Source organism: Eschrichtius robustus, chromosome 13 (assembly GCF_028021215.1).
Source record: "Eschrichtius robustus isolate mEscRob2 chromosome 13, mEscRob2.pri, whole genome shotgun sequence".
In the NCBI taxonomy this organism is placed as follows: Eukaryota; Metazoa; Chordata; class Mammalia; order Artiodactyla; family Eschrichtiidae; genus Eschrichtius; species Eschrichtius robustus.
In genome coordinates this window covers 102,635,125-102,736,440 of record NC_090836.1, presented here as the reverse complement: position 1 = coordinate 102,736,440, position 101,316 = coordinate 102,635,125, and the positions used below count along the sequence as shown (strand labels likewise).

General features: G+C 52.2%; 1 protein-coding gene across 2 annotated transcripts; it reads right to left on the bottom strand.

The window, feature by feature from the left end:
• Positions 1–20,452: 20,452 nt before the first annotated feature.
• FBLN1 (fibulin 1) lies at positions 20,453–100,955 on the bottom strand. Of its 2 annotated transcripts, XM_068559863.1 has the most exons (17): positions 100,848–100,955; positions 86,002–86,104; positions 79,194–79,329; positions 76,917–77,088; positions 72,143–72,202; positions 70,454–70,555; positions 69,690–69,827; positions 68,432–68,569; positions 63,754–63,897; positions 62,778–62,906; positions 61,865–61,990; positions 59,280–59,399; positions 58,519–58,650; positions 56,611–56,734; positions 42,024–42,166; positions 39,853–39,984; positions 20,453–21,263 (listed from the first exon to the last, which is right to left on the bottom strand). In XM_068559863.1, the coding sequence occupies exons 1-17, from the start codon at positions 100,924–100,926 to the stop codon at positions 21,124–21,126; spliced, it is 2,118 nt and encodes a 705-aa protein (XP_068415964.1). In that variant the 5' UTR covers positions 100,927–100,955; the 3' UTR covers positions 20,453–21,123. The 2 variants fall into 2 exon arrangements, with proteins under 2 accessions (XP_068415964.1, XP_068415965.1); XM_068559864.1 differs by lacking the exons at positions 20,453–21,263; positions 39,853–39,984; positions 42,024–42,166 and adding an exon at positions 49,241–49,693.
• Between the last annotated feature and the right edge of the window lie 361 nt (positions 100,956–101,316).

Below are 101,316 nucleotides of genomic sequence, written 5' to 3'. Positions count from 1 at the left end.
GAAGCAGCTAAAGAAATACCCAAGTGGAAATTTTTAGTTTTAAATGCATCAATTAGAAAATAAGAAGGTTGAAAAAGAATGATCTAAGCTTCTGTCTCATGAAACTAGAAAAAAAATTAGTAAGTTAAATACAAGGAAAGTGGAAGGAAGACTGTAAACAAGATAAGAGTAGGAATCAATTAACTAGAGAACAAAAATGCAATAGAAAAAATTAACAAAGCCAAATTAGGTGTTTGGAAAGATGTATACAATTTGACAATTCCATCAAGACAGATCAAGGAAAAAATAGGAAAAGAATAACACCCCTTTTTTTTCATCCCAATAACAGAAATTAGAAGGGGCTATCACTGCAGATCCCAATGACATGTTAAATGTAATAACAAGATATTATGAACAACTTCATGCCAATAAAAGTGACAACATGGATGAAAAGGACACATTCTTTAAAAATCACAATTTAGCAAAACTAATACAAGAAAAAATAGAAAATCCAAAGAATCCTATACTGTTAAAAACAGTAAAGTCTATAATTTAAAACCTCTCACAAAGAAAACTTTAGACTCAGGTGGTTTCACTATTAATTTTCCAAACATTTAAGGAAGAAATAATACTAATCTTACACAAAATCTTATAGCGAACAGAAAAAGGGAACACTTCCCAACTCATTTTATGAGGCCAGCAAAACCCTGATATTAAAACTTGACAAGGATAGTACAATAAAAGAAATGTACAGGCTTATATCTCTCATGAACACAGATGAAAAATCCTAAACAAAACATTAGTAAATCAAATTCAGAGATCTATTAAAAAGTTAATACTTCATGACAAGTAGAGTTTATTCCAGAAATGTAAGGTTGGTTTAACATTTGAAAATCAATCAATGTCATTTGCCATAGTAACAGAATAAGGAGAGAAAACATACGATCATGCCCATTGATGCAGAAAAATATTTGATAAAATTCAACACTTATTCATGATAAAAACTGTCCATCAATTAAGAATTTTTTAAAGCTTTCTTAGCCTAATAAAGGCTGTATATTTAAGACCCTACTGTTAATGTAAATAAAACTATTAAGCACTTTCCTCTTGTCCACTATCACCACTTCTGTTGAGTATGATACTGGAAATCCAAGCCAGTGTAATAAAGCAAGAAAAAGGAATAAAGATTGGAAAGGACGAAAGTATAACTGTTTTTATTTTCAGATGACATAATTATGTACATAGAAAATCCAAAAGAATGTACAACTATTAGAATTAATAAATGAATTTAGCAAGATCACTGGATAAAGTGTCAGTATATGAAATTAAGTTTATTTCTATATACTAACAACAAACAACTAGAAAATGAAATTTAAAACAATTTATACTAGCATAAAAACTTAAAATAATTAGGAGTAAATCTTTTGAAAGATGTGTAAGACCTACACTGAAAACTATGGAACATTTTAAAGAGAGATTAAAGAAGATCTAAATAAATAGAGCAATATACCACGTTCATGAATTGGAAAGTTCAATACTGTTATACTGTCAAGTCTCCCAAATAGATTTGTAGATTCACTGTAACCTCAATCAAAATTCCAGAAGTGGTTTTGTAATGGATCATGACAATCTGATTGAAATGAAATTTCAAAGAACGTAGAAAGCCAGGAAAATTTTGAAGCGGAAAAACAAAGTTGGGAGACTCACTCTAGTAAATATTGAGACCCATTATAAAGCAAACATAATTAAGCAATAGCAATTAAACAGTGTGATATTGCTATTAGAATAGACATACCAATGGAGTAGAAAGAGACCCACACATATATGGCCACTTAATTTACAATAAAGCACTTAAGCAAGACAATAGAGGAAAAGATGCTGTCATCAATCAATGATGCTGAATTGGATATTTATTTGGAAAAAAGTGAATCTTGACCCCTACCACATAGCATGCACAAATATCAATTCAAGATGAACTATGTTCCTAATGAGAAAGGTAAAACAATAAAGCTTCCAGAAGAAATCAGAAGAATATCTTCACGATTTTCAGATAAGCAAAGATTTCTTAAAAAGGACATAAAAGCCATTAACTGTAAAAGAACAGGTTGAGAAATTGGACTTTACCAATACTAAGAACTTCTGTTTACCAAAAGAAACTAATAAGTGAGTAAAAATATAAGTTCCAGACTGGGAGAAGATGTTTACATTACCTATATCCAATAAAGGACTCATATCCATAATATATAAAGAAACGTTACAAATCAATAAAAAAGACAAGTAACTGCATTAAAAATGAACAAAAGACTTGAAGAGGCAGCTCACAAAAGAGAATATCCAAATTACCACAAAGTATAATAAAAGGAGCTCAGCACCATGAGACATCAAAAAAAAAAAATTCAAGTTAAAACCACAATGAGATCAGCTCATTGAAGTTAAGAAAGTACTCAAAATGATATAGCTAACTAGAATGACTAAAACAAAAATGACCACAATACCAGTGTTTGTAAGGATGTAGAATAAATGAACTCTTGTACAGAACTGAGAACTGGTACAACCATTTTGGCCCACACCGTGAACCAACAATCCCCCTCCTAAATTTATTCCCAACAGAAATGAATGCATGTGTCCACCCAAAGACATGGACAGGGAAGCACGTAGCTGTTAGATGATCAAGAAATTGTAGTTTATTCATACAATGGAACACTACACAGCGATAAAAAAGACGAACTCCTGATATACCGGTAATATGGATGAATCTCACAGAAATAATATTGAATAAAAGAAGCCAGATACAGGACAGGAATAAAAATGCAGATGCAGAGAATGGACTTGAGGACACGGGGAGGGGGAGGGTAAGCTGGGACAAAGCGAGAGAGTGACATGGACATATATACACTGCCAGATGTAAAATAGATAGCTGGTGGGAAGCAGCTGCATAGCACAGGGAGATCAGCTTGGTGCTTTGTGACCACCTAGAGGGGTGGGATGGGGAGGGTGGGAGGGAGACGCAAGAGGGAGGAGATATGGGAATGTATGTATATGTATAGCTGGTTCGCTTTGTGGTAAAGCAGAAACTAACACACCATTGTAAAGCAATTATACTCCAATAAAGATGTTAAAAAAATACTTTGTAATAACCTATATGGGAAATAGAATCTCCAAAAAGAATAGATATATGTGCATGTATAACTAAATCACTTAGCTGTACACCTGAAACTAACACAACATTGTGAATCAACTATACTCCAATATAAAATAAAATTTTTCTGAATTTTTTTATGGCAAAATAAAATAAAATAAATGTTATTCTATAGTAAAAAAGAGTACATGTCCTATATTCATTTTTTTAAGGTAAACAAAAACTTTTCTGCTTTCCATTTTTATAGTGCTAATTTTTTTTATTGTAGTGTGGTTGCTTTACAGTGTTGTGTTAGTTTCTGCTGTACGATGAAGTGGATAAGCTATATGTATACATATATCCTCTCCCTCTTGGACTTCCCTTCCCCGCATCCCACCCACCTAGGTCATCGCAGAGCGCTGAGCTGAGCTCCCTGTGCTATACAGCAGGTGCCCACTAGCTATCTATTTTGCACATGGTAGTGTATTTACGTCTAATTTTAAAATCCTTTGTCCTGCTTGACTCTCACCAATAAGATTCCAGAGCTTGGATTCCACAGTTCTATCCCCTCTATTACAACAGGTAGTAAAAATAAACCCAGAAGAATTAAAAAGTAGAAAGTGATCTGTATTATGCTACTGCTACTGTTGCAAAAAGGCAGGCGATGTTTATCATAATCATACTTATTCTGAGGAAATGGCAGATGGTGACTTTCATAAAAATATCAATCTTATTCTCCATTTTAATGTGAACATATATAATCTGCTGTTTTCTATTTTTTATAATTGTTGTTATATTGTTCTCCAGGACTTGGATTTTCATCTTATTAATGATCCCTTTCAATGACCTAAAGTCTAATGTGTTAATTATTTCTTTTCTATTGTTGTTCATATTTTTTGTATTCCATCAAAGGAACTTATGCCCACCCCAAGTTTACCAAGATTTTCTCCTAGGTATTTTAGAGTTTCAGCCATTACATGTAGATATTTTCTCAAGATTTAGTTAATTTCTGTGCATAGCCTCTGTTAAGGATCAAGGTATTTCTCTCTATTAAAAACTATAGCTGTTTCAGAGCCATTTGTTGAAAAGACTTTTATTCCTCACTGCATTACATCAGTACCTTTGTCAAAGTCAATCTATCATATATGCATGATTTGATTTTGAACTCTTATTATTTCATTGATTTTTGTATGTTCTTAAGGTAAGCCTTGAAGTCAGATAGTGAAATCTTACATCTTTTTCTTCTTTATCAATGTTGTTTCAACTATTATAGGTTACTTACATTTTCATAAATGTTTTTGAGTCAGTTATCTATTTCTACATGTCCCTCGTGGAATTTGATTGGGAATATGTTGAATCAACAAATCAAGTGTAAAAACTTGGTATCTTAGTCATATTGAGTTTTCTGTTCTTTGAAAATTACATATCTCTATTTATTTGGATCCTCTGTAATTTCAACCTGAATGTTGTAGTTTTAGTATTCAGCTCTTAAACATATTTTGTTCAATTTATCCTTAAATTTAAACATTATTATTTTTAGAACTTCATATTCCAAGCATCTATTGCTTATTTATAGATTTAATTAATTTTGGTAAATTGGCCTTGTATCCTGTGATGATGTTAATTTAAAATATTAGTTGATGGAGTTTTCTTGAAGTCTTTTTGGATTTTTCCTTTACCCATAATTATATGACCTGTGAATTAAAACATATTCTTCTTTCCAATCTATATACGCTTTATTTGTTGCTTTTGTCTTATTGCAATGGCAAAGAATTCCACAAAATGTTGAATAGAAGTGAAGAGAGTGGAAATGCATAGCTTAATCACTATCTTAGAGGGAACATCTAAGTAACTTTTTTAAGCATGATAGAAGGAATAGGCATATTCAATAATTTTATTTATTGGGATGAGGAAGATTTTTTTTCTAACTGTAATATGCTTTTGGCATCATATCTAAGAACTTTTTGCATAATTCAAGTTTAAGAAGATTTTCTTCTACGTTTTCTTCCAAAAGTTTCATAGTTACACCTTTTCCACTTAGGTCTATAATAAATCTTAAATGAATTTTTATGTATGTATGTTTTTGTATGTATGTATACAATCATTAAATGTATTTGTTTAAAATACTAAAAAAAAAAAAAAAAAAGCCAGACACAGAAGAGTACATAAAACATAATTCCATTTATATGAAGCTCAAGAGTAAGCAAAATTATGACAGGGGGTCAAGATAGTGGTTACCTCTGGTGGGCTGAGTGAGCACTGACAGGGAAGGGTCACGCGGGAGTTTTCTGGGTACTGGAAATATTCTATATCTGGGTGGTGATTACGTGGGTGTATACAAATATAAATGTTCTTTAAGCTGTAAACTTAAGATTTATGCACTTCATTGTATATATGTTAAACCTCACTTTAAAAAAAACAACAAACTGAGAGCCAACAAACTGTAGACCCATCTTTTTAAGAAATTATTGTGGTTGAAAAAAGGTCTTCTATGAGCCCAATCAAGTATTTTATTAGCAATATTGCTTATATTCTTGTAGGGAAACAGCTATGTTCTGGCCACTGCTTGTACCCAACAGAGGTCTCACGGGCAAGGTTTGAAACACAGCTGGTCTGAGTCTCAGTCTTGTGGTCCTCCTGGGCCATGGGATCGTGGTAGGCTTGTGAGGAGCTGCTACAAGACCATTTCTCATTCTCTTCCGTGACCGCCAAGGAGGCTGTCGTGAGACAGTTTGTGAAGCAATTGGATATTCAGTTTCCCACCACCTCCTGGGCTCTGACGAGCTCTGAGACTTTCTGTCTCTCCCCCTCAGGATATAGCTGCAAACTATCCAAGTTAAGCCCTTATAATGAGCCCTTCTGACTCTGCAGGACACCAGCCAGAGCAGTTCTGAGAAGGGGACCGTGATCACCATCCCTTAGAGGCTGTCCTCTCCACGAACGGAAGGAAGTGCGGGGACAGCCTGAGCACACAGGATGGGGGTGGTGTCTGGGGTCTTGTTACCAAAACCAACAGGACCGTATTTCTCACCGTGTGCTGATGGGGAGGAGGATGGGGGAAGGGGACCGGGTGTCAGGGACCGCACTAGGAGCTTTCACAAGTAGCATCATGGTCGGTCCCCATATCAGCCTCAGAGAGGTTTAGCAACTTGCCCACATCACACAGCTTGTCAGTGGCAGAGCCAGGACTCACAGCCAGGCCATCCAGCTCCACAGTCTGAGCTCTTCCCCACTGCAGTTTGGCTATTGTTAAGAGTCGGTTGCCAAGGAAACTGTGTCCCTGCCGTGCCTCCTCCTGGCCTAGGTCACCTTTGGCTCAGAAGGCAGCAAGACCTGGGACTTCCCTGGCCGTCCAGTGGTTAAGACTCTGAGCTCCCACTGCAGGGGTCGCAGGTTCGTTCCCTGGTCGGGGAACTAAGATCCCACATGCCACGCAGAGTGGCCAAAAATAAAAAATAAAATAAGTAAATAAAATGCAAAAAAAAAAAAAAAGACGGCAGCAAGACCCAAGTCAGGCACAAGCACCGCCAGGCCTCCAAGGGCACCAGCCAACAGGATGGCCTGGCCTCTGTCCACCTCTAGTAGAACTGGCCTCGAGGGCTCCCGAAGATGACAGCCTTTCCCTGGGCCCCCATCTGTCACCAGCCGCCGTTGAAGCACCAGGCATACGGTCACCCCCGCCTGGCTTCCTCTTTTCCCAGAGAGAGACAGCTTCTTTTTCTTTGCTCAGTGCTCCCGTGTTATAATGGTACCTCCCTCCCCCAACTGGTTGACAAGCAAAATTGTAGATGATGATATAATAGGACTAATAACCGGGAAGCAGTGTGAATCCCCGGAGGCCAGAGATAAAATAAAACGGTGATGACAGTCGCGGCTGCTGCTGAAAGGCCACATTTACCGTGTTCCTTCCTGACGAGGCCTGTGGGCTGACCGGCGGGGGATGGGGGTTGGGGGGAGGGGGAGGCAGCGTTGCTCTGCTGCTCTAGGCATGGCCTGTGTCCCGCTGCCTAACAGAACCCCACCTGCTCTGGGGACAGGGGGTTGCATCAAATTACAGCCGGACTGTATTAGCTGCGCTGGTGGCAAGTCAGCATTTGTACCACGGATGCCTCCTTGGAGAGGCCTAGAACAAATCAACTTTGGTAGGAGGATAGATACATCTATGTGGAAGCTACTGTATTATCCTTCTCCTAAGAAAAAACTAGCAGAAATTGGCCTAGGACATTTTCTATAGGACAAAATTTTATAGTGTTCATTTTCGGGTGATTTCTTATTTTTAAGCTGGTTTTTTTTTGTGTGTGTGGTAAAATACACATAATATAAAATTTACCATTTTAATCCTTTTTAAGTGTACCATTCAGTGGCATTAAGTACATTCACATTGTTGTACCACCTTCACCACTGTCCACCTCCAGAACTTGTTCATCTTGCGAAACTGAAACTCTGTCCCCATCAAACACCAACTCTGTATCTCCCCTCCCCCAGCCCCTGGCACCCACCATCCTACCTTCTGTCTCTATGAATTTGACTCCTTCACGTCCTTCAGAAAAGTGGAATCACACAGTATTTGTCTTTTTGTGACTGACTTATTTCACTCAACATGATGTCCTCAAGGTTCATTTGTGGAGTAGCACATGTCAGAATTTCCTTCCTTTTTTAAGGCTGAATAATATTCCATTGTACGCATAGACCACATTTTGTTTACCCATTTATCTACTGATGTACACTTGGGTTGCTTCCACATTTTGATAACTGTGTCAGGTGATTTCTGTTATAACACTCTCTTCATTTTTTATAAAATTATTTATAATTTATGCCTCATTAAAAAAAAAAGAATATGAGATGACTTCCTGTAAAAACCATGCTTTATCACAGAATAGAGGAAGAAAATGGAGATCAGAAACAAAGTGGAAGGTAAAGTTAAATTTTAAATGTCAGATAGGGTATTATTCAATTGGATATCACATTTAGATTTGAGCTTCCCAGTAGCCAAAGTAAAAAGGGATATGTTGGTTCTTAGGATTCTAAAAGCATATGGTACTTTTATTAGCAAAGTTAGTTAAGTTAAATTATGACTAATTCATTGCCTCTTTCTTTGAGACTTTATTTCTCTAAATATTTTTGAAAATGAAATGAGTTTGTCTTAAACATCTTGCTGCATAGAGAGAAAACTAATAAAATAAAAGTGCTGAGATATGGGGATATATGTATATGTATAGCTGATTCACCTTGTTATAAAGCAGAAACTAATACACCACTGTAAAGCAATTATACTCCAATAAAGATGTTAAAAAAAAAGTGCTGAAAACAAAACTTAGTCCAGCATGTTTGCAAGAGACAATTAAAGACACCGACTTCTTCCGGACCTAAAAGACCACCCCCCCCCCCCCCCCCGCCCACCATTCTCCACATTCTCCGCTGGCCACTGTGTCTTGTTCAGTATATCTCTGGGCCTTGCTTCATACCTGTGATACAGAAGATGTGCAGTAAAAATTTGCTTAAAAAAAAAAAAAAAAAAAGGCTGAAGAGTGAAGTGCTGTTTACCAAGAGCCCATGAAAGCAAGTCCCCAGGAACAGGTATTTTCTGAGCTTCTCCTCCAGGCCAGGCTCTGCACACTGTGTTTCACATCCACAGTCTTGCTTTCTTCTACCAAAAGCCCTGCCAGGTAGTAATTAGTAGGCCCATTTTTCAGATGAGAAAACCGATACAGTTGAAGAAAACCCTTAGAAGGATCTTGAAATGAGTTGGAGAAAAGCACTGGGCATTGTGTTTAGTCCTACAGGGAGAAGTGAGGGAAGGACTCCTTTTCCAGTGATTTAATGCCAGACCTGCCCCCTTTGGATTCCCTGGAGCAGCCTTAGCTGCTAAGCTGATTCAGGGCACATGTGCCACGGAGGAGCTTGTCCTGGACCCTGTGTCCATGCCTGCTGGCTTGGTTATGACTGTGCCGTTGTTTTAATTTCAGGCGTATTTGGACACAAGGATTTGCACATAATAAACAATCGATATTCATCAAATTGAAAGGAATGTTGTTTACAAGGAGGAAAGATTGGCTCCAAAGTTTATCAAGATGGAAGGTAGCCTCTCCTTTCTATGGGAAGAGCGTCGGAGGGCCCCAGCGGAGGAAGCAGCTTGATCGAGTGCTAGTCTGGGTGAGTCCCTCAATTTCTGAGGCTCAGGTTCGTCTTCCGCAAAATGGTAATCATGATAAAGACCTCCCGGTGTTGTCTGGAGGTGACATATGCCAAGCTAGTGATATTTCTCTAGAGGAAGTCATCCTGGTCCAGCTGGGGGTGTCTTTGACTTTTCTTTTCCAACCTCTATTAGAAACAGACTGAACACTAGATGGCTTCCATCTCTGAGCTCCGCCTGCCTGTCTCCCGTCACACCCAACCCGCCTCTCCCTAGACACTCTGGTAGCACTGAGGACCCAGGGTGCTCACCCACCAAGCCGGCCTTACCTCCAGCTGCATCCGTCTCCTGTCGTATAATAAACAGAAAGGTTGGCAGAAAAGCCACAGACCGACCAAATAAGCTTTCTCATGTTACCCTAGGTTAGTATGTTCTGCCAAATTTTTGTGGCACAGAAAGAAAAAAATATAGCCCTTTTTTCCCCCATGGAACCTAAGAAGTCTGGAATGTGGAAAATGCTCCTAAATCCCGATTGGATTAATTATGCTGGAATGGATTTCTTCTTGTTCACCAAAAACACGAATGTTATCAGCAGTAAGTCACCAGCAGCACAGGACAGAGGGGGTTCTCCTGTGACCTCAGTGCCACTAGCAGGCAGTCCAGGGATGCCAAAAGCTTTCTCTGTTGCGATTTGGGTTTGGGGGCAGATGTGCTCACGTTTCCAGGGCAACGCTGCTGGAAGGGTTCTGTTAGTTCCTAACAGTAAAGGCTCGGGAGAAGTGATTTTAACCAGGGAAATTTGCTAATCTAGGGAGACAATGTGGAAATAGCTCTTTTGTGCAAACCCACACTCTTCATGCTGGGGCAGGCAGGCTCTGCGGTCTAGAGCAAGAAGTAAGCGTCTGCTGTGTGCACAGCAGAATACTAGTCAGAGAGGAAAGGATGTCGGGGAGAGTGCTTTCTTGGCAATCTGAAGATGTTTCCTGGGATCTACCTGATTCTGACCACAAGAAATGCAGAATAGAAATCGATTCTGCTTTCTGTTTCTACGAATTTGCCTGTGCCAGGTATCTCATATGGAATCATACAGTATTTGGTCTTTTTTGTCTGCCTTATTTCACTTAGTCTAATGTTTAAGTTTCATCCATGTAGTAGCACGGATTAGCAGGATTAATGTTCCATTGTATGGATACACTGCATTTTGTTTGTCTATTCGTTCATCAATGGACATTTGGGTTGTTTCTACCTTTTGGCTATTGTGAACACTGCTATGAAGCTTTGGTGTACAAATATTGGAGTCTCTGCTTTTAACTTTTTCTGGCTGCATTTTGTTTTTATACTAGTGCTTAGCACAATGCTTAGTTCAATAATTACTAAATAAATGAAGGAATGATTTATTGAAAAAAAAAAAAAAGAAATGCAGAATAGGCTTTCGCCTCTTCGGAATGATCCCGTATCACTGGCCACTCCACAGACCAACTGGAATAATTTACCCTGAAATGTGCAGGAAGTAGGGCAAGGTGCTGCAGGTGAGGGTCTCATGCAGTAATACAATGTCAAGGTCAAAGCTGTTGCTTGATGTTGCCAAGCATGGCAACTGGTTGGCTCCAGTAACTACTTAGATTTTCCACTGAGGATGTTGGAACTTGGCCACATCCCCAAGATGTCTGCAAGCAGGGGTGTTAGATGGCCACCTCTGCTCTGTGACATTTCAATAGCTTTTGGGTCCTACCCTCCAGGTGACCCCCCCCCCCTTTCTCAGTTCTACAAGGGGCACCCACCTCTCTCCCTACCTTCCACCCCTGACTGGCCCTCTTCTTAATAGTCTTGCCCAAAGCTAGGGTTCCAGGTCCATGTAGGGGCCTGTGTGGAGGGAGAGGTGCTGGAAGGGGTCTTCAGGCTTCCCTACATCTTGGGCTTCTGCACTGCATGCTATGGTTATCTCAGGCTCATGGGCAAATGGTCACAAGCTGACCATATACAGAGACCATGTGCTTGGTCCCCAGATTTTCTGCAGAGGGAGAGAGAAAGTAAGAGGGAGGGAGAATGGAGGTCTGCAGGGAAATGACATGATGTAGTTATGCCACCGGCCCCTTGACAACAACTCCAGGCCGACCCCCTTTACCCCTGCACCACCCCTGCCCCTCCAGCACCGGCAGCTGTGTCTGCCCAGGCCATGGGACAGCACAGTGGGGAGAGGCTTTTGGAAATGTGTGACTGGCAGATGAGGCAGCAGAAGCCAAGAATGGGGGGGATGGGGGCTAATTTAAAGAATCGAGTCTGTCTGGGGACCATTTCCCTGACCCCAGCACCCAAAGCATTTGGTCCAGCGGGGCCAGGGCACACTTGCCAGGTGACAGCCCTCTGAGTGATGGTCAGGCTCCCCGAAGGCTGAGAGCCTGCAGGGTGGGGCTGCAGTGGTTCCCCAGCATCGTGACTTGGCTGGGACTCAGGGAGCCAGTCTGGGCGTGGAGGCACCAGAACCCTGGGTGAATGCATGGCTATGTGGATCATGGTGTGGGCGTGGTGTAGGGGGAAGAAAGTGGAGGTTGGCTTTCCACAGCCTCTCAGAAAACTCCAAGGGGCAATGGGCCAAACCCCCAGGGAAACCCCTGACTCTTTCCAGCCTCAAGGAGGGGAGACTGCTTCACCTCAACCATCCTGGCCGGGCCTCGGTTCCAGGAACTGCTTCTGACTTGACCCGACCGAGCCAACAGGCAGCGGCAGGGCTGCCGGGTTCTGGGGCCAAGCTGCTCCTTGGATCAGACGGAGCACAGCAGCCCCGTACACGGGCAGGCACTCCCCAACCCAGGACCTGGCGCGGAGGCGAGCCTGGCCACTTTCCATGGGAGTGGGCGTCGGGCTCCCCGCTCCTAATAACCACCTTCTTTGGGTGAGTTACCTGCCTGCAATTAATTATGCAATTATCTAGGCTGGGTTGAGAAGAGCAACCATCAAGTTGTCAAGCTAGGCCGTGGGGTAAGAGTGTTTCCCTCCGCAGAGCAGAAAACATTCCTTTCTGATTTCTGAGTCCCACAAGGCCAGCTGCACTTAAAGCAACACCCAGCACTTTGGGGTTAGCCCAGCTTACGCATGTATTTATCATTTTGAAAACCTAAACTGTAGCTACGGAGGTATCGGTTATGCAAGCACTGCTATGCTGCCCGCCCCCCCCAGAGTTGGCAGTATTAACACGATATGGCAGCGTGGAATTTGAAGGGGACGTGGTGGTCCTTGGGTCAGTTTGGAGTTCGGAGATCAGGAAGCGGGGCAGGTGGAGGAAGCTGAGATGGTTCCTGGTCTTTTCCAGCCCTGCCTGCTGAACAGACTTTACCTGGAGAGGACAACGGTTAAGGGCACAACGATCCTGGGGAGGGGACACCAGTGCTTCAGGCCTGGTTTGGGGCAGATTGGAGGTTGAGTCTTGGGCCTTTTCAATGGACTTTTTTCTGGAAAGGCTAAAGTTCTATTTCGGGAGAGAAGAGGAGGATGATGAGGGGTGGATTTAGATTAGATCTCAGAAAGAACTTCTCACGCCATGAGACCCTATTATGCCTGAATTCTGGAGAAATGGAGAAGCCCCCTAGAACCCTTTGCCCTTCTTCAGCTCCCTTCACTGCCACCTGCTCACACGGGCTCCACACTGATATTACCAGTCATCAAATGGCTTGATGGTCCTGTGTCAGTGAGCATTACGTCCATTCCTGTCTGTTTGCCACATTCGTCAGCTTGGGCCACCATCACAAAATACCAAAGACTTGGGGGCTTAAATAACAGACATCTATTTCTCACAGTTCTGGAGTCTGGGCAGTCCAAGATCAAGGTGCAGGAAAATTCAGGTCATGGGGAGGGCCCTCTTCCTGGCTTGTGAACAGCTACCTTCTCGCTGCGTCCTCACATGTTGGAGAGAGACAAAGCTCTGGGGTCTCTTCCTATTCCTGCAAGGACGCTGACCCTATTGGATCAGGGCCCCACCCTTATGACGTCCTTTAACCTTAATTACTTCCGTAAAGGACCCGTCTTCAAATACAGTCACATTGGAGGTTAAGGCTTCAACATATGAATCTGGGGGGAATACAATTCAGTCCAGAACACAGTGTTTTTATATTTTCCACCTAATAAACATTTCCTGAGGCCTATTCTGTGACCTGCCCTCCAGGTGCTCCACATCTGGCAGGGGACAGACACATAAATGGACACCCCTTCCCATTTAAAGTACAGTTCAGGGACTTCCCTGGAGGTGCAGTGGTTAGGACTCCACACTTCCACTGCAGGGGGGCACGAGTTCCATCCCTGGTCAGGGAACTAAGGTCCTGCAAGCTGCGTGGTGCAGCCAAAAAATTAAAAATAAAAAAATAAATAAAGTACAGTTCAGCAAGCAAGTACCACAGAAAGATTCTGAAAGTACAGCAAAGAAGGGAAGAACTGATCATAGCTGGGAAGTTAAAGGAGATGCCTCAGAGCACTTGGCTTTTCTTTTTTAGAGTTTAAAAAAAATTATGGTAAAATATTCACAGCATAATATTTATCATTTTAACCATTGGTAATTGTACAATTCAGTGACACTAAACACACTCACAGTGTGTTGTATCTATACTATCTTTACCCAAAATTTTTCATCCTTCCCAGCAAAAACCCTGTGCCCATTAAACACTGACTTGCCTCCCCCAGCCCCTGGAAACCTCTATTTTACTTTCTTTCTCTATGAATTTGCCTATTTTAGGTACTTGTTACAAGTAGAATCATATAATATTTGTCCCATGTCTGGCTTATTTCATTAAGCACACTGTTTATGAGGCCCATCCATGTTGTAGCATATATCAAAATTTCATTCTTTGTCATGGATAAATAATATTCCACTGTACGGATAGAACAAATTTTGTTTACCCATACAGCTGTTAATGGACACTTGGCTTGTTTCCACCTTTTGGCGACTATGAGAAATGCTGCTCTGAACACGTGTGTACAAGTATCTGTTTGTGTCCCTGCTTTTGATTCTTCTGGATACATACCTAGGGCAGCTGGCATCTTATGCTGGGTCGTGTAGGGTCAGGAGAAGTTCACCAGGCAGAGAAGGTGGAAGCGGTATCATTCCAGGTGGATGGATCCCTGTGTGCAAAGGCTCAGAGGCCTGCGTGTCCGAGGCTAATGAGTTCTGCGTGTCTGAATCCTGTGTAGAGTGGATGGTGGAAGTGTTGGGCAGTAAGGTTCTGGCCCAAACGTGGAGGGTCCTGTAGCCACACCATCAGGTTGGTGTGGAGGCCCTGAAGGATCTGAAACCAGGAGGAGCTCCATCCAATCTGGGTTTTGGAAAGATGACTTGGCAGCTGTGGGGAGGCTTGAATATAGAGGGGAGTAGACTCAGGTGAAATAATTCACCAGTGGGACGGGGTGAAAGGAGGTAATGGAATGAATGAATAAGTAAACTAAAGAGAGTAGATGCAAGGAATGGGACCAGATGATCCCGGGTCTTGCAAAGGAGGTGGAGGAGTTGGGGTCAAGTGTGTCTTATTCTAAAGGAGCAAATTACCAGGAAGAAGCAGGACCTGGAGGTCAGGGAAGTTGGAGTGAGAGCAGTTAGGATGGCCCGTCGACCAGCTCCAACTGGGAAGAGACCTGTGTTCATTTCATGTGGCACCAAATACACCACCCAGAAGGCAGCTCATAGAATCATAGCACTGGACTCCTGAGTGTCTGCAGAAAATCAACAGGGAACAAGCCAGAGTGATATTTATCTGCAGGGAGACCAAGTCCAGGAGGTTTTAAGGATTCAAAGTAATTACTCCAGTCTGACTTGTGCCGTTGACCGCTTCCCATGCATAATTTCACGCGTAACTATATAGTACCATTGCTTAGTTACATGACACTGATTCATGCAGGAGCTGCCACAAACATTAATAAACCAGCTGTGTTAAAGACGGATCACTCATCACCGTGTGCCAAAGCCTCTGAATGCCCCATAATGTTAGTAATTGAAAGGTGACACCTCGAACTTGCAGTGGACACAATTCACAGTGAATCACAGTTGAATTGTCCAAATGGAATGCAGCTGCACTTCAGTCTTCTGTGCCACTTGCTGTCTCTTAGGATGCTTGGTTTCACCGGACCAGTCGTGTCGAGGTGGGTGATTCCCTGTGCTCTGTGTCTCCCTCCTGGCAGCAGTTCCCAGGGAAGCAGGTGGCCTGGACGGAACCGCTCTGCTCAAGACTGAGACCAAGGGGACACCTAAGGCACACGCATCCACACTCAAGCGGGCCGTATGTTTGAAAGACTTGAGAAAAGCTGTACACCTGAAACTAATACAACATTGTAAATAAACTGTACTCCAATAAATTTTTTTTTAAGTGAGAAAATAACAGCATTCATTCACTATCTATGCTTTCCAAGAAATCGATAAACCAACAGATGTATTATTGAGCGGGAATTTAAAAAATATCTACATATACATATATGTATACACACACACACACACACACACACACACACACACACACACACACACACACGATATCAGTTTCCTAGGGCTGCTGTAACAAATTACCATAAACAGTGGCTAAAAACAGCAAATATCTATCGTCTCACAGCCTGGAGGCCAACAGTCAGAAATCAAGGTGTGGGCAGGGCTGGGTTCTTCTGGAGGTTCTGAGGGACACTTCTTCCCCGGCTTTGGTGGTCGTAGACAGTTTCTGGCCTGGGGACACCTCTCTCCAATCTCCGCCCCCATTTTCACATGGCCTTCCCCTGTGGGTCTCACTTTCCTTTCCTTATAACATCACCAGTTGTTGGATTTAAAGCCCGCCCCAAATCCAGGATGATCTTATCCCAAGAGCCTCAACTTGATCACACCTGCAAAGACTCTATTTCCAAATAAGTTCACATTCACAGGGACCTGGGGTTAGGACTTGGACATATCTTTGTGGGGGACACTATTCAATTGCCTACCCATAGATAAGTGGTACCTTCTAACTTTAAATTTCATTCACCAGAGTCAGGGTGGAGGTGGGGAGTTGTCCTTCCTGCCAGCTCGCCTTCGCTCAGCCCCCTCCCTGCCCTACTCCAACCAGCCTTGGGGCCGGTGCACAGGGGCTCTCGCTCATGCCATTCCCCTTCCCTCGTCCTGCCCGGCCTCTCACTCCCGGCTCTGACCACCTGGCCTAGGAGTGGCCCAGAGACCTGCCTGGAACCAGCTCACCACATCCGCAGCCCCAGGTCAGGCGGCCCTGGGATCATTTAGGGTGTGCGCTTGAAACACGTGTTGTAGGAGAGAGGTCTGCGCCCTGGGCGGTAGGAGTCCAGGAGAAGCCTCAACTCTGGGAGGCATGTTTGGGCTGAGACTTGAAGGATGAGGAGGGACAAGTCCATTCTGGATAAGCCATGAACACAAACTGGAGGCCGGTCTTGGAAAACAGTCCCAAGGTGAACCCTTTGGTAAGGAAAAGTTCCTTTTGCTAGGGAAATAACTGCCTTCTATTTTGCCCCCCATCCCAGGGAGCAGGGACTGCTTCTTCTTTATCTTTGTATCTCTCCTGGGGTCCTTATACCCATCTTACTAAATGCTTGTTGAGCTGGATTAGAAATGTAAGCCACTTATTAGAAAATATGAAGGAATCATTGTTAATATGGTTAGGTGTAACGGGTGTGGTGGTTGTGTTTTAAGACATCCTTATCATTAGAAATGTATATTTAAAAAGTATTTAAGGTTTTGAAATATGAAGTGACAAGATGTCTGGGATTTGCTTTACCATATTCCTGCACTCTGCCCTCAGGATGCTGGAGAGTAACTGCTTAAGGATGGGCTGGCACAGTGACTTCCTCCCAAAGAGTCCAGAATTGATGGGGTGAGGTGGTGGGGCGGGGAGAGTGACCTTACCGTGGGGAAGCGCGACAAACACAGGTCAGCCAGGTGACCAAGGTCAATATCACAGTGATCAGTCATGTTGACGGCACGTGCTCTGGTGTGATGGGATGAGGGCACTTCACCTCTGTGGTCTCCCTCCTCAAGCCCATAACCCCAGGCTAATCACGAGAAAAACATCATACAAAACCTAATGGAGGGCCATCCGACAAAACACCTTCCCACTCCCCCTCAAAACCGCCAAGGTCATCAGAAACAAGGAAAGTCAGAAACCATCACAGCCCAGAGGAGCTGGGATCCTGGGTGGGGTCCTGGGACAGCAAAAGGGTGTTAGGTACAAACTAAGGAAACCAGAATAACGTATGTATTTTAGTTAATAATAATGTATCAGTATGGGTTCATTAATTGCAACAAATGTACCATACTCATGTAAAATATTAAAATGGAGAAACTGGTGGCTGGGTATACAGTAACTCTGTACTATCTTCACAATGTTTCTGTCAATCTAAAACTGCTCTAAAAAATAAAGTTTATTTAAAAAAAATACTCCTGCAAAATAAAAGGAGTCGGCGGGGGGGTGGGGGCGGGCAGTGGAGATGAAAAAAGATGGGCAGAGAGTTGATAATTGTTGAGGCTGAGTAACGGGGATGAGAGGCTTTATATACTCTTTTCTATACTCTAATGCATTTTTAAAAATTATATAATGACAAGTTTTTTAAAAAGTGAAAGTCACAGATCTAGTATGTTGGGGGAAGAAAGCTTTTCATGCAGAGTTGTGGATACATGCTGTGGATACAGGAAAGAGCACAGGACAGGAGATCATACTGTAAGTTCTGCAGTGATGGGAGCAGAGGACCAGCCCAGTGGGTGAGACAGGCAGGAGGCCTCTTGGGAGAAGATGGCCCTGAGCTGGCCCAGCAGAGGGGCTGAGAGTGAAGTGTGTGTGTGTGTGTGTGTGTATTGGGGAACCATTACAGAGGTGTTCCTGGTCCATAATAGATCTTCAACAAAGTATAATGTGATTATTAGGAGTCACAATGACTGTCACCATACTTCCCTAGGCCATATTATAAAAGTTCTGCAATGGCTCTATTTCTCCCTGGAGACTTCAGAAGTCATCCAAGAGTCAGTTTCCATCTCATTCCACTTCCAGGATGAAGAGGATCAACCTTAACCCTGGTCACTCCAGGATGCCAGGTGACCCAGGCCCTCCCGCCACAATGCTACGGCGCTGCTCTGAACATTAGAGTGGGTTCCCTTCATTCAAAGCAGACATGGCTTTCTGGTAGAATATTACAGCACAAGACCTTCTGGAACCTAATGCAGCTGACACTGAGCTCTGACAGTAATTACTTTGCGAGAATAATGGGATATGTACTGTCCATCAGGTGCCCAACCCGGAGCGTGATGTGAAATATGAAAAATTAGGCTCGTGTGTAATATACACGACTGTCTGTCCCGAATCTCTCACAGATGATTAAGAAAAGGAAATGCAGAATTAAAAAGATGCCTGGCTTCCGGAGGACATTCGTGTGGCTTGACAGTGGCAACCGTTATCATCGTCACCATCGTTACCTTTAACAATGAACAATGATAAGATCTCACGCAAGTACGCAGCACTTTACAGTTGCAAAGCCCTTTTGCCCTCATCACCTCCAGTGCTGCTCACTGCCATCGGGAAGCAAGGCAGCTGAGCAGGGATTCCTGGCTCCATTTTGCAGATGTAGAAACTGAGGCTTGGCGGATGGCAGTGACTCACGTGGCTAGCTCCTGCCAAGGTGAGGTTTGGACCCGGCCCCTCTGGCTCTCTGAATCAGGCAGGAATAGGACTCCGTTCCCTTTTCCTCTCTGCTTTTCTACCCCGCAGCTCCCTGACCTCACCACCTCTCCTCTGCCCTCTCCCATGCCCGGCCGCCCTTCGTCAGGAAGGTCTGATTGGCCAGCTTGGGTCATGTGCTCATCTGTGAGCCAATCAATGGCGGGAGGCTTGGCCCTGTCCACCAATGGCACCTCTCACCTTAACTCTTGTTGAGAGTGTGGGAAACGCCCCTTCCCAGGAGGAGCCAGCGTCTCTGTCTTCCCACCCCACTCCACCCAGGCCTCAGGAAGGACGAGGCTCCCAGAAACCTTCCTCTCCAAGGGCCTGCGCTCAGAACTGCCTGGCTTCTGCAGACTTGCCCCACAGGCTGCAGGTGGAAAACCAGAACCCTATGTGGCCTCCGCACTTCCTGCCCCTATACTGAGGCTTCCATTCCGGTGATCAGACCCCAGGCACCCTCCCCTTCCCTGCCAAGACCCCAATTCACTGGCACTGAGAGCTGCTCAGATGTCCCCTGCACTCGCCTCATCACTGGACCTGACTCCCAGGACAGTCCAGCCCCACATTGACTCTTCCCCTCCCCATCAGCTCAAGATGTGACAGGCTGGCCCAGGTCTGGCTTTGATGGACAAGTGCCCCAAATGAGTGACCTCAGAAATGCTGGGAGTTCCCAAAGGTTCTACAGAGTTGGAGCAGGACAGGCTTGAATGACCAGACACCGCCAGGCTGAAATCCCACGCGGGGCTGAGAGCTCAGCTAGTGCCAGGGACCGGGCTGCTGAGATGAGCTGGGCACGAATGAGATGCCTAAAAAGATGGGATAAACCCAGGGCAGGATTCGGAGAACACACGTGTGTGGAAACGAAGGGCGTGGATGCTGAATTCCTGCGGGTCCCAGCGGGCCTCTGGGCGTAGGCTGCTCTTGGCTCCACCATCCATGCTGAAGGTGGTGTCAGGATACCCCATAAATCCAGTCTGTCCACGTCTCTTCTGACCCAGGGTTTTACAGAGGAATGGAGTTTGGAGTCTGATAGACTGAATTTGAATCCCTTCTTTGTCTCTAAAAAGTTGTGTGACTTTTGGCAGTTGAGTTCCTCTCTCTGAGCCCAGTTTGTGTGTCTCTAAATCAGGCAAGATCGCACCCCCTGGCTGGGTTCCCAGGAGGAATAAATGAAGCACCGGCTTCAGAATGCATGGGGCATCAGTGCACCTGGTGGTCTCTCCTTCCCACTGAAGAGAATCCTTATTTCTCCCCAGCAACTTCTAGAGGGGATCAGAATGCCCACGAGGGACACCATCAGCAGAGCTCCGGGACGTGCCCGCTGGGCTGAGCATGGGGCGTGGGTCGTCGGAGGTGCTTGAGCCCCGCTTCCTAGGGGGCGGGCAAGCTGTCAGAAATGATGTGAGTTGGAAGCTTTTCCAACACACGTGCTGGACCCCACCCCAGAACCTTGGGAGGCAGGAGGGTTTTGAGAAGGCCTTGGGGAATATTCGCAGGCTCTTTGCTAGTCGGGATCCCCCCTCTTGAAAGACTCCCCTGCACAGGCCATCAGGAGGATCACAAAGCCGTTTATTTTCCCACCTATGATGGATGCAGGGTGCAGAAAACCCAGAGATTCCTTTGGTGAACATACTGGAGCCACACACAAACCTAGCTGGCTCTGTCTTTACTGAGGGATTTTTCTGTTTCCACAGAACTGTAATTTACCTTAGAAGTGCTCCCCAAGGCATTGTGGCATGCTGCTTCTGGGCAGAATTGATCATACCTGCTATTCTTTGGCAGCTGCATCCTTAGAATTGGACATACAAAATCTGATTGGCAAAAAAAGTACCAAATGTCAAATTTCACAAAATCAGGGCAAGAACTGGTCTTCTCTTAGCATTTGAACTAGCTGCCCCCTGAAAAATGTCTTGTTTTCCCTTGGTCCTTAGCAATGCCCAGCCCAGAGGCAGAAAAAGGGAGCAAAATTTAACTTTCGCATTAAAAAATAAGCAAGGTTTTCAACCAAACAGTTAGGTAATTGGACTCATTATTTAAACACCAAAATACAACGGATGGACTTATTCATCTGGCCCAGCTTAATACATGTCGGCCTAACACTACAAACAAATACATAAAATCAAGATATGTCTGGGTGGTACAAACAGGGACGGGGCGTTGTCATCGTCAGCAATGACTTGGCCTGGAGGCACAGGCTTGGCTGCGCTGTGAGCCGGCCCTCAGAACCAGTACTCAGAGACGAAGATATGGACGTTGACGACATTTCGGTGGGACACCACGCCCCCGACCACGTAGTTCATCTCTAGCTTCAGGACAGCGTGAAATGGGCCCACAACAGGCCGCACCTGGCGCACAACACCTGGGGAGAGAGCAGAAGGTGTTCTGGGAGTTAGCAGGGACCGAAGCCACGCGGAGATCTGGGAAATGATTTCCCTCCAGGAATTTCACAGCTAGAGGAGGCCTTAGGCCTCATCAAGTCCCACCTGAACCAGATGCTTAGCATCTCCCTCCAGGTGGTCACTCCCGGGCTCTGCTGCCACCTCTAGGGACGAGTGACAGTGAGCTCGCTACAACCTTTCCATTGTGTGCGGCTCAGAGTGTGAGGGAACCTGTGCGTGTGGGCTTTGGAGTCAGATGCCTTAGGGTCAACACCAGCTCCTGTTCTCTCTGAGCCCAGGTTCCCTCCTCTACCACCATCTACGTGACCGAGGATTTAAGAGTCTAGATAAAGGGCCTGACGTGGAGTAGATGCCCAGTAGACACCTGTCCCACTCCCTTCTACCCACTGTGCCCAGTTGTGACCCTTGGGAAGAAACAAAGCAGGTATGATCCTCTTCCCTCAATCCCTCCCATTGAGGATTGCAGTGGGGTCCCAGAAACGCTTTATCTGAGCAGAGAAGTCCCGATTCCCCATGGGACATACTCCTGGATCCCTCGCTCTCCACACTTCTTTTTTGGAGGGTGACACCTAAGTTCATTATTCCGTGTTCATGGTAACAGGTAAGCAAGAGGTGGCCCAGGTCCAGCCCGAGCAGGGCAAGCAGAAATGGGACAGGTGGCAGAGTGGAGACAGGTGTCCGTTCTGGGGAAGCAGAAACCTGTGTGAAGCTGCTGGGGGTGGTGGGGAGTTGTGCCTGGACCAGATAGGGACCAGGCAAAGGTCATGATCCGAGGCCTCCCCTGCCGAGGCTCAGAGTACAGGGCAGACAAGCTCAGCTCAGTCACGGTGGAAGAAGGAACAACCGAAGGCGGTCTGCAGACTTGCAGGGGAGCGGGGTTGAGTGGTAAGAGTGGATTCCGTAACTCTCCCCAGACCTGTGCCTGGAAGCTCCACGTCTCCAGGCCAGAGCCTGCTGCCACTGCCTGGCCATGCAGGGCAACCCCAAGGCTTATGGAGAGAATGCTCCTGCGCTCTGGGACCAGACAGATGGGGCTAAGGTGAGTGTTATCCACCTGCATGGACTTGGAGAGACCACCGTTCTCTCTGGGCCTCAGATTCCTCAGCGAGCATATGATGCCACCTGACCCTGTGCTTCTGCACTGTGTGATCCAGACACCCCAGCACAGCGTCTGCCAAGGTGTGAGCTCCAGGTGTGCAGGGCTACCTCCCCGCCAGACCAGCGGGCTCAGTGCTTCATTTCCACTTGAGTTCATGCATTTCCTCAACTGGTACCAGACACTGTTCTCGGTGACACCGAGAAAATGAATAGAATCCTGGTTTCAAAGCTGGTGGCAGATCTAGATGAGTGCCGTGCTCTGAAAGAAGTCTGCACATTGTCCAGCAGGGGCAAGGATGGAGGTGAGGAAGGCTAGGGGATCAGGAAAGGCTTCCTGGAGGAGGTGGCCCTCCCTGCAGATCTCCAGTGCCTGGCACAGAGCAGGTGCCACCCATAGCTGTTGACATTTAGGAAAGGTCACTCCTCCATCATACCCGCTCTGATATTAGGACTTCCCCAGAGTCATGTGGTGCAGGGGTGTGCTAGAGTGGCCGGCTCTCTGCTTGTGCCACGTGACAATCTCCATGGCCGATCTCAAGCTACCGACATGACGTCACAGAAGGCAGGGTGGGAAAGAGCGCTCAGTGCCCGTACGCCACTGCAGGGATGCCCGCAAGGAACGCCCTGGAGCCTGCAGCTCCTCAACCACATGCTGAGAAACAGCCACTGATTGTTTGCTGCATCCAACCGCTGATTCCAAGCTGGTCTCTACAAACAGCCCTGCCACAGACTTGGGAAATGTGCACACGGGGCAGAGCAGTCAGGCCCCTGACACCCGTCCCGCGAGGAGCGAAGGCTCCAGGGAGACCGAAGGGTCCTGAAGGCCTTTTGCACCAGCGGTCAGTTCCCAGTCAGGACCACCAAGTTCATGCTCAGGAGGGGAGTTCGGGCACACCATCCCCCCTTTCACTCCCTGAGCTTGAGTTTCAAAAGTGAAATGCCCAGCAGCAGAGCGGAATTCCAGGCTATTCTAAGCAAACAAGGGCTTTAGCTCTGATGGAGAGATAAGCACAGGCTTCTGCGGGCTGTCAGCACCCTTTCTCTGCCCCTACTTGGCGATGACATGGCAGCTCTGTCCTGTTTGAACGCACATGAACATCTTCAGCTCCCGGCTAAAGATGCGGGCTTGTCACCACCCTCAGTATGACCGGGCCACTCCCGTTTGCCCCTCCCTGGGCCCTGTCTGGGCCAGGGTCAGCGTGGCCCCCGTGGGAGGCACGGCCCCAAGCTCTCCTGCCTCCTCAGTACCCCCATCAGCGTCACCCTCTCCTCTCCCCAGGCCTGAGACCACCACGGGCGCCCACCAGCCTCCGTGGCCTGGGTTACCTGCCGACGGCACCCATCCCAGGGGCGGTGCTCAGAGGGGCTCGGGGGGCTTGAAGGAGAGGGGTGAGAGGCTACGTGAGCCTGACAACTATTTTAGGACAGAGAGCAACGGAGGTGGAGGGAACGCTTCTGCAAGCTACGATCAGATACATATTTATTTCTATATATTATTATTATATTAAAGATCATATAATTAATATATGATATAGAAATATATAGTTTGATTATTATAAATACAAAATATATATTATAACCATACATAAAAAATATAAGTGAGCTTATTTAAAATAGATCAAAATCTAATTTATATATAAATACTATTACAATGTATAGTATTTATTTTATATTTATATAAACTTTTGCATATATCCATATATTTTATATAGATGTTTATATAATTTATATTACTATTATATAAAATACAATTTATATATTAGTATATAAATATGTATTATTATAAATGTATATATAAAATGTAAATATTACAAAATAATTATATCACACACATGCACATTTAAATAAAGATTCCTGGCTGCATGTGGGAGCTTTGGCAGCATCAACAGTTCAGACCCACAGAAGTTTCTGGGTCCACCTGTGTGTGCCGGGCACCAGGCTAAGGAACTAGTGTAGAGAAAATGAGGGGCTGTCCTTGGTGGGCTCAGCCTGGGGACAGAGAGGAAAGAGAAGGTGCTGATGCAGGGGGCTGGGCTCGAGGACAGGGTCATTCTAGCTGGACCAGGAGACTGCAGTTCTTCAGGACAAAGGGTTGGAGTCCAACCGACCTCGGTCAGTAGCATGACCCCAGGTTAGTTATCCAACCTTTCTGAGTCCTCATTTCCTCTCTTGTGAAACAAGGATTAAACACAGCAACCTTCAGGGACTTCCCCGGCAGTCCAGTGGTTAGGACTCCGCACTTCCACTGCAGGGGCCGCGGGTTCGATCCCTGCTTGGGGAACTAAGAAACCCCATGCTGGGTGGTACAGCCAAAAAAACAAAAAACAATAGCAAACTTCAGAATCAGAAACAAAACCATCCCAAGGCCATCCTGCTCCTTCTCCCTCAGAAGTGACTGCTGGATGTCACAAAGCTTCCCAACGTTCAAATGTGATCTGATTTTCAGTTAAAATAGAGCTGAATTCTTACATGATTGAACAATACAGCAAGAGTTGAATATTTTTATTGGATTGACTTAAAAATTTACGAGAAAGGAAAGCTCTGAATGTGTAGAGAATGTACCTAAATATGTCGTGTTAGGGCACTTCACGAGGTTTAGTTTCTACGATGGCCAAAGACCAGAACTGCATGCTGTTGGCTGATTGTTCCGACTGTAAACAGCTAAGAGACAACTGAAACACTGAAGGAAGCAAAGGGCTGTTTTAATGAAAAGGGTGTTGAGGAGGGGCTGAATTTCAGATACAGGTCACATTCCGGGCCTGGATTTTCTCAGGATCTTTGCATTTAACAAAAAAAATGATTAGGGTGGAAGAAATAGGTGTGCCGCAGGGGTTAAAGAAATCATCGTAGAAGTGTACACAGCAGGTGCTGAGGAATGTGCCTCCCTTCCCACCCCTCCAGAGTCAGCTTCTCTCTCCCTCTCCTCTGACCTGAGGTCCACATTGAATCTCCAACTCTATCTATAACACTAGTCAGCCCAGGGTTCCTTTCCCAGGCTACCCACGCCCACTCAGTAGACCTGACCACTTCTTCTTCAGCCTAGCCACACTTCCTGGGGGCTCTGATTTAGGTGAACATGATCCCTTCATTCCCAGGTTACTTCAAGCCTGAGTTTCACCTCCTTGTCCTCACCTCCATTGAACCTAGACTTTCTCCTGATATCACTTCTTCCTTCACAGCTTTCCTACCCATCCATCCATCCATCCATCCACCCATCCAATCATCCATCCATCCATCCATCCATCCATCCATCCATCCATCCACCCACCCATCCATCCATCCATCCATCCATGCATCCATTCAATAGAGGCCATTCTGCACAGGAGAGGTTTAAGGAAGATTCTACAGAGGAGCTGACTTCAAATCAGATTTTGAAGACTAAGTAGGAGCTAAGGAGGCAAGTATGACATGTGCAACGGCCAAAAGTATGAAGGTTCGGGTCAGTTCTGGGAACAGTGTTAATCTTGGGGAAGATAGATGGATGAGGCTGAGAAGGTGCTAAAGGGCTTCTCCAGGGACCTCACACCTCGTCAGGCTCACAGAACCCGGAACCCAGGTCAGCAGTTTCCTGGCTTCCTCCCCAACACCGATTCTAGACCAGTGTTCTTTCAGAACTACCAACAACATTCCCAGTGCAGGGAAACAAGAGAGGGAAGAAGAGAAACCCTTGCTGCCCATATGTGGCATCACAAACATTAGAAACTGGACCTCCACCAGGGTCCGATTCCATCATCCACGTGATCCTACAGAGGTATAGTTGGCATCTGCTATGTGCCAGGCACTGGGAACCAGCTAGACTGCCTATGTCCTCTTTCATGAAGCCTCCCCAGCCCCACTCTGTGTCTCCCTCGGCTGTACCACTGCATCTGCCCAGTGCAGGGAATATTCACAGTTGGCTCCCCCTTCACGGGCAGGGTCTGCCTCATGCTCATCTCTATCCCACTGTCCCCAGCCCAGGGCCTGGGGCAGGACACAGCAGGAGCACCATTAAGATTACTGAGTGAGATGAAGGCAGAGGAAGAAAGAAGGAGAGAGAAAAGAGAAGGAGAGAGGAAAGAAGGGACACCAGTCCTTGAGGGCCCCTCAAAACTTTGTCCTGAAGGAAAGGGGGCCACTGAAGGCTCCGAGTGAGAGCCGCTTTATGTGGAATGACCATTCCAGCAGCAAAATGCAGGACAAAGGGAGAGGTGCATTTCCATCATGCCTGCCTTGTCCATCTTACCTGCTGGAGTGTTTACCTCCCTACCTTTCAAGAGCCCCAGGAAAAAAAAAGGCCATGATGCTGAGTTCAACTGTGTTAATCTTCCAAATCCTCATCCTTGGCATTTCTGCTTCGGGTCTCAGACACTGCTGGTATTCCTCGGCGTGTCTGTGCCTCTTAAAGATATAATTAAGCCTTTTTTTCCCTTTGAAAAATGTAGGTCCCCTCAGGCACTTCATCTTCATGTCTCGTCTCTGCTTTGTAAATTGCAGCTGATGTGCCGGGGATGCAGGAGCCTGAACACGGAGCATGAGGGTCCAGTGGGAGACCTCCGTCACCTCTTGGGGACTGTGGTCTGGATTCCAGGCCCCTGAAGCCATCTCCAAGCTTCTGCTGCTGGACTGAGGTTGCAACTGATTGTCTCCCGGTTGTTTATAGGGAGGAAGACCAGCCACGGGGCCGACTGCATGAGACACTGATCTATAAAGAGACCTGGAGTCACAGCTTAGGTTCCTATGCTGGTCCCTTAGCGACCAGCCGTGTGACCTTGTACGAGTCACCGTCTTTCTGAAGTTCAGCCTCCAACTCACAAGTCCTGTGATTCCAACCGACCAAGTGACATGGCGGGAACAGTGCTGTCAAAGAGTATCTTAACAAAATAGATGATCAATCTAGAGATTGCATGATATCTCATGCCAGTGGAAATTGTGCTTTTCAAAAGACAGAGATTCAAGTTAGAAAAGGAAGAGGTAAGAAAGCCACATGTCGGGCCTTCCCTGGTGGTGCAGTGGTTAAGAATCCACCTGCCAAAGCAGGGGACACGGGTTCAAGCCCTGGTCCGGGAAGACCCCACATGCCACGGAGCAACTAAGCCCGTGAACCACAACTACTGAGCCTGCGCTCTAGAGCCCGTAAGCCACAACTACTGAAGCCCCCACGCCTAGAGCCCAGCTCCGCAACAAGAGAAGCCACCGCGATGAGAAGCCCATGCACCACCACGAAGAGTAGCCCCCGCTCGCCACAACTAGAGAAAGCCCGCGTGCAGCAACGAAGACCCAAAGCAGCCAATAAATAAATAAATTTATTAAAAAAAAAAAAGAAAGCCACATGTCCACATCATAAAAGAATAAGAAGTGATCACTACCTGAAATCAGGTTACAGAGTCATTTGTCTTCTTGATTATCACAGTCTCCCCACTGCAATGTGAGGCCAGAGGCCAATGGCACTGTCTTTCCTGGTCACTCTTGTATCTCTCGTTCTTGAACATAGTGGGTCCTTGGTCCTATTACGGACCGGACACACAGGAGGCACTGAGTACATGAATTGCTAAATGAATGAATGAACTAAAGATCAAAGTGCTAAGCACAGTTTATAAAGTTGAAAGTTACCACCCAGAAATGAAAGTGTCGGGAAGGAATGAACAATAGCCAGAAGTCACTGGCTTTTTAGGCGTTGACCGCATGGCAGGAGAAAGGCGACACATGAGAGCCAGGTCTCACTGTCTGGCCCTGGTGGCCACCACACAGAGCCACGAGCAGGGGGAAGGTGACGAGTGGGCCTGTGGACAAGGTGCTGGAACAGAGAACGCAGGAGCTCAGAGGAGGCCCACGTGGTCTCGCCAAACACTAACACGATGGGAGACTGGAAAGGAGCAAACCATCACCCAGATCTTGGGAAATGTGCCTTGATAGGAATAACAATCTCTGCAGGCTAGCATTAATAGCACAGACCAAAGGCAAAGAGGAAAAATCAGGAACACAAAGAAATGCGGTCCATACTTCTAAAGCAAACAATCTAGAGTACTGATGGGCTTGGAAAGAGGCCCACAGCAGGGGAGGGAAATAGAAACGGAGGGGCCCCACGTGTCCACAGCTCCATCTTGTTCTCCCCACACTGCTGGGGGGGAAGGATCATTGCCTTCCTTCCACTGGGGATGAGAATGAGGTTCTGGGGGCTGTATGTCCCAGATCACACAGCCCTCAGGGCACGGCGTCCCTCCAGCCAGGACTGACCCCGAGTCCAGCTCTCTCCACCCCACGGCATCTGCTCTCTCCTCACGGTGTGACGTGGTAGGGAAGAAACTTTACTGCCCTTGGCTGAGTCATCGCTATAGGGCAAAAATGGCAGAAAGGAACTAGAGGGTAATCACATCACTCACTGGCAGGGAAGGAATGGAGTTCCTCACACCCTGTCTTCTCTTCTTGCCCTGAAAAACGCCCAGGTAGGAGCTTAGAAGGAGGGGGACAGGTGTCTGGGCCACATATTCAAACACCAAATGGCACCCAACGTGCCTCAGCAGAACTTATCCTCCCGATTTCTTGATTATTACAAACGCGCTTTCTCCACGGGTCTCCTGTGAGCTAAACCGGACAGCGCAGACAGCTGCAAGGAGCTAAGAGTCAACCCCCAAGGTCCACCTTTCCCTCGGGCAGAAATACCAGAAGAAGTGTCAGCTCTGCACTAAGCTTTTCAGACTCCTTCCGGGACGGGACGCGGGTCCAAACGCTTCCAGGGCGCGTGGTCGCTATGGTCCCCACGCCCATCCACTATCTCCTCCCCCTCATCTCAGCCACACTCGCTGGGGCCTCGAGGTCCGAGGTTCCAGGGAAAGCAAAGGAGGTTCCGGTGGTGAAGTGAGTTCTGAACCTCAGGGTACCAGCAACAGCAAAGCGGATCCCGAACCCAGATCCCTGCCTGCTGCCCCTTTCCACCAAGCCACACGCCCTCCTCGCCAGAGGAAGAGAAGGCCTGGGCGGTTTTCCAGAAGGGATCTACCGTCTGATGCACCTGCTTTTACCAACTTGGCCAAAAATGTGACTGTGATGGAAGGATGAGAAATCCTTTCCTCTTCCTCTATGTGTCCTCCCGCCTGGACCAGCCCCTCTACCCACGTGCCCGCTGGGGTCCCTCCCTGGCCCAGACCCAAACTCATCAGCTCACTCACATCTCTCCAGATGCCCCCAGATGGGCAACTGGAACTCTCCCCCTTCCCCCAAACCCGATGCCCTTCTCCCAGGCCCCTGGGCCGGGTACTTGGAGTCCACAGGCCTCTTGCTCTGGCCCTCCCGCTCCAAGGCCAGAACTCTTCTCGACCTGCCGCCCAGCCCCCGGCCCACAGCAGGTGAGGCGCCCCTTGATTAGGCCCCGCCTCCCTGTCCAGCCTGATTTCTCAGCACTGGCCGTACTCCGGCCACGCCAGACCCCTCGCAGACCCCCAAGATGAGCAAAAGCCACAAGAGGGCAGGATGAGCAGGAGTCTGGCCAGCTCGGCCTGACTTAGACTCAAAGACGGGAAACTGCAGAGAGACGGGTCCTCCCTCTGCTTTGCAGGCATTGAGGCTGTGCTACCTCCTTCTCCAGAGGCGATTAGGCCCCGAGGGATTAAGAGGCCCGCCTGGCTGCTGAGTGCAGCCCGGGCGCCCCGAGCCCCCCACTGCTGCTGAGCTGCACAGGTGCTGGGGTGACAGACAGTGAGCAGCGCTGGTCTGCCTCCTCACAGAGCTCTGGGCCCCCGGGGAGGCAGACATAGATGATGGGGCGTAGAGGCTGGTAAAGGTCAGCAAAGGTGCTTTGGCAGCGCTAAAGGGAAGCACTCCGCCGGGACCCGGTACGGCGCCCACACGCGCATCACCAAGGACTTGACCTGGAGCTGGATTCTGAAGGACAGTGTGGCCTGGCCAGAAACAGGCCTCGGGGAGGGGCTCAGGTGGAGGATTTCTGCTCTCAGTTTCCCAAGTGGGTGAGAATTAGGGGGGAGGGGCGAGCAAGGAGGCCAGCAGGTGGGCAGCGGCTTGATGGCCCCGAGGAGCTGAGACCCTTTCCTGGAGTGATGGGGTCACTGCCAGATCTCAGAAGGAGGGGACATGCTGAGGTTTGGTGAGAACCATCACTTGTTCTCCTTTCCTTCCCAAGAGGCACTAAGAATGAGCCAATTCAGGACAGAGAGGGCTTCCTGCTGGCAGGGCGGCAGCCTGAAACCCCCAAGCCTTCAATTCCCTTTATCCCTGGCCAAGGCTCCACAGAGGCTCTTCCGGCACTGGATCCCCAGAAAGAGAATCATTTGACCAGCCAGTGACTGAACATTTGTTATGCACCGACCCTATGTACTGTGTTCACGGCTACCAGGGATGCAGAGAAATTTCAGGACTGGGGTAGACCTCAAAGAGGAGGACTCTGCCTGCTGGTTCAAGGTCACAGAGGATGGTCATGGCAGCAGGAACCCCACACCGAGTCCCAACACGCTGTGTGCATGCCTCAGTCACGCCCCCTGAGCCTGGAACTCCCTCCGTGCCTCAGTTTCCTCACCTGGAGAATGGGACCATCACCCACAGGCTTAAGTGACACAATACGTGTGTACAACATGCTGGAAGAGTGCCTGGCACACAGCAGGGGCCCACGAGGGCTTGCTGTTAAGACAAAACTGTGATAATCACGACCCAGTACTTGGGGTTCTCAAGCCGCAGGCACGGATTGGACGTTCCATCTGGAAACACCCAACTCCGAGGCCACAGGAAGCACTCTCCGTGACAGTGGTTGCCGGTGGGTGTCTGGGTCCTCTGTGTATATACAGTTGTCAGGTGAGGCCGTCGGAAGATTCATATCATCATCAGACTCTTTTTTTCTAATTTTGCACAACATGCCTCTACTGCTGTTTGGCTAAAAACACTTCATTTTCTTAAAAGAAAGAATAATTTATGAATGTGCCGGTGATATCAAAGGCTTTTCAAAAGGTGCATAACAGCAGCAGTAAGAGGGTCACAAATCATTCTGGATGCAGCCGATCCCCAGGAGAACCTCGGGAAATGCTAAGAGGTTGCTCTGGACTCACTTTAACCCCTTGGTTACTCTGGAAGAGAGCAGGCGAGTGTGATCCTGCAGCCTGCTGGGTGCCGGGCCCGGGTTACCTCCTAGTGGGTGTGGTGTGTGTGTGCATGTGTGCGTGTGCAAGAAAGAAAGACAAACAGGGTGACGGGGGCATGGCACAAATGATCCTCTCGTAGGCTCTTGCCTCTAGGAATTCACAATCGGTGGAAGAGAAGAGTCAAGCAGAAACTCACAATGTCATGCCCACCACACCCTTCCCGCTGGCAACAGCGTTTCTCTGCTCCCACGCACGGCAGATCTTCTAGAAGGAGTCCCCAGCACCACCTCCAGCACTCCCACTCCGGTGTGTCTCCCCTTGACCCCGCTGCACTGAGACAGCCTTGTCAAGGTCACCATCAGCTGGGGCGATACTGAATCCGATGGTGAATCCTTGGTCCTCCTCTGACCAGACTCACCATCGTTGACACAGCTCACTGCGCCTCCTCCTGGAAAGGCCTCCTCCTCCAGGCTGGCCTCCTCTCCTGATCTCCCCAGCCTCTGAGCACAGGAGGCCGCAGCGCCTGGTCTCTGGCCTCCTCTCTCCTCTGTCTACACTCAATTCCTTAGCAAGCTTGTCTGGCCTTGGGGTTCCAACTACCATCCACCTGCTAATGCCTCCCAGACTCACTTATTCTACCCCGCGTGGCCACGGGTGTCCAACAAGCCCCTCAATCTTAATGTCAAAGGGAACTTCCGACCTCCCCAAAGCTGCCATGTCACAGCTTCCCTGGCTCACCTGATGACAACCCTAGTCTCCTTGTTCTTTAGGTGAAATCCATGGAGTCATCCCTGCCTCTGCACCTAATCTGTCTGCAAAACCTGGCACCACCTCCCAACACATCTGGTATCTGTCTACTGTTCACCCCTCCTGCCGGGGCCACATGGTCAAAACTACCGTCATCTCCAGCCTGGATCACTGAGCTAGCTGCAGTGTCTTCCTGAGCCCAGCCTCACCCCGGAGCCCAGAGGGAGCCTTTATAATATTAGGTCATCTCCCTCCTCGTCCCGAAGCCCTCAGGTGGCTCCCACCTCGCTCAGCAGAAAAGCCAGAGCCATTACGACAGGCTCAAGACCATGCCTCTGCTCTAGCTGCAGCCTCCTTGCCGTGATTCAAACATGCCAGGTTCGCCTCTGCCTCAGGGACTTTGCATCTGCTGTTCCTGCTGCCTGGAGCTCTTCCTCCAGATCATTTCCTCAGCTCCTCGGGTCTTAGGCGAATGTCTCCACCACCAGATGTACAGTTGCTCCTCCCCACACCCTGCCCCCCTCCTCTCCTGCCCTCTGCATAACACTTGCCACCGCCTGACGGTGTGGATACTACACTTGTTTCTTGTCTGCTGCTACCCTCTGGAATAAAACATGTATGAGGTAAGGATTCATGTCTGTCTGTCTGTCTTGGTTGTTGCTACATCCCCTAGAGCAGGGTCCGTGCCCGTTGGACACACACGTTATTTGCTAGAAGAATGAGTATGACAGGAGCCCTATAAGAAGCTCATCCAGGGTGCCCTGGGAGCACAAAGGAAGGAGCTGCACACCCTGCCTGTGGGGGGCATGGAGGGCATGTGAGAGGAGGTGATGGCTGCCTTGGGCTTTGAGGGATGAATAGGAGCTTACCAAGAGGAGAAGCAGGTGAATGCTATGGCTAAAGTTCAGGAGGAGAGAGAGGCCATAAAATGTCTGGGGTCTGGGGCATGGGCTGGGGTGGCTGGAGCAGAGTGGAGGGGAGAGGAAGGGATGAGAGTGCTGGACACTGGGGAGGAGAAAAGCAGGCTGAGGCTGAGGACGTCTCTCCAGCCGGGCAGCAGGTTTGGACGTGAAAGGTGGGGTTTAAAACCTGACAGAACCAGCAGCTACTGGCTGTGGGGGTGGGAGGAGGGAAGCAGAGGGTCCCCGGCTTCCAGCTTCAGGAACTGAGTAGCTGGAGCACCTTTCACGGGACACGGAAGTGCACTGCTAAGAGAGCAGGATGCCCTGGCCAGGCTTGCGGGACCTCACAGCCAGGTGGAGACATCGGAGGCAGGTGTGAGAAGCAGCCCACGTGGCGCGTGGGTCCAGGGGCAGGAGCAGGGAGGTGTCCAGCGAGGATCCCTGTGGCCCCTGTGTGCCCCCCTCGGGGTGGGGGGCGCAAAAGCAGGGGCTGTGCCCCAGTGGACCCCTCTGAGCCCTGAGAGTCCTGCCCGAGCCAGGGGGCTGCCTGGGGGGTGGCCTCTGAGAGCTTCTGCACCTGTGAAACTGGGTGTCGGGAGCCCTCCTCACAGGGCCTTGCAGGGGGAATAGCTGCATTTCTACGAGTCAGGACGGCGCTGGGCCTGACGCCTATGAACCCATCTCTGCTCCACGGGGTCCCAGCGCAGGAAGCACAAAAAGTGTCAAAGTTTGTCCCCCTCTCGTGCCCCATCTCACCCCTCTTTGAGACCCCCGCCTGCCCTCCCCGCACGGCCAGCCTCCAGGTGAAGTCGGGCCGAGGCCCGTTCCTGCGCGTCACCCGGGAAACGACTTGGCTGTTGGCCAGGGTGTGGCCCCCGGTGACGGGGCTGTGCCTCCCGGAGAAGAGAAAGCGCCTAATCCCTGGGATTTGCCGTGAAAGCCGGGACAGGGCGAGTCACTCATCACTGGCAGGGATGGCTGCGCTGTTGTTTTTAGGTGGAATTTCTGAATCTCATTCGTAATGTGTACTGATCCCGGGCCAAGCTTTCCGAATCAGGCTGCCGGACGGGGTCAGCAGCGCATGTTTAACCCCTTAAGAGGTAATGATTTTGCAGAGGTGATCTGGGCCCTGGTAGCTGGGACCACTGAGGGTGACTTGAAGCCAGATGGCCGGGCAAGCAAGCTCTTTGCTTTGCATGAGGCCTCGCCTGGCCAGGGGCAGAGGCACAGCTAGGTTGGTATCTTCACTCACAAGCTCTTGCACCGGGGCTGCTGTGTACAGCTGACTAGGTTGTGCACTGCACATAGAAACAGCTGCGAATGGTGCCCCCTAGGGTTTTGCAGTGCACAACATATTCAACTGCACGTGGCAGCCCTGCCACACACCACTTGTCTCTCCCACTGACACATTAACAGGCACAGAGCCTACTGCTGAAAAACAAGCACTTTCCACTACAGGAATTCACATGGCAGGATGCTAGGGAAGCCAGGAGGCAGTTTCTTGAAAGCAGGACCTGTGGCTTGGGTGTAAATTTGTTCCTCAGCACCCAGCCCAGGGCTTGGCATGGAGTAGGAACTCAGGATGCTCTTGTTGAATGAGTGAGATAATTCAAGGATGACAGAACTTGGGAGGCACAGCCTCCACCATTCTGCTTCAGGGTGGGCCCGACTGGTGAGCCCAGGCCACGAGATGTGCCTATTACATAGCTCCCAGGTAGCTGGAGCCACTTTGGGGCGAACAGTCCTGGCACTGTCCCATGTGCCTCCCTCTGGCCTGCTGTCCTGTCCTCTCAGGGGGCTCCAAGCTCTCACCAGCTCTCCCGCTCCAAACGGCTACCTCACAGTGGCTCATTTATCACCCTAACAACCTACCCAGTTACGTTAAAATACACACAACTCCCTCCAGTCCTCGTAACCCAGCAAGGCAAGTATTATTATGGCAATCTTGCTGAGAAGAAAACTGAGGCTCAGAGAGGTTATGAGACCTGCCTGAGGTCACACAGCTAGAAACAGAGAATCAAGCAAGAATTATGCCCAGAACATCTGACCCCAAGTTCAGTGCTCCCTCTGTGGCAGCAGAGACTCCACTGTGTTTTGCCAGAAAAGGGCCACCCCAGCCACTGATATTTTCAAACTTAACTTGAAATAGGGTAATAACCCTTATATGCTCACAGATGAAACTTAGAATGCTGTTTCAAAATGTAAAAGTTTTTGGTTCCCTTTAGGAGGGGGAGTGAGGATATTGTTACGAGGGTGGTACATACCGGGCAAACTTAGAGGCCCCACATCTTGCTTCAGTACAGACAGCATCGGCATTGGGAAAAGGTTTGGGTTCCATTAATATTGATTTCCAGCACACCTATTGTGTGCCAGGTGCTGCTAGGGTGTGTCACGTAATCATTTCATCTAATGACAATAATGGTGTCTGTAATTAGGGAATATCACTCCTCAACCTAATACAGGTAAGCATCTCTAAGGTGAGCCAGCCGATCTCCATTCATTCAGACTTTACTGGGAGCAGGATTGGCTGCCATGGTGCCTCGCCAGGAGCTGAGGACAGGAGGGCTTCTGTTTCTCAGGGGACCCAGCGGAGGAAGAGGAGCTCAGGGAACAACCCAGTACAGACTCAACATGCAGCACACCTGCTTGTCAACTGCAGCCCGTGGGACCCCGGGCCGGCACTTCAGTTTTTTCTTATAGAAACAGTGATGCCAGCCAAGGATCAGGAGGGCTGTTCAGAAAATCAACCAGTGGGTCTAAAAAGCAGCTTCCGCTGAGCCCTGCCTAGTTCCTATTGGCTTTGGGGAGGTTTTAGCAGAAATTTTGGCCAAGCTGACCCTCAATATAGACGGACTTTTTCTTCCCCTCCTTAGAAAAACAGTTAAAAAGAAGTAGTGAGCAGGGAGGGGTTGGGGAAGGCTGAGGCTCAGACACCAGCTGCCACCCAGAGGCCTGGGGAGTCCAGGGGTGGCCCCCAGTTGCTGGCGGCTGATGCTACACTGCCCGCGCCCACCTCACCAGGGTCCCCCTGAGTCATCTCTCAGGAGCTATTACCTGAAAGACCCCCTCCGGAGCAGCCCCCGATTACAGCCGGTACTCTGCTGAGCGAAGAATGAAATCGGGGCTGGATAAGGAAGGCTTTGTAGTGGCCCGAGAATACCTCAGGCATTAATAGAGCATTTTCGCACAGGTCGAAAATGCATTCTTCATTTTTCATTGACAGTTGGTGAAAGAGGAATGCAATAGGGTGTCTGCAAGGGGCTTTACAGAGACAGCAGCTCAGCCCTGCTTCAGAGCCGCCTTTATCCCTGCGAAGAACTGGTTTTTAAAGGATACATTAGGGGAAAGTCTGGCCTTTTTCGGTTCTTAATCGACTTGGGGTACTTTCTTCTTCTTCTGTTATTTGGGGGAGGAATGAACTCAACGGCGGCTTGTACGCTGGGTAATTTTCTGGGAAACGAACCCTCGGTAACTTTGCCCAAGTCAACACCAGCCGTCCACAGGCTCCAACTCTGGGCGTCTGGGTCAGACTGGGCTCTGGGCCTGCTCTGCCCCCCAGTTCCAGGGGGCCTAGGACAAGCCTCCTGCCCTTTCTGGCCATCACTCCCTCATCCGTTAACAAGTCTGCAAACAACCCGGGCCCTGTGGTTTTTCCATTGCTCAGTTTCAGGCGGTCATTTACTCCGCTCCCTCCTTTGCCCAAGGGAGACGATCACATCCCCCGAGGCATCTGTAAGGACCGAGCAGGGATGCGGGGGTGAGCGTGCCCAGCGGTGGTTCCCAGGGCTGCTCAGACTGGTCTCAAGTCCATCGCAGGTGGACAGGCCTGTGTCCAGGGCCAGCATGTGCCAGGGTGGCTACCCCCAGAGCCCAGAAGCTCCTGGGGGGCACAGAAGCTATTTGGTGCATTAGAGGAGCAGGAGGGAGGTGGGGATAAGGAAGCCCAGGGAAGAGGCCCCAAGCAGAGAAACAAGGCAGCGACCGGCGGGTATAGAGACCAGAGCCCAACACAGCCGGGGTCCCACCTCAGCGAGACCCTGCCCCCTCTGGCCTTGGTCCTCCATCTGGGAGAGGGCATCGGTAAACTCTAGGGGCCCAACCGGACGGGACGTCCTGCAAATGTCCTGAGAAGTTGAAGAGGCCCGGCCTACCCAGGAAGCCGGACCATAGGAAGGATGAATTCCCAAGGGCCGGCCTGGGCCCTCGCCCAGCACCAGAATCCAAAGACCGGGGCCCATGTGACAAAGCACAGTGAGGAGAGGCTGCTCTGTTTCTGCGGCCTGGGCGTCGCCTCTCACACCAGGGGTCTGTCCTGTTCCCCACCCTACCCCGAGTCACCCTGAAAAGACCGGCCAGCCCCCTCGCTGCTCTGGTGTCCCCCTCTGCAAAAGAAGAAGTTGGAAGAGGTGGCCTCCAGGAGCCTCCAGGCTCTGAGATGCCAGGATTTTCTGCCCCAGCGGATGGGAAGCCAAGAAATCGAGACTCCCAGGTTGGTTCTGTTTGGAGTATAGATGCGGCTAGAAAAATGTGCTGCTGAGCACTGGCTCCGGGCCCGGCCGCTGCCCAGTCCCTGGCTTGGGTCACTGCAGGAAGGCTTTAGCTGGGAACTGAAGGCACAGACACACTGTACAGAGTCCGCCCCCAGAGAGGCCTCAGCTGGACAGGCTTGTCACCGTCTCTCCACCACCGCGTTTTGATGATCTGTTTATGCGCCGCACACCCCCTCCCACCCCGGTGGAATGCAAAGCCCTTAGGGGCAGGGGCTGCGTGGTATTGACCCATCTCTGTACCCACAAGGCCGGGCCCAGGGCCTGGTACAGGGCGGGCTTGGGAAGAATGCAGAAATGCAAAGAATGAATGAGTGCGTCGGAAGGTTCTGATTCCAACTCCTGTGGTTCCAAGAGCTGTGAACTACCCCGGGGTGGGCTGCGTTGAAGCCACACCTGCAGGCCCAGCGCCAAGCACAGGCCCAAGGTGGGCTTCTGTGGGCGAGTTCACCCTACTTCCTCCCGTCTGCCCTCATCCCCGGGCGCCCGAAGGTCCCTTAAGTGTCTCTTCACCTAACGATGGGGGAAACTGAGGCCCAGGGTGGGCAGTGACTCAAGCGCAAGCGGCAAGGTTTAAGCCTGCTGACAACCAAACTGCACGCCCTCCCCTCGGAATCCCAGTGAGAGCTAATGTACCATTAATTGTAATTAACTAATTATTCCTGCTGCCAACTAGCGGAGGAGGAGCCGGGGGTGGGGGCCCCCCAGATGACTCAGTCATGTTTATAACATGCAAACCCATTTAGGAGCTTGTAAAGTCGCTATAGATGGCTCTTTGGCAACAGGGGAATAACCATTCCCTGTCTTCAGCTCGACAACGGTCGGGGCTGGGGGCCTCGGGGACCGGGGTTCTGAGATCCAACAGCGCCACCTACAGACCATGTTCGAAAATGCTCGGCTCCGGGACCAGCCGAGTGGGCGCTCAAGACCTCACAAAATCCAGGGCCTAAGAGACCACGAGGCCCACTCCTGCCCACCCCCTTCACGACGAGGAAACGGAGGCCTAGGCAAGGACAGGCCTGGCCCTCAGTTGCTCAGCTGCTTTGAAAATGCGAGTCTAAATTTAAGTCCAAAGTGGCAGATGTGATGGTTTTCATTCTCCATGAATTTGAAGTCTCTAAAGCGGGACGGTTCAGGAGAGGCACCGTGAGCAGCTTCCCAGACGCACCCGCTTCTGCTTCTCCCCTTCCGGGCCTTGCTAGTGCCCATCCCCTCCCCCTTCTCCACGTCCTCCTCCACCCCAGCCCTCCTTCGGCGCTGAATCTCAGTGGGGGGGGCGGGGGGGGCTGTACGTGCGCCTTGATGCGACCTCGGCCCTCCTACCCAATGACACGTGGGAGGGGACAAGACTGGACACCCTACAAGGCGAGCCAGGCCCTGACGCCCGTTAGCTATTCCTCTGTTGCACCATAAGAATAAAGATCGTGGGGCTTCCCTGGTGGCGCAGTGGTTGAGAATCTGCCTGCCAATGCAGGGGACACGGGTTCGAGCCCTGGTCTGGGAAGATCCCACATGCCGCGGAGCAACTAGGCCCGTGAGCCACAACTACTGAGCCTGTGCGTCTGGAGCCTGTGCTCCGCAACAAGAGAGGCCGCGATAGTGAGAGGCCCGCGCACCGCGATGAAGAGTGGCCCCCGCTTGCCGCAACTAGAGGAAGTCCTCACACAGAAACGAAGACCCAACACAGCCATAAATAAATAAATAAATTAATTAATTAATTAATAAAATTAAACTTAAAAAAAAAAACAACAAACAACTCTCCTTCCTAGATCTTCTTACGGCAGTTTTAACCTCTTTGATCATTAAATATATATTATAAAAAAAAAAAAAAAGAATAAAGATCGTATCAGCTCCCACGATGGGGCAGCTGTGCTGAGCCCCCGGACCAGCGCTCTACCCGTGTGACCTTGTCTGAAATCCACGTTTGTGAGACGCAGAGACCTAGTTAATCCACCCTTTGTAGGTGGGGAGACTGAGCCCACAGGGGTCTCCCCAAGAGCTGGCGGCGCCACCACCCTGGATGCTCCTCACGCTGTGATTGGCTGGGGGTGGGTACGGGGGGGTTCCAGCTGGGCCCTAAAGGACCAGGGGACTCAGATGGGAGCCGGGCTGGTTCCCAACAGGCCTCGGCTAAGCCACTGGCTGGGAAGACGAGGGGGCGTCTAGGTGGACCTGCCGTCTCCGGCCACTCACCCACGGTCATGCCGTCCATGTAGCGCTTGATGATATCGAAGGAGTCGCGGAGGTTCCCGTCTGTTATGTCGAAGATGATGTCAGCGTGGTTGGCAGGATACGCGGGCGTGATGGCCCGGAGGAAGATGATCTCTGCAGAGAGAAGCACGGCGTGGGCCCCGTGACCCCGGAAATGCCCCCCCAGGCAATAAGGACCCAACACGAGGGACCCCGTGCATGGAGAAGGGGGAGGGCCCCCGAGGGGCCCTAGATCATAGCCTGTCCCCCCTTCTCATCAACGGGGAAGCCGAGGCCTGGAGACACTGCGAGTCTGCCCTGAAGTCATGGAGCTGATCGGCAGCAGGGCCGGTGCTAGGAAGTAACTGGTGATGATTCAGGAGTCTCCCTGAAGCTGGGAAGATGGGGAAGGGGGCTGGATGATGGGATATGGGCGAGAGATCAGAAAGGGCAAGGGGGCAGGCTGGTCCCCTGCCCCACAGTGATGTGGGTCAGAAGCCATTTCTCAGGCTGGGCCAGGCAGTTTGGTGGCTGTATCCGTCTCCCGGGCCACCTGACACGAAGCCGGCAGCCTGCCCTGGGTGGGGAGCGCGAGGCCCCGATTTACCCCCGCCCTGTGTTATCTTGGCGGGGGGAGGATGTCCTCTTTCTGGGCCTCAGTTTCCTCACCTGTAAAGTGAATGAGGCAGCCCGCCAGTGCCCATCAAGGGTCCTCTCAACGCTAATGGTCAAGGTCTGGACTGCCTGGGCCCAAGACGCTGACAGGTATCTCTAACCACACCCAGCTCCCGCTAGAACAAAATTATGGACCAGCACTGGCCAGGAGGCCACAAAACCGGCCATTAGGGATTTGGGAAGGATTTGCGGTTTGGTGGAACCCGTCATTCTGCACAAGGCAAACAGCAGTCAGTGATTTTCTCCGACCCAAGTCCTCACACCCTGCGAAGATTCTGTGCCTCCCTTTTTCTAGAGGAACGAGTGGGCAGGTGGGGCAAGGGCCACCGGCTCCCGCAGGCAAGCACATCCCTGGGGTGCCTCTGGTGCCCTCCCACCCCCACGGCCAGGCTCTACGTTCCGGCATGTGCACCTGCATTACCCCCCAGGACCCCGTTGCCGTGTGTAAACACAGGGCAAACTGTCCGTCTTCCCTGAGACGGTCAGAGGGCTCTTTCATCTCACTGTGTCCCAGAGCCTGGCCCGAGCCTGACACATCGGAGGCTCAGTCGATGTTTACTGAGTGAATCCTCATGGCGAGCTCCTCTGATGGCCTCCACAGAGGGAGGTGGTGTCTGGAGACCACACCAGCCCTGGCACGTGGGCTGCACACCCCGAAGCAAGCCATACGGAGCAGAACCCCGTCCACAGCCCTCTGCCGGGCGCTGGGAGCCCGCTGCCCTGGACCTACCCGTGTGCAAAGGGGGCTGTGATGGCAGGTCTACACTGCAGGCCAGGAGCTGCCTGGGGGCAGGGCACACTGACTGCTTTACTGCTGGGCTCCCTGGAGCTGGTCTGGCCGCACCAGCCCATCTGCCCCTCGGTCTCCGGGATGATGCTTCTGTACGCAAATAGCATCAGTCCCAACCCTCAACGGGCTCCCAAAGCCTAGGAGTTGAAGCCCCAACTCCAAGTGCAGGCTCCTGCTCCCACCCTTTCAGCCCCTCTCTTGCCAAGCCGTCCACCACTCCAGCCAGAAAAACTTGGCTTTGTTCCTCAAAGGTCTACACTCCCCACTCACCTCCAGACGTTTCCGGAGGTTCTGCTCTGCCCTCCTCTCTCCGTGCTCCCCACTTTCACTAAGTTGCCTCCTACTGACCCCTCAGGACCCAGAGTGGAGTCACTGCCTCCTGGAGGCCCCCATAGCCCCGCGCTTGGCACAGAATCAACACTTAATAGCTATTTGTTGAACAACTGTAACCCCTAAGAAGAGACCCCCGAACTGAGAGCTGGGAATGGGCTGGAACGGTACCGCCACGTAGTCTGGGGACACAGAGGAGATGCAGAGGCAGGGAGGGGTCTACATTCCAAACCCCAAACCCACATCCCACCAAGGAGTGGCTCCTGCAGGCCAAGCTCTCAACTCCAGCAAGGGGGCTGCCTGGCAAGGAAGCTCCTGCAGACGATGGCCGCCCCCGGGACCCCTACGCCGGTTCCAAGCCGTGGGAGCGGCCACTCACCTTCGGGGCGGGTGAACTCGCGGAAGGTGGGCAGCGACACGACAGTGTGGGAGATGGTGTGCACTGGGTCCAGCACGCAGGTGACGTCATTGGGGCGGCAGGACTTGATGCAGCGGACGGTGTCTGTCTTCTCTTGGCGGAGCCTGAGGGGAACCACAGCACAAGAAGCGATGGGAAAGGTGGAACCAGCACTCCCACAGAGACTGGGGTCCGGGGAGGAGAAGCAGGTGGCCGGGTGGGACCACCTGTCCCAGAGATGGCTCCGTCGGAGACCCGCACTGGCCTCTGCAGCCCGGCTGCTCCAAGGGGATGCTTCTCTGCCCTTGCTGCCAACTGGACCAGAACCCAAACCCCCGAGACACGCCCCGGTTTCCGTCTGTCCCAGCTGGGATAAGCAAAGCTTTGCTATTTGCCAACTATACGAACTGAGCTTCAGTTTCTACAACTGCAGATCACATTCATTCATTCACTTGTTCAACAAGCGTGTTTTGAGCATCTGCTGGATGTCAGGCACCAGGGACACCAAAGCAAACAAGGGAGACAGGGTCCAGCTCTCCTGGGGCCCCGGGTCGGGGGGTTGCAGGGGTAATAAATGAGGGAGTGTATGTAAAGCACCCAGCTTGGTGCCCAGCACAAAGCGGTCAAATCTCCAGTATCACACGATGGACGGGGAGGAAGGAAAAGGGGCCCAAGTTTGTTACAGGTCTGGCCATATTTTTAAAACCTCTTTATCATAAAATAAAACACAAATGCAAGAGCTACACAAAACAAAGGTACCGTTGAATGAGTATTATAAGGCAAACCACTTTATAATCAGCACCCAGGTCAAGAAAGAGAGCTTCACCTGCCACCTGAGGCCCCTTCGTGGGCCCCAGACCCGTCTCAACCCCCTCGTGCACCCCCAAAGTAACTCCTGTCCTGACTATCCTAGCAATCACCTACCTGGGTTCCTTTACATCTGTGTCACATAAGTGTCCATCTCGAGACACTATCATTTAAACTTGTCCATTAAAAATTTTTTGTTATATCTTTCTTTTTTTATTTATTTGGCTGCGCCGGGTCTTAGTTGCAGCACGTGGGATCTTTGCTGCGGCATGCGGGCTCTTAGCTACAGCTTGCGGGCCCTAGTTCCCTGACCAGGGATCGAACCCTGGTCCCCTGCATTGGGAGCGTGGAGCCTTACCCACTGGACCACCAAGGAAGTTCCTGTTATATCTTTCTAAAGTCCTTTTTAACCTACAGGTTTCCTCTCCATTCCTTCATTTTCCATACAGTTTACCTGTTAGGGAAGCAAAGCATCTGAGCTATGGGGCTTCCATAGCTTCTGGACTTGCTGACTGCATCCTCATGGCGCAGCCCAGCGTGTTCCCCTGACCTCTGCATTCCCTGCCCACTGGCAGCCGGATCCAGACGCCTGATCAGATGCAGACCCAGGCCCTTCAGCGAAATGACAGGTGGTGGTGTGTCTTCCATCGGAGGCACGTGGTGTCTGGTCATCTCCTTTCTGTGACGTCAGCAGCTGCCAATGCTCAGGGTCCAGATCCAGTGACTCATCGGGGATGGCACAATGCTGTGGTCCGAGTCTATAATTTCTTTTTCACTTGTTAGTTTGAATACTTCTGTAAAGAGATGCTTCCCCTCATACACTATCTGGTTACCAGGGGGTATAGTTCATAGAGGAAAAGCAACATTAAGGCTTGATTCTTTCTTTGTGTTGACCTGTTTTCAGGATCATGAACTAGCGATCAGCATCCAGAGGTTATCAGTTGATTTTTTAAAAATATCAGTATGAACTCATAGATTTAAACTATTTGATAGACTTCAACCCATTGCAATTATTATCCTTTACTGGAGCTCAAGTTTTCCCATCTTTGGCCAGAGGGTAAATCGGGTTGGCTCCCAAGTCCTTTTGACCTGGCCCCAGGAATCCCTGATGGTTCTCTTGCTGTCTGGCTTGACAAGGCGGTCCAGCCTCATCTTACACTTTTACTGCCCCAGCTATTTCTCCAGGAAGTGTTGGGTTTGTTTTTTGTTTTGTTTTGTTTTTTAGTAGAAAATGGTATTTCAAGATCACAATCTGGATACCAGGAATGCTCAGTCCTACTGAGTTGGTCATTGTTTCTAGGCTTCTTCAGTGGACATTTTTAAAGATAAACTACATCATGAGTTCATACTGATATTTACAATTCAAAACAAGAACCACATAGTTTTTTACTTAATCTCTTCTATATACCAAAGGAATCTCCTTTTTTCCATATCAAAATCCTCGTTCTTAAGAACACAGGAGATGACAGAATATTCCATACTTATTTATTTAGTATATTTCATATGTGACCCAGTAGTCTCAGAATAACAATACTAAAATTACTACCACTAACATAATTAATTAGAATAATGTTTTTGGATATGTTCTCCCTATTCTACCTACAATTTTTAAATAGCTGTGCTATTTCTACATTGTCTGAGCCATTTCTTTCGGGTTTTTTTTCTTTTTTGCCACACCGCGTGGCATGCAGGATCTTAGTTCCCTGACCAAGGATCGAACCCGTGCCCCCTGCGGTGGAAGCACAGAGTCTTAACTAGACCACCAGGGAAGTCCCCATACTTCCCTTTTTTCTTATTGCACTCATTTAGTTGTAGTTCTATGAGTAACTATGTTTAGTGCTTGCATGTTGACAATTTCGCATGTTGATAATAGTTGGTGCCCTTTGTACAGGAAAGTCTGTTTTGTTGGGTATAAAATCCTTGGCTTACATTTTCTTGAATATCCTAAGTATTCATTTCCTTCTGGCATAAGTGTTGCTGTGAAGAAGTCTGATGATAATATAATTTTTTCCCATATAAATCACTTGCCGTTTTTGCCCAAATGCACAGGGATTTTTTTGTTTTCTCTTTGTCTTGGTGCTGGTTGCTCTGAGTCAATATCTTCAGGTATGTTGGGTGTTCTTTCAATATGGAATTTCAAATCTTTTTCTTAAAATTTCTGTAAAGTTTCATGACTTATCATTTTTAGTATTTACTGTTCCCCTCCCTTGTTTTGGGTTAGTTCTTCAGGGATTTCTATTATCTGTATGTATGTTGGATCTTCTTTGCCTATCTTCAACATCTGTCACTTTCTCTTCAAGCCTTTTCATCTCTTTTGTTATTCATTTTTCAATTTATAAATTTTTTCTTTTCAACTTCTCCTTAAGTATTTATTTCTGAAATTGCTTTCCGCTTTAATTTTAAATTATTTCTTGAGTTCCATCACTTCATTTCTTGTTTTTTCCTAATTCTGGCTTACATTTTTCCTTCATTTTTGGTAATTTTCTCAATCCTTTTAGTTTGTTTTGATATAGACTACAGTTTTGATCTAGTCTGTGAGCATATCTTCCTGGTGTACTTTCATTACCCAGAAGGATATCACTCTGTTCTTTATTCTCTTTTTTCCTACAATATCTTTTATGAGATTTAACCTGGATACTTTTAAGTTGATCATTTTTATGTGAAATTAGTTTTCCTGAAATTTGAGAAAGAGGCGTGGTTCACAGTGGTTTTTCAGACCTCACTGATGTCTGTGCTGGACAGTTGCACACATCACTTCATTTAACCTTCACAGCTTTTTCCTCTACACCACACTGCCTCCTTCCTTAGCTAATAAAATGCTTTGTTTTTCACTTGGGAATTTTAGAATGGGGCTGGTATGCAGGGCTTTCTGAGGAGAGGCTAGAGTAGCAAGCTGAGGAGCACTGACTCATCCCGGTAGCCCTGTCCCCTTCACAGCATGGGGCTGCACTTCTGAGAGCAGACTCCAGAGCCAGGCTGCCTGGGTTTGAACCCCGGGCCCACCTTACATCAGCATTGGGACTTTGGGCAAGTTACTTAACCTCTCTCCCTGATGTCTTCATTGTGAAATGAGGATCATAACAGCACTTTCCTCACAAGGCTCCGTGAGGGTTAGTTAAGCGCTTGGCACAGTGTCTGGCTCACAGAAAGCAGTGTCTAGGTGTTAGCTGTCATAGTTGTTATTATTTTCATCAGCATAATAACGATAATCATAATTATTACCCTCCACCCTTGGGAGCTTGCTTTAGTACAGTGACAGTCAGAAGGGCACACACATGGGAATTCCCTGGCGGTCCAGTGGTTAGGACTCTGCACTTTCACTGCCAAGGGTGCAGGTCCAATCCCTGGTCGGGGAACTAAGATCCCACAAGCCGCAAAGCACACTGTGCTTTTTGGCACAGCCCTCCCCCCCCCAAAAAAAAGTGTACACTGAGGTCCAGGAGTCGGAAGTGATGGCAGCTCTACAAACCCTCTGAACTTTTATTCCCCATTTAAATCAAGATCCAAATGAACACTCAAGTACCTTCCAATGAGTGGAGAAACCAACACTTATTAACTGCCTACCACATGCCAGACGCTGCCTCGTGTGTAAGTAACTTCACGTAATGTTCAAAATCATCCAGGAAGTGGGCCTTGAAGCTCTGAAAGGCAAATGACTTATCCGAGGTCACAGAACTAGTAAATGGCAAGGAGGACGTTAAAACTCTTGTGTTTTTGCTTGTTTGGTTGGTTGGCTGGCTTGGTTTGTTTTGTCTGCACTGTGTGATCTCAGCAGGATGATCCAGGAATACTGCTAAGTAGCCTCAAGGAACTGCAGGGAGGTGAGCAGTCAGGTAATTCCGATATCATCCCCCACATGTGCACTCAGGTACACACGGAGAAACATCAGAGGTGTCCTAAAATGGAACAGGCCACCTTAAGAGGCAGGGAGTTCCACAAACAAGGGCAAGTGCAAACAAAGCTGGATTGTCAGTTGATGGGAATGTTGTAGAGGGGATTCTGGCTTCTAAAGCCCCCGAGAATTTTCCCCCCATCTTAACACTCCTATGGGAAAAGTGCTTCTCTGGCCTGAATAATCTGGACCGTGATAAAATAATAATTGAATACATGATGAATCCTTGCTGTGTCTTGCTGATTTCACAGAAGAGGTGATATTTGAACTAAGCCTTGAAAATACTATCCACCCATCCATCATCCATCCATCCATCCATCCATCCATCCATCCATCCATCCATCCATCCATCCATATGTTTATTCGGATGTTTACTGAGTTCCTTCCACAGGCCAGACATTCTGAAAGTGTAGAGAACACAGGTACAATCCCTGCCTTCAAAAAGGCCCAGAGAAGTGGGGACGATAAAAAGTAACGATAGGGTAACTGCTCTGACGGAGTACGGCCGGCGCTAGAAGATCTCAGATTCAGGAAAGGTTTCACTGAGGAGGTGACTTCAGGGAGGATGGCAGTTTGCAGGAGTATGGCATGGCACATGCTAAAGCCAAGAGAAAGTGCATGCAGAGAAGGACCAGAGCCCTGTGTGACTGGAACACAAGCAAGGGGGTGAGCTAGAGCGGGGAGCGGGAAGGAGATGTAGCTGAAAAGACGGGCAGAGGCTGCAGCAGGCAGGGCCTTGAATGTCATTCCAAGGGAGTTGGGCTTCATCTGCTAGTGAAAGAATCATAGAAGTTTCTAAAGAGGGGAGGGACATAACCAGACTGGTCCTTCAGAGAGGTCCTCTGGCTTCAGCTTGGAAGATAGGAGACTGGAAGCCAGTCCAGACCAGAGATGCTCAGAGAGGGGTCTGGGAGACAGTGGGGGCTTGGAGATGAATGGCTAGGAGCATGCGTGTGTTCCCATGGCGAGTTAACCGCTGCCTCTGTCATAGGGCACTGGGCATAGTGTTAACTGTAGACCCGTCCTCTCCACTAGACAGCAAGGTGGGCCCTTTCCCCACTTTCCTTCCATGTACTTGTAGGAAGGACCTTAGGATCCTCCAGTAACCTTTACTTGATTCCTCTTGACATTCTGCCTTCCCTTCACATTTCTGCTTGAAAACAGCGCCAGCAGCCACAGAAATGCTAGACATGTAAAGCAATGTTGGCAGGAAGTTATCCATTCCCTCAACAGACAGGGGTAGAGCACCTACTGTGTGCTAGGCCCTGCCAGGAGCTAGCGACACGGCACTGAATGAGACAGACTTGGTCCCTGCCTTCATGGAGCCTTCTGGATGGTGGGGAAGACAAAAGTAAAACAGATAAATAGGAACTGCAAACTGTGATGAACATCACAAAGGCAGTGTTATGAGAAAGACTGACAGAAGAATATAACCAAAGGATGTCGTCAAGGGAGGCCCAGCTGAGATAGGAACATATAGGCTGAGGTTTAACCAACATTCAGGCCAAGGGTGCAAATGCATGTGCAAAGGGCCTGAGGCAGCAAAGAGCTGGGCAGTGTGGCTCCAGGGAGGTGAGCGAGGGGAGAACAATTTGAGGTCAGGCTGGAGATGGACATTAGCACTAAATGATGCAGGGCCTTGAGAGGCACGTTGGGGACTTGGCTGGGATCATGGTGGAAGAGTCAAAGCTGTGTAGTCAGCAAACCGAGGTTCCAATACCCATGTGTGATCTTGGGCAAATCACTCGCCCCCTCTGAGTCTCTCTTGGGATGAAACACCTGCCCCACAGGATGGGAAGTAACGCATATGAAGGACCTGACGCTGCCTTAGGGGTTCCCACGAGCGGCACATTCATCGTGCTGTCCTTTGCCTCTTCCTGGTACGAAGCTGAGAACCTTAGTGGAGGGAACCGACCTCACTTAGGTAAGGGCTGCATCCAAGATGCTGCGATTGCATTCAGTGTTTTTCCACAAGTTCGGGTTTCCCATCAAGACAAACAGAAAGGGAGGTTTGAGTCTCATGATAGAGCTTTCTTGCTTCGGTTAAAGGCTCAGCTCCTGGTGACACAATGAGGAAACGAAGCTGGGGCCAGTAGACCTGGCTCCTAGGCCTGGCTCTACCACAAATGGCCCACGTCACCTCGGCCAAGCCCCTCCCCTTCTCTGGGCCTCAGTTTCCACATCTGTGAAGTGAGAGGGGACGGAGGTCAGTCATCCCTGGGGGCGTTCGTCACCTCGTCCTCTGGGCTAATAAACACAAGTGGAGGAGAGAGAATCATGTCAGATGAAACACCCGAGCCTCGTTCTCTCCGGGCCTGGGCTCCAGCGGTGTGGAATGTGACCCCCACCAACGGGGGCCCCTGGGCGCACACTCCTCACGGAAAACACTCCTTGGTCACCCTTGGGGGCGCCAGGCGGTGCTCGGCTCCCCCCTCCCCACCGGGGACAAGCAGCACAGAGACACCCGACCGCACCAAATAAAACCAAGGCACGCCAGCCATGCTGTGTGGGATCGCCCGCTGAACCTTTATTCGGATCCCGGAGGGGAGGGTGAGGAAAGCAACAAGAGGGGGCCCCCCCACGGCCCAAAGCGCGTGTTCAGAGCTCTGCGGACACAAAGATGTAAAGCTTGGCCACAAAGGAGCTGACGGTGCCGTGGCGCGAGAGGTCCATCCTGACGGTCAGGAGCAAGTCCCTGGGCTCGGGGACGGGCTTGGTGAGGGCCACCACCCCACTGTGGTGGCTCACCTTCTGGGTGGTGAAAAAGCCCTCCTCGTTGCCGCCGGTGATGGCCAGCTGCATGCTGTCCCCGGGGACGGCACTGGAGGGGCCCATGCGGAAAACCACGGCGGGCACTTGGATGTTGGTGGGGAAAGAGAGGTGGTAGTAGGTTATTCTCAGAGGCAGCTTGGGGCACTCCTGATTCTCATGGCAAGGCAAGCGCTCGCAGCGGCTGCAAGAAAAGTGGACAGAGAGAAAGAAGAGGGTTAGGGCCCATCCAGCAAGCGGAGAAACAACAGAGCATGGGGGCGGGGAAGCGGGGGCTCGCTGGGCGGGGCCTCCCGCCGCCCCTCTGGCCAATCAGCCAACGGGAAGAGCACCCCTCACTCACCTGTGGGAGGTGCCGGGGACCTCCGGGCTGCGGGCTCAGGCACTAGCCTCTTCCAACACCCTCAGGGGGCGCTGGGTGGCTGGGGTCAAGGGTTGTGCCTGGAGCGAGGTGTGTCCCCTTCTCACTGGCAGAGCCCCACCCCGGGCTGTCCTCACCAGGCACACCCTGCCCTCTGAGTGTCGTCCAGGCTCCTGGCTCCTCGCCCACACAGTGGTCAGGGCGACACAGGGCTCCTGAGTGGGTCTCGGAGACGACCCCCGAAGTGAGTGTCTGCACGCCGGCAAGCCCGGCTGCTGCCGTCTACGGAGTGCCCGGCTATTGGTCATCACGCCTTCGCTAATGCGATCACACCCGCATGTGGATGGGGGCTGAGGGCCATTTTTCAGATGGGGAAACTGAGGCTGAAAGAGTCAGTGGCCTTCCTGAGGTCACAGAGTGAGTGAGGAAGCTAGATTTGTGCTCAGGCAGTGAGGTCTGTTCCCCGTCTTCCCTCGTTAAGCCCTGTGCTCTAGGCCCAGTTCCCCGTCTGTGTCCGCAGGGCCAACCAGGGCTTGAGACGGAGATGGAGGGATGTTCTAACTTCCTGTGACAGGATGGGGACAGGATCTAACTTCCTGTACAAGGATGGGGACAGGTTCTAACCTACTGTCACAGGACGGGGACAGGTTCTAACGTCCTGTCACAGGATGCGGACAGGATCTAACTTCCTGTGACAGCATGGGGACAGGTTCTAACTTCCTGTACAAGGATGGGGACAGGTTCTAACCTACTGTCACAGGACGGGGACAGGTTCTAACTTCCTATGACAGGATTATCAGGATAGGTTTTAAATTCCTGTGATGGGATGGGGACAGGTTCTAACGTCCTGTGACAGGACGGGGACAGGTTCTAACGTCCTGTGACAGGACGGGGACAGGTTCTAACGTCCTGTGACAGGACGGGGACAGGTTCTAACGTCCTGTGACAGGACGGGGACAGGTTCTAACGTCCTGTGACAGGACGGGGACAGGTCCTAACGTCCTGTGACAGGATGGGGACAGGTTCTAACCTACTGTCACAGGACGGGGACAGGTTCTAACGTCCTGTGACAGGACGGGGGCAGGTTCTAACGTCCTGTGACAGGACGGGGACAGGTTCTAACTTCCTGTGACAGGATGGGGACAGGTTCTAACGTCCTCTGACAGGATGGGGACAGGTTCTAAAGCCCCGTGACAGGACAGGGACAGGTTCTAACGTCCTGTGACAGGACGGGGACAGGTTCTAACTTCCTGTGAGATGATAAGAACAGGGCCTATCTTCTGCCTCCTGAACTCCAGGCCCATCACACTCTGAAGGCAACTGCCTTAGAAGCAGAGCCAAGGTGCAGAGCCCTACGGGACCTGACAGAGCACATCCCAGGAAGTTCTGCCACCTTGACTGTGTTTGGATTCTCCAGCCACGAGCATCTACTGTCCTAGTCTTCTATCACGCCTCCATTTCAACTTTTTTAGTTTCCATGCCTCTTGTTAGGTGACTAGGACTTATTTACACTTGGCATTTATTGTGAGCGCTGTCTCTTTTTACATCCTATGTCCAGGATGTAAAATCCTTTCTTTCAGTTGGCCATTTACCACTCTGAGTTCTTAGAAAGGGCGGCCCTGGGAATGAGCTCCAGGCTAGTGAAGGTGTGTGAGGATCAGGAACACTGAAGAGGAGGGTCCTGCGTGGGAGGGGGCTCAGAGGCAGAGGGGAGAGGCAGGAAAGAAGGCAGGCATGCGTGCTGCTGAGGGGCAGTGCTCCCCCCCAAAGACACCCAGGTCCAGGCCAGATGGGAGTGCGCCAGGTGACTGTGGAGAAACCGAGGGACAGGGCCTGGCCTTGTGCTGGGTACACTGGGGCTTCTGCTTCCCCAAGCTCACCTCACTGTCCCACCCGGTTCTCCTTATTCTACTGACGAAGCTCAGTGAGGACATGTAATTTGTCCACGACTCCACGGTCTGTACTAAATGCCAGAAGCAAAGTGGGCCTGTCTCACTTCAAAGCCTGTGTGTACACGCACGCGCACACACACACACACACACACACACACACACACACACACACACGCCCCAGCTGCTTCAGGAAGGGCCTGGTGGATCTGGCCAGCAGGTGGCGCCAGCGTCTCCTTCATGTGCGTTAAGTTTTCCCACGTCTCCCATATCCAAGGCCAGGATTTTGATTCGCCAGAGGATTAAGCCGGCATGGGTGGAAGGCAGGGAACATGAGGTGTGCATGAAGTTCTGGCATCACACACCAGAGAGCTGGATACTCCTTCCTCCTCAGTGGTCCCCACCCACCCCCAACCCCACAGGGTCACCAAGCGGAGCCCCCAAGCCCTTCCTCACTCTGGGCCTTTCTGGGCCTGGCTCCTTTCAGACTGCTTGCTTCCCAAGGGTGGGGCTGTGGCTCTCTGGCTTCATCTCCAGTACCAGCTCGACACCTACATGCTTTCTACCTGCACACGAGTAAATACGGGCCTGATTTTCCTGGTCAGTTCCAACATCAATTATCCTATCCTGCTCTCCCCCATACTTGCCAAAACATCTCAGAAAGCATAACAACTGCCTCTGGCAAACTGCCTGTCAGCCTGGGGACGGCAGCAAAGTCTTTGTTAGCCAGTGTGTCTAGACAGAGGAGGGGCCGTCGCCACCGCATCTATTACGGAGCAGAGGAGGCCGGGACCCCCGGGACCACGCACCTTGGTTTCCATCTCGACCCGCGTGAGAGAACAATGTGCCCCGATTTTTCAGTTCAACGAATTTGATCAGGACACCCCAAGTTCCATGAAAATGCAATTACTGAGGGCCACCACACACCAGAGAAAAAAGGTCCTCAAGGCCAGTCCCTTCTCTCGGGAGGCACGGCCATTCTGGCCGCCCTCCAGGCTGTCTGATGCTCGCAGCCATCCCTGCTGGCACTTCCCTGACTTTCAGGCTCCTGTCATTCTGGACACAAGCCCCAGGAACCGGCCGGGGCAGGGCTCCACCCGCTCTGCCCACCCGCATTACCGCCTGGGGCCGAACAGCTGTGCCAACCAAGGCTGCCCAGCCTCGCTCTGGCTTCCGAGACCCCGGGTGTCAGGGGCCTGCCCCGCCGAGGGGGTAAAGAGGATGTTTTCGGCCCCACCCCAGGCTCTGGGACACTGAACGTTCCTCCCGTGGGGAGGAGGGAATTGTGTGCTCGGGATCTTAACAGCCCGGTCAGTCCGTGAGGCGCAGCCCTGCGGTTTGCGGCCCAGCCTGCTGGGTCATGTTCCAGTTACCACTGGCCAGAAGGAGGCTGTGTGGGAGAGGGAAGGCTGAGGCCCAGAGACAGAAAGACAAAGAGACACAGAGAGAGAGAGAGAGAGAGAGAGAGAGAGACTCAAATCTTGCCTGTAAAGGCTCTCTTAATGTTAACCACAGAAGTGCCAGTTACTGGGTCCTTCCTAATGCAGCTTTTTTGAATTTTACAAACTGATTTCTGAAGGTCAGATAGTAAATTCTTTAAGAGGATTTTTGTGGAGAAGGAAAAGGGCTGTAGAGTAGAAAACTCCAGCCTGAGGGGTCTGCAGTGCTGAGAGAGGGTCGGCCCCTCCTCACCTGGAGCTCCGGCCTGCGTCCTGCCCACGTCGGTCTACATGACGTGTCAGTGACCTGTCACCGTGCTCACCCTAAGCTAGCAGTGCTCCTGTGGTCCCAGAGGAACCCCCCCAACGGGGACGAGGCAACCAGGATGAGACCCCCTATGGCCCCTCAACCTGGGATTCCAGGCCCGGCCCTCACTTCCTGTGCCTGAAGCTGGGCTCCTGGCTGGTCCATGATTCCTCAGCAGGGTTAACAAAGGAGAAATTGTAACTAGACAGATTCCCATGTGCAGCAGGCACGGCCCCAGGACCACACAGCCCTTCAGGAGCCCATGTCTCGTCTTCCCATCTAAGGGCTGAGCGACCCTAGACCTGCCAGTCACACAGTCAGCCCACAGGCACACAGGCAGCAGCAGAGCAAGGGCTGCAGAGCTGCTCTGAGGAACCTCTGGATTCTGAGGACGGGACCAGGGGGGGCAGTTTTCATCCTCCTCACCACCACTGCTGTCTGGGCACCAATGCTGGCCGTGGGCTGGGCACGTGGAGCGTTACCGCCAATCCTCATTAATCCTCCAGGCACTGACAAGCAGGGATTGTCAACACTGTGTTACAGAGGCAAAAAGGGCCCTTGGGTGACCAAGACCCAAGGTCATGGCACCGAGGAACAGGAGAGCCAGGTCCGGAAGCCAGGATGGGACCCAGGCCTGGTTCCTCCCTCCTCCAGGCAGCCTCCCAGGCCATGCCCCAACCCAGACACCAGGGCCCACCTTCCCTCCATCCATAAATACTGGCAGTAAAACACGCCTTGGGGCGCCTATCCACACCCCCCAGGGCTGAACTCAGGGCAAGCGGTATGGAGGTGGCTCAGCCCCACAATCGCAGGTCACCCTACAGGAACCCAGGAGGGCGATATCACCGCCCCCTTTACAGCAAGAAGCTCACGGGACCTGGTCACGGTCAAGGTCAAGGGGCCTGGAACTGACTGAGCTTAGGAGGCAAACCTGAGTGAGCCGGACACCAAAGCCAGATCGTTCATCTCAATGCCAGACAGCATCTCCATGAGGCCCGAGAACAGCCACAGGGGCTCAGTCAGGACCCTCAGGGCGGGGACCACGCCTTTTCCCAGCTCCACTCGCCTCCCAGCCTCTGCTCCGGCCGCTGGGTGGCGCTGGTGAGCGGCATGCTGGTCAATGGGGCCACAGTCTCCCCTGGAGGGGCTGCCTGGAGTCTCATCCTCCCCCTCTCACCTTGACTGCGGGTAGGGGCTCACTTTCTGCCCTTTTAATACAGAGAATGACGGAGCCCCCTCTTTATCATCCTCTGGGGGGCAGGCTGAGGAACCCAGGGGTGGAGACAGACCAGGCCCTGGAGCACCAGTCCCTCGGTCAGCAGAATGTGGTTCCTCGCTGAATACCCCATATTCACGGCCAGGACTCCTCTGTTCCCCTTTAATGCAGGTCCACAGCCCCGCTCCAATCCCACCCCTCGCTCCCTCTCCCTCTGCCTAACTCAGCTCCTCCTTCCCCCTTCACTCAAGCATTGCCAACTCCAGGCCCCTCTGCCTACCGTGCTCCCCGCCAGAGCCGGGGGGGCCCTCCTTGGTCTCAGTACCCCTGCACTCTGCCCACTGCCGTTCTGCATGTGCTCCTCGGGGGCTCAGAGCAGGGGATGGGGGGCCTTTGCGGGCCCACTGTCTGCCCAGGTGCCTGCACAGGCTCACAGAGAACATTCCCCAAACAAGTAAATTACTTTCGCCGGCACTGCGGGGCGGCGAAGGATTCCACAACAAGCATCAACGCGGTGGGGGGCAGGGGGCAACTTCAGCCACAACCTCAGGACACGACGCTAGCCTGCCGGCCTGCCCACCCCCAGCTTAGGAGGCGTGAAGACCCTGCACAGGGCAGCCTCCGCCCCTTTTGCTTTCGTGATCGTGTGTGAGTTATACATGGAGAGCAATCAGCCAGTCTTCCAGAATCCTCAGACCCAGACACAGACAAGGGCCTGGAAGTGAGGGAATGCAGACACACAGCAGCGCAGCCTCAAATTAAGGATACGGATCTTTCTTCACGGCTCAGGGGAGCACCGACACTGCCCACTTAGCTGTTGCATAACCCACAGGCTCTTTGGAATGCTGGCAAACCCAGTTCTGGAGTGGCTTCTCCCTACCTGGCAAGCAGGCCCGCTGGGGAAACTGAGAGGACCTGCGGGGGGCAGGAGTGGCAAGGCCGGGGGATGAACACCCCCGACGCCGGGAAGAACACTGGAGCCGTCTGAGCGTCTCCTGCTCTGGCATTTGGCCAGCAGGAGGCGGGGCCAGAACAGCAAGTGGACGCTGGGGCCTGGGACCCCGCCCAAGATGGCACTGACCAGGGCCAAGGCCAAGAGGCCAAGTCTCCCAGGCAGCCTGGCTGTGTGCTGGCTTTGAGCACTTCCCGGGGCTGGAGGGAAGGGGTCATGCATCCACGCTCCTGAGATCGGCTCCCACTGTGGAGCTTTTCCTGAAACAACTGCCGGGGGCACGAAAGGAGACCCATCTGATAAAATAAGGGATGGGGTCGTGTGCGGCGAGACCAGAGGGTCCTCACTGCTCCCTGAGGAACAGGGCTCCTGGACACCCCAGCAGGATATATCCCGGTGGCCTGAGAGTGAGTGAGCGTACGGTGACATATGGACACACAGCTTCAAGCTGAGGACACAGAACCTTTCGTGCTGTTCCCACGCCGTCACTGGGCTGAAGAGAGTCTGGTTTTCAGGTGGGGTCATCTAACAATGACACCCCAACAAGTCACGTCGGCTCACCCAGAGTCATCGTTACCTTTATCTGAGTCAGAGCAGGTTCTGCTATCTGCATGTCACAGATGAGGAAACTGAGGCCCAGAGAGCTGTCCCTTGCCCAAGCCTTCACCCCAGGGAGCAAGAGGGTCGGGGTTTCTCCCTGGCTCCATGCACAGGCGAGTCTGGGAGCAGGCCTGCCAACCTTGAGCCCATATGAGGTCACTACCTTCACTTTCTGCAACCAGTCTCATTGGCATTTAGGCGCCTGAGAACCAGGGATCCTTGATTTTCCCAAGACCCACGTGGGAGGGCACGGCTCATTAACCACCCGCCCAGGCCGGGAGCCGGGCCCCCAGGAAGGCCAACACAGACAGACAATCGCGGGGACCGAGGGACTTACGTGTCTGCGGAGCGGCGGTAGTTCTCTGGACACTCAAAGGCCAGGCAGCGGAAGCCGCCCTGGATGTTGAAGCAGGTCTCGTTGATGGAGCAGTTGTGGATGCCGGTCACACACTCATCAATGTCTGCAGGAGATCCCAAGGCAGCACGGTGAAGGCCAAGGCCCCCCAGCCGCCCCCATCCACAGACAGGGGTGCCCAGGCCTCCCATCAACCAGGGTCGGGGGGACCAGGCCATCCTTGCCCTCCACTGGCTGCTCTCTGGAGCAGAGCCCTGTGCCAGCTTTTTTACTTATAGGAGATTATATTTAATATACCTATTATTCACAATCCCAGGAGTAAGCATAATAATGATAATGGCAAACACTATATGACAGCCCTTAAAGTGTTTTGCAGGAAACACCTGCTTCTCATTATAATTAAATGAGGCAAGTAGTGTTATTATCCTCATTTTAGGGAAGAGTCATAGGGGTTAAGTGACTGGCCTAAGGTCACATATTTGTAAGTGACGGAGTTGAGCTTTGAACCCAGGCAGCCAGTGCCTCTCTGAGGCTCCCGAGTTGTGTCAGCCTTACCTCACGTGCCACTAGTAACATCCTAGGAGGGAGTGAGCAGAAGCCACTAGCCCCATATTACAGATGAGGAAACTGAGGCTTAAAGGGATTCTATGTTGGGCCCAGTGTCCAAAGTCAGTGACTATCTGGGCTGGACCGGAACCCGGCCTGAGGCATGTCACGAGGTCACCCTGGACATGGGGAGCCGTCCCCTTCCCACAACTGACCGGAGCAGCCAAATGGTGGGCCCAGGGGATGTCACCGTGCCAGAGGCATCTGTTAAGAGATGCCAAATCCTGACCATTGGTGGCAAAAACAGCACTCCCCAATCTCAAAGGCTGAGGCTCAGGAATGTGTTTTCACTGTGTCTGGCAGGACCCCAGCCTGCGGTGAGGGCGCCTGGCCAGGTCATCTGCTTCGTCAGAAATGTGAAAACAGAGCAACTTCCATCCGGAGCTCTGGACGAGCTGAGCGGGTCCCTCCCAGGAAACGCCACAGCTCCTGCCCGCCTCTGACCAAAGTCTTCAAACCTTCTTCATGACCAGCAAGGACATCTGCAGGACCCGGGCCCTCCACAGCCTCTGGGCCACCAGCCCCATGTGGGGACTCATCAGGAGGGGCTGGACAGAGCCAACTTCTGACTCAGCTTCTGCGGCCATTCCCGGAGGTGAGGCCCACGCGCCCGTTCCAGGGTCGCTCCTTCACAAATATCTACTTAGCACCCCCCTCAGTAACCAAATGGACGGTTACAGGACGCTGATGACCCCTGGAGTGTTCTTAGAAATGGGAGCCTAGTACAACAGGATGGACGCCGCTCGCCCCTCGTTTAGCCGACCCCCGGGCCCCTGCGGCACCCTCCAGCCATAGTGTCCCTAAATACAGAGACCTCTGGGTTGTCACACACCCTGACCAGGCCCATCCCCTCGCCAAGTGGGGATCAGCACCCCGGGACAGAGGCCTGCGCTGTCTGCTCACTGCTTTGCCCTTAACACCCAGCAGGGCCTGGGTTTGTCGAGTGACTGAACGGAAGACTAAACGGCAGTGCTAGGCTATGGGGTCTTCCGGGCACTGACGTCCTGTGTCCTCCATGGTGGGCATCTTCCTAAAGGCTGTCAGCCCCACTTCGGGCCCTCTTGGGGCTGCCCAGGGCAGGGTGGGGGGCTCAGAACCCCCGGCGGACAAGTGTGCCCGGGGATGGGAGACCAGGGTGCCCGTGGAGCCCAGGACACACCCAGGATGCAGAGCTGTTCCCTCTCCGAACGCACCCCGTCTGTGGTGTGGCTGCCAGGCCTCAGCCCCCCAACATCGCAGAGTCCCGAGCCGGCCTGAGACACCCCGGAGTCCCACCCCGCTCACCTTGGCAGTTGCGGCCGTTGGGAGCCAGTCTGTATCCGGTCGAGGGGCAGCTGCACTGGAAGCTTCCAGGGGTGTTGAGGCAGCGGTAGGAGCAGATGTGGCCCCCGGTGGGCAGGGCGCACTCGTCGATGTCTGTGACGGCAAAGCCCACCCTCAGCGTCTGTGCGGACCCCGGCTGGGCTACAACCCCCCGTGGTGGGCTGAGCTGCGGCCTGGAGGGCAGCCGCACGGGACAAGCCGGACATGGCGCGGGGGGCCTCAAAGTGCTGCGGCTGGAGCGGCCTCAGAGACCATCACGCCAGAAGGGGAAACTGAAGCCCAGAGAGGGTAAGAGCCTAGCCTAGGGCCACACAGCAAGTTCATGGTGTGAAGTGTGCACGTGGAAGGGGAGGAGGGAGACTGGGGAACCGGTGGCGGGGGGCGGTGCCCAGGGCTTCAGAATGACACACGTAGAGGTGCCCTGGCTGGCTACGTCCTAATGCTGATTATTGCCCCCCTCACCCATTCCTCACCCACCACTGCCCTGCTTGAGTCCGGGCACACATGGCGATCCCCACTGTCATGTTTCATTTTACTAAAGAAAAATCTGTGAGTGGCTTTGCACCTTTACAAATTTCACGCTCAACGATGGGTAAAGTGCATCCAAATAAATCTCAGTTAGAGGGAAAAAAAAAAACAAACCACCCGGCAGCCAGAAGGAGATGGGGGATGGGGATCAGGGGAGGGGTGCTTTCGCCCTCAGCCGAGCGGGGAGCCCTCACCTTCGCAGGTGACCCCATCCACGTCACTGAGCTGGTAGCCTCGACGGCAGTAACACTGGTAGGAACCGTAGACGTTGGCACACTCCTGGCTGCAGGGGTTGCTGCTACACTCATTCACGTCTGAAAGAGAGGGTCCCGGGGTCGCCGCTCAGTGCTGGCGGGGCCATGACCTCCCTCAAGTTAACACACACACACAGAGGCAGAGGTTACCACGTGTAGGGCCAGGGACCTGCCTGGGGTTGCCCCAAGGGAGAGAGGCCCCACTCCAGCCCCTCACGGCTGGAGGATCTGGCATCTCCCCACACCCACTGCCTGCTTCAAGCCAGACTGACTCTGGGCTCTTGCTCCTCTGTTCCCTTTGCCTAGAGCAGAGATCAGTGAACTTCTGGCCCACCACTTGTGTTTGCAAATAAAGTTTTATTGGTACGTGGCCCCGCTTATTCATTTACTATGGTCCATGGCTGCTTGTGCGTTACAAGGGCAGAGTTGAATAGTCGCAAAAGAGATGTAGCTGGCAAAGCCTAAAATATTTACTATGTGGCTTTTAGAAAAAAAGTTTGCCAACCTCTGACCTAGAAGTCTCTCCTCATTTTTGTTTACTGCTAATTCTTAGCAGGGCAGGAGGGGTGAGCAGCCGAGAATATCCGTTAGCCTCTCACCCCGAGTCTCATCCCTGCAGCCCCCCACACGCCTGGCCTGGCTGCCACCTGTTCACTTGCTCACCTCTGCTCAGTGTGGTTTCTTACGTCCTAGAGACACTCCCTGAAGGCAGGAACCATGTTATTGCTACATACCTGGGGCGGCGGGTGCTTTATAAGTGCTTAGTGGAATAATACTGCAAGGCTGGCCAGGCCCTGGTTTTGTGTCCACAATACTGTCCACTAACATAGATATGAATACTTACTATTCAGCCGTTTAGGAGTGACCAGGGACAGCACTAGCCACGAATGATAATAACAATGATACAAGCAGTCTCCATATCACAAGTGTGTCATCACGCTGGGCACCATGACAAACCCTTGACAGGCTTCATCTTGATTCACCCTCACGACCCCCTACAAGGTGGGTCCTACTATCCCCCTTTTACAGATGAGGACACTGAGGCCCAGAAACGCTGAGTTACTCCTTCAAGGCCGTAAATGTGACAGAGCGGGGATGCGAACCCAGGCCCGAGGGACCACCATGCATGAATCTTGCCCCTTGCCATTACATGCGTGTGTTGGGTCTGGTTTTTGGGGACAAATCCCAGAATCTCAGGAGAAGCCTCGGACCCAGGAGTCCATCACACTGTCCATGCTCCAGGTTGCGAATTACACACTGGGGTGCATCCTGGCATATCTGACTTTTGTGATCATCCTTCTTAATCCAGAAGTTTAAGACCTGCCATGTCTTGAGTGTGGCTCTACAGGTTGTCCCTGGGCACTGCGCTGCAAAGAAGGGAGCTCGACGGGCAATGTGAGGGATTGCCGAGGGGGGTCAGAAGCTCTCAATTTCTGCTGACCTCATCACCTAATTCCCGTAGAAGATGTGACATCCACTGAGCACCTACTATGTGCCAGGCCTTCTCCTCATTTCAGTCCATCCCATCAGAGGGGGTCAGTGTTATCTGACAACCCCAAGACTCTTGACACTAATGACTTGGTCCAACCCGCCCCCCAACCCAGAGACCTGACCAAACTTTAGCGCAAGACCATGACCCTTGAAATGCCTGCCTGGGAAAGCTTGATGCTGCCAAAGAATTTCCTGTGTATTCCAGCCAACACCAGAATACAGGCCCTGACCTCCCTTTTTCTTAGAAGCATTTACTTTAGAAAACCTGCAGATGTAAATCCTTTCTGTCCCTTTGAGATGTATCTTCTGCAACCCAGGTCCTTTTAAGGTGGGAACCAGGCCTTTGAAATGCGGTCATCAAGGGGAGGCCCCACCCGCACCTTATCTCCCAGACTCTGCAGGAGGCTCAGAGCCAGTGAGAAGACACAGCTGGCCTAATCCCACTGACCAGCGCCCTTAACATCCTTCAGAACTATTCCTTAGCAGGCCCCAGCATTTAAAAAACCCACACTTTTTTTTTGGTGGAGTTGAGACCAATTTACGCTGAAGTCTCTCTCCCCTACTGCAGTAGTCTAGATAAAATCTGTCTTACCACTTTTAACAAGTGTCCAGCTTTTGTTTCTCTCTGGCATAAACAACCCCATTTCCCCTGTGAGGACAATGAGGCAGGTGAGGTCAGCCACTCCCCAGGGTCATGTGAGTAAGCAGTGGGTCAGACGCCCCCAAACCCCACACTCTCAGCCACCTCCCACACGGCTTCTGCAGCCAACTTGTCCATCCCCACATGTGCACAGGTGTTATCACCCCCTCCAGGGCCCAGGAGAAGCTGGGGAGGGCAGTCATCTCTAACAAGCAAGCTTTTAGAGGTCTTTCCCCTGCTAATACGTTGTTTGATATGCTCTAGGGCACAAATGTGAGTCGGTCCCATGCGGAGCTGCAGGGAGACTGGTGGTTTCCCCAGGAGGTGGGCAGCTTGGGGGAAGGGGCGTGGATGCAGTCACAGAGCTCCTGACCCTGCCCCGCCCTGCCCTCACCTTCACAGGACCGGCCATCAGAGGAGAGCCGGAAGCCCATGGTGCAGCTGCAGTAGTAGGAGCCAGGCGTGTTCTCGCACTTGTGGCCACACAGGCGCCCGGGGTAGCGCCGGCACTCGTTAATGTCTGAAACAGAGCAGGCGGTGGCTCAGGCAGCGTCCTCCCTGGGCAGTGCTGCCCGTGGTGGCAGCTCACGACCTTTGTCCCCCACTTCCCCTGGCCTCCTCTCCAAGAGAAAGAACAGTGACTTGTCCCAAACACACGGCAAGTCAGCGGGGGAGCTGGGACGGCCCCGGCCTGTCTGCCCTGTGCTCCTTCCATGACAGCACGCCTGGGCACGTTCCCACCCGCCAGTCCTCCACCCCAGAGCCCGAGAGAGTGCCCTCCAGGATCTGACAAAGGTGCTGTGGGGCTGGGCGGGGCAGGTGCCAGGCTCCCCTGAGCACCCTGGTTTGGGGATGGCTGGCATCCACCAGCAGGATCTGTCCTAGCCCCTGGTGTTCGGGCCACCATGCCGTCTTGGGTTCTCACTGCCCTGGGCGAGCACACAGCTCTGGGCCCTGCAGCCCTGCAGGTCAGCAGGAATCTCTGGGAAATCACTAAGACTTTGGGGCATTTGTAGAGCTGGCTGGAGCCTCATAAACACTCAGAGGTCCTAGGGCAAGCAGAGCACCTGTTCTACAGGTAAGGAACCTGGCTCACGCCCAGGAGGGCCTCCCCAGGAGCCACATGACTGGCAGCAGCAGAGCTGGAACTAGAACGGGGGGGTCTCCCGATCGGGGTCTCTTCTCTGGGACTGCCTGCACTTGGGATTTTCAGAGGTGAGGAGTAGAACACGGTCACTCCAGGGTGCCCCAGGCTGGGTTCTCCTTGATGTCATCTGGCCGGGCCCCCTGCAGGGACACCCACGTACCCATACACGTTCTGCTGATGCCGTCGAAGTAGTAGCCGGCCTTGCACTCACAGCGGAAACTTCCAGGGGAGTTCACACAGAGATGCCCCGGCCCACAGGGCTCAGAGGGAGGCGAGCACTCATCCACATCTTGCAAAAGAGAAAGACACGGTGAAAAACCTTTAGTGTGTCGGGGGTTTTTTTGCCCTAAGATGATCAGAAAGGAAGGCCAGGAAGGAGCCAACTAAAACATAATTGACAAAGCGGCATCGTTTAATTCTTAACCCGTTCTCATAGAGCACCTACTATGTGCCAACTCCATGCTGGCGAGATAGCTGACCCAGATGCAGCCTCTACCCTCGGGGGACTCCTGCTCCTGTGGGCCAGCAGTGACCCTGGTTAAGGCAGGAAGTGCCCAGTGACTGGGGAGGGGCTGAGGAAGTGCTCTGGGCGTTACAGGGAGGAGACTCCTCTGTGTGGCAGGGATCTGGGCAGGCTGGGCGCACAATGCCTTTGCCTGAATCCACAGGAATGTAGGTGAAGAGGGAAGCATGTAAGAGCAAAAACCACACAGAGAGGAAAGGGCAGGGCCTGTTGCGGGAGCAGCAAGACCTATTTCACCTGGATCATAAAGTTTGTGAGGTTGGGGCCAACTCAGGAGGACTGACTTGTAAGCATCTGTCCTCTGTCTGCCGCCAATAGGGAGCCATCACCGACGGGGGCTGTGAGCAGGGAGGCGCGAGAGAGCTTTCAGCTCAGGATGAACCGGACAGACTGAAGGGGCAAAGCTGGCGGCAGTGGGTGGGTTGGCATTCTACTGCAATGGTCCAGGCAATAGCCAGTAAAGACCTATGCTTGGAGATCAGCAATGGGATGGACGGACAGGTGCAAACAGCTTCCTTTGGGGATCTGCTCTCTCCGTCCAGGGAAGGGAGAGTTGTGCTGGGAGCAGACCAAAAGTCCATTTCAAATAGGTTTTCTTTTTTTTAATACCAACCAACACAGCGGGTCCCCTCCTCATTGAGATGATAGCCACGGCCACAGTTGGGCACGTTCTTCTGGCATGTGTAGGAGCCCTCCGTGTTGATGCATGTCTGCCCGACAGGGCATGGGGCACTGATACTCAAACACTCATTGATATCTACAGGGGGAAAGATGGAGACAACGGGGTTAAACCCGGAGGGCTTCCCAAAACCCAACCCCTGGATCTCCAGAGAAATCCCATTTCCCTCCTCTTTATAAAACCACAAATGCAGTCACGACGATGCCCTCGCCCTGGACCACACAGCAGCCTCTCAACTGGCTCCCAGGTTTCAGCAGCATACCACACCGTAACGACCCCTCCCCGGTCCATCTTCCTGCCCCTAAACCCCCAACACTTCCATCTTCCACCGCACCGAATCCGAAGCTGCCTGCCTGCGAGTCCCACACGGTGAACTTGGCAATTCAGGTGCCGTCCTGTGTCCACATACTCCACACGGTTAGTGAGCGTCTCCCCTGAGCTGAGGAGCGGCGGAGGGACACTGAGGTGGTCGCCCCCTCGGTGCCGGCACTCGTGCTCTGGGCTCCTCCAGTGACTGGCTGGCCCCCGTCCCCCCACTCCCCGGCCTCACTCGGGTCCGTCTCTCCTGCAGCCCAGGCTCCAGCCCTAGCCTCCAGTGGCCACTCATATCCCACCTCTTGTGCCACAGGGCACACAGTTCCTCCCTGGGAAGCCAGCGCCCCTGTCTGCCTGGTGAACACGCCTTTCGTACAGCTTGAGCACGACCTTCTCCCACATCCCCACCCCCATTCCGGGCTCCACCACAGGCCCCCGGGGAAGGGCTGCTCTAAGCTCTCCGCACAGTGGCTCCCTCCCCGACTGGACACGCCTCTGATGGGGGACCATGGGGCGTGCATTCCCCTTTGATGAACACACGCCCGGCGAGTGTGAACCAGTAAACCACGGAGAACTGGGTTACACATCCGTTCACTGCTCACACTCAGATTCAGTGCCAAACCGCACAGATTGAACCTCCTACCAGGAGTATTCTCCCGAAAGAACCTCAGGTTTCAAGAATCACTTATAAACATCTAGGGGGGCCAAGAGAAGGGGGTGATGGTAGAGGACCAGCTGTACTTCTCCCCTCGCAGCCAAGCCCCACCCTCCTCGGACAAATGGGCAGCCCGACTCCCTCCCCATCCTGGTGTCGGCCTTTGCCCTGCCGGTCTTGCAGTGCAGGACTTTACAGTTTACAAAAGCTTTCACCTCCAGTACTGCCCTGCAAGTTAGGCAGGACGGGGATTATTATCTGCATTTTATAAACAGGAAACTCCCCGAGCCCCAGGCTGGGACCCACTCAGGTCTAGAATCAGCGTCTCCCGCCTCCCGGCCAGGACGAGGGCCCCTAAATCTGGCGTGGGTGAACCACAACCCGCCGGCCAAATCCCACCCACTGCCTGTTTTTGTAAATTCAGTTCTACTGGAGCACAGCCAGGCCCATTCCTTTATGTATTGTCCACGGCTGCTTCCATGTGGCTGTGACAGAGACCCTACGGTCGACGAGGTTGATATTTACTCTCTAGCCCTTCTCAGAAAAAGCGTGGCCCTGTGTCAAGAATTAATTCAGTGTTTAGAACCTTTACCGCTGCCTTCCCCCAAGGCTCGTTCGCTACTATCGGATCCACAGTTCCCAAACCCTGTGCCGTGGAACACTGGTACCCCTTGAGATGTCACGTGCTCCACGGAGAGGGGAGCCCCCCAGCCTGTGAGCTCCACGCGGTAAGGAGCCGGTGATCAATGAGTAAATGAATGAATGGCAGAGTGAACAAACAGAACAAATAAATAGAAAAGGTCCAAGGAGTTTGGGAATGCATTGTACAATCTCTCCTCTTTGGGGCTCATATGGGAAAAGCCTGGGTGATCCCAGCTGTCAAGGGCCCCGCTCACTTGGTTTAACCCAATGACCACAGAACCCAGGACCCCCGAACATCCCGAGACCGGAGGGGATCAGTGTGTGGGAAGCCCTGTGCCAGCCTCTTCTCTCATCCTCACTAAAGCAGAAAGGAAGATGGGCCAGGGGAGGGAATTAGAAGAAGAAGTAGAAGAAGAAGAAAGAAAACCTAGAGAAGATATGATAGTCGCAAGGCCCTTGGTGACCAAACCTCAAGGTCCTAGAACATTCTATGTTTTGTAACAGGGAAAGAGGCTTCTACTTTGTAAGACCCTTTCCTGCCCTTTGCGCTCGTCCCCCGGGTAGAGCCCTGCAGCTACAGGGCCGCCTGCTGCGTGGCCGGAGGGGAAACAGACAGGCTCCCGGGGCCCCAGGGCTGGTTCCAGCAGCTCCACGAAGATGGTTCCGGCTACACACGAGGTCATCAGAGCTTCCCCCCAGAGACCACACTGTCCTGTGGGAGTGAGGGTGCCGTCCATGGAGCTATACAAGCAGAGGACCTAGGGCGCACACGGGGCGAGGATGGGGGCCACCGTCCTCACCCTGAAACTATCCTGACACTCTCCTTCTATTTTGACACACTTTCTCCTTGTGAAGATTTATTTTGGACGACGCAGTCATTTTTTTTAAAAGATGACATAAAGGTACTGACATGAAATGATGTCAAAATACATTAGTAAGTTAAAAAAAGCAAGTGGCAGAACGGTCTGGTCCCACTTTTAATCAAAAAAACAAAAAGTCTAGGGCACACAGACACTGCCAAGCAGGGTAGAAACTTTCCCTTTCTGCACTTGGTTTTTGCTTTCTTTTTTGCAAATAAAGATGGACATAACTTTTGAAATAAAAAAGATAATTTTTAAAAAGAAAGACTCCTGAACTTGGTTGTGGCACTTGATTGTGAACTAGGCTGTGAACTTGATTGTGGGCACACAAAAAGCAGGACTGCCCCACCCTCCCAGAGTGCTGAGACGAGGGGCGCCTCTAGGACCTCTGAAGACCCAAGTTCGGGCGTGGGTGCTGGGCTGCGGCCAGTCCTGGGCCCCCGGGCTCCTGCTCTGGAGCCTCTCCCTGTAGAACTGCACCCCTGCAATCGGGGGTGGGGGGTGGGTGGGAACCGAGGCTAAGTCGAGACTTGCAAAGGTTCCTTCTTTGCGGAAATCGGGCTGATTTTGCCATGAGTCAGGGTTTCCATCCCCAGCAGATGCCATCCTCCGCGGAGCCCCCTGCAAGCGTGCTGCAAGTCTAGGCAGGCCCCTCCTCCCTCCTGGCCCTGGGAGAGCTGTCAGCCTCCGGCTCACCGGCCTCCTTCTGGGAGCGAGCGAGGACAGCCCCCCTGCTGGCAGGAGGCTGGCAAGGGGCCAATGCAGCCAAGCTGAGGCCCCCCGCGGCTCAGATGCCTGCCTCCCCTTGAAAGGGGAGCTTTAGGAACAAAGACTGGGGTTGGCTTCAGACGAGGCCCCTGTCCTAAGGAGTTGATGTTCTATTTGTCTTTAGATATCCTGGGATGGTAATAAAAGCGGGAAGGACTTTCAGTCCAAACTGCCGTTTCAAATCAAAGATCAATACAGATTTATCTGCAAGAGGGTGAGGCAGAAGTAAGAAATTCTCGGCCCCTTGCTCGTGGCGGTACCAGCCTTTCCAGGGGGGTGACGGGGCAGCCCCAGGAAGAGTGGGTTCTGACTAGTGGCGCCTGCAGCGCAGAACAAGGGAGACGACTCTCTGACCTCAAAGGGAGGACCCAGAAGCTACTGCTGAGCAGAGGGCAAGGGCAGCCCGGCAGATCTGGACTCAAACGCCAACAGCCTACAGTGATCTGGCCAGATGGCTAGTCTTGGGCGACTGCAGGAGAAAGCAGGGGCCACCTCCTGTCTGCAGAACAGGTCACTCTGGCCACTACTCCCGCACTTGCCCCTGCCCCACGCTGCCTCTGCAACTTAAGCAGTCTCACCCAGACCTCCTCTTTTTACTAAATTCCATGGGATTTGCTTTCATTTCACATTGATCTTCCTCTGATATCAACACAGTATTTTGTCATTTTAACCATTTTTAAGTGTACAGGTGAGTGGCATCAAGCACATTCACAATGTTGTGCGACCATCAGCACTGTCCAGCCACAGACCCCTTTCATCATCCCAAGCAGAATTCCACCTGTTAAGCCATAACTCCCCACCCCTGTCTCCCAGCCCCTGGCAACCACCATTCTACTCTCTTGTCTCTATGAACTTGACTCCTAACACAGAGTTATCTTCTAAAACCATTTTTTAATACACAGGGCACTTCACAACCACCTTGTTTAATCCTTGCCTCAAGCCTACAAGCCAGATATGATGATTATTCCCATTTTATAGAGGAGGAAGTTGAGGCTCCGAGGAAGTAAATGACCTTAGGTCACTCAGTTCAACACCAGGTGTCTCTGACCTCAAAACACAAGCGCTTTCATCTAAACCAGAGATTGCTAAACTATAGCCCTGGGGCCAAACCCAGCTGCCGCCTGTGTTTGTAAATAAAGTTTTATTGGGACACAGACCCACCCACTTGTTCACACAGCCATGGCTACTTTCCAGCTCCAACCGCAGAGCTAAGTAGTTGCAGCGGAGACCACACAGCCCACAATGAATAACTTATTATCCAGTCCTTTATAGAAAAAGCTTGCTGACCTCCGTTCTATACACTATGCAGTGCCCCATCACTGGACGGTTCCCCCGCCTGGCGGACCCGTTAGCCCTGGCGGCAGCGTCTTACCAATACAGTTGCCTAGAGCATCTTGTATAAAGCCGCTCTTGCACTGTAGCTTGGGTCTGCAGCGGAAGGATCCCAGAGTATTCTGACAGATAAAATCGGGGAGGCAGTTATGAATACCACTCTCACACTCGTCAATATCTGGTACATCATAAAAAAAGGAAATTGTTAGCAAGAGTCCTGCCAGAAGCATCTTTCAACACTTTAAAATCACAAGAATTTTTTTTTTTTTTTAATGCTCATTACTCAGACTATAACCCAAAACATTCCAATAGAGAGGTCACATTCAAAAAGGGACTTAGCCAAACGGTGCTCGTGTTTCTAAAGATTCAAAACTCTGACTTTTTCCCCAAGGTTCTTATGATGCAAATTTTCTGTTATGTAATAAATAACCCAGGCATTTTCCTGGCAATATGTGGTTTGGTTTGGTTTGGTTTTCATTTCAGGCATGTTTAGTTTAGATTATAAAGCGATGATGATCTTAAGTGGCAGTAAACACTGTCCCTATAAACTTATTCACTCTGCAGTCCTCGCAATATTCCAAATATTAACAATGGTGATTGTCGTGACTGGATGTGTTGGCTGCCCTCCCCTTGAAGTTCATGGCGTCAAATGTTCAAAAGTGTATACTCAGCTGGCTGGGCCCCTGGGTTCTCGAGGTCCACACCGCCCAGGGAGTCTGCAGGGGTTGGGAGGACTGAGCTCATCCAAAGGCCCTCATAATTCAAACGACGTTTTTACACAAGTGGTCTTGTCGTTCTGAAGGGCTGGAAACCCTCAGCAGAAAACTATGTTCTAACAGATCCTCATCAAAGGCTTATCTGCCAAATAACATCTATGGTTTGGCGGGGGAAAGCCAGCAGCCAGAAATGTCATGTTTTTTTATGCAGCGGAAGGGAATATGCTTTGAACTTCAAGGAAGCCTGGAATCAGATGGAAGGCAGCTGTTGTGCAAAAAAACAGCTTGGGGGTGGGGGGGACTAGAGAGCACATGTGGGCACCTGAAATTCATCTCTGGTCTTGTTTTTAAATGAGCGTGTTCTAAGCCTTTTCAGAAATCCAAACTCTCCACTGTCATTAACTCAGCATTACGGTAAAGGAGGTAAATCTTCACTAATCACAGGGTTGGCCAGTGCCCCAGGCAGCCAAAGGGGGGACACAGCACCACGGAGCCCAGACCCCAGGGAGCCCAGTGCCACTTCCCCATCGCATCACATGTACTTCTGGGGCGTGAGGTTTTGAGACCCGGAGCTTATCCTACCTTTGCAATCATTGTCCTCTGTGAGCTCATAGCCAGTCCCACAGCTGCTGTCACGCTGGCAGCGGAAAGAGCCCACTGTATTGATGCAGGATTCTCCAAGCCGGCAGTTTTGGCCGCCCATGATACATTCATTGATATCTAGGAGAGACACAGGTGACGCAGGAGTAACCAGCAAGAACAACCGATCCGCACGCTCTATCAGAAGGAACGTACCAGAAGCCACGGTGGGATCGATTCCCCGCATCCACCAAGTTCCCCGGGCATGTGCGTATTCGGGCCGTGCACCGGAATTGAGCCCTGGGCACTCACCATCAGAGCAAAAGCAAAAGCAACGGGTTCTCTGCCCTGCTGATCTATTTCAGATCTACTGCTCTTTCTGAGCATCTGCTAAGCAAGCACCAGGCCCTGAACTGGAGTCATGTGAGCCTAGAGAACCCCCTATTTGGGGATATCACCTCCCTCCATCTCCCCCATCTCACAGATGAGAGGCCAAGAGAGGCTGAGGGACGTGCCCAGGGCCATTCAGCAGATCCTGGATTCAGAGCCCGGTCAGACCCCAAACCCCACCCCTTTTCACAGCACGATGTTTACATCCTCCTGGAGGACAGCCGTGGCTGGAAGCCAGGCGCTGCAAACTCCAGGAAATGCTGGAAAGCCGGTCCTGGACTGTTCTTCAACTATGAATGGGGCCCCAAGTTGTGCAAAGCGGGCCCTGCCTGGCTGTCAAGCAGAGGCAGAGGCTCCCAGGGCAGGACGACGTTTACCTTCACAGGAGACGCCATCAGGCAGCAGCTGGTAGCCCACAAAGCAGGAGCAGACGACCTCCTCCCCCGTGTCTCGGCACTGCTGTTTGCAGGGCCCGCCGCCTGGAGTCAGAGCAAACGTGAGTGGAGGCCACGTGCACCCCGGAGACCTCCTGGTTTTTTCCAGGTGTTTGGATGGGGTCAGAGAAAGCGCCCTCAGGGTAGGCTGACACAGAAGGGCAGGCTCCCCAGGCTGGAGCCCACTGCAGCCTTCACAGCGCCCTCCCTTCCCATGGGAGACCCCCCCAGGGACTGCGGCTTCAGGTCCCAGCCCTGATCTGACAGATCGGGGGGTGTGCGGGGCCCCGACACCCCATTTCCACCGCCACTGCCTCAGCTCCGGCCGCCCGCTCACCTGGCTCTCTGAGCATCCCTGGTACCACCCCTCCAACCATGCTTCCTGCAGGGCAGCCAGCGTGATGCTCAAAGAGCAAATCCCATGGGGACAAAACCTCTACCAGGCAAAGATTCCAGGAAATAGAATTCTGACTGCTGCCCAGGGCCTGCAGGGCCCTGCCCACTTCTGCAGCCTCTTCCTTTCTCCCTGCACCCCACCCCATGGCCCACCAGTGCCCAGCTGCTGCGGGTCTACAAGTCCCCGCTCCCACTGCCACAAACCCCCTGCCAATGTCATCTCCCTGGCTAACCCATCCTCACCCATTGCAAACCAGCTATCCCCTCCCCCAGGAAGACCCTCGCATGCCCCCCAGAGAGGATTACGAGTCTTTCTGGGGTTCTCTGCCCTCCCTTCCGCCTACCCCCAGCCCTCTGTGCCGAGTGTCACTGTGCACCCACCACATCATTTTGTGATTAAACTGGCTCCCTAATGAAAGCCCAACCACAAGGCAAGCCACTGAATGTACTCGGGGAGCAGACTTGCCAGTCCAGACATGCGGGAATGTTCCATAAAGAGAAATAAAGTCTTAGCATATGGAAAACAAAGGTGCAAGGCCCTAGTGACTTTTTTTTTTTTAAGATTTTTTTTTTTTGATGTGGACCATTTTTAAAGTTTAAAAAAAAAAAAAAAAAAATATATATATATATATATATATATATTTATTTATTTATTTGGTTGTGCCGGGTCTTACTTGTGGCAGGTGGGCTCCTTAGTTGCGGCATGAGAACTCTTAGTTGCGGCATGCATGTGGGATCTAGTTCCCTGACCAGGGATTGAACCCGGGCCCCCTGCCTCACTGGGAGCACGGAGTCTTAACCACTGCACCACCAGGGAAGTCCCAAGGCCCTACTGACTAAATTTGCAAACACCTCTCTTATGAGACAAATGACTATTACAGATGGTACAGCTGGAGCTCCAGCCACAAAATGAAGTATCACTCACCCCCGTCCCCTAAGGGGCTCCCAGCCTTGGGGGTCACCGTTCACAGAGTCTGTGGGCTGTGGTGGGAGAGCTTTGCCCACCAGCTCCTCAAGAGGCCCCTTCTCTACAAGCCCACCCTCTCCCTTGCTCGCCCATCAGACCCCAGCTAGGAGGAGAGGAAGGGAAGGAGCCCGGGAGTGTGGACAACAGGGACTTAGAGCTGACTCCCAGCCAAAGGGCTGCGGTCAAGCTCAAGCTCCCAGCGAGATTAGCACTGACTTTCCCTCGGGCTTCATTAACCACCAGCTAGCCCTGGGGAGGGCCAGTCTCACCTCGGCAGCGGTCATTCAGGTAGGGGTCCTCTTGTCCCTCCTCGATCTCAGAGACCTTAGCTGAGGGGGGAGAGGCAAACACAGGTTCGTCCACACGCAGTGCCCACGTTAACGCAGAGGCGACACAGAGCATCTTCTCTTCTTGTAAATATCAGGCAGTAATGCCTGTTGGTACATCTTATAAAAAGCTCGGTATTCATTTTATCCTTTTTAAAAACAGAGTCACACTTATAAATGTAGCTAAATCTCTAAATGATCTATTATAACAGAAACAGCACTGGCACAAGGGTCTGTCTGTAGTCATCAACTTAATGCTGAGTGTGGTTACATTGTCCACATTACTCAAATATTTTTGCAAATGCAGTCACGGCCCTACTATAAACTAAGTCGCATCTTCCAAACTGAAAGCAATGCACCTGGTAAAAGCTTATGGTTACAGGTTGAATTGTGTCCCCCCGCCGCCAAAACCCCAGAAGATGTTGCAGTCCTAACCCCCAGTACCTGGAAATGTGACCTTAGTTTGGAGAAGGGTCATTGCAGACAATCAAGTTAAGATGAGGTCATTAGCGTGGACCCTAATCCAATGATGAGTGTCCTTACAAAAAGGGGAAATTGGGACTCAGTGACAGATATGCAGAGGAAAAGCAGTGTGAAGAAACAGGGAGAAGACAGCCATCTACAAGCCAAGGCATACCTGATGCTCCCAGAAGCTGGGAAAGAAGCCTGGAGCAGATGCCCCCAGAGGCCTCAGAAGCAGCCGGCCCTGCCGACACCTTGGTCTCGGACTTCTGGCCTCCAGACTGTGAGACAACACATTTCTGTGGTTTAAGCTCCCCAGTCTGTGGGGCTTTATTACAGCAGCCCCAGGAAATGAATTCACTTATTTTATACACTTTGCCTGCAAAGTTCAATGTAGTGCCGGGCATCAACAGTCACTCACTCAATTCATTCAACAAAGGTATCTGAGTATCTGCTCTGAGGGTCAAGCACTCAGCACGGACAAGGCCCCTCCTCTCAATAATTAAGATTCAACAGGGCAATAGGGTAGAGAGGGACCCAGTGGGAGACCTGGGCCCTCATTTTAAAAGGTTGTATTCCATTGGCAATTCTGGCATAGAAGAAATGGATTAGTCCTTTTAACCTGGGTGGGTAGACCCAAGAATTCCTAGAATACTTGAAAAACCAAGTGCTCTGCTGATGAAGACCTTCTGCAAGATGGAATGACAATGATCACAATTCAATCACAATCCAACAGCCATTACATTACAACGCTGGGTGGGAAAGCATAAGTCAAAGGTATCCCCAGCACAGCCACACCTACACAAGAGAAGCCAAGACAGACAGAAAAAAGACTGGAAGGAAACGTGACCTAATGGAAACCACACTAATCTCCGTGTTGATTTCCTCTTCCTTCTACCTTCCCGTGTCTTCTAAAATGCCTACAGTGAGCGCATCATACACACACACTGGAAAAGCAGACATCAGTAGAAAGACACATATTAGTAATTCTGCTGTAAGTTTCAGCATAACATAATTTATAGACACTACCTATGCATAAGGCGTTATGTTTTAGGGGTTATTAAGATATGGTAAGGGTTCCTAAATAATTCAAAGAACTTTTCAGCTAGGGAGGAACTAAGTCAGAGACCCTTAGGGTGTGAGTCATCTCTAGGTTAGGAGGCTGGGAGCACCTTTGCTCAGAATGTTTAATGTGGGTGCAACTAGAGATGATCATACTAAGTGAAGTAAGTCAGAAAGAGAAAGACAAATACCACATGATATCACTTATATGTGAAATTTAAAATATGGCACAAATGAACCTATCTATGAAACAGACACAGACTCTCGGACATAGAGAACAGACTTGTGGTTGCCAAGGGGGAGGGGGGTGGGGGAGGGATGGAGTGGGAGTCTGGGGTTAGCAGATGTAAGCTATTATATAGAGAATGAATAAACAACAAGGTCCTACTGTAGAGCACAGGGAACTATATTCAATATCCTGGGATAAACCATAATGGAAAAGAATATGAAAAAGAATGTGTGTGTGTGTGTGTGTGTGTGTGTGTGTGTGTGTATATATATATATATGTATAACTGAATCACTTTTCTGTGCAGCAGAAATTAACACAACATTGTAAATCAACTATACTTCAATTTTTTAAAAAGAGAGAAAAAAAGAAAAAAAAAGAATGTTTAATTTGGGGACTCTTCATTCACTTGGTGCATTCCATCCCAGCAAAGCCCAAGTCCCTGCCATGTGCCAGGCACAGGCCAGGGTGTCCAGACCCCATCCTCCGAAGGACTCATGGTAACAAGGCCAGGAGGACTCATGAGAAACTATTTATCACTCAGGTGATGAGGTCATCAAGATTTCCACAGCATTTTTCAGGAGCCAGCAAGCCTGGCAAAGAATGCTAGAAAAGGAATCTTGAACCAAGCTTCCACAGCCTCAGTCTCCCAATCTGTAGAATGGACATAACCAAGATACGCCCTAGCACAGTTCGTCCCAAAGGAACAGGGTTCTTTCCCCCATCTTAGACCAATACTTTGATCATTTATAATACAGATTATTAGAAAAACTAAGATAAGAAAACAGACATGTAAGTCCCAATTTTATATTTAAACAGACATGTTACTCTATCAAATGCTTATAGAAGTTTCTAAAAGCTTACTCCCAATTTCTGTACTTATTTTGTTGCAGGCCAGCACTGGTCTGTGGGCCCCCTAAGGTAGCACACAGTAGGCCCACAATAAATGTCAGTGGAAGAGAGGAAGGCAGGTCTGTGTCTGGGTGAGGAGGAAACACAGGGAAGTCCTCATAGAGACATTGAGGAAAGTCTGAGGCAAGAAACGAAGCAGATAAAAGACAAGGGAGAAATAAGACATCTGGAGCAACAGAAAAGCTCAGAGATCATTAATGAAACAAGACATAAATCAACAAAAGTCCTCCCTGGAGACACAGGAGAAATTCTCCACCAGTATGAAGAATTTGAGTTTGTTTAAAGTCAAAATGTCATCCATGATTTCAAAAGTCAAGGAAGGAGCCAGAACGTGGTTCCAATCCCCCTTTATGACTAAAATATCTGAAATCAGCCCCATGGCGGCCATGGGGCCCTGGACTTGAGAAATCAAAACAAAGAATGAAAGACTGGTCGTTTGACCGAGGACCCCAAAGCCACATGAATGGATGGCCTGACTTAGGGACCACTGGTCTGTGAGCTCGTCCTTCCGAGCCCCTTCCTGCCCCTTTCCCATTTTTAACAGAGGGCAGACGGAGCTCAGAGTGAGAAGGCAAAGGTCCCAGTCACGCAGCAAGCTTGGGGCAGAGCAGATGCTTGAAATTTTCCAGGGCTCTTTCCATTATGGCACAGGAAACCATTGCATAAGTGGAAGAGATGATTAGACAACCAAGAAGCTTCCTGAACCATGTAACTGAATCATGAAGCCCCAAGGTTTCAGGATTTATGTGGCTTCAGACAAATGGAGGGTGGAGACTGAACGGGTGGACACACAGCTGGGAGCCCTCTTGAGGCTACTCTTGGGGTCATTCGCCCCTTTGCTGAATAAATATCTAGTGTTTGAATGCTCACAGCCTGCTATTAATGAGTGGTGCCCCTGCTATTAACGAGTGGTGCTCCCTGCCTCAGCTCCAGATGGAGAGATGGCACTGGCCAGGCGTCGGAAGGCCAGTGCTCTCCCTCCTCTGTACGTCAGCCATGTGATCGTTTTTTTTTTTTTAATAATTGTGATTTTTTTTTTAAAGATTTTTTTTTTTTGATGTGGACCATTCTTAAAGTCTCCATCGAATTTGTTACACTATTGCTTCTGTTTTATGTTTTGGTTTTTTGGCCCCGAGGCATGTGGGATCTTAGCTCCCTGACCAGGGATCGAACCTGCACCCCCTGCATTGGAAGGTGAAGTCTTAACCATTGGACCACCAGGGAAGTCCCCTGGCCACGTGATCTTGAGTGCCAGGTCCTCATCTGTGAAACAAGAGCACGGCCAGCCACCCACGCTGCCCAAGGTGGTTGGAGAGACGGGACAAACTGTGATGGCAAACACTTTATACCTCTTCTCCCATTTAGTCCCAGCAACCTGAGTTAGTAGGACTCTAATTATCCCCTTTTCACAGATGAGGGAACTGAGGCCTGGATACACCAGTTTGCCCCCCAAATACATGTCAGGACAGGGACATGAACACAGATTTGTCAGATCCCAGATCCCAAGTCCTCAGTTTCACTCCAGGACGGTGACAAATGTGAAACTGCTCTGACAACTAGAACCAGTCTGTGTTGAGTTAAGGCAATGGTAAATGTGCGTGCCCACATCGCCTGTGATGGTCAATTTTATGTGTCAACTTGGTTGGGCCACGGTACCCAGATATTTAGTCCAGCACTAGTCTGGATATGGCTGTGACGGTATTTTTTAGATGAGATTGACATTGAAATCAGCAGACTTTGAGTAAGGCAGATTGCCCTCCATCATGTGGGTGGGCCTCGTCCAATCAGGTGAAGGCCTTAAGAGAAAGACTGACCTCCCCCAAGTAAGAAGGAGCCCTGCTAGCAGATGGCCTTTGGACTCGAGCTGCAACATCAGCTCTCCCCTGGGTCCCTGGCCTGTGGGCCCACCCTGCAGATTTCAGATCTGGCAGCCCTCACAACTGTGTGAACCAATTTCTTAAAATGTCTCTCTCTCTCCAAGTCCTATTGGTTCTGTTTCTCTGGATGACCTTAACTAATTGCACTGCCCAAGAGGGAAGAAAGGGGGGAATTACCTGCTTCCTGAAGGTCCCCAACATCCCCCGGGGCAAAGTCTGCTGTCTCCTGGCCCTTGACGCAGCATGCCCGGAAGACCAGCCCACACTGGTAGCCGACCATGAGGCTGTACTCGCAGCTCTGGCCCTGGGCCTGGGCCGCCCTTCCCAGCAGGCAGCAATGGCAGCACCTCTGCAAACACAGGAGGAGACTCCCGTTGGGGAAGCCAGACACAGGACACAGCAGATCCCCACGGACCCCTCAGCCCCCCTGTGTTAATGCTCCCTGGACGGTGATGACATGTGCCTGACTTGGGCCGCATCTTCTACATGTTGGCAGGAAACAGCAAAGCAAGCCGAGCCCGAAGCCTGCTGCCCCCAAATCTCGCAGGTCCTAATTTTGAAAGGAACCTTAAAGGGCCTTATCCCAGCATGTGCTCCACGATACCTGACTGCCCCCCAATATCCCTGCCGGCCCAGCTTCCGCCTCCAGGAAGAGGGAGTTAGGAGAGGGCCTTCTGGGGCTCACATAAGAGCTCCCTAAGGGTCCATGACTTCTGCATGGTCTGAGATTTCTCTACCACGCCTGGAAGGATGAATATGCACCTTGCCTCTTCCCGCACCGAGTGAGGGTGGTTCAGGCAGCAGGAAGGGAACCTCAAGCCTGGTCATCAAGTGAGGAACAGAGTTGCTGCCTGTCCCCTGGACCCCAGGGAGTCCAAAAGCCACAGCTGAATCCCAGGGACAACATTCACCCTGGCACATGAAAAGCCCCATTTCAGTCCTTATCATGCTAAAAAAAGCATAGAGCTTTCCAAAAGGCGCATAGCAGGAGCAGAGGAGGGGTGGCTTTGCCTGAGTTTCATAAAGGTTGACGGGTCCCCAGCCTCTGCTGCCGGAAGGAGCAGGAACCTCAGTTACCTCCTCCACCTTTAGGTCATGAGCCCCCTTCCCGGAAACACAGACCACGCATCTGCCACAGCAATCTGTTTCCATGCCCCTTAGAAAGTTCCATGCCTTTCTCTCAAGTCGGGGGACACTGGCGGAAGTGTCTGCGGGGCAGACAGCGTCTGCAGAGCCCCAACCCTTCCTGGGAGGCAGTCACTAAACACATGAGGTCCTGGCTCCCGGGCCCCCTTGACCAGACCACCCCACCCTCGCCCCGCCCCAGCTCTCTCACACCAGAAGCCTCCTCCCAGGAAAGCCCACAGAGGCTGAGGGTGGGCAGAGGGGCTCTGGACCCCCAGCTCCTCTACGTGGAATCTCCCTCCACATTCCGACCTGCGTGGAAAGGGAATCCCCAGAAAGGAACCCACACACCCCCCCTCGGGATCCAGACTTCATTCCAATGCTTGCTCCTTGAAATTACTTCATGGCCTTCCTAACTGGGAACGGGGGCATCTTTCTCCCAGGGAATTCATTTTTGTCACCTGGCACCTCCAACAGAAACCCAGATGACCAGGTTAATTAACTTTCCAAACTTGAGCTCCTTCTGGTCGGGCAGTTTTTCTCCCTCAGTAGGTGGCAAGAGAGGGACAGCCCAGTGTATTTACAGTCTTCAGACCTGGGAACGCTCTCAGTAACCTTTCCACATCCGTGCAAAGATGCAGGCCTTCCACAGTGACAGAGGTCCTGAGTGACCTGGCCTGGACTTGGAGTCCCAGGCTGGATTACGTCATTCATTCATAGCCAACCTTTGGGCAGGGTTCCCTCTGGGCCAGATGGACCACATTCCCAGCCCTGCCTCACCAGATCCCTCCCTTGCTGGTCCTGAAAGGACCCCTGCTGAGAGGCCACTTTGGAGTGTGGGCCTCTCTGAACCTCAGTTTCCTCTTCTAGGGCAGTTACGGAGGTCATGTGTTATCAGAGGCGTTGGTGGGGGCCCATTCTGAGCTCTGACTAGTTCGGGAGAGGAGGGAAGCTGGAGGGCCTCCGGAGTGGGGTGGGGAATGCCTATCTGAATTGAGAAGAGGGTTCAGAAGTCCCTGAGCCCAGATAACCCCTGCTCTGACCTCTGCGTTCCTGTCTGAAGCCCCAGGACTGGCAGTCTTCAGGGCAAGGCTGGGTCACTCCATCCCTGCTTCCCCGGTGTTGGACAGGGCCCGGGGTGTTGTCCAGGGTTTACTGAATAAACTGGAGGAGGTGGGGAGACTTGAGTGTCCCTCCTCCCCCCCTGAGTTGAGCACAATGCGCTGCTCATAAGGAAAGGCATCTGAGGTCGGGGGTGCAGGGAGGAGAGCGCCCCAGGCCTCCTGCTGAAGGAGTGGCTGCTGAGCTGGGAGGGGCCCAGGTCCTCACCTTCACGAACATGGCCTCGAGGCTGGCGTTGTCACCATGCGGCACGGCGCAGCTGTCCTGCTCGTTGGCCAGGTTGATGCCCGTGGCACAGTGCAGCTCCTCTAGCTGGCTGTGGCAGCACTGCTCCTGGACCATCCTGTGGGCAGAGGGGGCAGGCTGGCCCAAGGGCTCTGTGGGGCGGGGGGCCCACCAGGCGGTACTCAGGGCCTGGAAGCAGTAGCCCCTCGGGGATGGGAGCTCTGTCATCTTTGGGTGTCCCCCCTTCCCCATCCCCTCCACTCATCCACAGACACACAGAGACACACACACAACGCCTGCATACGGAAGGTGCTCAACAGTGTTGAATTAGAAAGACTGGATGCAGGGTGGTGTCTGGGAGTGGAGTCGAGAGACCCAGTTGTGTGGCCAGAGCCCCAGTTCACCTCTCTGACCTCTAAGCCTCAGCCACAGAAAGTTCCCACCTATTTTAAAAAACAAAAACAGCTGACTGCTGACTCTGGGCCAGACCTTCTGATCCTTTATCAAGTTGAATTCTTCCCAACACTCATCTCCAGTTTCCGGAATCAGTGGAAACAGCTCCAGAGAGGTGGAGTAGCCTGCCCAAGGCCACAGAGTGAGGGATGGTGGCAACGGTGACACCGGGCCGTGGCATCCACGTCTCCCAGCCCCGTTGGGGGCTCTGGGAGGAAGGTCCTCGGAAACCCGAGGACACACGTGCACAAAAGCTTATGTCGACAGAAGGACCATCACCTCCCAGACTTGGTCCCTCAGGCACAGCTCCAGGTGGTGAGGGAGCAGGAGGTGTGTGATCACAGCTGTGGCTCCCACCAGACCCCAAATAACCCTGGCTTTGGCCAGCGCCAACAAGGGCAGGAGGAGCCGCCAGACCTGCACCGGTCCGGAGAGGGAGGGGCCCCGCTGGGCTCCGTGTGCTGCCAGTCAGGCTGCCTCGGCCCCCAGCCAGCCCTCCCCAGCCTCCACCCTATGGGGCCAGAGCTCTGCACCCGGCTTCCCATGCACTTCTAGAACTGCCCTCAGGCTCCGGGATGGATTTGTCTGCACAGATAGACCTCCAAGATACTGCAGGTTTGGTTCCAGGCAACCACAATAAAGTTAGTCACATGAATTTTTTGGTTTCTTGGTGCATATAAAAATTATGTTCACACTGTACTGTAGTCCAGTAAGTGTACAATAGCATTATGTCTAAAAAAGCAATACATACCTTAATAAAAAAAAAAACCTTCCTTGCTAAAAAATGCTAACCATCATCTGACAACGCGGAGTTGCCACAAACCTTCAATTTGTAAAAAAAAATAAAAACATGCAACCTTCAAAGCACAATAAAATGAGATATGCCTGTACTCTGCTACCACACATCCACTCATGCTCTCAGTGGATTTGCAAATGACAGGCATTTCACTGCATTATCAGGGAGAGCAAGCAGATATGCATCCATTGATCCATTCACTCAAAGATATTTATTGGCTGAACAGAAAACAAGTGGTGTGGAAAAATGGGACCCCTCATGCACTGTGGGTGGGAAGGTAAAATGGTGCAGTATGGCAGGTCCTCCAAACATTTTAAATAGAGTGACCATAGGATCCAGCCATCCCACTTCCGCGCATAAACCCAAAAGAATCGAAAGCAGTGACTCACACAGATACTTGCACACCCACATTCCCAGCAGCATGATTCATAATCCCCAAAAGACGGGAGCAACCCAAGTGTCCATCAAGGAATAGATGAGATAAATGCGGTCTGTACATATGGTGGACTTGGATTCGGCCTTAACAAGGAAGGAAACCTTGACACATGTTACAACACAGATAAACCTTGAGGACAGTAAGCTAAGTGAAATAAGCCAGACACAAAAGGATGAATACTGTGACTCCCCTTTTATGAGGGACCCAGCGGAGTCAAATTCATAAAGACGGAAAATAGAAGGGGTGGGCTCGGGAAGGGGGGGTAACAAGGAGGTTTTGTTTCATGGGTACGAGTTTCACTAGGAAGATGAAAAAGTTCTGGAGATGGATAGTGGTGATGGTGATAGAGTGATGTGAATATACTGAACTGTACACCTAAACATGGTTACGATGGTACAATTTGTGTTATGTATATTTTACTGCAATTTAAAAAAAAAATGTGGCTGTGGCCCTACTGTGTGCCAGGCCTGTACAGAGGCTTCAGGGACGGGGAGAGGGATGGCCTGGTGGGGAAGCTCAGCCTCCCACACCCAGGGGGCTTCTGGGGCAGCAGTTACTAAGCTCTACCCTGGTGGGGCTGGGCTGGTGCTAGGCGTCCAGAGAGCTGCTCTCCCTTGCTGCCCTTCAACTTGGACAAGCATTCACCTGGCTGCCTTGCTCGCCTCCTTCAGGTCCTGGCTCAGACGTCTGTTCTCAGCGAGGCATTCCCAGACAGCTCTATTTAAAATTGTAAACCTGCCCTGATCAGGAGACCCTGCCTCCTGTCCCTGGGTTTTCCTTTCCCACGACACCTCATGCCTTCTTACAAACCATAGACTTTACCATGTCGTCGTCATCTGTATCCTCCGTAGAAGAGATTTTGCCTATTTTGTTCACTGATTTATCTCCGTCTTGTCCAGAATGCCCTCAATACGATTTGTGAAATAAATAAACGAAGGGGTTCAGAGAGTGACGGGTAGACTGAAAAACAGCATCTGAGGATCTGCTTTGGGTTTTGGCTCCGTGTGTATCCAAATTCCTCCGAGAGACTCGTGGGCTTAATTCAACCCAAGGTTTGAAGCAAATTTCTATTTGGGTCCTAAGGCATATTGGCCCTTGGTCAAGGCCAGAATGCAGGGCAATGCATGAGTTGAGGAAACGCCAGCTGCCGTCTCCCGATCGCCCCCAAACGTGCCATGTGTTAGAGGCTCAGGCAGAGGCTGAACGTGCCCAGCTGGAGTCCATGTGTGCAGAGAGGGGCCGGCCCCTCTGCGGTCCTTGCCAATCCCCTCGTCTGCCAGTGGCACCAACCCCGGGCTTCTTGGGCCCCACAGAACCCTCAGTGCCGTCCTCCCTCAACTCTACCCTGGAGGCTCGGCCTGGGGCTCGCCCACCTGCGTGATCCCATTCTCCTCATCCTGAGCTTAGAACAGCCCTGAGGATCAATAAAGATTTGCCGAATGAATGAGAACTTAAAACTGGAGATCCCAGCAGAATACCACTTCAAAAGAAGAAAAATGATACCCGAACTACTGAGTTACCAAGTGGCCGGTGGTCTCTGTTTCCTTTTTTTTTTTTTTTTAAACATTTCTTTTTATTTTTTTTGAAGTATCTTGTTAATTTCTTTTTTTTTTTAATGAGCTTATTTTATTATTTTATTTTATTTATTTATTTATTATTTTTGGCTGTGTTGGGTCTTCGTTTCTGTGCGAGGGCTTTCTCTAGTTGCGGCAAGCGGGGGCCACTCTTCATCGCGGTGCGCAGGCCTCTCACCACCGCGGCCTCACTTGTTGCGGAGCACAGGCTCCAGACGCGCAGGCTCAGTAGTTGTGGCTCACGGGCCCAGCTGCTCCGCAGCATGTTGGATCTTCCCAGACCAGGGCCCGAACCCGTGTCCCCTGCATTGGCAGGCAGACTCCCAACCACTGCGCCACCAGGGAAGCCCTCAGAGGACCCTCTTAAAGCAGATTGGATTTCTGACCTGCTCTCTCCCTTCTCTGCCTTCATTAAAAACGATACCCCTGAACTTGTTAGAAAATCCCTGCTATCAGCATCGCTGTGCTGCTTGTCACTCCCCACTGCACACGGCCCCGCTCATCCTAGCACCGCGGCTCTGACTTGGGGCTCAGAGTCATCAGTCGTGTGCCGTCCCCATCCTCTGGGCGAGGAGAGCATGGAGGGCTGGGGCGGGGGGGGGGCGGTTCTTGTTCTCCTGAGCACCCCCTATGGTGGCACCCAGTGCTGCCCCTGGAATTAAAGCCCAGTTGTGTTCTTAGATGAGCTGCATCTGACTTTGAGCCCAAGACCCCAGGCTTGGCCTCTGACCTCTGCAGATGGTATGGGGTTCAGACCCCGACATTAAGTGACAAAGAGGAAAAGGGTGCAGGGCAGGCTGGAGGGGCAGCAGGCAGCACCTGAGGAAACAGGACCGGGGTGCGGTCAGAGCCCAGCAGCCCAGCAGCTAACTCACTAAGAGGCCTTGGACACAGACACAGCCCCTGCCCGTGCGTTCAGGGACAAGTCCACTGGCCTCCCTGGGCCTCGGGGAAACAAAAGGCCAATCGCTGGCAGTCAGCGTCCTGGGAGTTGAATAACGCGTCTTGAGGACCCTGTCATATGGAAACTCGCACTATCCAGCCAGAGTTCCCTTGGGTCCCACGTGATGAAGTGAGTGGGCCCCACTGGAAACATGTCGGGGGTCAGGGGGAACCTGGACTTGCACCCATATCTGCCCCCAAGAGAGAAGACCTTCCCTCTCGGCCATTCAGGTGATATGACTTACATTTCAGGAAATCTCTGAATGCGTGTTTGAAATTTACCCCTGCCCAAAATGTAGATCATGAACCGTAATCTTGATGTTCCAACTACCTGGTCTTTTGTTGCAAAAACTCCTATATATCCTGGCTCCCCCCTTGCCTCTTTGGAACAGTTTTCTCAGCGTTATCTGAGATGCTGTGTCCCAGGCTTGAAGTCCTCAGAAAGTCCACCAAATAAAACATAACTCTCAAAAAAAAAAAAAAAAAGTAGATCATAACACGAATGCCTGCTGCATAGCCAAGAAGGTAGTTTCTCTAGAGTCTGGAGCCCACTGGGGATTCAAGATACCTCCAAAACTCAGTCAAGACTTTGGTGAGTAGAAGTCAGTAACAAATCCAGTTGTGACTAAAATCCAAACTCACAAGTAGGGCCCAGAGGCCACTGAGTCGCTGACCTCAGTTCCTCCTTCTGTCCGTTGAGCGGTCAGCTGGCTGATGCCTCACTTTGTAAGCCTTTGATTTACAAACAGGGCTCCCCGTTTTGGGTTGAATTGTATCCCCGCCTCCCACAATTCTATGTTGAAGTTCTAACCCCAGGACTTCCAAATGTGACTTATTTGGAGATTGGGTCTTTAAAGAGGTAATTAAGGTTAAATGGTTATTAAAGAGGTAATTAAGGTTAGGGTGGCCCTAGTGCAATCTGCCTGGCATCCTTATAGGATAAGAGATTAGGACACAGACACACAGAGAGGGGAGACCACGAGAGGACATAGGGAGAAGCTGGCATCCCCAGGCCAGGAGAGACGCCTCAGGAGGAACCAGCCCCGTTGAGACCTTGATCTCAGACTTCTGTCCGCCAGGCTGTGAGACAGTAAATGTCTGTGGTTTAAGCCGCCCGGGCAGAGGTATCTGTGCCGGCGGCCCGAGCAGACACATACAGTCCCACAGCCTGGCCTGGTGGCCCCGGCTGCTTCCCTCGCCTCGGTCATTATCACAACCCTGAAAGGAAGCTATCGCTGTCCTCCTTTTACATTTGGGGAAACTGAGGTTCCAAGTCGGCTCAAGTCACACAGCCTGAAAGCTGGCCCAGGTGGGTCCCCGGGGCCCGGCTGCCTCTCAGAGCCCAGTCTGCAAACAGAACGCTTGGCGCTCACCACCCAGCTTCGCTCCGCGACTGCCAGCCGCCCTCTGACGTTTCTAGCTCGAAGCCATGCTCGGGAGCCAAGATCCCCGCTCTCACTCATCAGACGCGCCGTAAATGCTAACGGCATGGTCTCCCAGTCAATTCAAACAATCCGAGTGCCCTGTCTTCTCTTCCTTTGTTTGGTCTATAATGCTTTCGACTTTTCAAGAATTTCCTAAATCGAGATTTACATCCTCCGTCACTGCTGGCAGGCAGCAGTCTCTGCTCGATGCCAACACAAATGCAAAACTCCAGAGTGAGGCAGACAAGCCTCCCCTGCACATTCCTTCCACGGCAGCTCTCCACCTAGCATCCCACAGCTCCAAGCGTCCAAGCAGCTTAGACTTGGATTAGAGGCAGAGAAAATGAACGGATGTCAAGAGTAATGGAATGCGTTCATACCCTCACCTCCCCCTCAACCTCTGCTCCACAGGCAAGCAGATCTGGGTTCAAGTCCTAATGCCATCACCTACCAGCTGTGCGTACTGGGGAAAGCTCAGTTTCCTCATCTGTAAAATGGGAACAGGAACACGGTGAAATGAGATGAAGGGCAGCAAACGCCCAGCACAAAGTCTGCTTCATAAAGGCTTGCTATTATTTTTACGGTGATGATCAACGTTACATATCTTTATCATTTATTCTAAGCTTACATTCTCCCAAAACTTTGAGGGAGCTTGAGTCAATTTAGGAAGAGAGGAATAAAAATAGTTGATCCAGTTGCTGGCTACTGTATGAAGTAGACAATGGTCTGGCAGGACTTTTGCTCTGGGACTCGCTCGTCTGCGTTTTCGGGGTCTGAAGGTGGCCCATGCTTTTATCTGCAAAGGGCTTCCAGTCACACGATCTCATCCGTCCCCCACAACAACCACCCCCTTTCTGGGTGACTTGGCCACACTGCCCAGGTGCGGCAGCGAGGGCTACAAACCCACATCCTCTTGCTTGCAGCCCGGTGAAATGATGGGATGCCCGGCAATGCCAGGGTGGCACGGGAAGGGTAAGCGGAGTCCCGTACAAGGCCCGTGGGAGCACAGAGGAGGGACGCGGGGGTCACCAGCCCCCCACACCTCCCGCAGCCTGGCCCTGGGGGCCCAGCCTCTCCCGGGGGCCTGGCACCCACTGTCCCTTCGTCCTCTGCTTTTGTCTAGAAGAACACTATTCTGGTAGAACAGCGGCACTGGCAAACATACCTGCATTCCTTGGATTCCGAGGCGTATGGCAGTGAGCAGTCCCTGTGCTGAGTGGCCATTCGATGTCCGTCTGCACAGCAAGCCTCCATGGGGACGTCTGCGCCTGCCGTGCAGGGAAGAGAACGGGGTGACTGGCGACAGGTGACTCACCTCGGACCCCGCCCAAGGTCCCCTTAGACGGGCGGCCCCCCTCGGGTGGCCGAGAGCGCCCCCTCCCGGCCGCACCATCTGGACACCCCTTCCTTCGGTCCCCTCTACAGCATCAGGACGGGGCCGAAAGGGCCACGGCACATCCGGTCCTTCAGTCACTCGACAAACGTGTACTGAAAACTCCGCTGAGTCGCGGGCTGGGAGCACACACTCCGCTCCTCCTAGAAAGGCCTGAAACCTTAACTACTACCTTCCAAATCCAATTCTGACGGGGCTGCAGCTCAGCACCGGGATCCCCGCCCCAGCCAGATGCCGGAAACTGGGACGGGAACCTGCCCAGACGGGGTCCCTGCCTTCACAGTCCAGAGGGAAGAAAGACAGGTGTTACTGACCAAGGCACGGCCGAGCGGCCGTCCAGCCCAGCGGGTGGGTATCCAGGACGCAGCCGATCCCACTCCTATGGGGTCACAGATGGTTTGCATCACTAAAAATGAACAGTGCAGAATTGGGGAGGCCTAGAGGTGTCCCCCAAACTGCGACAACCAAGGAAGGCTTCTCTCGAGAGTGGGGAGTGAACACCAGGGAAGAGGTACAGCATGAGCAGAGCACAGGGGAGAGAACAGTCATGCGGGGCCTCAAACGCAACCAGCCGGCTCTGGGGAGAAGCAAAGAGCCAACGTTTCCGGGACCCGCTCTGTGTTCTCACTTCATCGTCGGAGCCACTTGCTAGGAAAGCATCAGTCCTCACTGTACGGGTTGGGAAACTGAGGCCGGTGACGGTCTCTGCCCTTGATTTGTCACAAGGTTGCCTCTTTGCTCACAAAAGGGAAAGATGGAAGGCTCAAGTGGGTCCAGCAGCTGGGGCACCCACGCCCTCCAGCGCCCAGCCCGGCGCTCAGCCCCACCCAGGCTGCTGCCCCGCTGGGCCCCTCGGCTCACAGGAAGGAGGGGACCCCACGGTTCCCCAAGGGAGGAGCAACCGGGTACCGAGGCGCCCCCAGCGTCAGTTCCACCCGCAGCCAGGAGGGGGCGTTAGTGGCAACAGCCTCTGCTCCCGGGCAGAAGGTCACCTTTCGGCAGGACATCTCAAAATTGGGCTCTAAGAAACGCCACGGTTTCTCACGGCTGGCCTCTCCGCGCCCCACGGGGTAAATCCCGCCGGGCTTGGCAGCGTTTCCTGGCACCAAGGGCCTTGGGTGTTCTGTTTGAGCTCATTATTCTTCCAAGGCCCGGCCCTCAGGGTGGCCCCAAAAGAGAGGGTCACTCCAGGGCTCAGCACGAGGCCGATGCGTCCAGAAACGCTGGCTGCGACGGCTTGCCCGCGGCCACCTCGAGCACCTCTGCCGACAAACTGCGCCTGGAACACGGTGCCCTTGAGCTCTGGGCTCACCTCCGGGGAGACCCCGATGGGCGTGGTCCGTGCCTGGGTGAGGAGCCGAGGCTGGGCCGGGCATTTCTTGAACCAGGAGGAGGAAGGGCCTTGCCAGGTCCCCCAACGATGACAACCTCAGCCCCACCCGCAGCCGGGGGGAGCTCGGAGCGGAAGATGCGCTGCCGCATGTGCGCTCTCTCGGGTCCCCCCAAGCTGGCAAGGGGGTCTGGTTAAGGATGACAGTCCACCCCCGAGCAAAGTCTGCCGGCCCACTGCCAACCGGCCGCTCGGCCCATCCCGACCTCAGCTGTCCCCCTCCACACTTCTCGACGATGCCATCTGGTGAACGTGGGGGACACCGTGGGCTGGGGCTCAGATATAATTGGCATCACCGGCTTCCCAGCACCAAACAGCGAGGTCCCTCATGAGGGAAAGCCTCTTGGTTACCAGGGTGACCCCCAGGGGTCCCACTCATTCATTCGTTCCTTCCTTCGTTCTTGCTCCAATTGATTCTAAGGGAAGCATTCATGAAACGCAGGACCTGACCTGTCACAGATAAAACATGGCCTGTGGTTCACCCCCAAGACGACTGTGACCCAGCCACGTGGCCTGACAGAGGCCGATGTCCCCTGTGCTGTACCCCTCCACCCCAATCCCAGCCGGGCCCGCCTAGCTCTCCCGCCCACAGTCTCACCCCTCGTGGCTCTCACAGCCCCTCTGGTCCCGGCCCAACCCCCATCCAGTCTCTCCCCCGCTCCTGCAGCCCGCCCGCCCACCAGCCCGGCCTGGAGCAAACTCACAATTGACAACATCTGTCTGCCTCGCCCTCCCTCCCTCCCACCCACGCAGAGCTAGGCCTCCCTCTCCTGCTCAGCCCTCAGCCCACAGCCAGCCCTCAGCAGCTACAGGGGGGAGTAGGAGGAGTGTCCGCTTTGGAGCCGAACAGGCTTGGGCTCCAATTCCCAGCTCCAGCGCCTTCTTGCTCTGTGACCCTAGGCAGGACGCTTCACCTCTCTCAGCCACAGCTTCCTGGACGGCAAAACGGGGCTCACAATACCTTCTGAAGGTGGCTGAGGAGATGGATAAAGCTTATAAAGTTCCGAGCACACAGGGAGCTCCAGTAAACAGTGGCTGGATTACACGTGGAAGGAACAAAGGGAATTTGCTTGCCGTTGCCCGTGAAGAATGGGGGAACCAAGGCCCCGTCTCGGGGTGCAGAATGGCCCAGGGATGAGTGGCGGCCCCTCGGCCTCCCTCAACTCTGAGAAAGGCAGGCACAGGTGAAGCTCAGACTCCTGGAGATGGCTCAGTGGGGCGAGAACTTTGTGCCCAAGCTGTAGAAACGTTTGGAAATGATTCCCACTGGGGAGCCTTGAGCACTTTGGACCTTATTCTCAGGAGGACAATGCAATGTGACATCCTTCGCTCAATCCAGAAACGTGGAACATCCCCGGAATGCCCCAGGCAGCCATAAAGCTGGAACTCCCAGTGGCCGGGGTCAGCACACCCTCTTTGGGCAGGATGCGCCCCCTCCCCAGCCGGGGGGTTAGTTCCTGCTCTCCCAAGCCGAGGGGCCACGGGGCGCCCACGGCCAGGCTGGATGGTGACGCAGCAGAGGTCAGAGCAGACAGGACATCACCGTCCTCATTGCAACAGCTGGACACATGAGGATCCCCGCAGAGACAGCCCTTCCATTCACCACCTCTCACCCCCTTAAATTCCTTTTTTATGCCACTGTGCCAGGCACAAGGCATCACACTGTTGTATAGAAGTAGCATCGTCTGCAACCCACTCCCCCCTCTCTGGGCATCTACGTTACTTCCGATATTTCACTATGGGAACAAACAGCTCTGGGCTGAGCACCTTCATCTGTCAACCTTGTCTTCAGATTCTAACGATCCCAACTTGGCTATTCCATTGAAACCATGTTGAGTATGACGGTCTGGTTCTATGGGCCATTATTTATCTTTCCTTATGTCCTGTAGAACAATGGTTATATATGCAGCCTCGGGTTAAAATTACTTTGGGGAACTAACTTCCTTCTGGAGGGAAGGCTTTCTGATTGTTGTTTTTGGAAGCTGAATACCCAACATTGAAAGGAATCCTTCTTTTAATTTTTTTTTATTGTTGATGACATTATACTAAGTGAAACCAGTCACAAAAGGGCAAACAAAAGGACTGTATGATGCCACTTATATGAGGTCCTGAGAACAGTCAAATCCATGGAGACAGAAAGTAGAATGGTGGGCGCCAGGGGCTGGGGGAGTGGGAGGGGGAGTTACTGTTTAATGCGGACGGAGTTTCCATTTGGGGAGATGAAAGGTTCTGGAGATGGATGGTGGTGATAGCTGCACAACAATGTGAATGTACTTAATGCCACTGAGCTGAACACTTAAAAAGAGCTGAAATGGTCAACTGTGTGTTATGCGTAGTTTTAAATTTTTTAATTGAAGTATAATTGATTTACAATGTTGTGTTAATTTCTGCTGTACAGCAAAGTGATTCAGTTATACATATATATACACTCTTTTTTAATATATTCTTTTCCATTATGGTTTATCATAGGATATTGAATATAGTTCTCTGTGCTATACAGTAGGACCTTGTTGTGTATCCATTCTATATATAATAGCTCACATTGTTATGTATATTTTTTAAATGCAGTTTAAAAATTGAGCTTTTGTGTACCATTTTGTAGCACCCTTCATTAGGAAAGGAATTGTACGTTCTGCCGATTAAGTCACTTGCCATTTTCAATCGATGTTGTTTTCATGCACTAATCTGAACACCGACAAAGAGGATTAATTTGGGAAACTGTATTTTACAACATCCTTGTATAGCAGTTTGGTAGAGAATGCAATGTTTTCCAAGGCAAGCTATGAGGCCTCAAATGGGAATGGTGAAAATGTTAATTAGAAAGTAAATTGTGGGACTTTCCTGGTGGCGTAGCGGTTAAGAATCCGCCTGGGCTTCCCTGATGGCACAGTGGTTAAGAATCTGCCTGCCAGTGCAGGGGACACGGGTTCGAGCCCTGGCCCAGGAAGATCCCACATGCCGCGGAGCAACTAAGCCCGTGCGCCACAATTACTGAGCCTGAGCTCTAGAGCCCACGAGCCACAACTATTGAACCCACATGCCACAACTACTGAAGCTTGCGCGCCTAGAGCCCGTGCTCCACAGCTAGAGAAACCACAATAATGAGAAGCTCACGCACTGCAACGAAGAGTAGCCCCTGCTCCCGCAACTAGAGAAAGCCCACGCGCAGCAACGAAGACCCAACGCAGCCAATAAATAAATAAATATATTTTTTTAAAAAGTAAATTGTAACTCTGCAACCAAAATAAAGATGATTTAAAAGTTTAAAAACAAAACAAAAATCCCCAGGGATCGTCTCTCCCCCATGCATCTGGGGCAGTGGCCAGCGGAGGGTGGGACAGGTGGAGGAGAGGCAGAAAGACCTAAAGTGCAGACTTGCTCTGGCTTTGACCTCCTGCATCACTGCGGACACCGCGGCTTGTTCATTGTACCTGGCGGGTCAGGTCGCCTCTCAGTTCTGCCCCATCACCAAACCGGGGGTGACCTGAAGCCCAAAGAGGCGTCTCTCTCCTGTCCCCACTTGTGGACATGTCCGTCAACGCCCACCCTCAGCCTGTGCATCCTGTCACACCCCAATGTGGCACCTTCTCAGTGCTGGTCCGCCACTCCCAGAGTAGGCGGGAGCGGCTGGGTCAAGTGATTGTCACCTGGGAGTGTGACAAGTCCTTTGGCAGATGGGGCCACGGAGCAGAGGCCGCTCACTGCCCGAGCCCAGGGGAGATGGGAGGGAAGGCTTTCTGGAGGTGAAGGGGAGGCCCCTCTTCCAGCATCACTTCCCCCAACCGCTCACAGCAGGAACTCTGCAACATCAGTGGAAGGGGAAAGAGGGACGGGGGTTCCAGGCTGTGGCCCCAGTCTCTGGCACAGGGCACATGGCGGGGCTGCGCGGGGGGCAAGAAGAGAACCAAGGTGTCACCCCACCTGATGCCACGCCTCACTGGTACCAAGGGTTTCACAGCAGCTGACAGCATCAGACCAACCAGGCCCACCAGCAGACGCCCTGGCAGCACCTCCCAAAGGGCGTAAAATTGAGGAAACCTCAGGCACAGACACCGCCATGTCTGAGTGGCCCTCCTAAATCATGTCACGAAAGCAACCTGGAGCGACAAGGCCATCACTGTTTCTTCTGTCCCCAACCTTGGGGAGCGCTGTCACCTACCCACACCCACCACGCGCTTACTGGTCACTCAACGCCCGTCCTTAAGAGCCCGTAGGTGCTCTTAAGAGAGAAGTGGGGCTTCGGGCGAGCCTGGAATCTTCTCCCTCAGATCCTTTCCCTCTCTGAGAAGAAACTTCAGCAGGGCACAGTTTTCATCTCTGGTCCCTGTTAATCTGACTAGATGAGATCCACAAAGACAAAATTCCTTGTCCTTCCAAAATCTGGGGCATTAAAATGCCCTCCATGTATATAAATGCTGAGATACGAGATGGTGGTTGGTTAGTTCTCTATTTGGTTTTATTTTAATATCCTCATTTGGAGAAATAAAGAGTTGACGCCAGGCTCATGCCCCATCTGCTCCGCGGCACTGCCTAAAGCTGCAGCAGAAAGTTGGAGGGGGTCCCCGCGGTGTCCAGGACCCGCATGACTGGGAAGACTGAGGTGCAATGAGATGCCAGCAGGGAATTCCAGCCCAACAGAACCACGCGAGACTCAGCCCACACCCCTAGCCCCTGCGGGGCCCCCCACCTCACGAGCCTGGGGAGCCAGCAGATGCCCCTCTTAGGACCCTTCCATGCGCCAGGCTCTGAGCTTGGGGCGAGGGATCCAGAGTCAGGACCCCGTTCTCAGGGAGATGACAAGCAACTGTCACCTGGTGTGTCCCAGTACTTCTGCACCATTCTGTATGACTGGGATGAGGACAGACCCATTTCCCCTCCTCAAGGCCCCATGACCCCCCCCAGGAGGAAGCAGGGCGTGCTGAGTCTGCTCTTATGGCTCCAGGCCCTGTCCTCAGCACGAGAACGGCTGGTGCCCTCACACCCCCCGACACCAGCACCCGGCACAGAGAGACGGGGTCTCGGATAGAGCACCAGCTAAAAGGAGGCAGCAGGAGACAAGGACCAGAAGACACATCTCTGGGAAGGCGAGAAGAAGCAGCTTCTACACTGCTCCCTCCAGGCAGCTCACAGTGACCTCCTGGATGAAGCCCAGTGGACATGTGGGCCATCCTCCCCCTGCCCGCATCTCTACAGCATCCCCCCACTGCAGGACCCAACTCCCTCGTTCTCCTCTCACCTCTCAGACCATGTATGCACACCTGTCAAGTGTCCCCTGCACCCGGCTTTTGGAAACTGAAGCTCTGCCAGGCTGGGTGGTCAAGGGTCCCTCCTCTCCTCCGGCTAGCTCGTTCACACCCACACCAGTACAAAGGTCCTTTCCTCCGGGAAGTCCTCCCTAACTGCACCCCCCAACACACACACGTGCACACATGCGAACATGGTGCAGACATGTTTCCTTTCTTTCATGGTTTCTTTGCTCCCTGAACTTCCCAGCAATTAGCATGAATAATTAACCGAGTATGTACTTGTGCCACGAGGGCTGGACAGGCGTCTCACTCTGCACCCTGCCCCACGGCCGGTCCAGAGCCAGCACACAGTAAATGTCCGTGAAGGAATGAACGGACGAATGATCTCATGTGATCCTAGCAACTCTAGGACACAGGGGACGGGAAGAGATGAAGCAAGTTGCCCGAGGCCATGGGACAAACACAGAGGCGGCTCGAGAATCTGGCTGTGACTCTAAAGCTCACACCCACCCACCGTAAAACCGAAGGAGACAGTGGTTTCCCCCTGAAGCTGGACTTAAAAAACCGGAGACTTTTCAGTTAGAAAAGTGAGGCGGTTAGTTCAGTGTCCTGCTTAAGATTACAATGTGAGAGCCAAGCTGCCTGTGTTTGAATCCTGGTGCTGCCACTTCGCAGCTGTGTGTCCACAGGCGTGCTGCCTGGCCTCTCTGTGCCTGGGTGGGGTGGGTCTCACACCAATAATGGAAAATGGGGATAATGACAGGCGTGGCGCGATGGGTTTCAGAGAGCGGTCTCATGTCAAAACGAGTGGCGCACGTAGGTAACGAAACTTCCAGTACATTTCACTCCAGCAGGCAACACAATCCAAAAGGAAAAATAGGTTCAAGAAAAATACTGGCTCAAAAAAAAAAAAAAAGAAAGAAAGAAAAATACTAGCTCAGCCCATTAGCATAAAAACACTGATAGCTACCATCTAAAAACCAGTCCTGGCCATGTCCCAGCTACCACCCATGGCTCTGGGGACTCCCCTGAGGGGGTGTCACTTTGCTGCTCCTCCCCCTCAAACTGCCTGGGGGGGCTCAGTGCCGTGGCCCCTTGTCCTCTCCCCCCACTGCCCCCACCTCCCTGGGTGGCCTCATCCAGCCTCCCCTATCGGCCGAGACTCCCACACTTCTGTCTGCAGCCTGGTCTCGCCCATGAGCCCAGGCTCCCCCGGGACGTCTAATAGGAAACTTAAGGTTTCCAAACAGGACTCTGATCCCCACGCCTGTCCGGCTTCTCCGCCTCAGTAATTAGCAGTCATCATGCATCCAGAGGCTGGAGCCAAAATAACTGGGCCAGGCTGAATTATTCCATCTCCCTCCCCCTCCACATCCAAGCCCTCAGCGAGTCCTGTCCACTCTACCTCCCAAACGCCCTAGATCTGCCCACTTCCCTCCGGCCCGCAGATCCCTCCCCCCCCGCCCCCCAGCTTATTCCACCTCCATTCTGGTCTCCCTATAATCCATTCACCATGCAGCACAGAGGGACTTCGAGAAGTGTGAGTCAAGGAATGTCACTCCCCTGCTGAAGATCCTCCAGAGCCTTCCCCGAGCATCTAGGAGAAAATCCACAGTCCACACCCTGATTTTTGAGGCCCTGCACGACTGCCTTGCCCCTCCCGCCTTGGCCACCCTCTCGGGCACCCCCCCCACTCCCCTCCCTTCACACCACCTCTCCGGTCCCTCTGGTACACCTGGTCCCACCTGGGGGCCTTTGTGCCGGCTGTCCCCTTTGCCCAAACGCTCTGCCCCAGGTCTTTTCACAGACGGCTCCTCGCCACTCACGTCTGAGCTCAAGTATCACTTGCTCTCACTCGCTCCCCCCCTCCCCCGACACCCACTTGAGAGCCACTCGTGTCCCACTGTCACAGTGTGTTACAGTCACTATGGCACGGATGCCCACGATACTTTTTCTTAGTGCATCTGTTTCTGTGTTTACTCTCAGTGTGTGTCGTGGGTTCAACGGTGGCTCCTAGAAAGATGTGTGCATGTCCTGACCCCTGGAACCTGTGCATGTGACCTTATTTGGAATAAGAATCTTTGTAGATGGAATGAAGTATCTCAAGATGAGATCATCCTGGATTATCCAGGTGAGCCCTAAGTCCCATGAAAGTGTCCTTAGAGATGCACAGAGGAGATGCAGGAGGGGGCCACGTGAAGATGGAGGCAGAGACTGAAGGGATGCAACCTCAAGCCAAGGAGGGGTGCCCCAGAGCCGTGGAGGAAGGGAAGCCCTCGGACACCTTGATATCTGACTGCTGGCCTCCAGGACAGTGAGAGGGTTAAACTTCTGCTGTTTTAAGCCACTAGGTTGCAGCAATTCAGCCCAGAGCCACAGGAAGCTCACGCAGTACACAAGCTCCAGGATGCAAGGACCTTATCTGGCCTGTGTCCCTGGGGCCTCTTCCACGACCTGACTCCTCAATGAGCGTCTGCGGAATAAATGGATGCACAAGCTGACACACGACGGCTGCGCGACAAGCAGCTCCTCGGGGGCCACACCAGGCTCAAAGGAGACACTTGGGAAGTGTCTGCTGAGTAAAACTGAAAACCAGCCTACAAATGACACCACTTTGCAGCTAAGTGACCTCAGACAAGCCACTTCCCCCTTCTGGGCCTCAGTTTCCTCACCTATGTAAAGGGAGTGGGTCGGCTGATCTTCGATTTCCGTATCCCGATAGACAAACCAGTCCTCCCCAAATTCTGCTCAAGTGCCCATCACAAAACCCACCCTGGGCCCCACTGGACCCACGGCTGGTTCTTTGGTTCTCACACCTTTGATACAAACCATGAAGAGTAAGATCCCAGTGGATCCAGACCCCTGTCTCTTCTGGTATTCCCTCTGAGTGGCCTGAAGCTGGCCATGCACGTAACAGCACACATCACGAACCCTTCACTGGGGGAAAAGAAGGCTCTGGGCCCCTGGCCTCGGGAAGGAATAACCGGGCACCCTTGCCCATTGGATTCCCCCAGGAAGTCGGGGACAGAGCTGGGCGGGAACCTAGTTTCCAGACTCCTGGCCCCGGCCGTGTCGGCCCAGCGCTCTGACAAGTTTCCTTGGCAAGGCCGGCGGCGGTGTCCCCATGGATTAAGCAGGAACATGACTTAAACAACTTCCAGGGCTGTTCTCTTCAGAGGCCGGGCCTGCCCTGCCGTGTCCAGGACCCAAGAACAGCCAAGAGTACTCTCCTTTACAGAGGTGCCAGGAAAGGGGCGACTCTCTATCCTGAGGACGGTTCTGGACCGGTCCCAGCATCCTGAGGCCACAGCCAGCCAACCCCTGCAGGGGGATGAGCACTACGGGCTCTGGTTCTTTGGGGGGCTCCTCGGCGCCACTCCAGATGGCAGGGAGGAGGCCCTGACGCAGGCCATACCTGAGGGAGAGCTGCGACCAAGCCAGACCCCGGGCTGGACGGCCCAGCCAGCACAGGGCAGGCTCGTCCACAGATCTGAACCAAGACAGGTGCTGTCGTCTGGGGGGCCACCTCCCGTCAAGCCAGCTGCGAGCCCCTCCAGGGCCCAGGCTGTGGCTCCCACTTCTGTGGTCTCCCCCGTCACCCCCCATGGAAAATGCCTGTCCTTTCAAAGGAGCCCCTCGTACACACAGCACTCGTTTCTGGCGCTGAAGGGCCTGTCCAGCCGACTGGTTAGGAGCACGGGGTCCCGAGTCCTCTATTTACTACCACATCGTCCTGAGCGAGGACTGGTTGCCAGCACTGGATTTTAAACGCCCAAGATCACAGTGTTTTTACGCTAATGGGCTGAGCCAGTATTTTTCTTGAACCTATTCTTCCTTTTGGAGCCTGTCGCCCGCTAGAGTATATGCTCTGGGCCTTAGTTTACATGCCTGTAAAGTGGAAATAACAGTAGTACCTACTTCATGGGGCTGTCGAGAAGGACTAAGTTAGTGACTAAATGTAAAAGACTTCAATTATCATAATTTCCTAGGGCAGAGAGTTTTCATTCTGTTTTTAAGGAAACAGAGCAGAGAGCATGTGGGAGTTGGTCAAGCTCTCTCGAATCACTTTCAGGGCTGGGACCAGTCTCCTAACCCTGGTTAAGTGCTGACCCCCAGCAATGGGTGGGTGGGTGTAGGACCCTCCGGTCCCAGCCTCTCGTTATGACCAGCCTGGGGCTTAAAGGCAGTGACCATTGGGAAGAGTGCTGGCCGCAAAGCACAGCCTCCGGTCCAGCCATGCCTGCTACGAGCTGGATGACTTGGGACAGATGCCTTGGCCTCAGCGCCACACCCTCTGAGCTCTGAGCTCCCCTCCAGGCTGAAGGGTCTCTGATCCCAGGAAAGTTGACATAATGGGTGCCCCCCCCCGCCCGTTTCGTTATCTGGCCACATTTGAGACCATTACAGGGAAACTGGAACCATATGAAGCCTGCAAAAGCATTATTAATGAAATTGTTATAATTTGATGTTTTGCAAAAGAAAAACCTCTTATTATGTAAAACATACCGGCAAAATACTCCCTATTAGAACTGTTTTCCTGCAAAGCTGCTCCACCCGCAGTGTCCACTGCTCAGAGCTCCACCTTCAGAGGAATGGGGGGGAGGTGTGTGCAGGGTGTTGGGGAAGGGGCTGCTGGAAAAGGTGCTAGGCACGGAGGTCTTCCCCAAGCATGAGGAGGAGGCAGAACTCCTAGAAGTCCCACGTTCTCTCTCACCTTCCGGACCTTTGTCCGTGCTGTTCTCTCTGCCTGGGACACCCTCCCCACCCTCCTCCCAGCCCTCCTTCTGTTCCTTCACATCCCAGTTTGCATGCTGCTTCCTCCGGGAAGTCTTCCCTGACTCACTCCCAGTTGGAGTTGGTTTGTAATTGTTCACTTTTCTGGATCTCCCAGGAGATGTGCCCCATGGGCAGAAGGGCCAGGTCTCTCTTCCTCCTTGCCGTATCCCCAAGACCTAGAACAGTGTCTGGCACAGAGCTGGCCCTCAGCAGATATTTCGCGTACAGATGATTGAACGCCTAAGGAGGCCAGCTGAGGCCACTTTGCATGACCTTTACCAACACGGCTTTGGCACTCGACAGCTGCCGCAGGTTCTGTGGCCCTGTTGGGCCTCCTTCCCAGCTCCTGGCTGGGGAAATGCAGTTTTCGTAGTGCAATCTTGGGGAAAAGGATACTGTCCTATCCTACTCTAGGAAGGGAACATCACAAATAACAGATAATAATAATACAGCTACCACGACAGGCATCGTCCTATGTTCTCTCCCTCAATCCTCCAGCCAAACTAAAAAGTTGGTCTCTGTTATCTCCATTTTACAAATGAGAAAACCACCAGATCGGTCCGTGGTTCTTTCCTGAGGGATGACAGGCAAAGATGTTTGCAGTCCCACAAACGCTCCTGGCAGCCTGCTGGGTCCCAACGGTGAGTCACGCTCCCCCGCCACCATCAGAGGCGGCAAATGAGCCCAAGTTGGGAGTGGCCTTGGGCAGTGCCAGGAGGGGTCGTGACCCAGAGCTGTGGCTCCGCAGGAGAGGCCCTGGCACTGCACCCCCAGGGCACACTGTCACGCTCCAGCAGCCCCATCAGCCTGCCCAGCCCCTGCCACCCAACTGGGAAACTTCTAGGAGCGGCAGCGGTGCCGCCACGTGTTTCCAAGCCAAGTCCTCTCTCCCCTTTGTTCTCCTCCCAGCGATGTTCTCTGTAATCAGTCAGGAAGGCTGCCCGGCTGGAGCCAGAGGCCAAGAAGTCTTGGAGAAAACACAACCGTCTTTCTCAACACCGTCCTTCTCTCTACTCCCGCCCACCCTGGCTCTCAGGAAAACCCAACTGGACAGATGGATACAGGACAGACCGGTGTTTCCAACTCTGCCCCCTGGCACAAAAGTCCAGCCCCCTTCTGCGTTTCCGTGGCCAGGTCACCAAATGGGTTTCAGCAGATTAGCCAAAAAGCTCACCATTGAGGCCTTTTCCATGATCACTTTTAAACTGCATGTTTCCTCTTGGACCCCGCAGCTGTACGGAGGGTGGGGACAGTGTCACCCTCGCCTTACAAGGCTTCAGGGAACCTTACAGCTTCTGAGTTTCCAGGCACAGAAAGGAACCAGGCAATTTTCTAACTCTCTCTCCCCAAACCATACTAAACTTGTTGAAACTCAAAAGAGGGACCTCCCAAAAGAGACAAAGGACCACAGCACTCTCATCAGTGTGCAATTAAGGTTTCCTTTATACACTTCAAGTTAGGACCTTCTCTGTGAAGAAGATGGTTGTAAACCATCAGTCAGGCTTCAGCCTAGCAAGTCTCGGTGCTCCTTCAAAGCTGGACACTGCCAGGCTGCAGGGGACCCTTCTCAAACAGTAGGCAGAAAAGAACAGCGATGGAGTATCTGGGGACTCGGGCTCAGGAAAGTTCAACTAAGCTTTCTCTCTGCGCTTCAGTTTCCTTGGGTGTAAAATACAGGAGGTTCCGGGGCCCCTTCCATTTCCAACAGGGGTCTTGTGTGGCCCCCCAGTCTAAGGCCCCCCTGGGCTTTCACTCCAGCCAGGGGTCACCAGAATTCCCTTCTTTCCCTGCCTGCCTGACCAGCTCCTGCCCAACCAGCTCCTGCCCAAACGCCATCTCCTCCAGGAAGCCTCCCATAAGCCCCAGGGCCTGGGATGGCTCCTGCTGCCAATGCTGAGCCCTGCACCTCCCCCCGCAACCATGAGATGTCACCCCCAGACATGCCCAGGATGGAGCCGATGCCTGGAGCAGCCAGAGCTCCGTGAAGGTCTGCTGCAGGGAGCCACTGAGCCAAGAAACCTCTGCACAGCTCTCCCCCCCGCCCCCCGTCAGCCTCTCCGGGAATCCCTGAATCCTGGCAAAGCATTAGCTGCGACCAGTGACCTTTGACAGAGGAGGACGGTGGTCCCCAGAGAGTTTAAAAGAAACTCAACTAAGCCAGAGATAAAGAATCTGGGATGCCAAGGGTGGTCGGGGCTCTTATCTGGGCCTGGCCCCAGGAAGGCTGGCCTGGCTAATGACTGATGAGCCACGGGTCAGCAGAGAGGTCAGAGGTCATGGCTGTGATCGGCAGGGCCTTGTGGTCACCCCCGAGGAGCTAGGCCTTGAGGATTAAGGAAGAAAGGATGAGCCGGGTGCTTGCCATCCCAGCGCTGTCAGTCCCAGGGCTGGGAGCTCTGGGCCACGCGTCTGCTGGTGGAGACCCCCCTGGCAACCTTCTGCCACCAGGTGGCTGGGTTTGGAGGTGGCCTGTCCCCAGCCACAGCTGAGTCTGGAGCCTGGCAGAACCCCGTGTCTTGAGGTCCTCGGTGTCTCAGGTGGGCAGGCAGGGGTCTTCACACACACAGCCATGGCCCTGAACACCTTCAGCCCACTCCCTTCCTCTCTGCTTTCTTCATGTCCGCCTCCTACCCCATGACTGCTTTTGTCTCTTGGGCAAATTACCGGCCCCACTGCCCAGCAAGCTGGGTACCACAGCGCCTGCGCAGGGGTGGAAGTGGGGGCAGTGGGAACAGGTACGCCAGGGGCACTCCAGGTGCAAGGAGCAGGCACGGGGTGGCGCAAGGTGGGGGGGGGGGGTCCTTGGCAACAACCAGCCAGCCTTCCTCTCCCCCAGCCCGCACCCTGGCCCCAGGGGGTGGGTGGGTGCTAGGGCGGGCAGGGTGTATGCGAGAGGGCCGGCAGGAGGATGTGTTTGGAGGGATCCGTCTTTAAAACAAATTCCCACGTCAGCGAGGTGATCAGGACCGAAGCCAGGAGACGGGTGGGGGGTTGGCGGGAGCGTCGCCGGGGCCTGGCGGCAGCGCAGCACAAACACCGCGAGGACCGCGGAGGGGCGCAGCGCCGGTTGACGCTTCCGGGCGCCGGCAGCTCCAAAAGTCGCACGGGGCGCGGGTCCGGGCGGTCGGGGTGTCGGGGAGTCACTAACGCGGGGGCCGTGGGCTCGGGGCGCTCCCTCCCCCCCCGGCGCGCCCCCGCGCCCCTACCTTGGGCCGCCAGCAGCGAGAGGCCGCCGAGCAGCAGCAGCGGCAGCGGGACCCGGCGCGACGGGGCGGCGCGCTCCATGGGCGGCGGGCGGCGGGCGGCGGGCGGCGAGCGGCGGGCGGACAAAGGCGCGGGGCGCGGGGCGCGGCTCCGGGCGCGGCACGCGGGCAGCGCTGGCTCCGAGCTCCAGCCGAGCCTCCGCAGCCAACGCAGGGCCCCGGCCGCGCGGTTCAATTATCCCGCCCCGGAGGAGGGCGCGGCGGAGGCGGGGCCGCGGGGCGCCCGCTCCCCTCCCCCCTCGACCGCTCCCCGCCCGGGACCTCCGGGGCCCTCCCTCCTGGCACCCCAGGCCCGAGGGGCGCGCAGGCCCACGGCCGGGCTGGGAGCAGGGACCCCAGACTTCTCCCTGGTGGGGACCGGAGAAGGGGGGCGCAGTCGGGCGGGAGGCACCCCCCCCCTCACCCCTCACCC

What these genes read in the sequence shown, in the direction of transcription:
- FBLN1 (XM_068559863.1), bottom strand. Translation starts at nt 100,926, where the DNA reads ATGGAGCGCGCCGCCCCGTCGCGCCGGGTCCCGCTGCCGCTGCTGCTG. An exon ending in TCGAGGCCATGTTCGTGAAG is followed by an intron (nt 77,089 to 79,193) that starts GTGAGGACCTGG and finishes CTGTGTTTGCAG; the next exon opens with AGGTGCTGCCATTGCTGCCT. An exon ending in TACCGCCGCTCCGCAGACAC is followed by an intron (nt 42,167 to 56,610) that starts GTAAGTCCCTCG and finishes GGTTCCCCTCAG; the next exon opens with GCTCCGCCAAGAGAAGACAG.